Genomic DNA, 127,500 nt, shown 5'->3' with positions numbered 1-127,500 from the left:
GGGAGGATTTGACCGTGCCGATCCTGGATCGCTTGCTTCTGCCCTGTGGAGACGCACAAATAGGTGCTGGCACATGGCAGGAACATGGCAGCTAATTACAGTAAGAGGGAGGGAGCACTTCATGGAGGCCCACGGCCCGTCCCGGCCCCTGCCAGTCGCTCCATCTGTGAATGTTCTATTTCGGCAGGGCCCAGGTGCAAAAGGAGTGAGGTAATGTGGTTATCTAATCTTATAGCGCACTATTGTGTCCACTTCCAACGTGTCTTTTGTTGCACGGCAACAAATATGGACAGTTCCACAAATCTTGCTTGGATCGGTGGAAATAATCATCCCAAATCCTCATGCTACGTAGAGTTCTGAGCTACAGTAGTAAACTATTAACAGGCTTAACTCTTTACATTCCTTTAAAAAAATCCATGAGTTGTTGGTTTTGCCCTTGAACATGGTTGCGGCAGATCCTAATTAGGGATGGTAAAAGATCAACCCTTTGTGGTGTGATGTCTGTACAGTAGAGCCATACAGATTTTTAAAAAATGTGTATTCGCCCTTTTTAATTTTCAGTACTCGGTCCGTACTCACAGGGTTGCTTTTCAGAGAGGAGCTCCTGTAATGAGGGCCAGCACAAACCAACATGAAAGCACACATCACCATCCATGTCAAATGTATTCAATCAAGGCACCTGGGTGGTTCAACAGAGAACTGTTTGCCCTATTGCTGAGAGATTGTGCGTTCGATCCACGATGATGCCACAGCCGTCCATGGTTGGGAGAGAAAAATAGGCTGTGCTCTCGGGGGCGGGGAGGGATATACTATCCCTCCCCAGTCAATTACAGTGCCACTGGCCAATCACAGGTGTCTGTGAGCTCATGCATTAGAAGGGGCGAATAGTGTTATCCTCCAAGTGTGTTATGCCACTCCCAGACGCGGCATGAGCAGCGTTTTGAAAAAATGCAGTGATCAGTTGCATGTGTCTCAGAGGAAGCACATGATAGTTCTTGCCCTCCCTGGTTGGCAGCTGCTTTGTGACAGGGGAGAATTATGAATGATGGGTAGGGAGAAATAGGGAGAAAACTGGGGGAAAATCCCTCCTGCCCCCTAAAAACTGTACATGATCAGTGTGTACTTTCAGTGCAAGACCTGCCATTCCACAGGTCCTCTGTTTCTACCCATCGATCCACTTCTCGGCATGCCTACTTGTCTTCTTTCTTGTGGAATATTGTGTGCTCTGAGTTAAAGCCTTCCCTCCTTCCAGCCCTGATGGAAAGATGAGTTAACTGTGGGAAGATCTATGGTATTTTCCAATAACTCCTTTAAAAAACATACAGCATACTGGGTAGAACATGGAAGTTTGGAGGGCATGGCGTAAACAAACAAAAGAATATTCAAAGTGTTATAGATATTGTCTCTGAAGCCAGGCTTCTCCCAGCTGAGGGAATGTGTGTGTTCAATCAAATGTATTCAATCAAGGCACCTGGGTGGTTCAACAGAGAACTGTTTGCCCTATTGCTGAGAGATTGTGCGTTCGATCCACGATGATGCCACAGCCGTCCATGGTTGGGAGAGAAAAATAGGCTGTGCTCTCGGGGGCGGGGAGGGATATACTATCCCTCCCCAGTCAATTACAGTGCCACTGGCCAATCACAGGTGTCTGTGAGCTCATGCATTAGAAGGGGCGAATAGTGTTATCCTCCAAGTGTGTTATGCCACTCCCAGACGCGGCATGAGCAGCGTTTTGAAAAAATGCAGTGATCAGTTGCATGTGTCTCAGAGGAAGCACATGATAGTTCTTGCCCTCCCTGGTTGGCAGCTGCTTTGTGACAGGGGAGAATTATGAATGATGGGTAGGGAGAAATAGGGAGAAAACTGGGGGAAAATCCCTCCTGCCCCCTAAAAACTGTACATGATCAGTGTGTACTTTCAGTGCAAGACCTGCCATTCCACAGGTCTGCCTGCATGATATCAATGGAGTAATCGATATGTCATTGTGCTTGAGTTCCTGTTTTTAGTTATACAAAGCATTCCTGAACGATTCTTGGTAGTCTTGCCTGTGATGTTTCTGAGCTGTGCAGCAAGAGCAGAATTGTGATGCAGAGACTATATCTAGTGACCGAGAGGTTTGACCTTTTTTTTATCATGTCTCCCCCTCATCTTACAGTCAGTGGTTCATGCCGTTCTGTTAGCCAACCTGCGGAGGGCAGTGTGCATCTGACTAAGTGGCCTGGGATCATCCACAGCTGGACATGAGGGAGGCTGCTCCATCTGCACCCCTCTGGCATCTGCTCTTCCTCAGCATGAGCTGCAGAGAAGATTCCTCTTTTATTGTATTGCTTGCACCGCTGAATAATTGATCGACTTCTGATGGGTACCGCTTTGTGGTGTGTGCAGAGATGCAGAACAGCCACTTTGATTGGGGAGATCCTGTGTAAATGTGTGTGTGTGTGTGTGTGTGTGTGGGGGGGGGGGGTTGTGCAGATGCGCAGATCCTGTTCAATCATACATGTGCTAGTCTCAACAAACACACTCACACAGCAACCTGCCATAGCACAGTTCAAGCCTACTCTTTCAGGTCTGGGCTCCAGTGTCTCTCTAAGCAGTGAATAAATCTACCCAGCCTGCAGAGTACTTTGCCCTGAGCTGTCTTTCTGACTTACAAAGACCAGAGTCCAATTTGAATTAAACTCCGTGGAGAAGCAGAGTCCTGGGGCTAGAGTTTCAACACACAGTGAGACTTTTTCCCTCTGTAATTACACACTGTTACACAAGACATTAAGTGTCTGTTAGCTGTAGTGATGCTTATGTCTTTAAAAAAACAGACAAGCTATCAGCACAGCTGTTAGTGCCTGTGCTCACGTTAATCTGTGTAGTGTAGATCTGTGAAAGACTCAGGCAGTGTTCTGCTCAGGGCCAGCGAGTAGCCTGTAATGAGGTAAGCTTGAACATAGATCTTCAGACAGCATTCAGAAGTTCTGTTAAAAGTTTAGGGTAGTGTCTTTAAAACATAATAATATTGAAATGTTAAAAATGTGATGTATTATCCACATGTTTTAAAAGTAACTTAATATGTAGCATAATTGATTCATCTGACATAAATGAACTCTTAATGGCTCACTTCCTGACCCCAAGTTAAAAAGTTATTTTATTTACTTATTTTAAAAAGATGCTACTTTGTTTTTGCATTTTTACGCCTTAAAACATGGTCATCACAATTCGAGGTTCAGATACAATATTCAAATCAAGTAAAGTCAAACATTTATATAGCATTTTTTCCAGCAGCCATTGTCATAAAGTAGCTTTACACGTCTCAGTCCAAGCCCCCAGTGAGCAAGCCAAGGGCGACAGTGGAAAGGAAAAACTCCCTAGAGCATGAGGAAGAAACCTTGAGAGGAACCAAGACTCAAAGGAGGAGGGGGGGAGGGGCATCCTCTTCTGGTCGACACTGGATACTACAATAACAATAATATAAACAATAAAGAACAAAAATACATAATTAGAACAAGTATGCAATGAAATTCTATTCTGGGTTTCTAGAAGGCCTAGTCTGGGTTCGATGAGTGTAGGTGTGTCTGAAACCCATCTGGCACAAGAACGTCTGCCCAGAGTGACAGAAAAGTGGATTGCTGGGGTGAACTGGGGTGTGTGGGTATTGTACGGTGTGACTCTGGCACAGAATAGGACAACATAATTGGCATGTCACTTTCCTTAAGGATGTTTTCAAATACTCTGAGGCTTTTTGCTGCATGTTATAGAACTTCTTATAAAGTGTTTTTGTCTAGAGGGGTTGGGGTTTTGTGGCTTGCACCTTCAAGCACCTTTAATCAATCAATTATTTTTACATGGGGTCCTTCATCATGCCGTTCTCGGTTTTAATTAACAGCCTCCTAGTAATTACATAATCTGAATGTAATTATGGAGGGCGGATGATAAAAGTTAGGAAGCCTAATGAGGGATTAGTGAAGATGCACTGGAACCACAACCTTCTATGAAACCAAAGCCACTGTTCCACTCTAATTTGCTATTTGACTGAATAATTGACTGACTACCTCATAGACCATTGGAAGAAGAGGAGCACGAAGCCTCAAGCTGTTGCCTAATGTACATCTCTCTCACTCCAGCACTGTGCACTGTATCACTGGATTTTTAGAATATGGCAGCTCAGTTTAATTGCAACCTTCAACTCTGAGAATCGGAGTTCACATGCAGTTCTTAAAAGCAAGCTTGATGCTGCATCCAACTTTTTGCTGCTAAAAGCGACTTCCTGCAGATGTGATCCAGAGATTTCTCAAGCAGTGTGGGGAAACCTCCATGCGTGTTCACTAACAAGCCAGTCTGTGAACTTTTTCTTGTTAGCGGTCGGGGTGGGGGTGTTGGGGGGGTTCCTAACCCAACTGAAATGGAGCCCATTAATCATGTTTCACAATTATGGCAGCGTAACACTTAACTGGAGCTCAAAGGTGCAAAAAATGGGAGTTAGTTTATCGGGAAGAGAGGTTTTACCTGTTAAATATAGCATACAGCGTACCACCATGTTATTCAGGGGAATTACCCAGATGGAGAGTTGTGACTCACTCCAAGCCATCGGACCGCCAACCTGTGCCTCGCCCTGCCTCGTTTCCCATATGCTTGCTGAACTACAGTGCCTCGCAGTCCTCCACCTTTATCCTTTGTTGTAGAGGCGACGGAATGTTATTCCATCTCTCTGTCCCGTCTGCCCAGTCTATTGCTCTTTCCCCTTATGATTTGGCTCCTATAATTTGAACCCGGCGTATCTTGCCAAGATGGTCGCACAGCTCAACTACAGTAGCCCTGCTGGGACATATGTCAAGCTGCACAAGATTAATCGCATTAATCGCAGGTGTTCCATGGCACTCTGGTGCGTGCAATCCCTGCCGCTTCACTTTTTTTCATCCACCTGTTCCTTTGGTTATGTCTCTCTCGTCCTCTGTTTCTACCCATCGATCCACTTCTCGGCATGCCTACTTGTCTTCTTTCTTGTGGAATATTGTGTGCTCTGAGTTAAAGCCTTCCCTCCTTCCAGCCCTGATGGAAAGATGAGTTAACTGTGGGAAGATCTATGGTATTTTCCAATAACTCCTTTAAAAAACATACAGCATACTGGGTAGAACATGGAAGTTTGGAGGGCATGGCGTAAACAAACAAAAGAATATTCAAAGTGTTATAGATATTGTCTCTGAAGCCAGGCTTCTCCCAGCTGAGGGAATGTGTGTGGTATTTTTTGCTCTTTTTTTCTTTAGCTTAGGTCGACATTTCTCTGCGTCCCACTCAGAGGGAATGGATTCGTGTACCACTCAAAGCTGACAGCTGATCATTTATACTAAATCTTAGTTAGATTCTGCAATCTTTCAGATTTAAAGTAGTACAAATAGTAGTACAAATGGCTGTCATGACGCACTGGTTGTTATTGTGATGATTTTTATAAGAATATATAAAAATTGCTGGCATTCCATGACAGCGCAAAAGCTGCCAAAGAGTTACAGATGGCATTTTAACCAATGTCACAAAAAAGAAGAGCTATGGCAGTGTGGAAAAGGGCCAATTTTCTCCAGTCAGATAATCCAATGTAGGCTCATATCTTTCTCTCTCTTTCTCTCTCTCCCTCCCTCTCTCTCGCTCATGCTTTATCGTACCCTCTGTCACTTTTTCTCCCTTCATACCACTCCCACTCCTGTTCGTCATCTCAGCGGTCTCTGTCCTGTGTTCCTCCTGCCTTTCGTTCTCTGTCATGTTCTCCCTTCCCCTTGGTGTCTTATCATCAGCTCTGCAGCTGTCACAACACACTTTCACTCATTACTGACGACAGCATTCAGACATACACAGTGCGCCCCTCTCCCGCTGGGGGTCCACTCCCAGCTCACCCTCTGCCTCGTTTCTTAGCTCTATCCCTTTTTTTCTCTCCTCCACTATCTACTCTTCTTCTGTCCTTCGTCTCTCTATCCCCTCTTTCTGTCTCAGGATCCATGCGGCCTCCTCTCAGTTTTCTCCTTGGCTCTGTGGCTCTGTGTGGATGCGCTGCTGGGGGAGTCTTTCTAGGTGGGAATCACGAGGTGGAGCCTGGGTGTTGGGAACTGCATGATAAATGCTCCACTGCCGAGTCACCTTCAACCTCTCGACATGCACAGTTCCCTCGAGCCCAGTCCAGGCCTTCGTCACTGCTTGTAGAGCCCTATAGATTTTCAGCACACCTGTTGAAATTGGAAGAGCTCCATAGATGACCAATGCATCTATTGAAATTCCTCAGAGTGTTCCAGAAGATTCTGTCAGAATCATTCCACTGTGGCACTACACTGTGACAGTTCACAATTGTCCCAAAAAACCTTAATGACCATCAGCAGACCTGAAAGCCCATTCATTTCCTTCCTGTATGCCTCCATTGGTATGTAGAACAAGTAGGTGGTACCGGAGAGGTCGTTGGTAGTGTGCGACAGCTCCTGATCGCACTCCATGCCCGTGCCGGATTAATATGTAAAGGGCATTTCCCAGTTCGAATGCACATTCACTCAGCAAATCAAAGGGTTTTTCTTCCTTTGGAATGTAAATGCAGGATGTTCTCATGACAGAACAAAGGTGATGGAATTGCAGCTATTGAACTAACCCAGCCTGTGTCAAGTTGACTCCCCCCTACCTTTTTTTAAGAGTAAATGAAAAAGACAATTGTGTTGCAGTTAGAAATTGGAGGGAAAAGGGAGAATGAGTATTACATCCCAAGCGTGACTTGAAGAGTTTGAATACATGCTATTAAATAATCGCCTGAGCTAATTATACTCAGAGACCTGTGCATTGTGGTCTTTTTGAATCCCTGTCACCCCATATTCCAATTACCTTTTGATACTTTAATTAGATAAATCTGCAGTCCATTAAAGTGCACTGAGTAGCTTCAAAGGTTTCCTGTCCAAAATTCATTTGTTCCAAATGTCACAGTGCTTTAAGTGCCTGTGTCCAATATTGCTACCTTTGTGAGTTTAAAAACCAGAATCTGTGGGTTACATTGGGCCTTACAATCTGTGGGCTACATTGGGCTGACACAATCTATGGGTTACACTAGGCTGACAGTCTGTGGGTTACACTGGACTGACAGAGTCTGTGGGTTACACTGGGCTGACAGAGTCTGTGGGTTTCACTGGGCTGATACAGTCTGTGGGTTATATTGGGCTGACACTATCTGTGCTTTACATTGGGTTGACAGTGAACCAATGCATGCATTATTTTCTCTTTCTATAGTTCTAGTTAAGGAATCTGTGGTTCTGAAAAGCCAAACATTTCTCATTCATGTTTGTCATTAATTCAAAGCTCAGCAAGCATTTAGAGAACAAGTGTGGAAGAGGAGAAAGGGCTGGAAATGGCTAATTTAGCAAATCTAGTGGCCTTCAGAGGAGAAATCCTGTTAATGTCATGGGGGAAAAGCCCTGGGTTAGGGCATAATACCCTAAACCCTGCTCATGTGACCGTAACATTCTGAAGTGCTTACTATGACGAGATGACATTGCTTAGTGCACTAGACACTGCTATACTCTCAGATGAAACCTTAGTCTTCTGTTCTACACACTAATATACCTCACTTAGACGTAGTTCTAGCTTAGTGCACAGTATATGCTGTGGTATACTACACACTACTGTATCTCTCTGAAGTGATATGCTAGCCTACTAAACTACACACTACACTGCTCTGAACCCAAATGATATTTGAGAGCACAGGTAGTACCCCAGTAGATTTTTCCTTCCTTACAATCAAACCTTTTAAGGCGTATGTGAAGCAATTTCTGCAAGCACCATTCCAGCCCACTTAAGACAAAGCAGGCAATTCTATAGCCAGCCAGGGCCCTTTCTCTCTCTCCACAGGGAGCTCCAGTCAAGCAGGTGAGGTAGTGAGGGACTGAATTCAATTAAGAGAGGATGGCAGTTAAACTGGCGACAAAGAGTGTGTCCCTCTGCACAGCAGGTGCCCAGACTGCACAGCCCGTTCATAAATACCACACCCGCAAACAGGCCATTAAATTCACACAGACCTGAGGGTTGGACTATTTGAAACCATAGCTCCCAACCTCTGGAACTTTGGGACCATCCAGAGTCATGCTAACACATTTACATTTGCATTTACATTTACAGCATTTAGCAGATGCCCTTATCCAGAGCGACTTACAAAAGTGCTGTGTCATTTCCTCAGAATATTCTAGTACAGTACAGTAGGTTAGAGTCCAACATACCAATGAACTAGAATACTGTAGAATACAGGGATCAATGCTGAGACCTAGAAGTACAAAATACATAAGGTCTATCTTAAACAATAAGTGCAATAAACAATAAGTGCTAGAGTTTGTTAAACAACATAAACAGTACCCTACAATAAGTACTAATTTAGTCAGTCAATATGGGAGCAGGGTCAGTTGTCCTTTAAATTTTCAGCAAATAGATGGGTCTTCAGTCTGCGTTTGAAGACTGCGAGGGATGCTGTCTGGATAGCAAGTGGTAGTTCATTCCACAATCTTGGAACCAGGACAGAAAATAATGTTGTTTATGATACCTGCAAGGTATTTCAAGCCGAGCCGTACTTGAAGATTGAAGTACTCAAGGTACAGACTGGGCTTTCACCATTGACATCGTGTATGAAGGGGCTGGTCCATTTTTGGCTTTGTAGGTAAGCATCAAGGTTTTAAATCTGATGTGTGCAGCTACTGGGAGCCAATGAAGAGAGTGCAGCAGTGGAATAACGTGTGAACTTTGGAAGATTGAAGAATACTGTAGATTGAAGAAGCTGCTTTCTGGACAAGTTGTGGAGGTTTGATGGTTCTTAGAGGAAGACCAGCAAGTAGCGAGTTGTAGTAGTCTAGTTTTGAGATCACAAGAGACTGCACAAGCACCTGGGCAGCTTCCTGCGAAAGAAAGGGCTGAATCCTACATATGTTACAAAGGAGGAATCTGCAAGACCAGGTTAGATTAGAAACATGAGTTGAGAACGACAACTGGTTGTCCAAAGTGATGTCCAGGCTACGGGCAGCTTTGGATAGTGATACCAGGGAACACGTGCCCCTGAATCACTTTCAGGCCTCACAGTAGAGATAAAACTCATACGCAAAGGTTACTTAGAAATCAAGTTGGTTGGGCAATGCCTCCTGTTACAATTGGGCTGTGAATGGCATAGTGGGGCCACAATCCTGATAGCACATGAAGAACGTTAATTCAACATTTGTTTGTGTGCCGAGGAAGAACATTAATCCAACTTCTCTTCATGCCCATGCACTCCAGCCCCCAGTTGTCATGATCGATGGCGTCACGCCTCTCTTCCACGTGTTCAGTGGAGAAAAATGACACTCCACAGTTCCATAAGTTAACCTGTCAGACATCAATTTAGCCCTGAGTTGTTTATGAGCATTTTTCCAGCTAAGGGGCCTGAGTCTGTGAATATGAAACCAGGCTCTTACACCATCCAGAGGCCCTCCTTACACTGGAGGTGAAAAGTGTGTGGGTCTTTTATGAGCTGCCACCAATGATGGATATGTAACCCATCAAACAAGTGCTTCTTTAGCCTGATCATAGTAGTTCAGTTAAACTGGTTCCTCTCACCATGTTAAAGTTGTTCACATTTTCCACTTACTCTAAACCACCTGGGTGACATGATGCACATCAGATCTACTGTACATGTAGGTACTTCTTCAGTATTATATGAGTACATATCGAGACATTATTTTCCCATTCAATTTTAATGCTGTTGTGCAGATCCACATATTGAGAAGTTTTCAGAATATCCTCCTCCATTCATACTAGTTCATTTGATGTGCCAGTTCTTCTTTTTTAAGCAGATTAATTAAATCAAGTTTGTCTAATATGCTGGCTGTGTCTGGTACAGGCAGACAATGTGAAAGGCATTCAGAGTCCACAGGCCATGCGGTGTGTAATGGTGCAATCCTTATTCAAATACTTCCCTTTTGGTGTAAATTCAGTGTGTAAACTTGGTATTCCCATAAAGCACAAACAAGTGAATCTGCGTGTTTGTTATCTTGTTTGTTTTTGAAGGAGCTCAGCTGGACATGACGCACATTCCGCCCAGTTTTATTTACAATTAGTCCACCGTGCATATTCATTACATGCTGATTTGCACATTCATGCATATTTATGCCCTTGCACTCCATTATTTTCACATGAATCCCTCATCTGAAATGTGCTTGCTCAGTGCTTGTGATTGCGCATGAGAAGCATACAGCTCTCCAGGGTTACAGCCATGCATCGATTTTCATAGCGACTTAAATATGTACTGGATCGAAGATGCTTTATATCTAATCAATTGCTCATTTTGAAAAAAAAAATCACCCACCATCTTCCATACAGCTTAGCTTTACTCATTATGCATGAGATGAATAAAAATTCAGAGGCCCATCAGATATGAGGAGATATTGGACGAATCTGTATTTGTCTGATAGCTTGCAGCACAGTATGTGCTCACTTTCGGCCCCTCTGTCTCTTCCTAAAGCCAAACCTCAAACCTTTGTATTTAACACAAGCCAAAGCCAAATTGGATTACAGCATCTGACAGGTTTTCTCCAGAACCCTATTAGCCTGTTTCTATTACACACATTCCAACCACCAGGACAAGATTAACAAGATTAGATTCTGCTGCACGTTTTCTGAGACATTAGCCAAATAGGAAATGTCATGTTAAAAAACCAAACAGCAACAAAAAAACCCAAAACCCCCACAATCCTTTTATTTCACTGACCCGTACTGCTTCTTCATACTTGCCTGAACGCCTGTTTAAGCACCCTATCAAAATTTAATCATGCTGAGTTCAGTGACTGGCCATTTGAGATTCACATTATAGATGGAGTGTTTATCCTTTTATTCAGGAAACAAAGCATCTTGTCTTACTCTGTTTCCATTGCCTGGTTCACATAGAGATGAAACAGACTTTAATTTAGGTGCTTTCTAAATCTTCAATAATTGCTTGCAGTTACCCTAAACCTCTCTCCCGTAAGCTGCCTGGGTCTAAGACCGCTGCTCATTGTTCACGTGTCATGATAATGCGCTTAGGGAGCGAAAGCACACATTTGTGTACGATGCCGTAATAACATTAGAACAACGTAGGGATTGTAGTGGTGGATGGAAGGGCACACCAGCCAAGGGTGTGTCATCAGTCTACTTCTGAGTGTGCCCTGCGAGAACAGGAAGTAGCAGGTGTCCAGAGAAACTGCTGTCGAAGGTCAGTTCACTTTGCCTGCCATGTGCTGTATACCGAGTCCCTGCATCCTACACGCCATAAGGAGATCCCTTTCCTGTCGGCTGATGAAAAGCCTAATCAAAAGATTTGCAGTTTGTAAACAATGCTATTCATCCAGCCACGTTCCTGCTTAACTGTGGCTTTCTCGCCATGGTTCCCTCCTCCATGCATTGTTTTTGATTCTGAGGTTTTGTGTGCAGCCTGAGAAATGCCTTATTAGAGCCACGCCATCCCTCCAGCTGGGGCTGACGTCTTGCCCTGGAGATCGTTTTGCAGCCTCGTTATTCCTCGATATTGCGCTGACATTCATACATTGGTTGATGAATCTTTGAGTCTAATCAGCTCTGGAATGGTGCTCTTGACTAGATGGAGGAAGCATGGGTTAGCGTGGTTGTTAGTGCCACACCTGAAGGGTAGTGTTGGGATGCCAGGAGGTATTCGAGTGGATGTCTCCGCCTCTTTGCTGTCCTTAGGCTGCAATCTGCACTTTGCCCCACAACCCCAAAAATGACAGTGAGCATGAGGGCACCTCTCAGACAGCACCCCCTGCTGGCTGCAGTGGGAGGAGACACCTGATTCAGTGCTATGATTTTTGTGTTGGAAGCATGCACCTGATGTCACACCGTGCTAACCATTATGAGCATACATGGACCATATGCGAATGAGACACATACACACACACACACATACAAAAATACCTACATCAGTGTCTACTGGCTGAAAAGCAATGAAGGGAATTTCCCTTAAATTAAGGGAATAAAAGAATACAAAAATTCATACGAATCAACTAAATGCAATGTAGTCTGTAAGGAGTCAGACAAACAGAGGATGCACTTTCATGTGAACAGCAAGTTTAGCGTACAATAAATCCTATATGTTAACACAGAAGAGCGGTCAGGCAGAGCACGGTAAACTAGGAGCATTCAGAAACAGAGAGGGCAATCCAAACAGAAAAAGTTACCAGGGCAACCAGGAGCAATAAACATAAATTAAAGGCACAGTTCATAAAACAACTGGTGAACAAAACACAATAATCACAAGGTAAGAGAAAATGTCTTTGAATCTAGGTAACAGCATGAGACTTCACAGTGATTAGTGGAAGAGGCTTAAAGGAAAAGCCCACAGGTGTGCAAAGTCAGGGTCGTGGCCAATGGTTAGTATGCTGACAAGACTGAAGGACGGAGTAGGAGAGCATTACAGTCAAGGATCTCTCAGTAACAGCTTTGTTGGAGAGTGCTACTGGAAAAACTGTTTGAGTGTCATATTTATTTGGGTATAACTACCTGGAAGTATATTGCAGTCTTTGAAATAAATGATAACCACGTATGGGAAAGATGTGCAATGCATTATGTTGCTTAAAGCACCTGTTACATATGGTACCGTGATCATCGCTAGCACTCAAACCCTACTCTTTATTTATACTTGTAACTATCTAGCATTTGTATTTGTTAATGGTCTGTTAATGGAAATTGGGACTTACAAGTTGGTGTTCAAGCTAATTCACCAATGGCCAGAAGTGCGTAGAGTAGCCAAAAATTGTACTAAGGTAAAAGTACTGTTACTTAGGTATTACTCAAGTAGAAGTAAAAGTAGTCATTTAAATTATTACTTAAGTAAAAGTAAGAAGTAAGAAAGTATCTGTTAAAAAGACTAAGACTTAAGTAGCAAGTTACTTTACTGGAACTCATTTATGTAACGGTCCGAATGCCACACGGTGCGGAGCAGGATGCACTGACTCCCTCAACTTTGACAGACCTTTATTAATATACAATGCATATGATGATAAACATAAATACACATCTAACTAGCACAAACAATGTAAATATTAACAATGGCAACATAAACAATGACCACAAACTAAAATTCCACAAACTAAGATATGTGGTCCTTATAGCTCTTTTTATGCTGAATTCAAAGATTTTTCTCTCAGACATGTTTTTTTTTTTAAGTGAATTTTACAAATTTACAATTACAAGTAAATATTACTTATTTATAAATAAGGCTTTTAATGAAAAAATATGTAAAATCTTGAACATCCCTCTTCAGTGTCCAGTAATAGTCTACCAACAAAGGGGCTCCAATTTCCTTGATACCGATTTTTCATAGTCTAGTCCTACGATATGCAAGTGTAATCGGTTGTACACCATTTGTCCTTCTGACGTTTGTGGCATGGAGGAAGCGAGAGCCGAGGTTGCAACAAAGTGCTTTTTATTATCCATTGCTCCACAGTGATGGAAGTACCAAACAAACATAAACAGTGGCTCTCAAAAGGTGGTGTGAACGTAGTTCTCAGACGTGGCTGGCATCTTAGGCCCACTAATGTGCAGCCTCGTCTCTTGGTTTCTACAGGTATAAATAGGCAGAGTCTGAGTAATCTGCTAAATCCATACAAATAGATCTAAATATAATGGACCAAATAAAAATAACTAAATAAAAATAACAACTTCGGTTGATAGAGAAATTATGAAAACATATCTGGAGTCAGAGTGCCAAAACAGTTGTTTTTCTTTGTTCTGGGTCTTTGTCCTACTTAGTTCATGTGTTACATGCTACATGAGGTTCTTCATATCAGATAAAAATTGTGCACATATCATAAGTCACAAGAATCACATTGGATTTGGTGACCATGTTGTGATTAGTGCAATTTCAGGAATATTCCGAGCTCTTGCCCAAAGTCACTTACCAGACATTGTACTTTTTATTATATTTATATTGCAATTACGCGACCGTTTAGTCAGACTGGCTGGCTAGCTGGATATCATACATTGTGCCTGAATTTGGTCAGAAGAAATATCAATATATAAAATCAATAACAATCCTTAATTTGTATAATGTTTATAATATTGAAAATATGCCTCAATACATGCATTGCTGCACGCCATGATTTCAGTTCATCATCCCCCCCCACTGCTTGTTATTTATAGCTACGTAGCTAGTTAGCCATTTTTGATATCGGACTACACTTTACTTTCATATTAATGATGCACATGAGGAGACAGTACCGATTTCACACAGATATGTAAGCCTTAAAGAAAAGGATATATTGCAAGCTACTTTTCATAAATGTAATAATTTTGAGTCCCACGCTGGAAAATGTGCCTGTTTGCTGTCAGTCTACTGTCCAGTTGTATAAATTATTGAGTAAAGTGGCGGCACTCAGTGATCATCTTTAGAGATTTTGCCAACCCTCCTACACTTGACAGGGTGTGGTGAAATGTACAAAATCTAAAAAATATCTTAAAATGTAATGGAAGGAATGTTGACGAATATAACGGAGTAAAAGTTCTTTTTTTTATGTTGCAAATGTACTCGAGTGAGAGTATAATGTACCTTCTTAAAAGTACAATATGTTCAAAAACTTGGTTAAGTAAATGTAATGGAGTAAATGTAGTGTGCTACTATCCACCTCTGTTAATGACTATATGTTAGGTTTTGCTGTTTCCCTGAGTGCTATTTCAAACGCTCATACAAGCAAACAGTTAAGTGAATGGGTGATATGGTTTTTCTTCTAAAAAAAGGCACTTGTTTAACAGACAGATGCATAGATACCACACATTTTAGCTGTTTCCATGTGAACAAGTGAGACCTTTCACTTTTTTTAAATATCATGCATCTCTTTCTCAGTAAACACTTCACATACTTCGGGAGTCCAATTTAAACCAGTATACAGTTGCCATAGAAAAATGAGAAATGCCTTTTTATCCTTTTTAATGACAACACATTGAATTGGGAATTTGATTGAGAAAAACGAGCAGTTAGCTAATAAGAATAGAATATGAAACTCTGGAGACAAATGCTTACTTCCCAAAGATAACATTGCTGATCATATTTTCTATCCACAAAACACTTTAATCAGTCCTCTGTCACAGACATAAGTTTCTTGTCAAAAAGTAGAGCAAATAACTTTGGTGAAAGTTATGGAGAAAACAAACTGCCTGCAAGGAAATGTGGACAAGGCTTTAGTTTCTCCTTTGCCATAGATCACATCTAAAAATGCTTAGTCACCGGTCTCCCAAATCACATTTCCATGAATCAAGCGTCTGTGCATCGTTAAAGGAGCTATTTAGCATCATTGCTCGGGGGGCATCATAGTTTATGTGCCATTCTGGCAGTGGAAAGGTGGAAAGGCTGAGAGAAGGAACAAGAAAACCTGTCATTTACAGCCTGTATTACTACCAACACTACCCCCCAATGAGTAGATCATAATCTAAGAACCTACATCTCATACATAAAGAAAATAACCTAAAACACAAAGGTTTGGATTAAATCAATTCTAATGGCTATAACGGAGAGCAGTTTTGAAATGAAACACCAACGGGCTTAAACGTAATTTAACACTACAAGCTCTATTTATTTATTAGTTTGTTTGTTGATTAGGGTTCACTAATCTTGCATCTACAGTCCAGCGGTTTTATAGTTATTATGGTCCAATTTAGAAACTAATTAATCAAATTAACATGAAAATTATTCAAATTATCCATAACAGTGAAATTACAATGCAGAATGCTTTATTCAAAAAAGCAGCACTCTCTTCCCAAGGCAGCTATTGATTAAGATTTATCACAGCAAATCTTTCATGAATGAATGATTTCGACAACAAACAGACTGAGGCCAACCTGCTTGCTGCTCTGGTGTTAGACTTACTAAGAAAAGGCAACCAAAGAATGAATTAGATTTATACACATGTATGGCCATGAGTATAATTAATGCTAATTATCATCTGCTTTTACTGAGGTTAACTTGGACAGATGGCAGCCGTGGTGCATATGGGGGCCTGGGACAGACTGCTCTCCTACATACACAATGTTCCCACTGCCTCAAGAATGCTCACTGCAGGCCAAGTACATTACCACATTTTTCTGATCTTTGCTGTCCACATTGCTTGACTGTGCTTCCCTCCAACCATCAGAATCTAGGGCTGTTTTACAATATGCTGATATTTAACACCGAAATGTCCCTTGTGTTAAAGTTCCATAAATAAACAAAACATGCAGTGCAATGCTGTGTGATCCATGTTAAGGTGGAGAACATTTGTAGTCAGAAAGGTTTATACTATACATATATATATATCACTAGAAATGTAATAATAACACAGATACATTCTTACAGGGATGTGATGGTTGTCTCATTATACCTACAAGCTCTAGGGTCCTCACAGAAAGTGTCACAGTGAAAGAGCTTCAGAGGTTCTAAGATTGCTATCAGGATTTTCATATTTTGTCATACTTTGCTTGCACGTTATCGTGGCTGCTTGTTTCATGCAACAGTCATTTTAGTGTGGTTAATTTAATTACAGTGAAATATCATGTTAAGAACTAGGACTAGCACTGTGGTACTGGCAGCCTCTGGATCTGAGTTTTACCCTCAACATTCTGAAGCATCATTCTCATTTCAACCTTGGTAAACTCGCCAGATACGTAAAGATGAGTTCTGCACATTGCACCTTTGTGATGTTCACACTGATTTCACCAGGACTCAGGACAACGTTGTGGCAGTGCAACTAATAGTCTAGTGTTAAGTCATGAATACCCTCACACATTCTCAAACTAATGTAAACATTTGTAGACACCAAGTGCATATCCGAACATTTCTATTTTATTTACATTGACAACAGAATTAGGCAGTTTATAGCATCGCATGACAGGTCACACAACACAATCAATATGTCGGATGGTAAAAGCGTTCATAACAAGGGGAAGAGTGAGCAAGGTAAACCATGGTGAAGACTCTTTTCCGACTTGAAGCTCACCTAAAGGTCTCTGTTGGAAGTGTGGGAAATGCTGTTCGTAAATCCCACTGTAGTCTCTGTCCAAAGTAATATGCTGGGGTAAGGAAATAAGTATAATCCAACTCCAGGTATGTTTCCACCGAGCAAAGGTTGTGTGATAGAAGATGTGAACTGTTCTAAAGTGAATGTTTATACCAAAATCCCATGACCAGGAGGGCCATAATATGGCTTCAGATCCACCAAATTTACTGTGTCTTCCTTTCCTTCTACATTCCCCCAACATATATGAAATTTCCGATGAAACATTTGTGGATGCCTTAGACAGAGGATGTGACCTAATCTAGACCAAATCTCTGACCTCAAACTGTACACATCTGCATCATTTATTGTATGACCTAGCTTGTCTAGACCTAGCCACTCCCACATTTCTCTCTACCTCCCTGAGTAGTGAGGCAGGTTGTCGTAGTGTGGGGGTGTCATGTGCAAAAGGCGCTCTATGTGGCCCTTGAGGGCGCTACCCAAAGCTAACATGGCAGGCATGATCCCTGTGGTTTCATAAACAGCCATGTTGATGGCTAGGCTAAACTTTGGCAACCATGAATCCCAGTTTTGCGCCACATAGGATGCAATCATAATCTTTAGAGTCCTATTTACCGTCACAGTAAGGTTGGTCTGGGGATGATAGTGTGTGATCATCTTCTGGGTGACCCCCAGGATTTGCATAGCCTGGCCATAAGCTCACTTGTCCATTGAGGCACATGATCCAATACTATGTACTTTGCTACACTGCAGAGAGTAAAGATATAGGTAAGTAGCACAATACACACCCGAGGTGTTTTAACATCTATTACTGGAAACAATTCCACCCATTTAGAGAAGTAGTTCACCACCACCATAAGCACTGTGTTTTTTATTCGACTCCTCAGAAATGTTCCCATGAAGTGAATTCCTAGCATCTCACCCAGTTGTTGGACTTTGGTCTGTTGTATTAACCCAGCAGGTAGGACACTAAGGTTTTTGTGCTGTTGGCAGATTTCATATGCCTTGAACAATGCTCACACATCCTTCTGGATCATAGGACACCAAACCATTGCTAGGATTTCTTATAGTCTTCATGTGGCCTAGATAGCCCCCAAATGGGCTGTTATAGAATTGTTGGACCAGTCTCTTGGGAACCACCAGTTGCTAATTAAAACTATCATATCTAGATAGCACACCTTGGTACAAGATGCCTTGCTGCTCCTGGAAGTGGACCTGACCTGCCTTGTTCAAGAAACTACATCTGGCCAATCTGCTATTAAAACATCAAGAAATGTCATTTTCCAGACCCATCGTACCTTCTTAGGCCATGTTATATCAGGTCGGGGGGTAGAAGTGGACCCGGAAATGGTAAGAGCCATCTGTGAATTCACTGCCGTTAGACCTGAAAAGTCTGCAGAGCTTCTTGGGACTAGTAGGCTGGTACCACAAATCAAATCAAAATGTATATGTATAGTGCTTTTTACAACAGATGTTGTTGCAAAGCAGCTTTACAAATGTCCAAATCCAAGCCCTGAGTGAGGATGTTGTCCTATGTTGGAACTGATTCATTTTACCATTGGATGCTATATACTTGTTGGAGTGTCAGCTTGCTAACCACTAGAAAATCTAATCCCAGCAGAAAAGGCATGTGCACATTATTGTCCATCAGGACATATGTCTCCATCTTGTAAGAGGTGTCGTGAAGACTGAGAATCAATAAAGCTTTCCCGATGGCTCAGCTCTCCTTTCCATTTGCCATCACAAAGGTCTGGTTTTCACAGCATTGGAGTACTTCTTTATCCCTTGCTATATGATTCCACAGGCTCTCTTGTATGAGGGTGTAGGTGCTTCTGGTACCCAGCATGGCATCGCAGTCAATCCCCCTGATTTGTACAGGAACCACAAGAAGAGAGGGAATGGCATGCATGGAAGCTATGCCACCCTCTCTACTGTTCCGCTCCCCACTCTTTTTTGGCAGTTGGTGGCATGGCAGTCACCAATGCTTGCATTCTGGAATCTGGCCCAGTACCCTTTAGAGGAACCCCAGTCTTTTTCTACCATGGAGCCTGTCTCCACCATGGTTACTACTCCCCTCAGACCACTATCAAGATGAGGATTACAGTTGTTTAAAATCCTCCTGACAATCTCAGCCTTCTCAGGTTGCCACTTCAGGCACAAAGCCCTGTAGTCAAACGCAATGTCTTGGAGGCAGAACCTGCACCATCAGGTGGCTGTTCCTTGATCTCAGTGGAATAGTCCACAGGCAGCAAAGCTTCTAAAAACACAGTCTTGAACATAGCCCATTTCTTTATCTTGGCTCTGGATGCTGACCACCAACTCTGAGCAGGTCCAAGGAGTTCAGTGTTCAGTGTGCCAAATAGCTCAGGGTCACTCAGAGGGTGTAGGAATGAAAAAATTCTCACATTTCTTTATAAAATTTGTGACATCGTTGGTACTGGCTGTCTCTCAGAAGGAAATCCATCCAAACAGGAGGGGATGAAGGAGCACTCACAGGGATGAGAGTCACCTCACTATGGAATGGTCTTGCTGTGGGGCTAGATGATGTGGTCGGTTTTCATGTTCGGCAGGTTACTTTGGCAGATGCTCTCTCTCATCTGCCCCTCCCACACACAGTCTCAATGGTGTAGGCAGTCATCGAGCACATGGTCGAAATGATTGAACCTCTCATCTATATAGGTCTTGATATCCTCTGCTAATCTCTCCATGGAAGCCCTCAACCCCTCTTCTCTACTATGGGAAGATTTGACAACATCTTTCAACTGGTCTTCCACAGCATCCATTTTTTCCTTGAGCTTAGTGAGTTGTTCGGCCTTTATGCCTATGTCATCATCATTCTTGCTTTCTTGGTTCTCAGGAGGTTGTGAACCAGATGGCCTTGGTTCATCTATGTGTAGTAAACTGGAGACCTCAAGAGATGTCACTATGGGGTTGCCTGCATGTCACATGCCTAGGGTTCTCACCAAGTTCCTCAGCTGCCTCCATGTCAAAAAGATGCGCAATACTATGTTTATGCAAGAAAGTGAGTGAACAAAGTAGAGGGCCACTATCTTACCTTGGCCTTACAATTATAAAATGGAATGATACGGAGATCTATATATTTTTAAAAATAACTAAGACATGACTAGCTGCAAGGTGCATCACTATCCCAGTATGTGCCCACACTATGTGACGTACACCCTGATTTACCCAGAACTCCTTCACATACGCAAACATTAATGTGGGCCTCAATGGTCTAACACCATTAAGTCATTAATACACTCACATATACTCAAACTAATGTAAGCATTCATGGCATTTATTAAAAACAGACACCAAGTGCATACACAAGCATTTCCTAGAACCAGTGTCATTACATTGACAACAGAATTAGATCACACGACAGGTCACACAACACAATCAATATGTCAGGTGGTAAAAGCATTCATAACCAGAGGAATAGTGAGCAATGTAAAGCAGGTTGCAGACTCAGAGATCTCTTTTCCAGCTTGAGGGTCCCCCTTGGAAGAGTGGGAAATGCTGTTCGTAAATCACAACGTAGTCTCCATCGATACTCAGTAATTTCCTGGGGTAGGGAAAAAAGTATAATCCAACTCCAGGTATGTTTCCTCTGAGTGAAAGTTGTGTGAAAGAAGATGTGAACTGTTCCCAACTGAACGCTTATACCAAATCAGCACGACCTGCTGCCTCAGTGTGTTCTTCCTGGTTCCCTCATTTCTCTATATCACCTTAAGATACTGACTGTTCCCACAAGCATAGCACTCGGTGAATGCATGTGCACCTGTTCTATGCATGCACCTAATATATACTAATGTGGCCAGTGGGTAAAGGAAGTCTAAATTAAATCATCAGAATGGTCTGAATTACAAATTACACTCTGAAATTTTGTGCTGCATTATAGACAATAAAAAAAAATCCCTCAAAATTAAATAATTTAATTCTGTGATAAAACCGCTATCTGAAAATGCTGTGCATAACTATTCAATGCCTGTGCTGTGGAATGTCCAAGTTTACACAGATGAAAGATATTCCCCTAATGAGGACACAGCTGCCTCTACCTGTGACTCTTAAAAATGTCACCTTTTCTATATAAAAGAACCCTGGTATTCAAGTACCATTGATCAGACTGTGAAACTAAAGGAAAGCTGTGATAATAAAGACCAAAGAGGGAAAGTCTTATATGAATAAGATATATAATATCCTAGTGTTTGGATATTCCAGTGATCACTGTGGGAACAACTTTGAGGAAATGGAAGTTACAGCATACTACCCAGGCACTGCCTAGACAAGGTCACCCCTCAAAACTCAGTATTAGAGCAGGAAGGGAACATGTGAGTGTGCCACAGAGAGCCCAGCAATGCCTTTGATACAGAAATACAGAGTTACAGAGCCTAGAGAGAAGGTGCACCAGTCAACTATTTATTTGCATACAATCTTTGCATACAACTAGTCTGCATAGGAAGCCTGGTAGAAAGAAACCATTAGTGAAGAAAAAAAATTCACACCAAAGCATGTCTTTAGTTTGCCAAAGCATCAGAGTGACCCAACTAAAATGTGGAATAAAGTTCTTAGGTCAGATGAGACAAAAATGGAGGCTTTTGGCCAAAATCCAAAGCACTATGTGTGGCACAAACCTAACAATGTCCATTCTTCCACCAACAGCATCCCAGCAGTCAAGTGAGGGGGTGAGAGCATCATGTTGTGGGCATCTTGTTAAAACTGAAGGGTGGACAGATGGTGTAAAATACAAGGCGATACTGCAAGACAACCTGCTTCAGTTTGCTAACAAAACTAAGGGTTGGGAAACCTTTATTTCTCAGCAAGACAATGATACCAAACCCAAGGGCAAAATAACATGAGCGATTGAACAACAAAATGGTGAATGCTCCACAATGGCCAAGACAATGTCCAGATTTCAGTAAAACTGAGACTCTATGGCACTACTTGAAAACTGTGGTCCTCTAAAGTGTAACTCATCTAACCTGAAGAACCAGATTCACATGTTCTAGGAAAAATGGATGAAAATAATTCTCATGTTTGGGGACAAATTGGTAGAAATTTACCTGAACAAACTTAAATATGCCACAAAAGGTGGTTCTAGCAAAGTACTAGTCTGACGGTGTTAAATACTTCTGTTCTGCTGACAACTAATGAATTTAGACTTTGAAAGTTTTCTTTACAAGCATATTAGTTTACAATAAAAATACTGGTGGGAATAATCTATGTAACTGGTCATCTGGACGAATCCAATTAATACTTTTGAAAGGTGTGGTATCGAGTGATGTGTGGAGAGAACTTATTCTGCAGTGTCCTCAACAAGAAAAATGGCTCTGCCAACTGTGTTTATGTAGTTTGGGAAGTATGTAAAACTAACAAATGGTGAAACACCAAACAAGGCAACCTGTCGGTTACAGGCATGCTAAAGTATTTTATTAATCCCCTATGCCCTTTGGTGTGGCATACAAAAATGTTCAATTGCAGTAAAAAGTAACATAATATTGGCAAATTATATTTTCACTGCTTTTAGACTGGGTTTTCTAATAACACTGAGCTTTAGGTACTGTGCAGCTCATTAAGTGTTGTAATAAGAACAGGTGAATATAGAAGAAAGAGGTATAGAGCAGGGTGAAGCCCAGAACTGCAATGTTTAGTGTTTTCTGCTCTAATACACCTGATTCAGTTCAGCAGCTTTATTAGCTGGATCAGGTGCACTATAAAAAAAGTGTCAACTTCAAATCTAGCCTCAATTTATCACTTTGAAAACTTTTAAATGAAGATTAATCACATACAAAACTACCGATTATCTTCCCCGAACTAATTTAAAAGTTTCAGATAATCTTAAATGGAACATATTTTAGTTGATGCTATCTTTTTTCTTTTGGACCTTTTTCATTTCTGTGTCTCAGAGCAGGAGGACACCTAACTTTGCACTTGGAGCTTGGAGAGCGGAGGGAAATGCTGGGAGCAGCAAAAGCTGTTATTACAATCATGGTATGTCTGGTAGGCGTATTTGGCAGCTTTTATATAAATAAAGGAGGCTGTACAGGAATGGAGGAAATGCTTTAGAATCATCAGGAATGTGGTGATAGATGTTAGTAACTTGCCTATAATCCAGAGATCCCAGGGATTTATTATGAGCTCTTAGTGGTTTTTGAACAAAGCTAAATTAGGTTAAGTTTGTTAACTTAGTAAAAACTGAATCTGAATCAGAATCTGAGTGTAGTGTGCTCAGAATAGGAAGAATTTATCAGTGGTAGAGTAACATGTTGATCATATAAATATTCTTTTCTTACCTGCATTTTTAAGTTTGTATTTTTTTGAAGTACATATTAATCTTTCCCTTGGTTTTTCAAAGTTGTGGTTTATAATTCTATAATTCAAAACCCAATATTTTTAAAAATTTAAGGTGAAAAATTTATATTGTATTATAGCAGCAGAGAAAACAAGGCAGTAGATATAACCACGCCTGTGTGTACGGAAGAGGGTCTTTCGTTTCTTACTCTGCCTGAGGTCTTATGTAAGTCATTCACTCAAACTTTTACAGAATTCCTCTCCATTACTGCTCATACAGCCAGCTCTCTCTCTCTCTTTCTCTCTCTCTCTCTCTCTCTCTCTCTCTCTATCTCTCTCTCATACACACACACAAACACACCCACACAAAAAACCCTTTCGTTGAATGTGTGGGTATGTGTGATCTTCTAAAATAAAAATAATCCTTATCGTCAATAGTGGAGTGCATTAGAAAGGGAGGATGATGAAGAAACTCAAGTGAAAAAGAGTGCTGGAGTACTACCACACAAAGCCAGCTACCCCTACCCTTATGGGATCCTAGCAACACAGTGCACAGCCAGCTGCCCCTACCCCTTATGGGATCCTAGCAGCACAGTGCACAGCCAGCTGCACCTACCCCTTATGGGATCCAAGCAGAAAACATGAATTAGGCACTGATTTCCTACATGAGAACAAGCTAGTAAACCACTGTTGCACTTACTTGTCTTTTGCTTGCTCTGCTCTCTGTTTATTCTGAGGGGTGTGTTTTACCAGAAAACAACAGAAACAACAACCACAACAACATTACGACAAAAAGTGCTGGGTTTTCTTTAGAATTTCAACAAAAAGTAATGGAAAGTGTAGAATTAGTAGAAAATATTGGGGTGGTAGGCAGCTCCACCACTGAAGAACTAGAGTCAGGCTTCCCAAGTGGCAGAGAGCTGTCCAGTGTGCTGAAATTATTCAACACCCTGGACAGCAACTAATGATTACTGCACCTGCAGGTGCTCACTTGGCATCACATAGCGGCATAAATAAGTCGCTGGGGTGATAGCTGAGAGAGTCTCCCATCAGCTCCACCGAGGGACTCTTGCTTTGAGCATGTTCAGATCCTCTTCATTGCTTGCCCCACTAGTTTCACTCTCTCTCTTTTGTTTTGCCTAAACCAGATTCCTGAGGCACTGATCACCCAGGCTGGGGCACTGCTTATACAGATACCTAGTCTCCCACTCTTCCTCAAGACCTCCTGCACCTCTCCGTGCCTTCTTCGAATACATGACACTATTCCACATTACCCTAGTACTCATTAATAAACCAACCCAAAACCAGGGTTTTTCACCTGCCTATGGTATTTTGGATTTTTCACCTACCTATTGTGGCTTATGTCATGGGTATGCCATTTTATTATTGGAGCTTACATGTGGACTGCTGCATTATTAGCTGAACTTGTTGAAACTTTATTTGTAAGCTTGCAAGAGGACTGTTGCAGCTCTAGCTGGACCTGTTATTGTTTTGTATATATTAATCAGTGTTGCCTTTCCAGATGGTTCTGCCACTGCTGCTACAATTTAAAGTATATCTGAAAGTGAGTCTGCTATATCGACATCTAAACTAGTTCTTTTTTTTTTCTAGCTATGTAATGCAGCTAGCTAATGTACCAAACTTTTTCCAAGAGAAATGTAACTCAAATCCCAGACAGCTCGGTTGTAAGGGTTGGTGCCAGGCCGAGGCCCCCTCCGGCCACCAGAGGGAGGCCTCGAGTCAGGCACACCACTAATCAGGCTTAACACCAAACAGCTGGGCTAGACCTTATATAAGCCCAGTGACCCAGTCATTCAGTGCTGGGTCTTTGCCAAAGTTCTTAGCCAAGCTACTAGCTACTAGCTGGTAGCTTCAGGTATTGAACTACACCTCACTCCTTGTCTGTGTTTTTAGATGTCCCTTTCCCTCTTGAGTCTGTCTCTCTCCTGAGGCTTCCCTTAGCCATTCCTCCATGTTTTTTGGTTTTAGTTTGGTTTTCCCCAGTGCATCGTGGTTGCCATTTCTTTCTGTGGTGTCCTTTGTTCTCCCTTTTTCCATGCTTGGCATGGTGTCTAGTTCTACCCTTTTGTTTCACCTGATCCAAGATCTAACTGTTCTGCACACGGGCCCACCATTGTTAGAGCATGGTTGCTCACCCAGTAGACTGTTGGTGTCATCACCTAGCTGACCTGGGTTAGAGCACACCGGAGCACACTGGTGGCCTCTATCATCACTGCAGGCAGTGCAACTCCTGTAAAGATGGTAAAACATTTGTGCAGTCTCATGCAAAGGTTCGCATTATCTAGCCTACCTTTTGTAGTTCTTATGTTACTGTTGGCTTACTTTTGTATGACTCAGAGATGTTAGTTGGTACCCACAGCAATGCTAACCACCTTTTACAAGGTGAATGACTGGTTTTAATTTTTTTTTTTTCAAAACTTATTTCAGCATCGCTGCATGGGTTGAGAGAGGGACACCGTCCATTGCTATTCAGTCAACGGCTGAAGAGTCAGAAACTGATCCCTGAAGTATTGGAATATGCCTAAAATAAACTGTGCATTGCAACAGATGAGCTATATTCTCTAACTCTACACCTAAAGGTTGCTTCTGATAAATAAATGTTTATAATGAAGTGGGTGCTAGGCATATATTATTAATGGGTGGTAAGTGAGAGTTAGATATGGCCTATTGATGAGATGGTGGCAAATTGCTTATAATGAAGACCTAATGCAATGGCCTCTAGTCCCAGTCATGTCAGGAGACAAAGAATTTTGTTTTCCATCACACCTCACTTTGCACATGAAGGAAATGATAATTACCCATACACTACTTTAAGCCTGATTAGGGGGAAATTCGATAGTATGAAGTCTGTGGGATCCCTAGCAATCAGTGGCAACCATGTTTTAGATAGATTAAGTAAATATTATTATTGTCCTCTTCATTCGAGCATGTACAGATATTTCTACTTTCTAGCAATGACAAACTACAGTAATAGTTATGAATAGTGTTTTCTGTTTGTTCTACCCTGCTCTGCTTGTACCAGCAACAGAAACAAGGACTGGAGCTTAACAAAATAATCAGGGTCTAAAATCTGAAGTATATTTCAGTCTTGCTAGAGAGGTTATGCTCTCTGATGTGTGCCCAGCATGAGTTAAAAACAGCTTAGAGGCTGCAATTCATCTTGCAGGCCAGAGACCTGCAATCCCAGATCAATTATGCAAAAATCCCCACTACTTGAGCGATCGTGTCAGAGGTTTACCTTCAGTTAAAATTAGCCTCACATTGGTTAATATAAGGTCTTAGGGTTTTAACCTGATAAATGTGCACAGTATAAATGGAAGATTCCTGCAGGGACCTGATACCTGCGATATGTTAAACTTTAGCTGGTGCGTGAACAATAAACCTGGCTTAATGGCAATTATCAAGGCATAGGGCCAGTCAGCACAGAGCCAATCTGTTATTTTGCCAACCAAAAAAACCCCAAAAAACAAACAACAAAAAAGGATCAGTGTGGAATGGTTATGCAGTGAAAAAGAAACAGCAAACCCCCAATATATGAACAGAATGAAAATGCTATGTATATCAGTGCAGAATGTTGCCTGTCAAACAATTAGCAAGCACTTTATATGCAGTGTTTATACTTTTGAACAGTTTGAATCATAACAGCATTCGTGACAGGACATATTAACCAATGTAGGATGAGCTGAGTGAATTTTCCAACAGACCTTACTGAAGAGGAACAATGTTCTGACACAGAAGAAAGCAATAGGCTTGGGGTTGCTAGGTTTCACAGATGATCAAAATTAGTTTAATTCACTGTCAGAACATGTCTTCGGTGCTGCAGAGCATGTAACCTCAGTTATGCAGGACTATGCTATCTCAGAGATAGTTTGTGTCTTTTGGATGACACCCCAATGGTTTTCAGGGCTGTAAACAGCAATAAATACAGTCCATGACAGTTCAAGCCTACTTTTGTGTCAAGTGTCTATGTGTGCGCATATTTATGCAAGTGTGTGTACACAGGCTAAGCAGAGAGTGACTAAGCAGAAGAACACGGAAAAAAGCAGAGATGCCAAGTCTCCACCTTCCTTTTTCCCTGTGTGATCTGGCTGAGCCTGGAATGCCTGCTTGGGTTTACTGGGGTCTGGTCCAGGCCTCCTTCTTCCTGCAGATTAGAAGTGGATTAGCCAGCAGCACTGTGCATGTTGGGTTGGGCTGGGGTGTAATTGCACGGCTGGTGGTGGCCAGGCACCAGACAAATAGTTGTGCTTGTGGAACTGGGCCCCAGCATCCCTGGAGGGTCCAAAGCCTAAGGATCATGCAAATTAATGCTGGCTCCAAAGCCAGACTCCTGCGGCTCGATACTCTGCAGCATAGCTTTAAGATGTTCCTTCGTTTGGGATGGAGGGAAAAGCAATATCACGCCAGCAGGGTGGCACTTCAGTCCCACCATACTCAGTAGTTTCAGGCAGTGGTAGATTGCTGCTTTTTTTGTGTGTGTGAAACCACCAGCGAAACTGAGCATGCGCACATACACGTTTGAATCCTTCAGCCTCCTGACACGAATCAAGTGGAGTGTCTTGCAAATCCACCCATTCAACAAAACAAGCATTTTCATTTGCCACTGGGAAAGGCCTGACTGCTCATTGAGCAACTCAGGAGGTTTATCTCTGCTGATTCTCTGGTTTATAAAAAAAATCCATTGTGCAGCTGTTTATTTAAAATGACATGAAGAGGAGTCTCATTCTAGATGATAATTATCCTTTGAGGCTGAAAGAGAGGATTAGAAAGTGGTGCAGTCTAGGAAAGGCTCCTGCATCTCCTGCTGTTTACCCCCAAACCACTTACAGACAGGCTTAGTGTAGAAATTTGGCAATTTCTGTCTGTAAATGAATTACGTGCTCTACTCATGAAGAAAAAATCAAATTACAAAATATTGGTGAGGCAAAGAATGTTAGTGTATTAAAGTTTTCTAATTGTTCTTTTGTTCCCAGACAAAATATAAGGAAGGAATTAGACAGTAACTCAAATTTTAACTTTATCACTCATACAATATTCTACATAATGATCCTGTTTTACTCACAAAAGATAGCTTAGAACTTGGTGAGAAGTGAGACCAGTCCAAGTTCTTCATCTTGGAAAATGCAACTCTTAATTCAACTTCACTGGTTTTGGAGTAGTACCATAAATTGCCGGACAGGACATTGTTCATTTTAGGTACACTAAGATTAAAGGGTGGTTTGCTTGTGTATAGAGTCTTGATTTGAAGTTCTACCAGGGTAATATCCATATTTGTTAATGAGAAACCAATTGCTTGACTCTGTCTTCCTCTCGTTCATCCAGTCAGCAGGCGCATCGGAGTCACACAATAAAGTACCTTTAACATTAAAGTTGGGGAAGTCAATGTAAGATTCCAAAGATAAAATGGAAATAGAGCACATCTGGGCTTTTCTAACACCTCCACCTTTAATACATTCTCTACCTGACCTTCTTAGCTTCCCTCCTCTATTACGCTATCCATATTTTGGTCTTCCCATCCTTGTTCCACTTCTTCTGTTCAATTTTTTTCTCTTCTCAGCTCTGTCTCTCCCCCAGATGAGGGTTGAAGGACGTTTAACTGCCCGTGTCCAGCAGTATTGAGTGTCACCCCATCACCCCTGTCCCACCCGTCTCCCGTTCCACCAGTCCCCAGGCTGCCAGGCACCTTTTGTCTCTTGGCTGGATGTTACACTTCTGACACTTTCATTAGTGACGCTACCTGTTCTTTCGGCACCTGCTGCAATGTTCTTGTTGGCTGTCTCTTCCTCTTTTCCCCTCATGACGTAAATAGGTTGAACAAAGGTGGTGTGTGAGCTCATCGCAGTGGTAAGTGCAGCCGTGGTGTGTTTCAGGCAGCACGAGTTACTCTGCACATAATGAATAAAATCTCCAGCTGGTGTGTGCCTTAGTACACAACAAGAGAGGCCGAATTTCATTCTTGGACACAAACCCACGCACACAAAGTTGGTTGATAACTTTTATGCCATATGGCAGCTGACCGCACAGCAGCATGCTTTCTGCTCTTTCATATAGACAGGAAGCAATATAAGTGCAGTTACTGGGTACTCATGGCTACCATCCCAATGGATAATCTCAGTAACCACCCTTACAGAAGATGATGATTCCCAAGTGGTCTTTAAACTCTGCTGTTCTCACTCTTCCATGCAGTGCCTCTCAGTATGGCTTGGAGGGTTGTGAAGTGTTTTCTGTGTGCTTAGATTGAATATGATAGTATTCAGTCATTATGTCCTACAGTAGACAGTGAGGGTGGGGTCTCTGTCCTCCCTACGCGTCACATGTCACTCACCACAGAGAATGGTTGGGGGTGGGGAATCTAGGGGAGAGAGAGGAGTTCAGGTGGGCAATGTCACTAGGACCTGACCTGTGTTGGCTGTGAGAGATGGCGATAGTTGGAATTGATCAGAGGTGAAAGACATCACACAGCTGTACTCTTTGCACTGGCGGATAACCCCATTTCTATCACTGCCTCCCCAGGCTGGCTGAAATCAATAATCAATACAACACTCAGATACAGATACAGAGCACAAAGATCAGGAGGAATAAATGGGGAGAGGGATACAGATCAGGAGAGATTGGAAAAAGAATTGGAAGGAGTGCAATGCATTGTGTATTAACTACAGGCAATATGGCACGAACAATGAAATGAGGAAGTGTGGTTGCACAGCACACACATGGTGTGTGTGTGTGTGTGTGTGTGTGTGTGTGTGTGTGTGTGTGTGTGTGTGTGTGTGTGTGTGTGTGTGTGTGTGTGTGTGTGTGTGTGTGTGGTCATTCATGTGTATGATTCAGACTAGCAGATCAAATGTGGTCCTTAACTAAAGCATGTACATCTGTGTTCGTCCGTGAAAGAGAGACAGGCCATGCATGCAGACTCCTGTCCACAGCCACGGGCAATGCACATTGATTCTTTCCACACAAGGGACGTAATGTATCCTCGGTGGGCCGCAACTGGATGGATCGGCGAGCGGCCATGCACCCAGTGCGATACGGAGCACCAGCTTACTGATCTGCATCCGTGCCTTGTCCTCCTGGCACATGCCCACTCACAACCGTGACCAAAAGGATCCACCCAAGCAGACGCTGCCGCTGCTGGTGCCACCTCCGGGGCCCACGTGCCCGCATGCACGGTTGCTAGGAGTGTGGGGTTGCTGGGCGATTATTCTTCCACGCTGCAATTTGAGTGAACATGGGGTAATATGAAAGGCACATTTTTGCTCCACCGTGCAGTTTAGGTGCAGAGCAAGCCACACAGTCAGGGGTAGGTGTCACCTGTGTGCCGTCCATCTGGTTGACCCATCTTAACACTGGACGCCTGGGGGAGTTTGAGTGACAAATCCCAACACCTCCAAAGTCCTGAGTCCTGGCAAGAGAAATAAGGACTTATCGGCAATGACAGGGGTTAGTGGGAGAGCGAAATGGGCCTCTCCCATTGAGCCCACTCTATGTGCTGACAATGCCCTCAACAACTACAAAACACTAAAAGTAGTTGGTTAATGAGATCTATATGTGCTAGGGCCCTGCTGGGCCACTGTGGCCTCACTTCACTGAATACTGCACTACTCATTCACTCTACATTCTTTTTTTCTCTCTCTCTCTCTTTTTCCCTCTCAACTCTTTCTTTCCCCCACCCTCTGAAGGCCCAGCTTAGTAAGATGGATGGTTCCAGTCCCTTTACATTACATCCTTGCCACAGTCCCCCATCTTGATGTTTCCACCTCTCATCTCCCAGGCTACACATATCAGATAGAGAGATGAATAGATGGATGGATGGAAAGATGGATAGATGGAAAGAAGTATTGCATGGGCCATTGTGGTTCAATAACCCGATTATCCTCATTTTTGTCCTAATCAGGGGTTTGCTGCTCCAGTCCTGAGGCTCTACAGCCCTGCATGTCGTTAAGTTTCCCCTGCTATTCCCCTGATCCAGCTCATCAGCTCATTATCAAGCCCTTCATGAGCTGCATCAGGCATTCTGTGCCAGGGAAAACCTGAAGCAATACGTGGAAGTGGGTATTATTTTCAGTGTCCTAATTAACCTGGATGTAATTTTCTTTTTGCTGTAATTCATCTTGTTTATTTTAATATTGTCTTTCTTATAAAAGTGTGCAGTTAAATTGGAATTAAGTGCTTTGATGATGGTTCTGTTGCAAGCACACTATTATTGGTTCCTCCCCCTCCTTAGATACTGTTGTAGATGTAGCTATGTAGTGGACACTGTGCAGAAAATAACGTTTCAAAAGTTATTTTTACCTATAATTTGCAACATGAAAGCTGTCATTTTCAGTAACTGTATACATTTAAACCATAGGAAGGTATTTTAGAACACATTTTAACAACTAAAGTAACCAACCACTTGTATGTGACTTAATGTAAAGAATATACATAAATAGTATTTATAATATGTATTTATGTGATAGAACCAATTTGATTTGATATAAATATCACCTCCTGATAGTTTAAAAATGTATTACATTTGTAATATCAAGAGCCATCAGGAAGTTAGCCAAGAATTTATTTGAACAACAAAACTCCAAAATGGCAGTTTTTATTAGGTTATACCATTCTAGCACACTCTTTTGTCTAGGATCCCTTACACATCTGAAGCCTAAATCTTTTTAGACTGTTAAGTATTATTCACTAAGTATTAAGTACTAAGTATTAAGTACTACAACAGTAAGGGAACTGAAAACGTTCATCCAAAAGCCTGCTGGCACTGAAGTCTAAGTGATGCTATACATAACATTACCTTGATTAATTAGTGTTTGGCCATTTAGCTTTATGTTAAAGCAGTGCTATTTGGGGGGTTGGGGTGGGGAGACAGTAAACCAAGAAACACCTCCTAAAACACCTCCTGATCAGAGTGGTCATATTTTTAGTAAAGAGTATTCTGTCAGCCACAGAAACTCATATCTGGTACAACAGGTTGTTGACATGTAGACACAAATATTTATTTGTGGTGGTAGAGCAGGCTTGCCCAGGGATACGGTGATTTTACAGAGCAAGCAAACCAAAGTCTGGCCTATACCATAGGATATCTTCTCCTATTAACTTTTTTGTATTTATTTTTTATTAGAGGAGTCAGTGACACTGCACTAGAAAGGATACGTTATCAAGAAATCTTTATTTCTGGCAATTGGTGTCCCACAAAGAGATTTAAATTTGTGTCCTTGCAGTGTTAAGGCCAGAGCACACCAACCGGATGAACACAAACAACCAAGAACACACACTAATGTTAATTTTATGTGTGTTTTTCAGGAAATGGTTTGTCCAATTTGACAAGTTCTGTTCATATCTGTCCATGTTTGGTAAAGTTCGAGCAGTTGATCATAACTTCTTCTTCTGTGCACCAGTGTATCCATAGAAACATGGGTCACGCTTGTCTTATTACCATAGTGACCAGTTCACTGAATCAGCTGTTTGACTGTTTTTGCATTGATAATTACATCGTTTTGGACAATAGAAAGAGAGGCCGTTGGCTTTCCTATTCTGTCCAGTTATGTCTGTTCGGTGTGCCATTGGCAGTCGTATTGAAAACAACTGCCAATAATCAACATTAGAATGTCAGTGTTTGTCTTTGAAGGTTTGGTAGGTGTGTTCTGGCCTTTTTGCTGGTGTGTTTCCATCATTGCAGGAGGCAAAAAAATAATTAATTAATGTATTTATTTATTTATTTATTCATAAGTGGCTTATTTAAATTACATTATTTAAATAGTCCTTTTATAGGAGTTCAAGTCCAGTTATGTACAGATATGCATGAAGGGAGAAAAATGAATTGCATTGTTGATATGATGTACAGCACCAAATTGTCAGATATCATGTATACTAAACCATGCATTCAGCACTCATTTGACTGTTTGAGTCTGCATGCTCCTTTACTGATCTTAACTACACTGACTGCAAGGGTTTCTATGATCTATGCATAGAGCACACTTTATCTGCTTTACAGCTGTGATGAAGTGCCCCCGGAGAGAATAAGGCATAGAGGGAGGGAAAGAGGGAGGAAGAGAGAGAGAGAAAGAGAGAGAGGGTGAGGGAGAGAGATGAAAATGGAGGAAAAGATAACCCACCTAATGGGGCTCTAATGGTTTTATAACCCATAAGATAGGCTAAAGCATATAAGGAACATCAGTTCAGGTGCCATCGCTTTATTGAACCTCTGCTCGGTGGTCCATCACTGTGGGATGCTAAAAGCTAATGAATGTGACACTGAGCTGATTATTTTGCCTGGATGAGTACAGTGAGGATTCTGCACTGCATAAACAACTCGATCATGGATAAGGCCCATCAGTCAGAGTGGTAATATTATATGGTAAGCAGCTACATGATGGATGTGGTTAGTTATTCTGAATGGTGCCGGTTTGAAGACGATGTTGGATGAGCACCTGCTCTGCATATGTGAGAGCCATCCGGGAAAAAAAGATAAAAAGGTCAGAGAAAGAGAGAGACAGAGAGACAAAGAGAGAGAAAGAGAAAGAGAGAGAGAGAGAGAGAGAGAAACAGAGACGGATCACTGCATAGGGAAAAACCTTAGAAACCATTCCTACATTGTCTTACAGCTGTACTGTAGGCAACTGAAAGGTGTTGGTGATGAGAAAAACAGTGAGATCAAACCAGGGATGGGGAGGTTGTTTAAAAAGGGTTTGATCCCTTCATCAGTTCTAATGAGTTTTGGGAGGAGACTGTCTATTGAGACAATCAGAGCCCTCAACACTGACTAACAGCTTGGCAAGTAATTGCCATAGACTCCCGCTTTATCCCTTTCTTTCACTTCTCTCTAGCACACTCCTTCTCTGTCTCCTCCACTCTTTTTGCCTTTCTTTGTCCATCCCTCCATATCTCCCTTTTTCTATTCCTCATACATCCAGTCAAACCTGTCACCTTGTGTATATATCGCTCTCCTTCTACAGTTTGTATTGTTTTGCTGTCTTAGAGTATCTATCTGTATTGTCACCAGCAAATGTACTTTTGCATGTACACACTCACACACAAATGCATGCACATGCACTCACACACACACACACACGTGCCTGTCCCATCCGCTCTTCACAAACCAATCAATCGATCAAACACAATCAATGCTTTCTCTGGCTTTTTGGCCTTGCTGCTGCTTCTGCCCCGAGGGCACCCTCAGAAATTAAGAGGTCTAAAACAGTGAATTAGGTGAGCAAAGCCAATTTACAGAGCTCCACCTGGATTTATGGATCCAATTACTACGGAGCTTCACCTCTTTACATTGCTCCCTTACTTTCTATACTGCCCTGAACATCCACATCTTCAGTCAGGCTTGCTTCCCTACCCAGTTTAGCACATGTATACATGTGCCACAGGTCTGCAGTTCATGATAAATGAATAAAAAACAAAATGCTTAGATGCCTCTTAAGGGTAACCATTCAAGAGTTTAGCTTTGCACATGTTCTGTATATCAGCATCAACGTGTGATATGATATCATATGCTTGGTACTTGTAATTGCTTCATAAAAGCAGGCTTCTGGTGAATCCAGAAAAAAGTATATAATTCATGACATAAAACTATGGGATTATGGTTATGTGGAGTGTTTACAAGAGTAGATTTGTCATTGGTCCAACCATGCTAACTGGCCAGTGAATACACTTCATGTAGTTTTAACTATCCTCAGGATGACTTTCAGAAGATATAAACAACAGCAACTGAGCAGTACTGCAACACAGGAATTTGAACAATGTCCAATACTAGTCCTACAACAATATCACATTTAGCTTGTTACCATGGAAATATAATTAACCACAAAAAATGCCAATAAAATGAAACCCAGGAGACACTGCAGGGGGCTTGGCATGCTGGGTACTGGAGTCTTGTTCGTAACTTTATAATGAGAAGGAGGTGAGTGGAGGGAATTTGGGGCCGATATTAGAGGCTGATGTGTTTGTATTTATGTGGTTACCCATGACTTTAATGTCACTTCCAATCACTTCTAATGTCACTTCCAAAGACTTCTAATTACTTTGGTGCTCTGTGTGTGTGTGTGTGTGTGTGTGTGTGTGCGCGCGCAAAAGGGTATGTATTACTGAAGAACTGCCATTAATCTCTATTTTTTGACTTGACATTGCCCAGGAAAAAGGTTTTTAAAGAACTTAGAGAATCACAATTTCCAAGAAAAAACATTAAAATCACAACTTTTGTGCAAATAAATGTAACTACTATATTAGCTGTGTGCCTCACATTTTGAAAAAATGAAATTAACTTGAGCTTAAATTGCCACATGGTGTGTCCAGGCAGCAGAGCTGACATTCTGAAGGGTACCCAGGATCTGGTGCGCTATTCTGCCTGGCAGGGACTGTATGGCCCATCACTCCTAGGAAGGCCTATAGCATCGCTAACAGTCTTTGAGCAGCAGGGTTTCTGAACATAAACTCCAGGACGTAATGTGTAATTAACGATGCCATTTAATTCACATTTATGCATTTTTCATTGCTAATGTTTGGCTTGCTGAAAAAAAAAAATCTCAGAATATAGATATTTTTGTGTATCTTATTGTCTGTGTTCCTTCTCTCTCTTTCTCTTTGTGCGAGCATGCATCTGTGTTTGTGTGTGTGTGTGCGTACGTGTGCATGTGCATGCGTGTGTGTAGACACTCTTCTCTCACAGGCAGTGTTGATTGGATTCTGTCAGCCCAGCCTTGCTGTGCATATTAATTAGGCGGAGAAGCGACCCACTGCGCCCTGGATCACACTGCACACTCGTCCTTCTGAGAAAGAGTGAGAGCAAGAAAGAGATGGGTAGAGAGAGAGAGAGAGAGAGAGAGGGTGGGGGTGAAAAAGAGAAGGAGAGTGGGAGTAAAAGAAAAAGGGAGAAAACAGGAGAGAGAGAGAGAAACGAGAAAGAGACCGAAGGGGGTGAAATACTGAGCTTTCCTTCCTCTCTTCACACCTGCAGGTGTCACTGCTGCACTGTAGGCCATAGAGACTCTGCAGCAGTGCATCATGGGATTCTGACATGATCTCCCCAGGTAAACCCTGCAGAGGAACAAGAGGGGATGGGCTAGAAGGTTAGGGTGAAATCGTTTCCTGAATACACATACTGGCACATGCTATGATCATAACACCCGTGACTCATGTCACTCCGCTTCAAATGCTCACATCAACACTCACCTCACTGCTTCCTTCTAGTTAATTATCAAATGCAACCTTGGCATTTTGACTTGAGAGTTATGTACATACAGAATTAGACAGCAAGAGTATCAGAGATGAGTCATTGGATACATTACACTTGTAACCTTTTGTGAGAGAGAGAGAGAGAGAGAGAGAGAGAGAGGGAATGAAAGACAATGTGGCATAGTGAGACTGAGGTATTTTATTGAAGAAGAAAGCATGTTTGGTAGTTTAGTAGTTTGATAGTTGCTGGTAATGTGTCCCATTTCTATTCCTTTAAACTGAACAGGGAAAGTGTACCTGGAGAAAAGTGGTGTACAGGCCACTCAGCTGTGTTGGCCATGCGCAGCTCTTGTGCAAAATCCTCTTTAAACAGGGCACTTAACAGAAGAGACTGCAGTGAGGAGACAAACGTCCACAAGAGCGTGAAACGCCTTCTCCTGCTCTTAATCTCGGATTAGCTCCTGGTTAAGAGGCAGTAAATTATAACAAATGAGCAAGCAAAAAAGTGAGAGTAGTTGGCATGAAAGCATGTGTGCCTTTTTCAACAGCATTCAAATGAGACTCAGTGATATTGTACTGAAGACTCTGAGAGAAATGCTGAACCATTCATAGGAATCCTGTGACAAGAACAGGGTAGTATGACAACAGATTGATAGACTGCAAATAGTAGTAAACTGTCTGATTTAATTTGAAAAAAGACACCAGAAAGCAGGTTAGACTGTTGATCTGCTATTTTAAATACCTCTAATGAAATATTTCAAAAATGTTTAAACCAAGGTGATAATGAAAGTTTGGGGGGGGGGGGCATAAACCAAAGATTTTTTTATGTCCACCAATAACATGGGTGCCAGTTCCTGACATCACCTATTCTGACAATTTCTCCGACATGTGATCGGAAAGTGCGGTGATGGTAGGTCCAAGCCATGGTACTCACCTACATGCTATACAGGCAATTATAAGAATGTGCTTCTGGTTTGAGAAACTGGAGCAAACTGGCTTTAGGCATCTGTCCACACCCATGCACATGGGTTGGGCTTCATGGATGTTAAGTAAAAATGTGAGCATGTCAGAAAAAAGGGGGTGTGGTTGGGGAAGAAGAAAAAAAATGGAGAACTGCTTCCCATGTGAAGAAAGAGCAGTGGAATGATTAATGAGGCCCCATCAGAGAGGTTCAGGAGGAAAAAACCTGAGACAGAGACAGAGAGAGACAGAGACAGAGACAGAGAGTGACAGAGACAGAGAGTGACAGACAAAGAAGAAAGGCCAAAACAATCTTCAACTTGGAAATGTACTTTAAATCAATTTTCAGAAGAAAGCAATAAGTGAAGAAAACACCAGAGTACAGAAAAATCTCAGAAATAGAAAGTATGTCAGATAGGGAAACTACACTGAGAAGAAACAACAGAGTCCATAAACCTGAGACCAAGGAGAATATGACTGAGAATCTGAACAGCAAAGAAAGGAAAATGGACAGGAGTCCAGAAAAGATCAAACTATGTAGAGATGACCATTAAGTGTGCATGCATGCACACACACAAACACTGGATGGTATTTGTGTTATTTAGTAATCTTTCTCTTCATATTTGCTGACAGCACATCCCTGTGAACTGGGAAGACAGTATCAGGTATATAATGTGGATTTTGCTGCAACTTTCCTTTCTATTAGTGAACCATATAATTTTTTCATAACATAACAGTCACTACTGTGTTTCTCACTGCTTATTGTAAATGGCACCCTGGAGTGATGGAGCATCTAACACACACCAGGTATACATTTTCATGCATGTTCACTGTTCTATTGGGACAGTTTGTATTGTATACAGCAAATGGCCCTTTTATATGTTTACTGGCTCAAAGAATCATCAGAGTAGCTTGATGTATGCTATCTATCACGCACGCGTGCGCACACACATAGATAGAGGAAGGATATTGTATTTGAACATTGACACTAGCCCTCATGCAGTATTTATCCTCATGAAACAACGTACGATACAAATCTCACCAACAATCTGTGAGAAGACGATGGGAGAAGGTAGGAGAATCTTATCTATGTGCATCCATCAAGTTACGCGCAATTGCCTTTGAAAGACCCACCCCTTCCGCTTGTTTACTTTTCGCAACTTCTCTCTCTCTCTATCTCACTCTTTTTATCTCCTGCCATTTTCCTTCTCATCATCTCTCTCTCTTCTCCTTCTTTATTCTCTTTCCTCGACCGCACCCCGCTGCGCACAGTCAGCGCGTAGGGGCGCAGCGTTCAGCGCGATAGCGAGGCAGAGCGTGCTGAAAGTCATTAATCATAGGAAGAGTCGCTTTCCACGCCAATTAACGCCGCTTCGCCAGCAGCCCCTCGGCTTCTCACTTCATGACAAACGGGAAGGTGGGTAGGACGATAGCGCGCACACAGCAGTGAAATGGGGGGTAAGGGTCATGATCCAAACAGGAAGGAAGACATTCTGGTTCATTTTTTAAATCTTCGTCAGACGGGACTTACCTGAAAGATTGTATATAAGTACAGAGCGAATGTCTTTTGCCGAGCCGTTTGCGTGGGAGAGTTGTGAACGAAGCGGTGTCAGACAGAACGCGTCAGTGACACGTGTAGTTTCCCGAAGGAGAAATAAAAAAAAGTAGATAATGCAAACATTAAAGATCACTCCTGCAGATAAGTTTCACTCTGATGCGAATGCCTATAAGAAAGATAAAATAAGATTAAAATAGATATATAGATACGAAAAACAAACTCGAAAGAATAGGGTCTGCTGTTTCACACATATAATCGATGATTCCTCCTGTATCACGTATCTGTCTATTTCTCTTACATAAGTGAGCATAAAGGCACGCGCTGACCTGAGCTGAAGTGACGGGTGCCTCTTCCGCTAGATTAACCAGATGGGAGAGGTGAAAGCAAGCGAAGGGATGATTTGAAACGTTCGTGACGCTATATGTAATCTAGCGCATTCACGGCGTTCCCTGTTTATGCATGACTGTCAGAGCAGGTTTTATGGGCTATACGACATGGGCTGTGGGCTTAAACAATACATGCTTTCCAATAGGCGTCTGCACGTAGCGCGCACACTTTTCGAAAGGACTGCGATTGACAGGTGGCAGTTGTTGATTCACGACATGTTCAACGACTAATTTATTATATCAACCTAATTTAACACAGTGCAGTCCTTGAAAGATCATTTCTATGACGCCCATTTGAAGTTAAACCAAGAGCAGTTTAACCATTTCAGTGTCACTTTATTGGCTATGAAAAAAAACCAACATTTGTTTTGGCAGCTATGGTGCTTACTTTAAAGAACATTTCAGAATACAGAATAACAGAAAAAAAATATGTAAAGCAACAAAACCAAATGCATATAACTATTATGTAGAAATAATGGTGGTCTTGCAGTTTCTTGGCAGAATCAATCAGAGTCACACCTGCTCCGTTAACCATTGCTGAGCTAATGTTAAGTGTGGGGTGCTGTTGAAGCTTTGTTAGGAGCAAACTGATGAGGGTGATCAGAGCTCCCCTACAGCAGCGGGGGAGGATGTAGGTGATAGCGTGGGCCGCGTCCTTCATTAAAGGGCTAAAGTATCCTCTGTGCTTACAGAACATTGGAGAACTAGCTTCTAATGACAGTGGTGATAGCTAGTGTGTGTCTTTGTGTGTGTGGTGGGGTGTGTCCACTATTCTAGTAGTAGTAGAAATATGCATGTGAATATGTGAGTGAATATGTACGTGTTTTGTTCTAATAGCAGTAGACGGTGTGTACAATCATGGCCAAAAGTTGAGACTGACACACACATTTGGTTTCACAAAGTTTACTGCCTCAGTTTTTAGATTCTTTTGTCAGATGTTTATATGGTATAGTGAAATACAATTATAGACATTTCATATGTTTTTTACACATCTAGTTTAAGCAAAGACTTAATATTTACAGTGTTGACCTTTTTTTAAGACTTCTACAATTCACCTTGGCATACTGGATATCAGCTTCTGGGCAAAATCTTGACTGGACTGATGGCAACCCATTCTTGCCTAATCAGAGCTTGAAGTTTCTGTGTTGTTTGTCCACCCTCTTTTTGCGGATTGACCACAGGTTCTCAATGGAATTGAGATCTGGGGAGTTTCCTGACCATGGACCCAAAATTTCAATGTTATGTTCACCAAGCCACTTGGTTATATCTTTTGTCTTGTGGCATGGTGCTCTTTCATACTGGAAGTTGTTCATCACCAAATTGCTCCTGGTTTGTTGGGAGAAGTTGCTCTTGGAGGATGTTTTGATGCAATTCCTTATTCATGGCTGTGTTCTTAGGCAAACTTTTGCGCAAACCCACTCCCTTGGATGAGAAGCACCACACACATGAATGGTCTCAAGATACCTCATTGTTGGCATGACACAGGACTCATGGTAGCGCTCACCTTTTCTTCTCCAGACAGTCATTTGTCCAGATGTCCCAAACAGTCTGAAGGGGGCTTCATCAGAGAAAATAACTTTACCCAAGTCCTCTGCAGTCCAATCCCTATACTTCCTGCAGAATGTCAGTCTGTCCTTGATGTTTTTCTTGGAGAGAAGTGGCTTCTTTGCTGTTCTTCTTGACACCAAGCCATCCTCCAAAAGCCTTCGCCTCACTGTGCATGCAGATGCACTCACAATTGCCTTCTGCCATTCCTGAGCAAGTGCTGCACTGGTGATAACCTGATCCCGTAGCTTCATTCTCTTTAGGAGATGACCCTGATGCTTGCTTGACTTCCTTGGGTGCCCCAAAGCCTTCTTCACTGCAAATGAAAATCTCTCTTTGAAGTTCTTGATGATTCGATAAATGGTTGAAATAAATCAGCTGCCTTGTCCTCGTTAACACTTTCTCCTGAGCTAACGAGAAGATCACTGAACTTGTTAGCAGGCTATTTTGTGGCAGGGCTGAAATGTAGTGGCTGGAATGCAATAATTATTGTTCATTTTCATGGCAAGGAATGACTTTGCAATTAATTGCAATTCATTTGATCACTCTTCACAATCTAGAGTTAATGCAAATTGCCACCATAAAAACTGAAGCAGGAAACTTTGTGAAAACCAAAATTTGTGCTAGTCTCAAAACTTTTGGACATGACTATATATGTGTGTGTGGCAGATAGGATTTTTATTAAAGATTCTTTATTACCCACTTGCTGGGAGGGGGTTAATGTGCCATGAAATCTGAACTTAAATCCAAGCTCTGGGGCCTCCACTAAATGAAGCATATGTCTGTATCTCTGTGCACTATGTGCATGTGAGACAGACTGCGCTAATTGGATTGATCTGCTCTACTGATAAAAGGCTAATGTATGACAGGAAGTGGATTTCTTTTGTGTCTTTCGTTTATGCATGTCCACACACTGGCATAGCTCAAATAACAAAAAACAAAGTGGTCATTTCAGTTCTGGTATGATCCTGTGCGCTGCTTGGCTTCCCTTCTGATCCAGGATGGCTGGCAAAAGGCTAAAGGAATTCAATGCGATCTAAACTCTTGCAACTGTGAGAGTGAGTGAGTCAGCCTTCTCTCCTCTCTGAACCATTCCCGGAATTCAGTCCTCGTTCACACCAGAGAGGAAGTACAAAACACTATTGACTGTGGTCTCATGAAATATGCATCCAGATTATTAGGATTCAGCTTTGCTTTTGACTTCATTCATTCCCTTGCCTAATTCAAATCTCTTCCCAGCAAGTGAAATGTATACTTTCAAAAGTCGTATCTGAACCATTGCATCTGGGTGATCGATTTCTAGCTCCCTCTTGGTCTTAAATGGAGTGTTTATCCTGGGGTTCCTCCCTTCTCCTCTGGCAGTCAGTTCCTACCATGCCTCATCTATATACAGGTGAGTATTAATGTTATCCCAAAAAAGACGCCAGTGAACGCAATAGTAGCTCTGTGGTTCTGCCTGGACAGATCTTTGTGACCTTTTGGAATATATACAGTGAAGTGGACATTTGGCTCCTTTGACTGCCAACAGCACTAAAAAATAATTAAATAATTAAAACAGACAGCTTACACTCTATTTAGTTTCTCCTAGAAAGACTTATTTCAATCCAAAGGTATTTTAACATATTTGCTGCATTTTTGAACAACTGCCAAAATGTCACAGTTATCCTTCTTTCACGCCTGCATGACTAATGCTTACGACATCTCTCAGTGTGCCGGGGCATATACATGGATTATGGTGAAGTTCAGTGGGAGCTTAGGTAATGGGAAAGCTCCACGAGTGTCACTCTAGAAGAGCCGATTGTAGAAGAACAGATTCTAGAATGATGGCATGGTGTGAAAGGTGTTACAGAAATAGAAATAGAGTAAAGGCTGTATAGTGTGAAAAGAGGGGTTTTTCCCAGTGTAATGCTGTCTTGCTCTTCTGTCAGACAGTGCTTCTATCCATATCAAAATAGCACCTTAGTTTTTTCCACTTGCTTTACTTAGGATTTCACTATTCCACCACTGGGAACTATTTCATTTCTTTCCCACAATGCAGTTCTTTGTATCTCTGTGACTTTCAAACTGAGGTCATGGATGCGAGAGATTGTTTTCCCTGTTGAATTAGATTGCTGTGGTCAGATTTGGGAAGTGTGTGCTGGTGTGATTATATTTCTTTAAAGGATGAGAGGTCTCCGTGCTTGTGATGTGTAATATGTTGTCCTGGAGGTGTAGGCAATTAACCTGCTCATGCATGTCTGTTTGCCATAAGAAGTTTCATAAGTTTTGAGTTTCTAAGTTCCAAATTTAATCTTGTAATATTTTGCTATTTTGCTAGAATGGCTAGAACTATTATTTTGAACCTGGCAAGCAGCCTTTTAATTATCATTTTAATTATGTTCTTCTATAATGGCCCTAAAACGCCATCGTAGCAAAGGGAAGGGATCTGGTATAAGAACTCCCCTAGCTAAAAGACTTATCTTAAGAGTCTCACTTTCGTCCATGAAGCCAAGGAGTGTGAGAAAAATAATTTCTCTGTGCATTGGTGTTTGTGGCTGGGTTAATGGTCATTCCTCTGAGGTTCTCCAGCAATTCCAAACTGCATGTCTATGGGAATGTTTAGTTGGTAGCTGGTATGATGTAACATTCTGCTCCTCTGTGTCTGGGATTAGTGGAAAGGACTCTGCCCAATTAAGCAGGCTTCTAGTCCAGTGCCTAAATGTGCATGCTATCAATTCCTTAATCATGTCCGAGCATCCCACATCCCCAGCATATTATACCACCACCACTCTCCCCTCAACTTAGAAGCATTTCTACCCCTTCCTCTCTTTTTCATTTGCTTCTTTCCTGCCTCATCCTCTTGTTTGAATTTTCATCCTCCCCCAGCACTCCCTCCGCCTTTTGTTCTGATTCCGTTTAATCCGCTTTTCCAGTTGGTGTGCCAGTGTTTCCCTGGTTTTCCCCTGTGGAGCGATGCTGGATTAGAACTTGGCAACCCAGGCGCCTGTCGTCCCCATTCCGGAACCCTTGATTGCTCATTGTGCGTTTTGTTCCCTTGTTTGATTATTTGTTTTCCTATTTTATTCCAAAAAAACTCTGATCCTCTCCAACAGCACTGAAACAATCCAGTTATGTGAACCCCAGTGTTGGATCAGTTCAAAGGAGAAACATGGTGCTATGGAGGGGAGCTGAGCTCTGGAAGGGCATCGGGCAGCTCTGGAAGTTCCGCCTAATCGCCTTCCATACCCCTTTCAACCTCCCACCCCTACTCTCCTTTGATGGGTTTTCACTCTCACTTTGTTTCTAATCAGATGTAGCTAAGAACATTCTGATTTAATAAGACCACTGTGATAAATATCTGATTGGTGCTAGCCTTGTGAATACACCTTGGCACTCTGGGAGAGATGCCATCTCTGATTACAATCTACAGGTGCTACGTTTGTCAACCTTGTCACCTGCTGTTGGGTAATGCAATCCCTCTGGCTCCTAATGAGCTGGTTCTCTGTATGTTCCTTCATGGGGGAAAATAAATAAATAAAAAAAAGTAAAAAAGAAAGGCATCCCCGAACTCGGAGATCAATTATCCAGTTATTCAGATATCTGGCAGGAAGTGAAACAAATGAGTTGGCGGAGCCAGTGAGCGGTTAAATGTAGGACTGATGAGCACCGCTTACCACAATTCTGCCCCCTCCTCACGACTTTGACACTCAGTTCCAATCTGCTCTCGTGACCAAATGTGCTGTACTTTGAATATGACCTTTCTGAAGAAGGGTCCTGTTTTTTTTCACATACTGACAGATTGTAAGCTAGTGTATTAGCATGTGCATGATGGCAGACAGATCGAAGCTCTCGGATCTCTGATTGCTTTGGCAGTGAGTGGGGGACTTCAGAAGCTAAAGACATAATGGATGATGCTAATGAGGAGATGATGGCAGCTGAGTGGCAGATCTTCTGAGGAAATGAAAGCGTGTACACACTCCCTTTTAATGCGCCTTAATGCGCCCTTGCTGTTGTTGATAATTGCTGTTAGATTTGTTTGGGATATGGTCTATACATGATATGTGTGAAACTCATAAATGAGGAAATAAGGAAAGGTGCATGAAAGGTTCATGAATAGCTCATTAATACTAAGTAAACACACTTTGCCTTCTTCCTTTCTCTTTCTCTCTCGCCCCACTCCCAAAACAGACATATTGCAGTTTACCTGATGTACAAAGGCATGTCATTTGGGTAATTATTAAAATCGTGTGTGGTGCAGAAGGAACAACTACAATGGCCAGAGCAATGGGTAGTCTGGCCTCTAGTGTTCATGCCTTACACTGTAAGTTCAGTAGTGATCCTTATGTGAGGCTGGCTTTCTCTGTTTCCCCAGTATCTTTTCAAAAGAAATACAGTATGCACGTACTATTACCATATCTGACAATGCATAGAAGAGGCATGTTTGAAAATAAAGCAAAGACAAGACAAAAAAAGGAAAAAAAAAGGAAGGTATTCACAAACCAGTTCTTGAGAACTGTCACATTTTCTTAGTGGAAGCATCAAAGACCTATTTGGTGTTATTACAATAAGTATACCAGCTTACAGGTTACTATTATATAAATATACCATTGAGGTGATGTACTATTGAGATCTGTGCTGCAGTTGCTGCCAATTTCTCTTGTTGCTTTATGGGTTTTTTTTGCACTTCTCAAACCATCGGTCTGAAGAGAATAAGAAAGATGGAGAGAGAGAGAGAAGGACAGAGAAAGAGAGAATGTTATCCTTCAAATTCCAATCTCTGCACCTTCGTGCCTTTAGGTTACAGCAGAGCGGGTACATGTTCAGCTGTGTGCAGACGGGCCTGCATCTACTTTTCTTGAGTATTCCCTTGCGCAGTTCTCACAGACCCACTCACAAGTTGTGGCAGAGCTGTTACAGAACTCCTTTTCTCCGAATGCATCAGACTCTCAGAGGAGGTATGAAGACTCAGATGACCACCTCCTTCTAGAACAAGCCAGCTCTGAAACGTAATCAAAAAAACATAACGGTGCTCCAGGAGAATCCATCTCTTACAACAAGAGGATTAGCCCCACGATTCAATGCAGCTGCACATGCTTATGTATGTCGTAAATATGCCATGCACCACACTGCATCGCCATCCGACCTATGAGTGTGAGCTTGCTGTTTGTGGTAAGGGTCTTTGCTGTTGGTTCATTAAACTCACCTGAAGTGACCTCAGCTGCATGCAAATTGCCTGATAAAAATGCAACAGAGCATGCTAGCAGCACTAAAGGAAATGTGGTTTACCTGGATTTGAAGTCTATGGGCCTTCGATATAAAAATAATGCTGTTTCTACTAGCAAAACCTAAATTAATGCAGTCATTTGAATGAATGAGAAACATTTTCAGAACTAGTCTTGGTTTTAATTAGAGTTCCAGAGTTTTGGTACTTCCTGTAACTCCACTTGAGCTACATTAACCTGCTCAGAGCTCCCCACAGCCTACGATGGGTGAATGCATAAGTGCATGGATGGATAAATGGATGGGAGAGGCATGTATAAGGGGGCTGCATGTCAAGATATAGTTATTCAGAAAGTAACAGATAAAAATATTTATTCCAGCCAGTCCTGCAGACAGAAGAACAGAAGAAACATAGAAAAAAAGGAAACACAAACTCACTCAGCAAAAAAGATAAACTCCGACTAGTACAAAGGAAACTGTACTGAGTATGTAGAGTTAAATGCAGCACTAATGAAGGCAAAACAAAAGTCTAATTTACTGCGTGATCTGTCTGATGCTGGTGGGGGTCACCGCTCTCATTAGATTCGCATCCCACTGTTTACTGACTCCTTTTTGTTCTTCTCTACACTTGTGTACTGATGAATGACAATAAAGAATCTTGAATCTTCAGAAGTAGCTCTTCCAAGTCTTCCATGCTGAAAGCCAGCACTGTTGAAAAGGCTATCCTCTAAAATCTTTATTCAGAAATGTCTTGGTTATATCATCCCACATCCTCCTCTGTATAACTCCATTCAAACTGCCCTTCTAGAAGCAGTTTGTCATAATACTTTTCAATATATGCATGTACCGATTTTCAATCTAATGTGTTTTATTGTTGTCTCACCATCCCTGATTGGCTGTAATGGGCCAGGCTGTCATTCTACCCCCGCCACTGAAACATCATTGGTTCCCTTCAGGCCCAGGTCAGGCATTGTTGAAGCAATGACTTGTGTTTTTTTTTTTTTTTTTTCCTTTTAATAAGCTCCCTCTTTATTATCTGATATAATCCCATTCAGACATGGCCAGTGTGGAAAATAGGCAAAATATTGTATTGCCCCCTTCAACGCTCTTTCATGAAATTTCAAAAGAGAGATTTAACTGTTCCATGAAGGGAGGGGAACAGACGCGCAAGGATGCATTGTGAGGTTCTGTTTCTCCCAATTTTATGGCAAAATAACTCTCTTTACCAGGATCCTCCATGCTGATAGTGGCAAACTTCCCTACAAATGATTACTGTGGCTCTTACTGCTATTTTAAACACCACTGGGTACTACTACGTGCCCACAACAGAGAATTTGGAAGGTGTGCCGTTACCAGGTGGTGCTGGCCACTTGTTCTGTTGGTTGGGGTCAGTAACGCCATGCCTCTCACTCAAGCTGAGCTCTGAAGTGGAGGGACCAAAGCAGTCAGAGCAGGTGATCAGATTTCATGGCATGGAGCACTTACAAGCTGGAGCTGAGCGAGGCATGATCGTACTGCTCCCCACTGCGTGTGCTCGTCAATAATTCACATGACTCTTTCAGTATCAGGGAAGCAATTTGACCAGCTTGTAATGCCAGTGCAACAAAGTCTCTCTCTCTCTCTCTCTCTCTGTGTGTGTGTAAAATTTTACAATTAAGGATTTTGCCTGGAAACTGGTAATCCCAAAATACTAATTCTTTCATGATCTGATTTTGGTTTCAGAATGTTTTCTACGGCAAACACACTCACACTGAAGACATGTACATTTGCTGCGTGCATAGATGCACATACAAAACAGCAAGCCATTTTTTTGGTATTACTCTGGATGTTTGTGGATATTCACCTTCTCTACATTCTGCTGGATCATAAACAGTAGCTCTCCCTGGCTGGAGTACTAGCCCACTCCTGCGTAAACAACCATAACATGAGTCCGAAAATCAAACCCGAAACTAAAGCACAATTGGGAGTAAAACAGCAGTCTGTTCTCCAGGAAGCTACTGCTGAGTGTAGAGAGGTTCTCTGCAGCTGTGTCTATAGTGCAGCAGTACAGCTGAAATTGCTCCTGTGCAGAGGTCACTGTGGCGAGGATACCCGAGGTGCTGGACCCAAATCGCTGGCCCACAGCTACCTCGAGCACTCCACGAGGACACGAACCACTAAGCATGACCGAAGAAGTGTTGAGAGAAAGGCAAGTTGTCTCCATCTTTAAAGACCAAGGGGCACAGAAAGATTTCAGAGCTGAAAATTAGGTAGACTGCCACTGACCTGTACATAAGCATATATGGTCTGTTGCTCTACATTCTAAAGCTTGTGGAGATGGTAAGTGAAATAATACATGTAAAGAAATCTATAAGCAGCATAGTATATGAAAGAAAGAGAAAGAATGAGGGAGAGAAAGAGAAGGTGGAGGGGGGGGGGGGGGTGAAGAGAAGGGACCAGCCGCACAGAGGAGAGAGAAGCGTGATCTCAAGCAACAGAAACTTTGTTGGAGGAAATGTGAAGTCTACAAAGGGAAGGTCCCTCCCCTACTCTGCTTCCGCTTTGCCAAAGAAGTTGATGTAGGTGGTTAAATTCTGGCCTACGTGAGCCTCTTTGATGGCTAGCTACCTGCCCTCTGCTCAGCAGGTAAAATCCACAGGAGCTTTAAAGGGTTAGCTAATACAGAGAGACAGTAGTACCCTCCTGTCTGTCTCTCACGAAAATATATATATTCTCCACCACTCTGTCTTTCTCTCGTTTTTCCCTTCACCCCCCTCTCTTTGAATCAAAGGAAGAGCTGTGTCTTGTGTGCCAGCAGCTGTCAGTTCCTTGCATTTCTCCTCTCTCTCTTTCAGTTATCCATGCCAAAAGATTTGACATTTTTTGTTCTACATGGTTTCTATGGATTTGGCTCCCTCTCTTTGCAGTGGCAGCGCTGTCCTGTAAGCACTGAGTAAGAAGACCATTCACATTAGGCATCTGCCTGCAGATCTAATGACAGGGCCAAGTTTATTTCAAGTCTTGAAAGCACGGTTAGATTATGTGATAATAATCGGCTCCACATTGTACATAAACTCACTTGTTATTTACATTCATTAGTACTATTGTCATTTTTTGAATATGTAAAGGCTTCCAATGTGCACTGGCTGGTAACTGGGCTCACTTCCATTTTGCTCTGTCACCCACCACTCTGTCCTCTCTCTCTCTTTTTCTCTCCCCATCTTCCATCCTCTACACAGACCACTCTCATTGTCTTATTGTCTGTCTCTCTCTCTCTCTCTCGCGCGCGCGCACACACACACACACCCTTTCTTCTCAGAGGATGAGTTAAGCAAAAAAAAAAAAAAAAAAAAAGAATTATTTTTGGACATGCTCTCACGCACACCACCACGACTCAATCTGTTCGTCATGCTGGGGTAATGAACAAATCAACGCACCCCACATCGGCTTTGTGGGCCGGCCAGCCGACCCCAGCCCTCGTACGGCTGCGAAGGCGGAGCGCAGAGGATCAGCACCATCTGTTCTCCTGTCGGCAGGAACTGCCCTGTCCATGCTTTCAGCCAACCGGCACTTTCCACCCAGCTCCCAGTCTCGTCTTTAGCCTTGGTTCAGGCCAAATCGTCAACTTTTCGGCTACGTCTGATTCATTTCTTGTGGCGGTGAACATCTGGGTAATACATTTACAGGACAGAAATGCCTCGTTAACAAGCTTGTGCGTTGTGGTAAGATATGTTATCTAATTCCCAAATGCCATGGATACCTGAGTGCTCCCAGACAGCAAAGACATTAGGCCCCATTCAGGGCCTGAACAGTGCTAAGGGTGCCAAATAAAGTTAAAAGCTTGTGTGGGACATCCGTTGCATAATGCATGACATATCAAATCTGCCATGCTATCTCACACTTCAAGTCTTGGAGAGTTTTGAAATTAGATCTGACATTTCAAATCTGCTGACTTGAGATGTTTGGTAATTCAACAAGAAGAAGGGAAAAAAAACTTGAAAGTGTGTCTCCTAACATTTAGTATTAAGATAGTTAGTAATATGTTTCATTACTTATCCAATTACATGTGTAAGTGAAACTAATCTGAGACTCCATTAAAACAAGAGACCTGGCAGCATAAGGTTAAACAATGGCAAATTACATTAGCCCCCACGGCCTGCTTCTTTGTCTGGGCTATGACAAACCTGCTGCTGGCCCTTCACTCCTTTCACTTCAATGGCTCATGGCTAGACTCTACACTTGCTCACTGTCGTCTTCAGTGTTTTTTTGCTTTTTGTTTTTGGTCTTATTCATTAATGTTAATGTGGAAATTGCAGAGACTGGTGTTTGGAAACTTGTCATTGATGCAATTTGTAAAGTAAATGCTTTGTTCATTTGTCCAGGGGTAAGCCTTGGGTGGCATGGATGACCAATTATAATGGTAGATGTGGAGTTGCATTTGAGGTGTGGTCATTTTTGGCAGTGTTAGTATTGTAAGCATGTTTAGAAGAAGGTAAATGAGATGGAAGCTAGTGGTTTGAACTGGCTGAGAATGTCTTCTTGTAAGCGGATGTTTCCATGTTCTCTGCATGTCTGTAGATTTCCTCCAGAGTCTCTGGTTTCCTCCCACAGTCCAAAACATGGAGATGAGATAAAAATTGCCTACCATAAAAAAATGTCCTGGTGTGTGTGCAAGTGTGAATGACTATATGCCTGCATGGCGAGTGATCGGTGGTCCTCTGTCCTGGGTGTTTTCCTCTCTCCCATTCCTGTGCCTGATGGGAGGACCAGGGAAGTAAACTGTGTCAAAATGGCTGACACTTCTTACCGGTATATTGACTGGATGTAAAAGCATTGTGTGTTACGTTGATTGTATATCATCCTTAGGTATTGAGAAACACTAGAGCCTAACTTCATATCATACAACTATCTGATAGCAGTGAGCTCCATGAATGGCCTTGTTTTCCTACAGGTCTTCTTGTTGGTGTTCCTAGTTAAACTTACTCCCTTGTTTTACTTTCTCTCGCTCTCCCCAAACTTTGATCCCTGGTTAAGAGCCTTAGCTCTTTGCACACCCTTTTCCTTTAATTTCCCTTGAATGTAATTTCCTCTAATCTTTTCATCCCCCTGTCTCTGAATAAAACCCCACATCTTACCTGAGGATGAAAGTGACAGGGACTAGGCCTAAACCTTCTCTTCCGTCCTTATTTTCTCTCTCTCTCTCTCTCTCTCTCTCTCTCTCTCTCTCTCTCTCTCTTGTTCTCTCTCTTTTTCCTTCCCTTCCTCTGTATACCTCTCACCCACTCACACTTTAACTTCTCATAGACTTCTTTACTTTCAGGTAACTCAACAAGAGTTGAGTTACGCTACTTACTCACTATTGGTCATAATAAAAAAACTTCAAATCTTTCTTCTTGTATGTTGCTAAGTGCTCTTTGACAAAGCTATGTGCTTTGTACCATCATCTTTAAAAAATCCTTGCTATTGATTTAAAGTTGCATCTTATACAAATAAGAATAAACTAGTAATTGGTTTTCAACTGCTTAATATAAGAAGCTATGCTTGTGTGTGAGAGAGAGAGAGAGAGAGAGAGAGAGAGAGAGAGAGAGAGAGAGAGAGAGAGAGAGAGAGAGAGAGAGAGAGAGAGAGAGAGAGAGAGAGAGAGAGAGAGAGAGAGAGAGAGAGAGAGAGAGAGAGAGAGATGAAGCTGGCCTGTGTATACACATACATTACCATCCTGTCAATATACAGAAACACAGTCATATGTTTGAGAGAAAGCACTGATTAAGTGCAATGCTGGCTGGACTGATTTAGAAATAATATTAGAAAACAGTTTCATTTTGTGAATGGGACATTCAAAGACAGACAGACACACACACACACACACACACACACACAATGGGTAAGAGCAGAGACTGCTTGAGCATGTGCCATTTAACATTTGTAAGCACTTCTGAACATTTGGCATCAACACTGGACCTTTTTACATGTTCTTCACTTCTATGTATTTGTAGGAACAGTACAACATAAAAGCCAACACAAAAGAAAACCAGCAGTGATTCAAAATGTCTTCTTTTGGCACAAAAGCTTAAGAAAAACTTTAAACCTTCTGTATTTTTCTGTAAGCTAAAATAGATTTTTTGTTTTCCAAAAATAAACAGCTTCTGCTTTATTGGGTTTGCCCTGTGATGGACTGTGCCTTCTGATGGACTGTGCCTTCTGATGGACTGTGCCTTCTGATGGACTGGCACCCTGTCCAGATCTGGATCCTGCCTTGCGCCCTGTGCTGCCGAGAGAGGCTCAGGCCACCCGCGACCCTGAACTGAATTAATTGGTTTAGAAAATGAATAATGAATGGTTCATTGGCTCATAGTCCACCCAGTATGAAACGTTTGGATGATCTACAACAGGGATGCCTGACTATGGTCTTGGAGATCTACCACCCTGTAAGGTTTAGTTCCAGCCCTGATGTAACACACCTGGTCATGTTTATTGAGGCCTTCAGTAGCAGTCTCTGAGGATTAGTGGCAAGCATACTGAAACTAAACTATGCAATTCCTGAGATGTAGCAGGTGAAGCCCTGGAGCAGTGTAGGAGCATTTATGAAGGCCAGTGAAGGACTTTTGGCCATGAGGGTGTTTGGGCTTGTTCTTTAGGAGAAATAATCAGAATTAGGGATAACAGAGGACCCAGCCTACAGCAGTGATGGTGTTGTTCTGCCATCTAGGCCACTTTACATGGTCAAAGATATAGACTCAAAAACAGCATGATGCGCATAGTTTCAGTGCACACAGGGCTCATTCCTGGTTATTGTTGTTTTGTTTTTTTTATGTTAAGTAGAACGTCTTCCCAGAAAATGTGAAGTATTCTAGGCTTATTTGTGTGTGTCAGAGCTCTGGCATGGTGGTTTTGTGCTGCATCTCACCTACAGATCATCAATAACATTTAGTGGAAATTGTCCATGTAATTTTAATGGCCAGCCACTGTTTCTGGACCAGCCCCTTTTGGTAAAGCCCAATGCATCTTCCATTTGGTTGCTACTGGAAACCATGTCCAGATGATCGCCAGTGCCACAGGAACCCTATGGCCTAGCCCAACTAGCCCAGTATTATTTCCCTGCACTGATGCACAGAACTAACTAGTACCTCATGATATTGATGTATCAACTCGCTAATGGTGCATGCTCTTATTCAGTGCACAAAACTGGAGTCACTTTATTAGCAGAACGACAGCCATGCTGTCTGCATTGTGATGAAGGTTGGTTAGACAAAGGGATTTGATTCAGGCCAGAAAGTGTGGCTGTGATTACTATGAAGAGGTAGGCAGGACTTGCATTGTTTAGTCTGTTCATGATCAGCTGGGTATCTTTCCTCTGGTACCTGACAGACTGCCAAACTGAAATATCAGGTAATGTCAAACTCGCTTGCAATTAATAAATGCTGGTAGACACCCACACACCCACACACACACCCACATTATATATATATATATATATATATATATATATATATATATATATATATATATATATATATATGTGTGTGGGTGTGTGTGTGTGTGTGCATGTGAGAGAGAGAGAGAGAGAGAGAGAGAGAGAGAGAGAGAGAGAGAGAGAGAGAGAGAGAGAGAGAGAGAGAGCGAGCGAGCAGTGATGTGGCTACCAACAAAGCAGACTAGCATCAGTTGCAATGGGTAATTCTATGTACCTAGGTCTAATAGCCCACTTGATTTCTGTGGCAATTGTAGGTTTGCTGACAGTCATCTGATTGTGTCATGTAGGCTACTACAGTGGTGCTACGTAGAATTAGCTAAAATTTGTCCAAGAGAGGGAGTAAGAGAAACCTTTGGGTAACTCTGATTAGCTTTAAACTGTGGATTTTCTTCTGAACTCTATACTTTGACACCCAATAATCACCATTGTTATTAGGCTATTCTTTTGTGCCTTTTTTTGCATTATGTGCACTAAGGATATCATTCATGCTGAAAGGTATACTGTGAGTGTGAGAGAGAGAGAGAGAGAGAGCTTTGATTGGCATTTGGGAGGGGAGTGCTGGTAGAGTGAGTTAATAATGTTGAGGTCGAGGTCTCACACTCCAGCCCAGTCAGACGAGTCACTGCAATTTAACCAGCCTGATCATATCAATTTAATACAGGGATTATGATGAACACTCAGCTTTAGAAAAGGCATCTATCCCTATTAATTTAAACAGGCATAAAATAACTATATAACACTCTGATAAATGTTCATATCCATGGTAGGACTTTTTCCACAAGTAATTACAATGAAATAATTGCCAAAAGAAACACAGGCTGAAACTGCAAGATAAGCGGGGAGTTTCTCTTGTCCAATTTTCTTTGTTTTGTTCATTTATGAGGCATGAAGTCATGGCAGTTGGGGCCACCAAAACCAAGGACATTCACACTTTCCTGCAAGAACCCAGAGTATGATGTTGTGTTAAAGACTGTTGATCACCTCCATAAATGACCAATGAGACTATTATAGAAAGGTCAGTCTAAAAGGCTAAAGGAATACATGTTGAAAGAGATCATTGATGATGCAGGAAGAGAGAAAGAGTAGGTGGGGGTAAAGGTTAGTAGGAGAGATTAAAGAACATCATAACTGACCTCACTGTTGCAGGACAATACCTATATTGTGGAATATTATGAGGAGCACCAGCAGAAACTTATTAACCAGATCCTACTAACTGAACTCAGTGTAGCAGCCTATGCCATGTGCAGCACTCCTCCTAATGTGGCCTTTTCCACAGAGATGTTAACCACACCACCTGTGAGTTCTAATAGGAGCCTTTGGCTTGAGTCTGTAAATGAAGCTTCTGGAAGAGCATCTCCCAAGGCAACAGGTTCCTTATCGGCATTAGCCACCTGACTGCTGCTGACTGTAGAGTGGTTTCGGAGTGGCTCATTGTTGTCAACTCGTTTGTCTTCGTCCCAGACAGGCAGAGGGCTCCGGTGATGAAGCAGGCATTAGTATCTCATTACTGTCAACATACACATTGTATTAGATGCATGCACAGACACGCACACACACACATCCACACCCACGCGCACACACACACACACACACACACACACACACACGCTCACTTTGCAAATGACTTCATTGACACCTTACAGCCACAGAAAACCACACACCAGGAACAACTGATTATGACATACCTTCATATTACAACAGCTCACAGATGTAGAATCATAGGTTTTAAATGGCATGATCATGTTCTGGGATCAAATCCCACTTCGGCATGTAATTACAATAGTAGGCACAAATAAGACTCCAATAACAAGACCTGTTTTGATTTCATTCTTTGTTTTAAGTATTTTCCTTATTTTTAGGTTATATTTCATACAAAACAAGGAAACACTATATTACATTGCCAATGTTACCATAAAACTGTACTATTAATTATGAGGTTTATATTGAGAAATAATGCATAATAACACACTGACATTTTACATAATTTAAAACTCTGTCCTTACCTAAGAGTATTGGTGCACATAGAAGAAGTACAGAGTGAATCCAGGGCAGTAGGCAGTTGTTACACATTATTTCTTAATATATTATCCCTTAATGGTATAATTACACTCTAATGGCATAGTTACACTCTAACAGTGGCTATAAAATGTAAAGTGATGCACGAAGTAATAAGCAATTCCAACTAAGACATTTTACTCAGGTGATGCCTATTCAGTTACGTTATTTAAAATGGAGCCAATTCTTTTTGTAGCTGTTTGAGATTTTTTTTTTTTTCTGTGGAGTATCTTTATGGAGCAGTTTGAATTGTTCTCCTGACTGCCTGAAAATGGTCCCAGTGCTGTTTCTTTAGCTTTGGGTGAGTACAAGGCCAAATGAGGTCCAGAGGAACACTGCTGAGGCTGCTGTCTGTTCAGCTCACAGCGCTCTGAGTACTGGGCTCTTGTCCCCTTGTAGGTGACACAGCACACATAACCTGAAAATAACCCCACACTGCCAGTAAAGGTGCTGGCCCAACACCAGCAATGGAAGAGTTTCACACCCTCAAATGGTGGAAAATGGCTGCCATTTCCAGTGTGTGTGTGTGTGTGTGTGTGTGTGTGTGTGTGTGTGTGTGTGTGTGTGTGTGTGTGTGTGTGTGTGTATGTATGTGTGTGTGTGTGTGTGTGTGTGTGTGTGTGCTGGTGGTGGTAGGAAGGGTACACAAAAGATTTTTTTTTTTGATATACGTTCCATAAAGGGCATGAATGTGCGTGCCTGAGACACTGTAGTGCAGGAAGGAGAGGTAAGCTTTCATGTGTGTCACTTTAATGTTGTGCCACATTATTGTTAAATTAAACACAGATCTGTGTCTACAATGGCCTTAATAAATGTTATCAACAAGCCACCTATTTGGACATCATGAGAAATATTATGTGTATAATGGTATTTTAGTAATAATTTATTTTATTGGTTATATTATAAAAAATCATAGCTGTTGTAGAGATAAAGGGCATCCAATTTACCACTTAATTAAATCAAAAGATGAATGAAAACCATGGATATATCATTGTAATGTATTCATATATATGAAATGTTCTTTTCTAACACGGTCTTTAATTTTATTATTACATTCAAGATGGTAATAGGATATCTTTACCCAATATATGTAAAAAAAATAAAACAATCTGTCAGAGAAAATAAGTTACAGTCATTAGTCACACTAATTAACTTGTACAAACCTGTTAAATTTGTACATGAAAAGAAAGAAAATATGAAAATCCAATTATGTCCCAAGGCACATGACCCTCTAACATAGTCTCTCTAGGCCTCTCGCTCAACATTTGCACACGTGCACACACACACACACACACACACACACACACACACTCACTCACTCACTCACTCACTCACTCACTCACTTTCTCTCTCTCTCTCTCTCTCTCTCTCTCTCACTTATTTCAAATGATGGCAATTTGATCATAATATCATACAACTTTGAACTTCTAAATTGCTCTTGTTTAATTTTAAAATTAATTATCAGCGATTCCACACTGCTGCAATTAGCACTCATTAGGCTAAATTACATGTGCATTTAAATGATGAGGTAAAAGCTGTAGCCTGGAGGAAAGAATCATGAAGGTTTTCAGTCATCCTGGGCACTTCACTTGCGAAACAGACATTCTGAGTACGAAAAGCGTTTTCTTAGTGCGTGTCAGTTTGAGGCTTGAACTCTGGATGACTGTTGTCTCTTCCCAAGTCCTCAGCCACATCACCCAGTGCATTTTGAGCTCATCCCAGAAGACTGAGAGGACATAGGCAAAGATATGCAGGAAAGATCAAATGACAGACACACCAATCCCCATAATGTTTTGCTGTCACGCCCGCAGACCGGAGCGTCCCCCGTTTCCCTGGCAACCTAATCACTTCCTTGTTTTCCCACTTTCCTCTGTTTCTATGGTTTCCTGTCCCCTCCCCTCCCCTTTAGCTCCAGCTGATACTCGTTGATCCTTCGTTAGAGTGCCTATTTAAACCCTGTTTCTTCGTCTTGTGTTTGCTGGTCAGTATTTTTATTTTATTTATTTTTTTTGCTAGATTCTGCTTGTTTCCATGTATTGTCGCCCCGCGTTCCATGTCCAGTTACCCTCTCTGACTTTGTTACTTTCTCTGTTCGTGTTCGCTAGTTTTCTTCTGTTCGCTAGTCTGTTGCACTGTCTTTGTGTTTTTGTTTACGCTGCTTTCCCCGTTAGCATTCGCTTGTCTGATTCTGCTCTTTCCTCTTCCGGTGTTCTCCCGTCGCTTCGCTTCTGTTTGTTTTTCTCTTCCGCTTTTTATATGCGCAAGTGTTGTCTGGTTTTATTTTGAGTTATAATTACTTGTTTTCTGTCTTGGTTATTGTTTCTTACGTAGTCCGGTTCAATGTATTCCCTGCTTGTCCTAGTATTAAACCTCTTGGCTGTTCTCCTATTAGTCTTTTCTTAGCGTTCATTTCCTTTGTTACCTGGTTCTCGCCCTCATCCTGTTAGCCTGTTAATATTATGTTAGCCTGTTTGTTCTTTCTTCTATTCTGTATTGTTAGTCTGTGTCTGTTATTAAACTTATTTATTTGTTCTATTCCATCCGTCCCTTCCATTATGGCTTCCATATTTAGTTTAGTTTCGTCTCATGTCCAAGGTGCTGGCACTTCACAAGTGTGTTTGCTTTACAGCTCTCCAACGTTACATTTGCAGAAATGCCTTGCAGTCAGTTTAGATACATATTTCTATTCTCAGGAACAAAATGCACCTTTTTTTTATTTTTAAAAAAGACTTCTTTAGAGACTATAAGCTGAACAGTGATTTATCACCTATTAATATTATTTCATTTAAAAATGGGATGGTAGGTGTGTTATAGGAAAGCAATGTAAGAAAACAATATGTGCTCCAGGTACTCTTTAAATTCCAAAAATACATGCCATTTATAGCTGCCTTACAAAAGATATTTCTAAATAGAAATTTCTGCAACACTTCCAGAATTGTTTTATGATATGATGAAATCATATCATAAAACAATTCTGGAAATGTTGCAGAAATCAAGTACAGATATATAATCAACATAAACAGGATAAAGGTCTTTCACAAAGCTCATCAAAAACTAGAAGTGGTACAAAAATCTATAGTATATCATCATGTAGTAGTGCATCATGATAATTGTTTCATCACTTGGTTTCAAATTCTGATGATACTATTAAAGCTTCAAGGCAGGGTAGAAAGTTATTGAATAAGCTGAGGCTTACCTACTTAGACCACATTATTCTTAATATTTCCACTTCCTCACAAATGACATCTCATTGTAAACAACAGCTCCCAATGCCACAGGTCATTTCTCATTTGTGTTCATGGAAACACTGTAATGACAGGAGTTACCCTGGCAGTATAGGCTACTTTGTGCTCAGCTCTGGCCAGTGTTAGTGACAGAGTCTGTGCAGCAACATTTTTTTATGCCTGGTGCATTTGCCAGTGCTGATCTGTTGGGGGCAGATTGCACTTCTGTCAACAGTGCAGTAGGAAGCTGCCATCATAGGAGCAGGAGGCTGGCGGCGAGTCCCAATAAAACATAAGAATGTGCTGGCCACCTTGGCCGGCATGCGGTAAGGTAGATATGTGGAAATGAATGCAGCTGGAAACTATCAGTCTTCCAACAGCATGATGCATGTTCCTCACCTGCTGATGTTATTTACGTCCACCTGGAATTTTTGTTTTATTGTTTGTTTTTCTACATTCTCTGAATTTCTGTTTTTGTTTACTGGGACAAATGGGCTCCAGCATGACCAGGTGCTCCACAGTTTGAGTAGTTGGGCTCAAAGCCTGTGAGACTCTGCTCACCTCTGACAGGTGCTGATGAAAACTTCAGGACTATATTATTATTCAGCAAGGTCCTCATTGCTGAATGAACAGCAAAAGGGTTCATTTTAGTTCAGCTGGACACAAATAACTGTACAACTTATTTCAACACTATGGATATTGCTGTTTATATACTTTTTATATGAGTCCAATTTTAAGACCGTACTGGGAAATCTGGAAGTCCACACATACTTTGCTTTACTGTTAGTTGAGAAATTAATTCATACTTTGCCATTATGCACTCACTATTTCCCCAGTGGCTACACCCACCCATTCAGCATCACTGTCTTACTAATCACCACACCCCCTCACCTGTCAGTTATTGTCACTAGTTGCAAAGTCTCTTGTGTTTTGCTTCAAATATTAAGCTTTATTCTGCCAAGTTCTTGTTTATCTTCTTTTTGCTTTTGACCTCTTTTTCTATACTTGCCTTTGGTTTTGCCTACCTGACCCTATATCTTTTTTTGACATCAAGATTGCCTGTCTCCCCAATAAAGACTTCCTATTGAAATTGTATCATGTTCATTACAGAAGACTTTGCCAAACCATGATTATAGTCAGTATTCATGTCATGGATGGTAACCCTGCTTCAGAAGCTTCCTACACAGTTTCCGCCCTCACCTGTGTCGCCTTCCTCGGAGACTTCTAAACCCAAGCCTATTCCTTTTGAACCAAAGTTTGCATCTTCAGTCTTTGAACTCAATTGGTTTCCCTTCAAACCAATTGAAATAAAGGTTACATTTTCTGATAAGCTTGGTTAACCTGCTTATCTACATCCATAGACAGTCCCACCACTATTGTACAAACCCTGCTTCCTCCTGAATACCTAGATTTTGGTGATGCTTTCACTCTGACCAAAGCCTCCTAAATACCCCCACATTGCTCTGAGAACACCAATATCAAGATGAAAGCATGTACTCTATCTACTTGTGCCAAGATCTATATCTTATCAGAACACAAATGTAAAGCTATGGAGGAGTATATAGATGAGGCAGTCGAGTAGGGGTTTATTTGCCCTTCCACCTCCCCTCTGTTCCTTGCCGCTGTCACCCTTGGCTTGCTCGCTGGGGGCTTGGACTCAGACATTTGTAAAGCTGCTTTGGGACAACATCTGTTGTATAAAGCACTATATAAATCAATTTGACTTGACTTGACTTGATATTTAGTGACCCCAGGTGAATCTGTGAACATTGATATCCTATAGTGGTGTGCTGGTCTATTTCCCATCTTTGAAATACAATTTCAACACCTAGTTGATCCTTCAGCGCTTACGTGAATACTTTCTTTTCACCTAGGTAATAAAAGTACCTATTTCGCCAAACCTCAATCCTCTTTCTGAGTTAACATTCGAGATGTGAGCGGTGGTATCTCAGTGGTTAAGGTATTTGACTTGTAATCAGAAGGTTGCTGGTTCAAGCCCCACCACTGCCAAGTTGCCACTGTTAGGCTCCTGAGCAAGGCCCTTAACCCTCAATTGCTCAAGTTGTACTCAGTCATAGTTGTAAGTTGCTTTGGATAATAGTGTCAGCTAAATGCCATCAATGTAAATAAACGTGAGCTCTTGGTCCACTCTTAAGTCAATCAAGGAACTTCAACACTTCTTAGGATTTACCAGTTTCTTTCATAAGTATATTAGAAATTTGAACTACACCACTCACCTCCTTATTAAAGTAGAATCCCCACAAATTACAGTGGAACCAGGCTGCTGAGAAGGCCTACTCTGCTCTCAAGGATAACTTCACCTCGGCCCCTCTTACCAAGCTGTCAGATCCTACCAAGCAATTTGTTGTGGATATAGATGTGTCAAAAGTGGGCATGGTGGAGTTCACTCTCAGAGAGAAGGTGATATTCCTAAGTTGTTTCCATGTGAATAGTGAATACTTCTCCCAGAAAACTTTATAAACAGAGAGGAATTGTGACACTGGAAATTGACAACTGTTGGCAATCAAACTGGCATTGAAAAAACATTGCATCAATTTCTTGTATTGACTGATCATAAAAACAGGGAGTATATCAAAACTGCCAAGAGACTGAACTTCTGCCAAGTTCTTGGCAGACACCTCCTTGGGCTCTGGCCACTCAGGCATTGATAGAACACTCAGATTAATCTCAGACATGTATTGGTGGCCTGACATGTGGAGAAAAACCCAGGAGTTGGTATGTTCCTGAAAAATGTGTGACATATCAAAGACTCCACATTAAACTCCTCCAGGTAAGCTTGTTCTTCTGCCCAGTCCCTCCAGAATCTGGTCACTATAGACTTCCTAACTGATCTCATTGACCAATGCAGTTTTACCATATTGTTGTTGGTACACCGATTCTCAAAGGGATAATATCTAATACCTCTTCTCAATCTGCCCAGTGCTTTCCAGGTGTGGAAGATGATAAGGAATTCCTGGGATGTGGCCCACAATTTACTTGGAGGGTCTGAAGGGCGAACTGCCTGTGTGTGATGGTAAACCAGTGCCAGGCAAATAAGTAGACATAGATCACCCAGGTCTTGGGTTGATTCTTAAGAAGATATTGAATGGATCACCAAATGCATTAGGTTAAATTTATTCCATGGGTGTAGTATGCACAAAACTACTTGTACCACTCTTACACAGGTTTCACTCCCTTACACATCACATTAGGTTACCAGCCACCTCTCTACTCCTGGCACCTGGTGAGTGAAGATTGTCTGGCTGTGGTTGACTGGTTCCAGTGACCTGATGATATCTAGGGTCAATCAGTTCCAGAAGTGGCATGAAGAATAAGATGACTGACATCATAGCGACACCCTAGCTTTTAGACCTGGTGATTGAGTTTGTCTTTCGATGTGCAAGCTGTACTTTCAACTTCTATGCCATAAACTTAAACCCCATTGACTCTCATGACTTTTAAGTTACAGTTTACTTCTCCCTCCTGTCATGTTTCCTTTGTAAGGCTTGGGTTTCATGGTCCGCTAGCTCAGATGATGGCCCCAGAATGTCCTGCAACCCATCATGATTCTGGAGGTGCTCCTGCCTATATGGTCCACTCCATCACTTTCTTGGAACTCACTCAAGAATCATGGAACCATTACAATGGCCATTTGTCCTGAACTAACTCTCACCATTGGGGGGCTGGTTCACCTTCAGTATATGGTGAACTGGGAGGGGTGTGATGCTGAGGAGAGATGCTGTGTCCTGATTTTGGACCCTGGCCTCATTACAGAGTTCCATGAATGCAGCTTTGAAGGCTTGCCTCTCTGGCAAGATAGCGTAGAGCAACTGGAACTGCTGTTGCAACCCAGGAGTGCAACCCATACTGTCACTCTCCCTCCCACAACTCCACCCATCCTCCAGTGTTCGGCCTCAATTTTAGTCTTACTAATGACCAGCTATACTCCCTCACCTGTGCCTTATTGTCTTCCATTTTTTAAACTCCTCTTCGGTGTTACTACACTGCTCAAAAAATTAAAGGAACACTTAATCATCACAATATAGCACCAAGTTAATTAAACTTCAAGCATATCAGTCTGTCCAGTTAGGAAGCATAAGCAATTGTGAATTAATTTCACTTGCATTGGTGCAAATGAAAGTGACAGCAGGTGCACTGGAGAGGCAACAGCAAGACAACCCCCCAAAAGGGAATAGTTTTGCAGGTGGTGGCCAATTACTCTCTCCTTATCCGTCATGAGTGTTGCTTCTCTACAGTCATTCAGCATTTTCCAATACTAGTATCATGAGGAGGTACCTGAAGGTTGCTCAAGTATTCCAGCTCCTCCACATCCATATGTGCCATCGCAAGAAGGTTTGATGTGACTCCCAGCATAATCATAGGAGCATGGAAGAGATATCAGGGCACAGGCCGTTACATGGGGAGAGCTGGACAGGGCCATAGAAGGGCATCAACCTGGTATCTGCTCCTTTGTGTGAAGAGGAACATGAGGAGCATTGCCAGAGCCCTACAAAATGGCATCCTGAAGGCTACTGGTGTGCATGTGTCTGACCAAATGATCAGAAACACACTCCATGAGGGAGGAATGAGGGCCCGACATCCTATAGTGGGATCTGTCCTCACAGCCCAGCACTGTGCAGCTTGATTGGCATTTGCCATAGAACACCAGAATTGACAGGTCCAACATTGGCACCCGGTTCTCTTCACAGATGAGAGCAGGTTCACACTGAACACGTGACGGACAAGAAAGTGTCTGGATACACCATGGGGAACATTATACTGCCTGCAAATTAATTCAGCATGACTGGTTTGGCAGTGGGTCAGAGATGGTCTGTGGAGACATATCCTTGGAGTGTTGCACAAACCTCAACTTGATGGTAAATATTACCCAGAGTACTGTTAGGTATCGAGATGAAATCCTCAGAACCATTGTCAGAACTTACACTGATCCAGTGGGCCCTGGGTGCCTCCTGGTGCGGGATGATGCTTGCCGTCTTGTGGCTAGTGTGTAGGCAGTACTTGGATGATGAAGGCATTGACTGGCTCTTAAGTTTCCCTGACCTGAATCCAACTGAGAACCCCTGAGACATTATGTATTAGTGCATCCAACACTGCCAAGTAGCACCAAAGACTGTGCAGAAGCTCACTGATGCTCTGATCCAGGTCTGGGAGGAGATCCCCCAGGACACCATTCGTCATCTAATTAGGAGCATACCCAGACGTTGTTCGCAGTCCATACAGATACACAGGGGCCAAATACTCTACTGAGTCACATTATGAGCTGCTATTATGAAAATTAGATTAAATTAGATTAAAATTTTTTACTTTGATTTTCGGCGTGACTTTGAGTCCAGCCTTCAATTGGTTGATGATATTGGTTTCCACCGACTGCTGTTATATTACTTTGTTCTTAACCAAGTGCTCAATTGCTGCTTATTGCCATTGCGTCTTATCTTGTTCAATTCATGATATTTGCATATCTAAATTCATTTTTGTGCCACTATAAGCAGCTGTATTTGCACTCATGATCTGAAATGGATGCATCCTGCTTCCCAAGCACCAATACCTGTAATTCAAGACTCACATTTATATAGGCTATTCTGTTTCAGATTGTCTTTGTTCCCTCTACTACACTTAGCTGGATAATAGTCCTCTATTCCTCAACACAATTCTGTTGTTCCTGCTGTGCAATGATGAAGTATTTCCTCACATGTTATTTGCCAGGGTGAGAATGCTGGTATAAGCAGATGTATGTCTCAGATGTGTCTTGACAGTGTCTTTTAGAACAAAACACTGATATAAGATTAAGGATTGATGTGGGCTTGGCTAACTAAATCTTGAAAGCTCTACTTTCAAGTAAGTATAACTGAAAGAGAAGTATTATATTAATGTCAATGGGTTTGAAGACCTCTTATAACTATTTTATATATTTTAGATACTGAAGCGGAAATACATTCCAGACCCTAGGTAAGTATGGGGCTTTTATTATCTAAACACAGTGCCTGGCTTAGCACCCCTAGACCTATAATGGAGTCACTCAGGCACTTGAACTGAGAATATTTTTAATTTTTGTTCCAGGATTGTGAGTAGTATTTTGTTTGTTTTTGACTATTGGTCACACCAATAAAAGAGCAGCTGAAGAACTTGTACAGTCAATCAAATAGTGACTCAAACATCATGGAACCATTACAATGGCCACTTATTCCCTTATGTAGACTACCCTAATGTTGTACTACTCTGTCAATATGCACTGGAGGTCCAGGTGGTCTCAGTGGTGTCAGAAACCATCACCCTCACCTCCTCCCCCACCGGAAGAAGAGTAGAGGACAGAGGGAGAAGGTGGAGGTGGTGTTACAGCCCTATTGCAGACATCTCTCAGGTACTTGCTAGTCTAGAACTAGAAATGGTGCAACATGAAACAAAAATCACAGAGATGCACACTCCTCTGGAATTGCAACCATTTAATTTCATGTCTCATATCCTTCAATCATTTAGTTTTCGGAATGTACAAAAATAATAAGTCTCAATATAAACCAAACCCAAACAGGAGTATTACATCAGAGTGGGCTTATATATAACAATATAACAAACAAAACTTAACTAAAGCCAACTGTCCCCTAAAAAAAGGAAAAGAAAATACATCCCTTCTACCCAACTCCCAGATACCACAAAAACAGTATGGAAAAAGTAAAATAATCACATCACCCACCCCTACAACTCCAAAGAAAGGGAGAAAAAAAATATTTACATTACACAAGACTGTCGTAAGTAGAACCTCTAAATCTAATTACTCTCATTGCAGAGTCTTAGCATCTATAATTACTCAGAGCGCTGGTATAAGAACCTTTAAATATGACATCTTGAGGCCCCATACAAGAAAACTTCCAAATAGCCCAGTAAACACTCATAAGGCCATATCTAAAGAACATATGTAACATTACGTTAAGCACAAACTCAGAAGTTCATGTTCAGAAGGCCCTAACTAATGAACTTACATGGACAAAGAAGTAAGAACTCATAAGGCCATACTTAAAGTATCCATTAAAGAGGGTACAGATTTCAAACACAAAACCCTACAGTGCAGCATCTACCATAAGTGCATGGTGACTGCTACTCAAGACACCACGGGGCACCATCACATGTGCAATGTAGGTATGAATGTTTGTTATGGAGGAAAGGCGAGAGTTTCCCTATAAATAGGGAGGAGAGAGGTGGGAGGTTCAGATGTTATCCTTCTTCCAAGCCTCACTTATTTCCTAACTCCATTTATTTTTCAGAGTTGTTCTTGTGTTTGTCTGTAGTGCCTCATGACCCTCGTGTCCGAAACTTGCTGAAGGTGCTATTTATAACATGCCGTGCACTTGACGTTGTCATCATGTCAAAGCCACAATCTCCATGCTGTTTTCCTGTCACATGGGTGATTTAAACATGTGACGCCCCATTGCTCAAATGGAATCTGACAGCAATGACAATGCTCCATGATTCATCGTCCTCTCTGCAGGTCAAACAAACACTCTGTGTATATCCATTACAGGCAAGGGTACAACCAGGATTCATGCAGCTTCTAGTGTCAAGACATTCCCCAGGGGCATGTTCTGTGAACAGATTATTTCTGCATATTTCATTGTAATATCAACTGTGTTGGTAAGCACAAATAAATGTTAACTGTTAGTATAAATAACTAAATAAATACACGAGAAAATGAATAAATAAATAAATACTTAATTTGTGTTTACCATGGGCAAATACTAGGTGACCTTAAGTTCAGGTAAAGCAGTTTTATGTTAAAATATTGTTGCTGTGTAAAAGGAAATACTTAATATCAGTGCTATTATACTCCATACTAACACCCCATGGACCTTGAAAGTAATTAGCTTGTACTCTTATATTGTGAGCACTCAACTGCCACGAGACGCTCTATGAAAAACTGACCTCACCCAAGGCTGTGAAAATAGCAATAAACCAAGACCATTTGCAGTATTGTTTAAGTACTTTGAAAACAACTTAAAAATAATAGTTTCATTATCGTGGTACACTGTTGATCTCAAGTATCACCATAGCTTCATATGTCAAATATCCATATCATCTTAAATCTAGGGCAGTCTGTACAAACAAAACTTGGTCATTCCACAATGATATGTGCATATAAAGTAATTACATTTTGAAATTGAATTCATTCATGTTTTCAGTAGTAGTCTAAATAAAAAAATATATTTATACATAAAAATCTGACTTCGTGCAGTTGGGAGTGTTCTGATTCACTGCATATTGGAGAGGAGGTTTTTTTATTTGACGCATATGACATGCAACCAGTCACTTTAATAAAAGTGAGTTAACTTGTGTGTGGAATAAACTTGCCCCATACCTCACGTGACAAGCTGATCTCCATTGCCTCATGTCTCATCTTGCTGAACTCTCCATGGTAACTCATGTCATGTTGTAATATTTAAGCTCTTAACCTCACATTTGGGTAAATGGCAAAGAAAAACTTCCATCACAGATATTTTCCCCAACCTGGCTCTGAGAGACTGTTGTACCATATCAGACTTTGGATGATAGAATCCGTAAGATTTCCATACGTAAATTTTAAGCTCATAAAGATTGCCAGTGAGGCTTAAATTTTGATTTAGCCTGCAATAGGAATCAATAAAACAGCTTTAAGAAAGCATTTACAAGGCCATCTTCCAAAAATGAAATATGAGATGTTATTACAAATATGATATGAAATATAAATGACACCCTGTTTCCTGTTTTTAGAAAGATTATCAAGGTTTTTAAAGGCCTAAGATGTTGTGCCTTTGGAATCCATTAAGTCCATTGTAGACTAAAGTTAAAAGTTTTTCAGTGCTAAACTTAGCAAGACTTTAGTGAACTTTAAATAAAAACATATCCTGACTTTATTATTCTTTTAAGCAAGTTTAGGACTGAAACATCAAAACATGCAAAACATCAAAAGTCCCTGTAGCCTTTGAGAACCCTGGAACCTATTAGAGTGACTTATAGAAGCCCGCATAAACCCCAGGATGCCCGTTGTCATATAAATTTCAGACCAGTCAGATATCCAGAAGAAGGACTTATTTATCATTCCATTTCATTTCCCCACACCTTGAGAGAGGTCAAACAATCAAATTCTTGATTTGGGCTTAGCTGGTAGATTTAATCCCCAGAATCCTTAAAAGGTTTTCACCAAGTTGCGTTTATGCAATTTTGCCTGCAGCTACAATTCTATGGGAATGTATCCCCCCATCCCAGCACCATGGATTAGTTTACAAGGGTGTGAAAGAAATGACTTATACCTCAAAGCAAAAGCCACCCCTGACTATGGAAGGTTACATTTGAAATGCTGAGGGGGAAAATGACCTGCAGTTTTCTTTCTTCCTTCCTGAAACCTTGGCCCTGATGCTCTGTCCGCCATTCTTATCTCTCTGAACTCTTTTATTCTGATGCAACTTTAATATGCTTCTCCTCAACAGTGTAGGTATCAAAACATTTTGGTTATCCATGAAATTCTCAAATTATTAATTCATTAATGAGAAACGCATTAACTGAAAACACACTCCAGTGAAGTGAATGAGAATTACACTGAAACACGGGGGGGGGGGGGGGGGGGCAGATAAAGAGCTTGTTGTTACTTGTTGTTAAAATCCAGCACTTCATGAGGATGGACAGTGCTTCTTTTACTCAGTTTAATTGCAACATGATCATTTTTGCTTGTAGGTCTCACTGGTTACCGTATTGGTGTAATGATGAGACATATTAAGAAGAAGTATTGACAAGAAGGTGTATTGACTTGGACTTCTCAAATCGAGTCATATCTTTTAAATTTTCTTCTTTGGGCTTTTTGATCTCGTTGAAAATGCCTCACACACTATTTCTCTTCATTACTGTTGGCCAGGGGCATTCTATACTGTGACTGCATATAGGCATTAGAAAGAAATAGAGAAAGAGAGAGCAAGATTACAGGTGGCCTAACTTGTTTGCTTCCTTCCCTCACAACTTGTCACAAATAAGATTCCTGCATCGATATTATGACCACCAGCTCAAATTTGTTAGTGATTGGAACCTCTTTTAAAGTTCTGTACATATCTTCTCTGGATTCCTGGAAGAGGAAAAGATAATGTTTTACAGGAAGCTTTAAATCTATTGTTAACCTTAGAGAGCTTTGATATTTCAAACCAGTTTTCCACGTTTATTATGAAAGTGTGTGCATGGTGTGTGTGTGTGTGTGTGTGTGTGTGTGTGTGTGTGTGTGTGTGTGTGTGTGTGTGTGTGTGTGTGTGTGTGTGTGTGTGTGTGTGTGTGTGTGTGTGTGTGTGTGTGTTTTCACACCTGCATGACTACAAAGATATGATCATGAGTAATGACTTAATAATATTATGGTACACAGTTGTAGCTCACACCGAGACTGCCTTAAGGATGAAAACCTTAGCGATTATGTGGTCTCTGTGATGCCCAGGGTACATCCTGGTCTCTTGGTCTGACTTAAGATGTTTTTTAATAACAAAAGATAACAGCATCTGAGCAAAAAACAAACAACCAAACAAACAAAAACAGCTCTAGTAATATAATAGAAAAGTACAAAAGAAGCAGGTTTTTAACCTATTTTAATGCTCTGTCTCCTCATAACCTGGTCTCTTTCTCCCTGTTGTGTTAAACTAAATCTCTGCATGTGTTAGCATAAGAGTATTGGGCCTCTTCCTGGCCTAGTAATTAGATGAGATAAGTACTTATGGATCAACATCATGTTTAACAAACTTGGAGATTAATTTTCGTATGCATGCTTCTAAAAACCTCCTGTTAACCGATCACTCTAGCATAATAGTGTTTCAATTTTAAAACACTATTGAACACTATTAAAAAACCTTTACTTGGCTTTATATATATATATATATATATATATATATATATATATATATATATATATATATATATATATATATATATATATATAATTTTTTAAAATTTATTTATTTATTTTTTCTGACATACTAAAGGCTATTTCTTCTTTTGTTGTGTTGTAATTCCTAGCTGGCCAGGAACATGCAGAACCTACCAATCTGTCAGTGAAATGCAAAAGTTCCATTTTAAACATTTATACTGTAACATCAGTGATTAAATACCTGTGCCCTTCCAGGCTCCACAATGCAGAAGTGAACAGAAACAAACCCGCACCCGTGATACAGTCTGAGATGTGATGAAACTCCTCTTCATGCAGTGTGTTAATCATTCATGGGCTGCTGGTACATGAGTCATGTATTATTGAGACTGATTATATGCACACGGTCCCGCAGGAGGAAAGGGGGCGAAGACTGTGCATGTTGATCAAAGCTCTGTGAGATGATGGACTCTCAGGCCTGTTACTCCGTGAAGCATAGAGGTGGGAAATGTCCATGCTTCTACCCGCTTGACCATTGTCGATGCAGCGCAGGAGACCACAGAGACAGGCATCCCCTTGCAAAAATAGTACTACAGCAGCTCATGAGGGACATTTAAAAAATAAATATTTAAAAGAAAAAGACTTATTAGTGTGTGCACTTGCACGTCTCCTGGGATACGGTAATTGCAGCGAAAGTGACAATTGGGCGACGTTATATTGTGTGAGGACATGTATTTAACCAATCCGATTGAATGGGAGAATTAAAGACCAGCTTAGAAGCAATGCTTAGGACTCGAAGTGATCCTGGCAGGCAGCCGAGTACAGTCATCCTCGGAGAGCGCTTCTGTGGCTTTAATTGTGTTTCTTTATCTTACCCTGCCACAGTCAATTAATCTTAGAGTGTGGACAAGCAGTCATTACACACTTAACCCGGATCGCTTCCTGTTTGAGGCTGATAGGACATATCTGGAGGGGGCGTCGGTGGCGGTGACATCGGGGACCACTCATGTCCGCCCGCCCGCTGCGGATGCTGCTTTCCCGGCCTGAGAAAGAGGGAGTGGCGGGAATGCAAAATCTGACCTTTCGAAAGCGAATCCCGGGGCTCAAAGGCACACCTAATATTATTAGCCTCTGAGTTGTCATTAGATAAATTCCAGCTTTTAAAAGAGATGTCATGGGGAGGGGACTGTGGGAGAAAAAACCAGGCCCATCCACAACAGGGCAGGAGACAGTAGACCTGTGGGGGAGTGCAGAATATCAGGCCATTCTTTCATACTTGACTCTCCAAAAGCTGTGGTGGAGCCTGAAGTCACATAAAGAGCACCTTCACTTTCTGACTACAATTTTTGGCATTTTTCTTAGTGAGGCAGACCCAAGGAAGGAAAAAGGTGGAATGGGTTTGTTTTCTCTTGTCAAATACACTACTCATACCCTTCATTAGGAACGCTTATCACTAAATGGATGTGTATGCACTTAAAGAGCCTGTCTGTGGTCATGCAAAATTTGCTAGCCATCCTCTAGTCCTTCCCCAGCAGTCATTTTCTGACAGCAGCTATATGAACCAATCTCTGTCCAAGAAGTAAAGCTGTCCAATCACTGATTGATCTGAAAATCATTTTTCTTGTTGGGTCTGGTTTTCCTCCTGATGATCAACACAGTATTATATCAACTGAAGTAGATCATTATTGTCATCACAGCCATATACAATGTGCAGTACTCAGTTAGATGAATTATCCCAAAATGCAAGATACATGCACACATGCACGACACACACACAGTGCTGACAATGCATAAAGAGTGTAAAGAGAGTAATGTCTAATAAGTAGCAGGATTATCATAAGTTGTAATTGTTAACCTTGTACCAGTACAGGACACACTACCATGCCAAACAAAAAATTATTGCTGTGTTTAAAATGTTCAACCAGCCAAATAATATACAGTCAACAGTGCTCAGTTGACCATACAAATGACCATACAAGAATTGCATCCAGGGTGGCTGACAGATTGTGTATGGCTTTAACAGCCTGTAACTGTCTACCTATAACGTGAACCTTTAAGAAAGGTGGACCTAATAAAATGACAAGTGAGTATAGCAAAAATGTAGGCCTTTCTATTAAAGTGGTTGTTAGGTGAATAAAATGGGTTTAAATGAAAATGCATCATATCTTACAATGTATATCATCAGAAATAATACTCTAGCCTTGCAGACATCACAAACAGGTAGGTAGATCTCCCTGTGCTGGGCAGATATGACGGCATATGGAAGGCTCCCTTTTCTATTTCCCCAGAGTCATACTGGGTTCTACCACTTTTGGTCTCAGATGACAAGGTGCATTTATTTGTTGATAAATCGCTGGCTCCTGCTCAGCGGATGGATATTCCTGTTTTCAATGCTCAATTCACATATTTGCACAAATCATTTAGCTGAAGTTCCAGGTGACCTTTGAGATATGCTTTTTTTCTGCTGTGTTTGTTCCATTACCTTTTAAAGACCTTTAGTAATGCCACACAGCTGTCCTGGCTCACCCTCCACCAGGTAAATTGTGACGGGAGAGATGTTTTTAGTGTGCCAGGAAGTCAGCTCAGCTCAAGGTAATGTGGAAGCAGTTTAAATTCGGCTGCATTTCCCACCTTTTTCTGTAGTGCTTGTGTCAACACTTTTGCCCATTGAATGTCCCTTAGATAACAATGCATGACATTTTGTTCATTATACCAGTGTTTACTGCATGTAGCCAGGAGAGGACCGTTGAGTCTTCAGGAAGCTGTTGGACCTTGAGATGATTTGTGTGACCTCTTAGAGATGGTGAGATGGAGGAAGTGAAGCAATTCGCAGACATATGGCTGCCTATCAATAAAGTTCTCTATCCTCTGCCTTACCTCCCTGGGGAGATTAAATGCTATGTCAGTTTCTCTCTATTTCCAATGCATTTTTAACTCTCTCTCTCTCTCCCTCTCTCTGTCTCTGTCTCTATTTCTCTCACTCCTCCAGTAGATAAAATGTGGTGATGGCTAACAGATAGCTCTCCCTGTGAAACCAGTCAGAAATCTCCTTTTGCATTTACATAACGAGGAAATGGAAAAATAACACACACATGCACGCAGGCACGCACCCTGCAGAGCTTCGTCAGGATGTTCGTTCTTTCCAATTAAAGAAACCCAAGCTTGAGAAGTTCTACTTTTATTTTTAGCTGACTGGTGTAAATGTAAAATGACAGATGCAGGACTGATGAAGTTTGGGCACAACAAGAAGTGAATAGAGCAATTACTGGCACCATGAGAATCAAGAAAAAACGAAGTACACTGTACATGCTCTTTGATGCTAGCTACACATACAGGAACACAACCCCAAGATTTTCTCCAAATTACATTCAAGGAAGAGCAATTAAGGATTAAGGCTTGCTTTGATATGTTTCCTCCAAACAGACCTGATAGACATATAACGACCCGAACCTGACAGTTAGCCTGCCTTGGGAAACATTTTTGTGTTAAATAGCAAAATCAAAAACATGATATTTATAGTAAGTTTCATATTTGGTTGCATACTTGGTCATTTCAGGCACTAAAAAGCATGTGTAGGAAAAAAAAAAAAAAAAGTTAAATATGTAACAGCCAAATCATTATGTAAAAGAGCATTGACAGAGAAAATAAAGGAGAAAAGAATGTACTCAGTAGATTTAAAGATTTCCATTGGCAGGTATCCTAATGATCTCATTTAAAGCATTCAGAGCAGAAAATTAATCTATTCTCATTAAATCCAATAAAGGTTAACAAAAGAAATACTTAGCAAGTACGATCATGCCATTAATTGTAACAAAGTGGTCCAGTATGGGGAAAAAACTAAATGTTATTGCAACACTATCTATTTTAGCTCACTTCAGCATAACATGAAGAGATGGGAATGTACTGGTGAGAATGCAACCCTCAGTGTGCCAATAAATTAAATGCCAAGGAAGCCTTCAAAGCTATGCCTGCTAACAGAAGCACAGATGTGTTATGAACGCAAATGACTGTAGTGGATATCCTTCAGAATAAACAACTCCAAACAGTTGAAAAAAGGCAATGCTGCAAACACTTTACCTTAGTAGTTGGGTTTCTTAAGGTCCCTCAAACTTTTGCTGGGTATTTTCCAAAGTGCTAGCATCACATTAGATATGCCCCATGAAGTTTGCAACAGCACACAAACTTCTACCCCTCCCCTTCAGAGGTGGGTTGTAACTAGTTACATTTACTTACTTACTAAACTTACATTTAGTTACTCAATTACTTCTACCTAGGTAAAGGTTTGATGGATTTGTATGTTTCTGTATATCTTCAGATCACAACACTTTTACCTGTACTCAAGTATATTTGTGTTGACACAAATGCACTTTTTAATCATAATTTTATTCATGTTAGTCAAGGTTGTGTTCTTCAAAACATTTTGTCATTCTAACTAAGTCATTGTTTCCACAGCAATACGCTTACTTGAATATAGTTTTAGGGTACTCTTTTTTATAGCTACAGATAAAAAGCCACAGATGGAGAAAGGGATATATGTATTGTATAAATGGTAAATTAAGTGATTTTGTGATATATGTTAGGTCTGCCCTATTCTTGAGCTAAAGTGTTTTGCCGTTTTTTTTTTTTTTGTTTGTTTTTTTTTGGGGGGGGGGGGGGGGTCAGAGTGGTCAGGCATTACCTTGAGCTGCCACCACATGGCTTAAACCACAATTTAAGCAGTGAATGAGATTAATGTTTAAAAGTTGGGATAAAAGAGCAAGTTTTCTCAGTGTCCGTCAGATGAATGCAGAGGCAGTCAGATGAATGCTTTCAGGTCTGAAGCCTTCGTTTTGTCATCTAAAATTCTTTCTCCTGTTGTCACTGATCTTCTTCCTAATGATCACACATATCATGAGTAATGATTAAATCTATAGTGGGAGGGAAATATGGCCCCCTTTTCAGGTGGAGCTGGTCTGATCTGAGGGGTCAGCTTTTGGCCATAAGGATTTATGTGCTGCATTTGTTTGGCAGTGCTGATCTCTGAGAAGAACTCAGACTCTCCCTGTCCCCCTCATCTATCAGTCCTGCATTCAGTTCTACCACAGATGGATCACTCACAGGTGACAAAGAGCAATGATCAGATCTTAGGCATGCATTACTCAAATGTACGTGTGTGTGATTGCTCTCTATGAATGTACATGGAGAAGTTTAAACAGAGGTGTTCTACCATACTAATATTTATAATAATAATAATAATAATAATAATAATATATATATATATATATATATATATATATATATATATATATATATATATATATATATATATATATATATATATATAGGGCTTTCCCCTTTAGAACATGTTTATATATTACCCTTTTCTTCATTCAGGTTTAAACTGGGATTTATTTTCAAAGAAGATTTGAAAAAGAAAAGAACTAACAGTAAATTCAGGTCTTTGCTGAGTGTCGGCCCTTCCTTTGGAGAGAGATCAGAGATAAGCAGAAAGACTTGGCTCTGTGCTGCTCTGTGACAGGAGGCCCCTGAGGTCCCCCCCCCCAGCCCCAGTGCACAGCCAGCTGGGTGTAAACACCCGCACTCACTTTGAAGATGCTGTTTGCAAGGGATGACAATGTAACGCTGAGGGACACCTTAAAACATATTCTTCTTTTGTGCAGAGTGAATAGTTGCGTTCTTCAACACATCTTAGGCATTCTCCCTAAAAGGAATATAACTGTGGTTGTTTTTTCTGCTTTGATCATCGAGGAGTGAGATTGTTAGAAAGGGTAAAATGATATTGGTCCAAATTGCTCAAACTGTGCATTTCCTGAACCGTGTAATGATGCTGATCATAACCTATGTCTGTAAAGAGTAAAATGTGTGTGTGTGTGTGTTTGTGTGTGTGTTTCTGTGATCATTCACATTCAGACAGAGTTTTTCATGCTTTCTTAATCTATTTACATACCAAAGGTTATATGGCATACCACAATTTGCAACTTGATGATGTACTTTTGCTCCTGGGTAAAACTGGAGCACATGTTGAGGGTAATCCTTTCCAGCCTCTCCTTCACCCCCACGCTCTCCTCAGTGGGACAGCCTCTGCACGGACGCAGTGGCATGCTCTCGTGCCGGTGTTTGGACCGCTTGAGCAGGGGGAGCTCCCACTTCTGTGCTGTGTAGTGTGGAGTAGTGCTGAGCCGGTGGAGACAGAAAAGTCTGACTGACACAATGAAGACCGCTCCTCTACCACTCTGCTCACCTAACGCCCAGCCGAGTGTGCCTGATTGATTTCCTTCTTAATCAGACTGGGCAAACAAGTGCTCCGATGCTGTGCCAAAGCCAAGGTATAGGAGAGGAAAAGGAGGATGGAATTTGAATAGAAGTAAATGAGACGAAGCACAGAGTGATGTATGGGAGTTGGTGATGTAATTCAATCTAACCTGTCACTCACCTTATAAAGATGATTATCTCCTGAAAATAAATAAGTAAATAAATAAATAGATAAGGGAAATGCAGAGTGTGTGCCAGGGTTCCCACATGCATGAATTGATTACTACTGTCAGAGCGAGAAGATAGCAGACGTTTGGAGAGAGCTTATACCACACCTTTCCAATATCGAATGTAATTTGAGGCTTATGTAGGCATGAAGAGTAATTCATGAGGGGACAAGAAACAATTCCAATATCAGCACAGACAGCATCATTAATACTCTTTGACACAGTGAATAATGATTTCTGTGCTTTTCCCCTGAATTATTCTGGAGCTTATTGCAGTTTGCTGCAGGTCCTTGAAGGGACATTAAGACTATATGAACTTATATACTGACAACAGATCACAAAGAACTAAACTAAAAATATGATATATTTGTTTCCTTGTCAAAGAACTTCACTATGGAGTTGAACTCCCTTTGTTGCCTCGCCTCACTGCCTTCCTTGACTCAACTGGTCCTCCAGGTGCTTCCTGGCAATGGGAATAAAATAAAAGCGACCACAATATGAATATAACATGGTAGGTATACAGGTTTGGGTGTTAATAAAGCACAATAGTGTGATGATATTAATCAGAGCCACAGCGTCTGATGCCTCGTGGGATCCCTCCCCCAACCCCCACCCCAGCTTTGTGGCATCGTCGTGACAACAGCTGTTGCATCCAAAAGAATTGTAATTACCAGTAAGTGCTTTCAGCCTTTCATCAATAGCAGTAATTAGAGTGGCATGGAAATTGCCGTTTGAGCAGGCTCCTTTTGTGCGCCTCCACACTGCCTCTCATGGTGTTTGATGAAACACCGAAATGAATTGGCGGCGAATTAAGTTAAAATTACAGCGACTCACTGTTTGCAGAAGCCCGTCCCTTCTGAGGCCCCGTGTGTAATGCATGGCTCGGACTGAATGTGCGAGAGGAATTTACTTCGATGTGTAGAGTTATGAATGCTGCGTCTCAGGTGCGCTTTAATATACATGAACACCTGCGGAGGCACCAGCTGGGTAGAATGTTTTCTGCAAGTTTCCGATCTCCCATGTGCCCTCCTTCATGACTGGGCTGTGCTGTTTATGTTGCCTTGACATGTTTGAGTCTCAATCCAATGGGATCTCATGACTGCAGCTGTGCAAGAATTCACCAGCGCTGATCAGTTAACAAAGTTCTGAACAATTAAAGTTTGGGACCAGAGCTAGGTGTGACTTTTCTTTTGAAACTATTAACAGTAATTTCAGTCATATTTCCCCTTTGTACTATTCCTGGAGTGGTTTACTGATGTCCTACCCTTTTCCAGTATGTAACTTCGTTGACGAAATTATGATATTTATCATGGTTTTGACAGACCTGTAATTTTTACTGAATTGAGGGACCTGTGAATGTTTTTGAACCGAGTATTCTTCCCTCCACTGGATGATGTCAAAGCGATGGAGGCCATTAGGAAACCAATGCTCTTGAAGGGTAGGGAAAGAGGTGATTGCACCTTCAGGAGGACCATGGGAGCAGGTGTCTGGAGAGCAATGGGCACTTGTGTCTCCATTGCTTGCAGTGGGTCACACACACTGCATCATCTGTACCTTTTTTGAGGGTAGTGTAATATCGTGGTGAGTGGCGAAGGATGCTGCTCTATGGTGCTCAGCTAGGTTAAGATGGCTCAGTGTAGATGATGTATTGGAGTGTTCATGTCTGCAGGGGCTCATACCATGTACTGTGTCATTTCTGGATTCATTGTGGACATGTCTGAACAGATAGCAGCACAGTGCAGGTCTGATCTTTGGTTATGATCTCTTACCAACCTATGAAAATATCATTTTAAGTACAATATTTTAAAGAGACTGAAAACTATTCATTCTGAACAGCCATCGGCCATTACACTTAAATCTAAGTGATTAGTGTATAGCCAGGTAGATTTGCTATTCAGCACCATTAAGACAGCATGGCTTCAAGGCATTAATTTAATGCAGCATAGATGGGTGTGTTTAAGAGTATGCAAGCAAGTTACTTACAAAGTGCAGTTTTGTGGCTGTTATAAATAATAGTTCATGTAGTTCAGTGGCCCCAGAAGTGAACCTGGCTCTGGTGTGTTGTTGTGTATTATTTGCAATCATTACAGCAAGCCCCGAATACCACTGACCAATGAAAAGTAACCGCTGTTCACCCTTTTCTACAATAAAGTGCTCTTTACGACCAATAACCTGTAAAACGCAATGATCAGCAGCACATAGAGCAGTGCATGGTTTCTTTCCAGGCTTTGAGGGCAAAGCAGTGCACATAACAGCTTGTGAAGTGACCCTTACACCTCAGCCGGCGTAAGCCTGATCTGCAGTCTGGAGAGAGGGTGAAGAGAACAAAAAAAAGCATGCTGTTATAGCTCTGGATCTTCAGGTAAAGACCATTTCAGTTCATTTACACTGCTGTCTGTTTGGAGTGGTGAGAGCTAGTTGGACTGGAGAACTGGTAGAAGGAAGTATCTGTCTGCACTGGAGAGGACAGGTGTGACCGTGCTCCTGTAGGGAGAGCACACCATTCACACTTATGATATACTGGGTCTGATTGTAGGAGCTGTATTTAAATGGTGTACATTCACAAAACTCTCTGTCAAGGTACATGTCCCCTGATAGTTTAGACCACTGTTGACCCATGGAAAGTGCCAGTGGTAAGGAACAAGAGAAGCACACAAGAATCAGTGGAGTTTGGGCATCCACATGGCATCATGAATGGGGGCAATGGTTAAGGTACTTGCCTTTTAATTGGAAGGTTGCTGGTTCAAGCCCCACCACTGCCAAGTTGAGCCCCTGAGCAAGGCCCTTAACCCTCAAGTTGTACTCATAATTTTAAGTTGCTTTGAATAAAAGTGTAAGATTTATAGATGCCTAAAATATATAAAATGCGTCAAAATAATGCATAAACAGCTATGTAAACAATTACATGGGAATGGTGCTGGGGTGACTTTTGTTGGTCCATTAGAGGGAGAGAGAGGTGACTGGGCTTATTGTTTTGACTGAACAGAAGGTTAGTAAAGAGGACACTACACTGCTTTTTATTCCAGAAGACTCCATTATTCAGGATAACCTGAGAATATGAACAAAAGTGTGCCACTTGAGCTGTCCGGATCACTCACAGTCACAGTCTGCCCTCGAAGGATTGTGTGCGTGTGTGTGTATGAGAGATCTGCTGGGCAGGGGAATGTCAGAGGCCTGCACTGGAATGCCAAGGGCCAGTGAAGGGTAAGGTACATGCAGAGGATGCCACAGAATGCATCGGCATAGCAACAGGAGGCTGAATCAATGCACAGCAGGGATGGGCAGTGCAAGGAACAGGTACAGTGTTCATACTGGTAACTTGGAACAGTCTATTTGCTGCTAATCTGTGATAGCATGTCATACTAGCATTATTAGCATGTATTATAACTCTCTGGGGTCATGTTGACTGTAGTTGATTTTTTTCAGTTTGTAGTGTGCATTTTGTCTTATGAATATGTTGTAAAACTTTGCTAAGCGCTATTAATAAGGAGTCATCCCCACTATAGCCAAAAGGCCAGAGGCAATATGAAAAGAAATTTATAAAGTGTACCGAAAAAGAAAAAATCATTAACAACAAAGTGTTTATACAAAGTTTATCCCAAAATCAGACCCCATGATATTCTTTATGTTCCCTCAGCATAGCAGGCTGACACATGCATCAGCACTGACATGGTTTTCCTTATCTCCTCTAGCACTATAACACACTGCTGGCAAAGAGAACAGAAACTTGTCAGACTCTGTATCGACCACGCATGAAATGACACTGATCACTATGGCATGCTACAAGCAAAAGAAATTTGAATTTTCACGATGCTCTCTGTACTGAGGACACAATCACGCACTGCATGTGCCAAACGCCTCTAATTTGCATGCAAGCAAGATCAATTTGCATGCCCAATGCCATCTACATCTTAATCCCTCTTTGTGATTGGTGACTGATTTTAAGGTGGCCCTTCATTCCAGCCCAGTGCATTGCATGAACAGCACTCAAACTAAGTCAAGGAAGTTAATTTCCCTTCGATGATGCAAGCGGGGGGTAAATGCAGAGGCGGAGCAGGGGCAGGTTGATCCACTCCCTGGATGGATTGGTTCCTTTGGTACTTAAATCTTGTCATCTGTGCCGATCCTCCAACCCCCCTTCCTCTATATGCGGGGTGTGGGGCGTTCTAATAGCCTGTCAACACATATCTTGTGCTCATTGAAGGATGAGCAGGGAATGGACAGCCACAAAGCCACCTTGAAGGCATTCCATTAGTGACTGTTGCTCCCACCTGCTGCCGGATCCTAAGAGGCATGTTGATGCTAATGCTGTCATCTCTGCCTGACAGGCTGCTCCAATCTCTCCTTTTTGCCCCTTTCCACTCCAGACTGATTGCCCACCCTCACCGACTCCCAAGTAACGTCTGGCCAGATGAAAATGCTGGCAATTTCCCGCCTGGCTGTGGCAATCCCTGGTTTCGATTGGACCAATGTGACTTCGTTGTCGTCATCATTATCTGTCCATGTCGCCAATGCAACTGTTTAAGAACAGAGGAATGATGAAGAGAAGCGGAGGAATGATGCTGACCAGCCTCAGCTAACACCCTAGGCTGTTCACTGGACATATCCCAAACATATAATAACATCTAAAAACCCATTAAGACGTATGTATAACATCCATCAGTGTTGATAACATGGATTTTTAAAATATATTTGGAACATATATTTAAGAACATATTTATATTTAAAGGACAGGAATAACATGGAAACAGTATCTTCCTGATATTTCTAGGTTTCTCAGCAACAAAACAGTGTATCTGTGAGCAAGTGCAATCCCAGTGGAGTAATTGATTTTGGAGCATTTTGATAGCATCTGTTTATTCCATGCATTTAAAGCCAGCTGACAGTTTGCCCAGAGACAGGAAAGACATGTGAGTCTTCTTAAATTGCATCATGTGGCTATGAGACACCTCTCCTCTCATCTTCTCTCCTCAGAGACATTCTGTCTGTCTGTCTGTCTGTCTTTTCTTTCAGAATCTGTCTCTGTGTCTTTATATATATCTTTCTGTTTTTAATGATCTTTTTACAAGCTCTTTCCTTCTTTTTTTTCTTCTCAATGAGCTAACTTTCTTCCTCTCTCTCTCTCTCTCTCTCTCTCTCTCTCTCTCTCTCTCTCTCTCTCTCTACCCCTCCCCTCCACCTTTTTTGACTCTCATGCATATTATATCTCTGTGTCTGTCTTGGGGTTAGCTTGACAAACAGCATTTCCAACTACCCTACCTCCCTCACCCACACACATACACACATGCACATGCTCTTCTCTCTTTGCACAATAGTAACATTTCTATCATAGCATCTTCCACCTAGATACATGTACACACACATATAAACACACACACAAACACACACACACACACACACACACACACACACACACACACACACACACACACACACACAAGTCACACAAAGAAAGCTACAGAAGGAAGTTGACAATTAGATGCATGATGGGGTCATGAAAAAAACAATGGCATGACTCAGGCTGTTGATCTGATCTAAGTGCAGGATTTTATGTCAGCCCCCGCCTTCTGTCTCCCTACTGTCTTCAGTGACTTTTAAGGGCAAGTGAGAAAAAAACTGAAGTGGTACACTTGAGATTCAAAGGACAGGATGTATGTTTTGTATGCTGCTATAGGAGATACTGAAACTCGGGGCCCCCACGAATCATGCTGGGGCCTTTGAAGCCAGACGCGCTCACAGCACATTGCCCAGAGACAGCCCAGTCAAGAGGGGGCATCCCTTTCATTCTTTACTCTATCATCCTTCAGACTGCACCGATTACCATAAGTGCAGCAGTAACCCTGTCGCTTGTTAAAGAGTCTATGTTAGATCAAGCTGGGACACTTGACCGTAGGGCCAAAGAGCATCTCAGGTGATCAGCACACAGACAGCAAAGGTGGTGCAGTGACTATGGAACAGGTGCACAAATGAGGAAGAGAAAGAGGAGTTTCACACATCTGGGGAGCAGGGTGGGATAATCTGCTGCAGAGAAGCTTCAGCAGAGCATGACAAGTCATGAGTGGCAGTGGCACATAGAAGTTGAGACTTTTCCCCCCCAATGAATAAAGGGGCGGAAGCTTGTTTCCAATTTGCCAGACAAGTGCAAGTCCACGGCTGGAGCTCTGAGTAGGTTTGGCATGCCGGGGTTGTCAAAATAAGCTCCATTTCATCAAACAAACATTTTGTGAGGCAGATTAAATAGGTTTATGGAGAGTGTTTTGTCTTGGATAGGACCATTGAAAGGTCACATGACATGGTACGGGTGTTAGGGAAAAACCTGTAGCACATGAAAGATTGTAGATAAAATTAAGCACTGGGGCATAACAGTAGCAGATAATATATGAGTTAGACTCCTTCTACTTAGACTCCTGCTACTTCTAATGACTTGATTTAGTAAATTCTTCTATTTGAGAATTTGGACTGCTATATAATTTTCTCTGCATTGTGCATTCTATATCTAAATGGATTGATTTGCTGATGTAGATACCGTTGTGTAAAACAACAAGCAAGCAAGCAAACAAAAAACCAACAGGCCAAAAAATATATAAAATATAATGCTTTATATAAGATATACATTTGTTTGTATTTCTGGAGGATGAAAGATGTAGTTACTTTACCTCATCTAACAAAACAGCACCTGTTTAAAGCCAGATTCACTTACATTCTAACTGGTACCAGACGTTTCTGTGAGATGCTGTTTTGTTGCATGCAGGGATTGGAAACTGTTAATGTTTTTCTTGTGATCAACCCAGCCATGGTTATAAAATGGACTATATGTCCCAAAGAGCACATTCTACTTTAGACAAGAAGAGGCACGCCTGCAAAAATCGGTACCTGTAAATTGGACCCAAAGGTTTGTGCCACTTCTGGAACTATATAGTAATGTATCTCAATCAATAAAGGGAAGTAAAAACAACAGGCCTATCAGTTTGGTTCAGCTGCGTGATGATATGGTTGTTTAGAAGAGATGATGTAACATAATTCAGTATATTTGTGAGCAGCACCACCCATATACAGTGTACATTTTACAAGATGCTGTAAGGAATGTGTGGAAGCCTTAAAGCAGCAGTAGATAACCCATATAAAAATAACCTTTGTCATATTTGCTGAAACTGTCACTATATCCTGACAGTACTGTATGAGACTATAGTAGTACATGTGACAGATCTGTGGGAAAATCAGGCTCTTCTGGCTCCTTCTAGTCCTCCTGATTCCATATACAACAATCCACCATGCAGAGCCAGGAGGAGTGCAACAGCAATGATGGATTATCAACCACCATCAGTGGAAAAAACTGGCCAACCCTCCTTTGCTTACACTCCAAAGGCAAGTACACAGAAGATGAGAAACGAAGAAAGCAATCTAAAAAAAAAGAATCAAACCAAATTTGGGATAAACCAAGAATAAACTTGGAGGATTCTAAAGATTCAAAACTGATGCAAAGTTAGTCACATATCTATTTGACTAGCTAATTATACCTGCTTTTATACCTGCTTTTGCCAGCAAGGTATGATGTTACACTCTGTAGTGCATTACTCATTTTACTGTGATGTTGCAGTCAGACTAACATTAGCTTGTTTAGGGAGACGGGGATGGAGCTCAGCAGAGAGGGAGGAGCCTGGGAGTTGTTCAAATTTTCAAGATAAATCCACTCTCTTCTCAATTTTACTGACTGCAGGGGATCCTGCACACATTTAAGTTAAGCATGCTTAATTGATTTAATTAGCATTCATTATGTAATTGGATGATTTTGAATGGAATCACTGAAATGTGAATAACAAAATGTCTAAAAAATAACAAAATATGTCTGTCTGTTTTCTATTATATTATTATTTGCCTGTGCACTAGCTTTTCATTTGTGAGGATGCATGTGAAAAGAAAATTCTATAGCCAGATCAAATGGAGAAATCTAATAATAAAATGGAGATAATCAAAATAAGATAAAACACAATGTTTATTTAAAAAACAAAACTAACAAAACAAAACAATCAAATGGACTTAAGTATAGTCTTGCTGTGCCTTTTCTTTTGAACCTATCTCATCTTTCTCCTAAAGCATAACTCATGATTGCATCTTTTTCCCACTCCACTCAGAGGTAGAAAAGACCAACTTCAAAGAGAACCAGACATCTATATATCTAGATCTCCACTGGACTCTCTTAGGCTATAGAGTGTGCATAATCATAGTAAATGTTTTGTAGTTTTTGTAATTGTTTCAGAGTACTGTTATGTCAGGCTCAAACACTTTTATAAACTATTCTCTCTATCCCTGTGTCTCCACTAGCCCCACCCCTTTTGTTTGGTTCTGCCTTCTAAGCAGCACTCCAGCTGGGTGGCAGCTTAACAGCGCATGGAGGAGTGAAGTGTGAAACGGGGTGCCTCAACACATTTGATGTACAGACAACTGATTCCCACAATTCTGTGTGGCCGACTGAGGTATCTGTGGTAAGCTGGATGAAGCCTGGGCTTTTCCTTACTGATGTGGTTATTTCTTTCACAGAGGGGAAAGCTCTTTGAGGAGGGCATAAGCCTACAGCAATGTTGCCCTGAGTTTCAGCTTCCCCACAGAAACAGAGCCTTTCCAAACCACCAGCCGGCCAGAGTGGATTATTCACAAAATGAAATGCAGAAAGTGATATTCCCGTTCCTGCTGAAGTGTTTTCGTTGTTTATTCAAGTGCCTTCCGACTCCGAGAGGGAACGGAAAAATACATATGCACGCGCACCCTCACGGCAGCTGCTTGTGTTGGGGCCTCTGAAATGCTCAATGAGCTCATTACTCCACAGGGCTTCAGAGGAGTGCCTGGAGCAGTGGAAATGATGCAGGGAGAGAGAGAGAGAGAGAGAGAGAGAGAGAGAGAGAGAGAGAGACTGACCCACAGATCAGTACACTGTAAACACTGCAGACACAGCTGACTCCAGAAAGAAGGAAGAGGCTGGGAGGAGGTCCTTGCCCTATGGGGGTGTGGAAGTGGGAGTCGGAAGGAGTACTCAGGCTCACACATGGAGAGCGTGCCACCACCCAGCAGGAGAGGAGCAGGGTGTGTAAGGGTCAGACGGGTATTGGTGGGCTGGTAAGGTGAGTACTCTTTGTGTGTGTGTGTGTGTGTGTGTGTGTGTGTGTGTGCGTGTGCACATGTGGATGTATTTGTATAGATGGGAGTGTATATTTTCCTTCTTTCACTTTTTTTCCATGGGGTCCATGTATCCCTACATTGATAGGAATGTTGGTGTATATGTAAAGGGGTGTTTAGCTCTCCACAATGGACATTGTCTTCCCAAATATCTCTAGATATTCCCAAGATAATAGAAAAATATAGAAATATGAAAAAAATGTGCTGTTATTGTATATAATGGCCATAGCACATTCTTGGTGACACCTTTAATAACGAGAAACAGTTCCTCAGTAGTTTCTTAGTGGAGATACACACAGTTCAATGAAGCCTTCATAATATACTGTAAAATCTTTTTTTTTTTTTTTATAAAAGGAATCACAACATATTCTTGTCTAAATGTTCTACTAGTCATGCAGAGAAAACCTGCTATTAGGTTTTTGACCTTGTGTATAAATGCTTGCGAATACACTGTGGAGTGTACTGTGATATAAGGCAAGTAAAGCATCTTTAAATACAATAAGACATGCGTAGCCATGCTGCAAGTTTCACATTTTTAAAGAAGAGGTTTATCAGGTTTTCTGAAAGCTTAAATGTTTGCCCCACAGGAATCAAATCCAGCCCAGTGAGAAGCTAGATTTAGCAGTACTAAAGATATCAGCAAAGTTGTCCTATGCGCTAATGTAAAATATAGGAAACAAGAGTTTTCATAAGGCATGTCCTGAATAAAAATTAACCCCTATATATTTAAGGTTAGGGTTATGTTTTGGTGTAAGCACTACATTTTAGCTGCAGTAATGCACATTTAGATGGAAACACCCCACAAAGCCTAATACAAGATTTTTTAAAATTGCTTCAGCCCTGTTTTAATAAATGTGTGTTTGTTTGTATTTACATGCTTTGTATGTACATGCATGAGTAGGTATGAGTACATACACATAGGTATGTATGTTACTGTTTGAAGGAGCTGATTTGAACCTCCTTGCTCTATGTTGATGTCTGATACTTCCACAGTAGGTGTTGAGATCACACAGCTCATGGGAAATAAGATATTGACGGTTTATTTAACTCAAGGAACCTGCCATCAAGCTGCCAACTGACAGTTCAGGCCTTCTAAGAGGACCCAATGATCAGCGGACTTCAAATGCAGCCTTTATATGCTTGGTTGTGTGTGCGTGCGTGCGTGTGTGTGCGTGTGTGTGTGTGCGTGCGCGCGTGTGTGTGTGTGTGTGTGTATGCATGTGTGTGACACGTGAGACTTACATGTGAAAACCACTTGACGCTTGACTTAATCCGATTATTTTCAGATCATGATCTAGAGATAAGTTGAAAGGCCCTGACACAGAATGGCCCTGAAATGCACCAAACAGCTGCTAGCACAGCGCACTCTTCCTGTCGGCCTCAACCTTCATAACTTCTCTTCATGTTCTCTGCGGACACGGATTCCTCTACTTCTGACATGTGGGAGGTAGGTCTGTTGGCAGCAACTGATGTTGTCCTAAACGTGACTAAACTGACATCTGCATTCTTCATACCCCAGAGCCCGTCCTACAGATGCAAATACATTCATAACAATCAGAATCCAATGAGTTGTGAATGGAAATCTTCAAATCTCCATATATCAATGAGCATAGAAGTCTTCAAATCTCCATATTCCGATGAGTTATGTATGGAAATCTGAGTTTACAATTGAGTTCATGTACAGAACTTTAAATCTCAGAATACTACTGAGTTGATATACAGAAATCTTCAAATCTCAGTATTCTGATTATTTCATGTATGCAAATCTTTCAATCTCAGTATGCCAGTAGGTGATGCCCTCTGCTTTTCCTGCTTTTACTATCAATTTCATACCCACTGTAAAAAGCACTACACAATGCCCATATGATTTAATCTTTCTCAGCTCCCAGTACTTTGGAAGGGTGAAGACTATGCAAGCTGACCAACTCCACAGCTTTTTCATGCACCTCAAAATGCTCAGTGGAGATGTCTAAAGATGTAGTAACTGCAGTTCTAGCTTTTGCATGGCTTAGCAACTGGGGAGAAAATGTTTGGCTATGGATTATATTCTAAAGGATCCCTGCCAACTAGGATTTGAACACCATCTGAATAATCTCTGCAATGTTGTGAAGTAGTTCTCTTACTTAATGAAAAGAACATTCCAGATCTGTTTTACAACTTTGCTTTGATGTAATTAACATTTGTCACCATAGATCACTACTTTTCATGGAGGCTTTTCTTACATATCATTAAAATCCAGCAAATGTTTTTGATCTTTCTGTTTTCTGGGGAAAAAGTGGCCTAGGAGAATTCTGACAAAATAAGGAAGGTTTAGCCATTCAACTTGTTTAACTATGCCTACTGGTAGTATCAGACATGGGGAAATCCTTCTGTACCTGTCTGACTTTTAAAAAGACACAAAATTACAAAACATCTTTGACATTTAAGCCCATTTTCTCATGAACAGATTCAGCCTAATCTTTGAAATAAATTACAGTACAGATTCAATCAGTCTCATCTGTGGCCCTGAATACTCTGTTCTCTGGCTGTTATATGCGTAGATGAACTACGTATAGCCTTTGCATGTGGAAGCTTTTGGTCATTGTACTGTCTTTTAAATAAGGCCAATAGCTGAGCTAAAGTATGCAATTACTGCCAGATTATTTCACAATATAATAGCACGCTTAGTAATTACACCAATGCTCCATCGAAACTCATCTGCCACTGACGACAATTCAAACTATAACTCAGAAAGGCCGCACAGCACATGCAGATGCTACTTGTTTTGAAGTGTCAGGCGTAAATCAGTTGCCCACCAGAGTGTGAGTGGGGTACAGTGGAGTCGTGGTGGTGGTTCTGAGCGCATGACAGATGCGCGCGCTCTCCGTGTAGGAGGCAGCGCAGTGACACGAACACAATGGGAAGATGGCTCAGGACCCACGGCGCCTGACAGACTGTCAAAGCGACGGCTTCATCTGGGCTCGCTCGCAGCTGCTCATAGAGGGCGGGACAGGCCCGCCGGCACTCCCCGGTCACAGGAAGCACTGGAAACCGCTTGGGACAGCGTAAGTCAATAGGCATGTAAATTATAGACTGCGTAATTGTCTGACCTGGTACCTGGTGCAAGTCAAGATGTCAAAGCCTGCGTTCCAGTGAATACAGCTATTTGGCTTCGGCGCTGTCAAGTGCTTTGTGTTGATGAAATTTATGCAGGCAGAGGAGTTCTTGAAAGGAGGCATCGCCTACTCTTAGAGCTGAACCCACTTTTATCACGTCTCTCTAGAGCTCTTTGTACACAGAACCTTATTCATGAGGAAGAACAGCAAGTTACCCAATTACATAATAATTTCAATGTGCACACTTACTCCATCTGGCCACTTTTACATTAGTGGCCCAATTCTTATATTTAAAGGGAATCTCTGAGGAAAGGCCCTGTTTATAACTGGGAAGTGGCCACTTCAAACTTATGCTCCTTTGTGTGTGTGTGTGTGTGTGTGTGTGTGTGTGTGTGTGTGTGTGTGTCTCGTTGAAGATGCATGCATGCTTTCTATTTGCTCGCATATGTTTGAGAAGACCCAGGTGGCAAAATATTCATCCAAAGGATGCCTCTCCAGTGCTCCTCCATTTGGGGTGGAGGTAAGTAACAGAAAGGAGTGCTCTTTTTATCTGCTGTTGCTACTCAATTTGTCTTGAGGAAATGTTTCACATCCTCTTCTGAAAAACATTAGTGCTCTCATCACATACTTGTGTCAGAGACTGTGGACTTGAATATTATTTTAGTTTAGTTGGATCAGACATGCCCCTTCTTCAGAGAAAAGAGTTTTGTAAATGGCCTTGCTAGTAGCTTCAGATTCACTCTTCATGATTGATGGTGGTGGTGGTGATGGTGGTGGTATTGTTGGGGGTTGGAGCATTAGGGGTTTTGAATTTATGTTCATGTTGCTTCATGTTGTAATTTAATGGGAGATTTAGCCAAACAAATGGCATTTTAATCTCAGTAGGCATGCGGGTACCAAACCGTGCACCGTAGGTGGAAATTTCCCATCTGCAGGAGTGACATCTTACCAAGAGTCGAACAACAGGAACATTTCTCAGTGAGAAATAGCTGAGAAGCAGTGTCTATAATGTAGGGTAAGCAAATTGATTCAGTCTTGTCTCCTCGGTTCTATAATCTGAGCAGGTACTGCTTGCTATCACCGGGGTACTGTGGGATAACTAGGCCCGCGTTTGAACATGGGACCAAGAAAAGCAGCAACCAATGTAGATGATGTAGACTTAGTACCAGTGTCTTAGTACCAGTGTCTTTACTAAATGAACAACAAAGGATGTTCTACAGGGAATATCTTGATCAGAAAGAGAAGTCATACAAGTTATTCTTCCAAATGATAATCCTCAGACATCCTCAGAACTGATACCCTCTGTAAGGGTGTTCAAAATACAAAAAGCAGCCTCATCTTCCCTCAATCAGAAACTGAAGACACAAAATCTGGATCTGCATCTGCTTTAAAAACATTAAAAACAAGTTACTTAGATCTCAACAAATAAAAAAAAAAAAACCACGCATTTGGATCTCAACAAATAAACTAGCAGCAAAACCAGAATACTTAGAAAGTCAGTCACATAGAAATAAAATCATAATAGACATAATAATAATATTAATAATAATATATTGAATTGGAGACTTGGCAAGAATTGGCAACCAAAGGAAAAAAAATGTAATCGATCACCTCAAAATGGACTCACAGCTAGTGGAGTTTGAAAGAGCACCATACTACAACATCAAGAGCAATCGTCATTAAGCTTTTCTGGCACATAAACAAAGAGGAAATATGAAAATGATTCAAAGGCACAAAAACTGATTTCAGTGAAGATTTCTCAGAAGCTGTGCACTAGAAAAGAAAAAGAAAATCTATTACTCTAGCTCCAAGCACATCATACAGGGTATACTACATATCTCAAATATGATAATCTGGTTGTTCACCAAGCCAAACAAAAGGATCATCCCCAGTTTCATTGAGCGTTATGCATATAACTGCTTAAAATGATTTATCCTTAAATTTATTTATCAAAGCATTATGATTCTTTCCTGCATCACATGGCTTTAGTTTATATACAGTGTACACATATGAGTGTTTCTGAAACCTGCTTGAATAATCATAAAGAATGATGATTTAATTTATCTAGACATATTTAGACATATAGATATATTAGACATATAGACATACTATATTTCAGCCTACAGAAGTGACAGACCTGGTGGTGGAGTCTCTATATTTGATGTAATACTTAGCCTACTCTCTCTGTCTGTGTCTGTACTAACTTGGTTTTAATATATGTTAATGATTTATACTTGGCAACAAAGAAGGCCTTTTTTATTTTGTTTGCTGATGATACCTGTGACATTTTGCACAAAGGTGTGAGGCAGAAGTGACATTAAAAACAAAATGAGTTTTAATGAAAACAGCAGCAGGGATAATCACATGTGCAAACTGGGGACAAAATTGTAACCGAAAGAAGTAACTTAATAAAAAAGGTGAATAAAGGCAAATGACTGTAAATAGTTGGAGTTTGTTGGCTTGCGAGACATAATCTTATACTTGAGAAGGACAGTGAAAGGCACTGACCAGATCGTCCTGTGGGCTTAAATAAAGAGAGATGAAATAATGTGCTGGTGTGCATGATGATTAACAAATAGGTGATTGTGAATTTGGAAGTGGTTATGTGTCATGATTGGTAAAGGAACTGGAGATTGTTGGGTTGGAGGAGGGTGAATGGGTCTATGTGGATAATAGGGTGTGTGTGTGTGTGTGTGTGTGTCAACAATGCCAACATGTTTCTATCTGATAAAGATTGCAATACATTAATCTTAATCTTGTGGTCATAATAATGGTCCAGGGTCACAGAGCCAACACAAATAGATCCAGGGTACATAATATACAAAGAAAAAAAAAAACAGGTAACACTTTATTTTGATTGGTCTATTGTAAACAATAAATAAACTCTCAACAAACTTTCAGTAATATATCAACAACTTGTCAGTGAAGTGTCAGTAGTGAATCATCCAAAACATTCAGGTTAATATCTTTTTACAGTCTATACAGTCTATGCCAGAAATCTCACATTGTGTGTGTGTGTGTGTGAAATCTCCACAACAATCGTGCCTGTCCTTTTAAATGGCCTTTTAAAACATGCTTCCAGTATAAGATAACTTCAGATTTTGTCATAGAAAATTCAATTACCATCAAAGCAACTGCGTGACATGTTTAAAAAGTATACAGAATGCTAGTAAAGCTCTTTATTTGCTTGCTCATGTCTTTGCACAAAAACACATGTTCCTTTCCTTTGTAACCTAATACAAAACATGCAAGCCTTGTTACCACAAAATTGATGTTACTCATGTAGCAGTGTTCCTGAATACGGCGTAAAAGCCTCCTTTCTTAGATTTTGTGCTTTCTGTGTGAAGAGCTATTGTCTTTGGGTGACAGCACTTCACACCAAGGTGTGAAGTGGAAGGGCAGAGGGAGCCATCACTTCACATGTGTTTTTCATGCATGAGCAGCATGATTGGCAGCTGTGTCAACAAATAGAGGATGCTTAGACGAAAACAGATGCCTCATTTGCCTTATTTGTCTCATTTGACTTATTGTAGCTGAAGTTTATGTGGAGTTGTTTGGGTGCAGTTATGAACTGGAAGCTGAGAGACCATTCAGTGGCTTCTAGCATGGACTAGCTTCCATGTTTGCTTTGCAAATCACTGGATGTTTCCATTCCACTGCTGGAAATATTTGTAATCCTGCTACAAAATGTAGTATAAATGAGAAAGCATACTATTTCTTTATAGTATTACATTAGTTAGAGTATTGCACTATTTTGCCTAGCATAACTCTTTAGCCTAATAACAATGAAGTTATGAAACTAATAAGTAAGTTTAGTAAGTTTTTCCACATTGTGATGTTTTAGCAAAAATAATGATGTATAGTGACTGATGATTTCGTGTGTATTTGGAGAGGTTTTTGAACATTGTGGAGATGTCTAGTACACCTAATGGAAAAATACTGTGTAGCTACTTAATAATTTCATGTATATGTGCAAAAGTGTTCAATTTATTAGACAAGACCCTGGTGAATCAGGAAATGTAAAGCATGACTGAAAATGAATCTCTCGCATCAAAATACACATTATAAACCCCCAAAATAAAAGGATTTTTAAAAAATTAATACATTTTCTTCTGCATTAGATGAGCTCAAATGGAGCCTAAATGATGGAGAAATAAGCCTGCGTGTGAATGGATTTCTTGTCCCAAGTGTCTACTTCAATTTGAATCCTGAATGATCCTTGTGCTATGTGTACAATTTCAGATAACTAGTGTTAAAGCGAACAAGTACAAATCATTCAAAAATGAGTTTAAAACTGGAGGTGCATGTAGAGTCATGTGCCAGACTTTAAATCTGTAAACCTATCAAAACCTCCAGTTAAAAGATACAAAACATAAAATGAGTTTGAAAGTTCTCCGGCTAGTCTGCTAGTAATAAATATTCCTCTCTGAAAACACCACAATGAACTTTATAAAGTGACACACTTCTATCATGATCAGATTTTAGGTCCAGATCTATCTTTATCTCTTTTTTACATTTACAGCCAGCTGCTTCACCAGTGCTCAGTGATATAACAATCCAGCTGGAATCTAGATGTGTGACATCTGTTCTGCAGTGACACCCATGCTGACATCACAATTCCAGAGAATCCTTAAGATTCAAGTTCTGCAAACTTTAATACATTTGACATTTCTTGGTCTGTGATATTGGATTTACTTTATAAAGAATGATTATATTCACACAGACCTTATTTGACTGTTGCTGGCTATGGGGCAAAAACATAGCGGTACGTAAATGACACCTCTGCCAACTGAAAAGAAACTCTTTTTGCCAGCCGGCTACTTCAAGATGACTGCCCTGCTGTGCAGTATTCAGGGAAGCATCTGCAATGCAGAGGATGACCGCTTAGGCAGCCACAGCATGCAGTCTTCTCACAGGAGAACCTTGAGACCTGGATCAGCTACTTTGAAAGTGACTTCCCAAACCATGTGAATATGCTTATTGATTTCAGCAAGAGTGCTGAACACGTGGAGACTCACTCAACCAGCCAAAAAAAGCACAATGGACAAACTAAAAAAGTGCAGAATTTGGATACTGAGAATGAGAATGATGATACCTGGATAGCTAGTTCCCAAACCCAGAGAGTACCAACATGGTGATCAGGCAATTCAGGAATTTATGAGCTGGACGACACCCTGACTGTCTGGGGCAAAGAACGAAAATAAAGTTGCTCCGCAGATTTTAAAATAGACACCACTCCACAATGACACGAGAGTGTGTCCGCACCTTCAGCTGGAATATGATTGAGCGTGTAACAGGTATAATACATCATCTGAAGATAATCAACATGTTATATGCAAGCTCTTGCCTTTGTTAATAATGGTTTTATGTATTCACTGCCATTATAAGCAACATTCAATATATGTTTAGCTACAAAGCCGCTGTGTATAAAAAACAAAACAAAACAAAATTGTAACACCTGCCACAAGAGCACGGTCTACCAAGGAGTACATTACCCATAATCCCCCTGTTCATTCCCAGTCACCAGGTTTAGTCTCATGTGTCTCATTATCCTTATATGTCTCATATATATATATATATATATATATATATATATATATATATATATATATACCTCTGTTTTCATTCAGTCTTTGCAAAGTCTCATTTTCATGTCTTATGTTTCTGAGTATTTGGATATTGTTATATGTTTTCTCTGGTTATTCTGATCTCTGCCTGTATTTTTGGATTACCCTTTTTTGCCTGTTCCCCATTGGAGTTGTTTGCCTGGTTGGATTGTTTTTGGTTATTTACTCTCTGTGTTTTTTGACAATGACTTGGATTGCCCCTACCAGATACAACTACTCTGTTTTCCTGCATTCGACTCTGTCTCTGTTCACCAAATGTTACAGAAAGAGACATTTAGCTACAGGACGGCGACATATCATTAACTTTATCTACTTTTTATCTTCTTAATGTTAGTAAGACAAACAAAAAATGTATTGTTGATGATAGTACCAAGTTAATAATTTGTCTAGTTGACGTAAGTAATCAGCAATATATAAACTTAATGTTAGTGACCCATTAACAATATATCTACTTAATGCAAATAAAGTATCAATATATATTTAAGTAATATATCAACAATATGCCAATATCTACTTAAGAAATTAGACTTTTCACAACACATCAGCAATATATCAATTTGATGGCTACTTACCTGGCCAACTACAGGCATTAAATACATGTGCTAATGAGAACTAAAGAAGACACAGGTGATATTGATGAGGGTAAGAGAAAATTAAACTAAGAATGGAACCAAAAACAAAAAAGGACATGGAAAAGAAACCAGGAAGTAAACAGACAAAAGATAAGGTTGCCAGGGTGACAGACTCTAGGGAGGGGCCATCGGTGACACTAACAGATTATCATTCAACATTACAAAGAGTTCATATATGCTTTTTCACAAGTCCACTATACTAAAATTTGTACTATAATAATTAATAAAAACTATGTTGTAAAGAGGACATTAACTTATTAAAATAACAAAACTTATTGGTGTTATCAGAAGAGTAAAATTCAACCTATCGAAAAGAATGTTACTTAATCTGTATTATTCACTGATATATCCATAACTCTATTATTGTAATATTATAGTAAGATTGATAAGTACTGCACCTGCAGTTTTAAGATCATTTTTGAATGATTTGTACTTTAACACTAGGTATCTGAAATTGTACACATAGCACAATGATCATTCAGGATTCAAACTGAAGTAGACACTTGGGACAAGACATCCATTCACATCCAGACTTATTTATCCATCATTTAGGTTCCATTTGAGCTCATCTAATACAGAAGGAAATGTAAAAAAACACACAAAACGCCTTTGATTTTTTAGGTGTATAATGTGTCTATTGATGCTGGAGATTCAGTTTCACTCATGCTCTACATTTCCTGATTCACCAGGGTCTTGTGTAATAAATTGAACAGTTTTGAGCATATACATGAAATGACTAGGTAGCTACACAATGTTTTCCACTAGGTGTCCTAGACTTCTCCAAAGTGTCCAAAGACCTCTTCTAATGCACACAAAGTCATTAATCACTATACATCAAGTTTGCATGGTTCTTTTTGCTAAAGCGTCACAGTAAGTTACTTTAGTAAGTTCCACAACAATATTGGCTTCATAGTATCATTGTTAGCATCATTAGGGGAAAATACTGTAGCTAATACTGTAAATGCTGGGGAAAATACTGTAAATGCTGTAATACTGTAAAGAAATAGTATACTTTCTCATTTATACTTACATTTTGTAGCAGGATTGCGATTTTTTCCAGCAGTAAATGGAAACATTGAAGCTAGTCTATGCTAGCAGCCAAGCTAGTCCATGCTAGCAGCACCCAAACAACTTTACATAAACTTCAGCTAAAAGTTTGAAAAAAGTCTAAACTCTGTGCAAGAGTTAGCAAGGAACACACTTCTTATGCTTTGCCCACTAGTTTGCAATGTAGCATTAACGACCATAGGTCCTTAGGCCATCTCAGAGACATCGCAATGTGGTCAAACATCAGAAAATAGGTGTTCACCTCATTTTCCATGAAAACAGGCACAAGTCCAATTTGACGACTGGCATCAAAATCGTCAGCAGCAGGAGCAGAGTTGGTTGGGACCAAGGCCATTTGAGGAGAGCGTGGTTTAGGGACCGGAAAGAATTCCTGTCACGGGCTGGCTGGCATATGTGAGGCAAGCTTCTGAGGAAGAGGCACTGGCCTCTCGGGACCCATACTCATCCTCATCAGTGTTACCTCCTTGTCCAACTCAATCTGTACAGCCATAACACGCAATAGCTCTGTCTCATTCTCCTGTTTTTTAACTCCAACTCCAACTCCTTCAACTTCACCATTAGCATAGGATCTACCCCAGGGAACAGAGACATACTGGGATCTATACGTAGACCAGCCTCAGAGTCTTTGCCTGCCTCTGCCACCAGCGAACACTGAGCTGAGCCCATCGCAACACCCATCGGGCTGCCCCACTCAAGCAAAATCCCATCACGAACAAGACACGACTCCAACACTAACTTAATGTCCCTCTTAGGCGCAGTACAAGGAACTTCTACAGCAAAGAAATCAGCTGTAAACAGGTCAGCCTTGCAGCACTTATCAAACTGTTCAAGCGATGGATAGATCGCAAACTCCGTCAACTCAAAACTTGCCATTATGTCAAACTCAAATGCAGCAATTCCAACAACAAAATAGCACAAACACAACCACCCCACCCACAAGAAAAAACACCAACCAGACAAGCAATAACAAAGCAACACACCGAACAACAGAACAGGCACAGGCCAGAAAAACAGCGGACATACAACAAACTTTCCTAACACCCTGATACATAAACAGAGAAAAAATCCACACCCAACAAAAATGGTAGTCACTCCCTACCACCAGTGTCCAACACCAAAGTACCAAACAAACAATATTTACACTTTTTACACAATCTCTATATATGTATATATACACAGCTACCGAAGCAGGAGGGACGAAGCCAAAGACGGAGTCCCAAAATGGGGAAAAACAAATTCATACACAAAACAGCATACAAATTTTCAATCACAGCCAAACAAACTCCAAACTCCAAACTCCAAACTCCAAACTCCAAACTCCAAACTCCAAACTCCAAACTCCAAACTCCAAACTCCAAACTCCAAACTCCAAACTCCAAACTCCAAACTCCAAACTCCAAACTCCAAACTCCAAACTAACACACAGTCTCCTTTCTCTCTCTCTTCCTCCTTCTCTCTTGTAGGAGGGGCTTTTAAATAGCTGACACAGTTGGCTGGAAAACCGGCAAGGAATGTGGCGGAGTCTCAAACAGGGTGGAAATCCTGGCAGTGGACCTGGAACACATACACACACACACACATGCACACACACACACATATCATCCATCTTTCTGTAACATAAGCCTCTTCCTTTCCATGATGTCCAAAAGTATTGGCAAAATCATTCAAATCATTCTTATGGCTGTACGGGTTTCGCACAAGAAAGTGTTTTTTCAGACTGATAAAACATATTTATTTCACTAAACAACAGAGATAATTTAACTTTGAGTAAAATGGAACAGTCTGGCATGAGAAATGCAGTTATTGAAAGGTAAATACAGGTCTGTCTGTGAGAGATAGCTATCATAAAATATATTACTATACTAATCAGATTGCTCTGGAAACAACAAACAGAAAAAGTACTTATGTGTTCATGACCAAAAATGAATACAAATGAATACAAGAGTTAAGATTTAGATGATGTAAATGACTAAAATGGGGTAAATGCACAATACACTTTAAATATATATATATATATATATATATATAAAATATGCTTTTCCTCAAAAATGGATTTAGCAATGGATATTGAGATACAAAAATTCTTCCTTTTGCTTGTGTGTTTATGGGTTTTTTATGTTGTCCATGACTACTGTGTCTTTCAAACTAATTTACATGTAATTGATAAAAATAAACTATTCTGTTTTGTTCCTCTTATCTATAAAGTGGAAGCAAGTTTGGCCTTCAGGTGGCTGGATGACAATGACCAGCCTGTAGCTCAACCATCAAACTTCCATGAAAAAAAAAGGATTAAGAAGATAGCATCCAAAAGAAAGACTGATTGTTTCCTGTTTATCTGATAATACAGGAAATGGATTATTGTGATGCTTCAGTGAATGTCTCTGGAAACCTAGAAAGAAATCTTGTTGGGTTGATGCAGAAAGATGCCACATTGAGCAGACAGTCCATTTTGAAACTGGACAGGAATGTTAAGAGGTAATTTCAGCCTCTGAAAAGAAATAGCTATTGCAGCTGATGTTATGCTGCATATTGATGTCACTGCTGGTTACGAAAGCGCACGATATTGTCAGATATTCCACTCATTATCCATTCTACTCATTATCCGTTTCCACATCAGTGCCGTGAGGTTTGCGTTTTCCTTCTTTTTCTTTGTCATCCTCTACTCAACAAGTGACCTAACAAGGTCAAGACACTCTGGCAATAAGAAGGCCAATAAACACAATAATTGCTGCAATAACATGAGATTTAAACCTGACCTCAGAATGACTCCATTTTAGGTGCTGTATTCCTTTAATGTGTTTTTAGCAGCTGAAGTGGCCTTTCTCTAATATAGCAACAGCCTTCTGTCTAAGCTTGTGAATGCTTTGTTGAAACCTGAGTAGGCACTGAATATCACTGAATTCCAAAGAACAAAATTGACACAAAATGCAACTACAAGGATACTAAGACATTCCTTAACAAAGTATGTATATTTTTATTAACAATGAATGATAATGTACTTCATATTTTCCAATTTGCAACATGAAAGAATGAATTGATTTCTAACTGCTTGCATTAAGAACGTGTATCGGTTTCATGGAAATGGAAAACCAGTGACAGTGATATATGAGATCTTAGAGAATCTCTGTTTATATCAGACCTCTAAATCATTTTGAGTCACTTACGTAAACCATTTCATCCAATTAAATAAACCAATTACCATGTTCTGGCCTCTAACTTGTTTCATTCTTGCTTTAGAGAGCTGTATGACATCCGTCTCTTCTCCAATGATCCGTGAATGACAGAAAATGAGTGAATTTATTGCTGTTAATGAAATTGCTCCATCTGAATTTTACAGGCGGCAATGAAACCCGGGCTACAGGATGGTGTGGCTCCGGAAGCCTTGCGTGTGGGAATTTGGAGGTGTTTATGGCAGCAGAGGCAAGAAGGGAAGTAGGAGTGAAGGCACAGCCACAGTTCACTTTAATTAATAAGTGCATATCTCTGGAAGGCAGCCCGGACCCCATAGCCAGTGCTGGCTCCCCCCGGCCCGCCTGGGGGTCAGCTACCCTGCTGCAAGGTGAACAGAGGACAAGGCAGAGCTCTGGGCTCTGACATGACTTGCATGGAATGGAACACATGGTATATTCAGTCAGATCACTTCTGAATACATCCAAATACAATTATAAATATGTATATTTGCATAATTTCTTTCTTTCTAACAATATATAAACCAGCTTTTGTTTTATTTTCCTCTAAATTTGTAAATTTGTGGCTCATACAAGATTCTGGTCAAGTGCAGAGCCAGCTACATGAATAACAATAGAAGAGATCACAGTGGCAGATTCTGCATTTACCTGTTGGCATGTGACAGTTTGATCCTCCCAATCCCCCTCCCCCTCCCCCCCAAAAAAACAACAAAAAAAAACATATCCATGTGTTGATATTCCCCTTAGTTTCACAAGGAAGTAGACAAATGAATCACACTGTTTACTGATTTCATGGTGGTGGGGGCATTAATTTCATTACCTGGCTTTAACTGGGGGATGAATTGCGGTGAGGCATTCAAGATTTCATCAGACAGACTGAAGGGGAGTCTGTGACTGGGAGAGAACAGGAGGCCCAGAAGGGCAGAGGGAACAGAGTAATGCATTAAAGTGCTTTATGATGTTAAATGGAGCTATGGTGAATGTCACTCAACTCGTGAAACACCTTGATGGACCTGCCACGTTTTCGCTGAGAAACGGCTTTATTGAGCCATTAAGAATCAAGTTAAGACTCGTAAATCATTTATGTCAGAACTTTTAAAAACTTTCTTTTTCAAAACCCCAATTACTCAGATTTATTTCTTTCCTGTTAGCCTCAGGTCAGGCCTCTCAGAATTCACTACCACGTGTGCTCTGCTTGGGCTTGGATTTCATCCTCATGGTCTTCATGCCTTGAAAAACATTTTATAGAGAGAAACAAACAAATCAAATCATTGACTGTTCAAAACTTTAGAAATGTTTTATTCAGACCCACCCATGCTTGTGCCTCTTTTGTGTAGTACATTGACCTGTTTGCAGCTGTTTCTGTTTGTGCTCCAGAGACTGTGCTATTGGAGGGTGTTTTTGGCCCCGTACACCTGTTTCTGAGTGATCTTAGTGACCAGGTCTTTTAGAGCCCAGTGTCTTTCTGCAGAGCACAGGTTCTGGCTGATTAAACATTCATTACAGTCCCATTGCCTCTACCTGATAGGCCTCGCTGTTGCATCTTGTGCTCCAGTGAAAGTATGTGTGTCTGCATGTTTGTGTGTATGTGTGATTGTTAAAGAGAAAGAGAATTAAAGAGGTTTAAATACATTGTACAACAAATAAAACAGCAGGAGAGAGAGAGAGCATGAAAAACAATATGCTGTTTTAAGAAACTGCTGTTAAAAACAGTGGACAGTGTTATGGACAGCTTGTGTCATACTGCTGTGCGCTGAGCTAACCCATTCCACTCACGTCATCAACAACTATTTCTGTAAATTAAAGTAATTTTACTGCTCTCTCTCTCTCACCAATATTCCTGCTATTTTCTCTAGGGTAATAGGACAGCTCACACTCACATATTTGTACATAGAATATATATATAAGAATATATATATATATATATATATATATATATATATATATATATATATATATATATATATATATATTTTTTTTTTTTTTTTTTTTCCCATGTATGTCTGTTTATGTTTGCGCATGTTGTGTGTGTGTGTGTGTGTGTGTGTGTGTGTGTGTGTGTGTGTGAGAGAGAGAGAGAGAGAGAGAGAGAGAGAGAGAGAGAGAGAGAAATAAGAAAAAATAAATAAAAAAGGCTTTCATAGAAAGAGGACATTTTGGATCTTTCATCCACATATTTAATGGATAGTGCCAGTTACTGCTCTCAAAAACTACAAAAAAACAATATAATAATAATAATAATAATAATAATAATAATAATAATAATAATAATAATAATAATAGTCTTATTATTGTTGTTTTTAAACTTTACAATTTTTGCCTATTAAGCACAATCTTCCTATATTTAAAAAAATATAAATAGAATATATAATTAGAATTGCTACATGACTTTCTGGAGACCAATCTTTCCCAGCCTTGATTTCAGTTAAAACATTACGAAAACCGAGAGACAAATAAGGCTAATTTCAAAATACTAGTCTACATTTCCTTAAAAAGGTTGTGTCATACCAATTGCTGCCTGGAGATGGACTTTACCAGGTATCCTGCAAGAGAACTACAGTACAGTACACACATAAACACAGTGTCTGCACAACATCTACCAAATGAGGCTTTAGTATATCAATTATCTGTTTTGCAAGTATAGAGTAAATGGTGAATATGTAACAGATGTTATCAAAGGGTGAAGGAGTTGGTAGAAAATTAAAGATTAAATACTACCTGCTATCGTGTATTTTTTGTGTATAAAAAATCACAGAAAATCATTCAGTAGAGAACTGCTCTTTCTTTCTATTTATGTGCCACAGTTACCAGTGCCAAATGAAAAGTCAGTTATGGCCCCATATTGGTTTCCCCACGCATCACCTGTTAAAATGTCAATGTGCCAATGGCAGGAGGAACAAACACAGACAACTTGTGGAGAAAGAATTATGAATGGTGTCAAAGTACTTACCAAACTACAATCTATCCCACATTGTCTTGTGACTCCGAGAAAACATGCTTAATTGCACTGAGAATATATGAACATTTCTTGCTTAAGTGCAACATTGCATTACATTAATTTCAAGAGCTCCTACAGCTCCCACAATCAGTTTTATTCCATTTTCTCATTTTGCAATGCCTTGCTCCCATTTTCAAATATGTTTCAAAGCAGTGTTGTCCATTTTCATTAACTGGTTTATAAGCTGCTGTATTGGTCTAAACAATGTGGAAACTCATCTGTGTGATCTGGTAAGATCCTCCTACAATCCCCACACATATCTTACAAAGCAGTACTGTCTATTTCCATGCATTGTTTTATAAGCTACTGTATTGGTCCAAACAATATGGAAACTTATCTGTGTGGTCTGCAAAGCCCATCCCACAATCCCCACAAATATGTTACAAAGCAGTACTGTCCATTTAGATGAACTGGTTTATAAGCTACTGTATTGGTCCAAACAATATGGAAACTCATCTGTGTGGTCTGATAAGCCCCTCTGCCTCCATCTGTGTCATCTGCTAAGACCCTCCCTTAAACCCACCTCCCCATCTTTGTGGTCTGCTAAGCTCCTCCCTCCATCTGTGTGGTCTGGAAAGTCCCTTCCCAACTGCCACCTCCTCCATCTGTGTGTTCTGGTAAGCCCCCCTGGACATGAGAGCTCCTCCTGGGCAGTCGGCTTACAACTCATCAGCAAAAAGTCAGAGAGGAAAATAAAACATTCATACACATGTCCATCCAAGTGGGAAACCGAGTTTATTTGTTTCTGTTGACAAGCGACTTGGACGAACACCAGGCCTGCAGTAGGATTACTGGTTGGGATTTTAGTGCTGGCCAGAGAAAAGAAAGGATGGTCAGCATGTTACCTCAAACAAGTGCCAGCCACTGGCATAAACAGAGTTCTGCCTGACAGAGAGACACACTTAACTCCAGGCTACAAGAGACTCATTGCTTATCACCAAGCTTGTCACACAGGTGCCTTGAACATGACCCTGTGTTCACTTTTGAATGCAAGTTATGTTGGGTTAAATATGGCATGTGTCTGGTAGGAAAACCAAATGTTTGCAGGTTTGCTCCCAGATAAATAGCATAGAAGAGAGGAGAGAAAGAAAGGCCCTTGGCCTTCTTCGCATTGCAATTTTGGGATATCATACAGCAAGCTATCTGTGGCTGCTTATTTTGCCAGCATGGTCACCGAAATGAAAATCGAGTTGTCGTCTCATTTAAAATCGTCCCCAACTTGGGCCTGCTATTATTTCACCTGCTGCCTCTCAGAGACAAAACGGGCCTAAAAAAAAAGAAGCCTGAACTCAACGGAATTGAGTTCCGCTGGGGTGAGCAGAGAAGAGGAAAGAGAGGGTAAGATCTCCACATGCCTCTGAAATGCACTTCATTTTTTCACTCTGTTCTCACAGACCACATGCTAAACATAATAAGGCAATTGACAGCTTGACGTGAGCACTGTTTGCAGGTTGTCATACCACTCATGTCACCGAACTAATCAGCTTCCCTCATTGACGCTTTCTGTTTCTTCAGCGTCATCTCACCATACACATCTACAGTGTGCAGGGTGTCCCTTCTGTAAACTCTGTTTGAAGAATGGCTGCATGTGTGTGGAGAGCATGTGTGAGATCTTCAGTACTGCCATTTTTGGTAAAATACACAGTAAAGGAATAAACCTACAGTAGGCAGGAACTACATTTGCAGTCAAGAGCATGCATAAATTCCAGCATCATTATTGTGTTTTATTACTTCAGCATCTCCCTGAATATGACTTTGTAGAGCAAGGGTGACAGGAAAAGAAAGAGGAAAAATAGAAGGAAAGAGAGAAATGGAGAGAAAAAAACAGGCCAAGAGAAAAGTGTCAGATATTAGATATTAAAAAATGCACAAAGGACATGGACATGGAGAGGAAATCTAAGACTGAGTTGAAAAAAATACAGCTTTTTGGGGGGCATATGTATGTGTCTGTGCATTTGACAAGTGGGCTACTGGAACAAACCATAAATGTACAAGGTTGGATAACATGAAGCTAATGAAATGTTACTATAAAAGGAAGCACAACAAAAAAGTATGAAGTGCATTAGAGAACTATGGATGAGGAGAAGGCCTTCATCCACAGTCACATACAAGCAACTAGTTACCCAGCACTCACTGTGAAAGGATACCTCCAATCACATCGTTAAATGCACAAAATTAAGGGGAATTTCCACTGCCCAAATACAACACCTAAGGCATCTGAGACAGAATGGTCAGAAATCCATGAACACAGAAGTGCATATGTTGTGCTGCCCAGCTTCAGACATGCAGAAAATGATCATTACTAAGCAAACTATCAGCCACTCCCTCAACATAGGAGCAAGCTACCAGCAGGCAGTATGCTAGGAGATAAGAATGCAGCAATAAGCACAATACCAATAAACTGCATAACTGAAACCAACAAGTTGGTATTGCAGCAGTCACGTTTCAGGCCCTAGGTTACAATATATAAGCCACCTTCAGTGTACCCCTTGGAAATATAGGCTGGAAACCAAGATAAAGACAAATCAGATGGAAAAATAAAATACCTCTTGAAGGGTGTAAAGATCAAAGATGGTGGCCTATAACCGAAGCCCTGGAATCTAAACAAAGGTTACCATAGAAAAAGAGTAAATGGTCTCTTCACCAGAGAACCATCCAAAGTATACTGTCAGTTATGATACAACCCTGACTGTTGATCCACCCAGAGCTGAAATAGGACAGTACTAGAAGAGCATATGGGAGAATGATTCATCAAATAACACCAGTGCTCAGAGGTTAAGAGATCTCAAAGCAGAACCAAACAATTTCCCAGAGCAGGAACACCATTACAATAGCAGAAGTACAAGAGGGGGTCACAAACATGAGGAACCGGGCAGCACCTGGAGCTGCTATGATCTATGCCTACTGGGTAAAGAAACTAACTGCTTCTTTGTCTGACTGATCCATCCTACTTGATGGTAATGGTCAAAACCCAATCTGTACCCCAAGTTCTTTGTGCTTCAAGTACATCCTGGCTTGACCCTCCAATCCTTCAAGTTTCATGGAAGACAAGCACCAAGACTCAGTTGGTGTAATATAACTGGAGTAAAATGCTAGAAGCTAATGTAAAGACATTTACCCAGATGATAAAGTGTGGTATATACCAAGGAGAAATGCTGTCCCTGCTGGTGTTCTGAATAGACCTGAATCTTTTCAGCTAGACCATTAATAAAAGTGGGTATAGGTATAGATTCAGGAGTAGATCTACCATCAGCCACCCCCTGTACATGGATGGCATCAAGCTCTTTGTCAAGAGGGAAAGAGACATTGACTTACCTAGAGGTCCACAAAGTATATAATTCACTATTCAGGGTGAGACATGAAACATCCATGAATACTACCAAGCAATGGCCCCCAAGAATAAGCTGATGAAGGGGTACCTCAGACAGTTGCGGTTGCCAAGGATAAGGCCTCCAAGGAATGTACCATTCGACAGATAGCAGAGGTAGCTGACATAAGACTATCCACAAATAGCTGGAAATGTCAGAACTGAAGGACAGCAAAGAGGCACAAATCATAGCAGCACAAAATCAAGCACTAGGTACTAGGTTAATCAAAGAAGGGGTGTATCACACCAGCTAAGACCCAAGATGCAGACTAGGTAAAAGTGCCTCAGAGACAATCCAGAGCCTAGTAGCAGGATGCAGTACACAACCAATTGGCAGGGATCATATATAGGAACATGTACAAAGTATGAGTTCAACACCCCAAGTCCAAATGTGAAGAGAACAACAAGGCTAAGAACCAACCAGTCATTTTAATAGTAGATATAGATATTGAAATGTTAATAGATATGGCAGACCCAAGTTGTGACAATATGCAAATTAAGGAATATGAGACGTTGGAAGATTATCAGGAACTGAAAGAAGAAATAGAGAGAATAGGTTAACATCAATATTGTGCTAGTAGTGAAAGGGGCACTTGGGGCTATGACCCCTAAGTTGGAAGAATGGCTTTAAAAGATCCCAGGAATAACACCAATCTCAGTCCAGAAGAGTGCAATCCAAGAAACAGAGAAAACACCAACACTGTTACACTGTTAAACTCCCAGGCCTCTGGTATAAGGCCAAGTGTGGGGAGGAAAAAAAAAATCTCTCTCTCTCTCTCTCTCTCTCTCTCTCTCTCTCTCTCTCTCTCTATATATATATATATATATATATATATATATATATATATATATATATATATATATATTCCTGTTATATATTGCAATGGTCATTTTAACACATAAAACAAATCGATATATAAATATATTTTGGTTTTATTATACAAATGTGTCAACAAAATCTGTCTTTTGACAAATTATTTTCCAAAAATCTAGATTCTGAACAGAAAGAGATTTAGCATCATTTAGCATAATATGGCCATAACACCTATGAGACTGTTTGACATCCCATTCCAAAACCATGGACATTATTATGAAGTTGTCCACCTCTTTTCAAACCTTTACATGGTCTATTGCTTCACGGTTCATCTGTTGTTGTTCCTAGATCTCACAATCTGACTTGTGTCAAAATGACATTAAAATATGACCCATGCTACTGCTAATATCTGTACATGGAGATTTCATGACCATGTGCTTGATTGTATACACATGTTAACAATGGGTGTGTCTGGAACACCTGAACTCAAAAATTAAGTGGGATGTCCGCATAAATGTGGCCATGTAGTGATGACATAACGAGCAGAGAATAGCCAGTGGAACTGTGATTACTCAAACATCCAAGTGAACTATATCCCCTTCATAAGTAGTGACAGGAGGAGCAGACTCCTAATGAAGAAATTACATGCTGAGGATTAAAAAGTTTAAAACTCATTTCGTCCACCCAGACATCACATCCTTCTTTAATTTATTCACATATTTCTCATCACCTCCAACCCTCATTCTTTCCCATGTCTCCATTTATGGATCCTTCTGTGCCATCCTTCTGTGCCATCAGTCAAAATGGCCCACCAGCAGGGGAGGGCACAAGTAGACCAGGGCTATTTGTTGCAGTTCAATTCAGAGTGATAATAACAAACGTTGATTGCCATCCTGAGGAACCCCAGCTAATGCTAACTACAAGGAATTCCCACATTCAAGATTTCAGAGTAACAGTACAAACCAAAAAAGTGTTTGGACAAGTTAATTACTTCCAAATGTGAAATTGGTCAAAGTCAGTTCAATAAGAGAGGGAGGAAGTGTAGGTAAGGGGCTGTAAATCTATAGGCATTTGTTTTTACAGGCACACAAAGATGAGAATTCCCTTGAACAAATTGCATAAGAGGGAGAAAGCGAGAGATTTCAAGAAAGAATCAAAGCAGAATGGATGAATTCTCTCAGTTGTAACTGAGGCAGTGTGAGTGCTTACTCTGTGTTTTTGCTAATTGGAGAGCCGTGGCCTGCAGTTAGGAGGTAGGCTGTGAAAAGGCTCAGATGAAGGGATTAACTGTGGGATTACAGTTACAGTAGGGCTAATGCAAGGTTTAAGTGACTTGAACCATGAATATATTCGCACACTTGAGTTACAGTAATTCCCCGTTTTTCCTTTATTGTAATTTTTGTTGCACCCTTTAAAATATTTTCTCCATGACAGTGCCTGGAGGTTGTTTTTATTCATTAATTCATTCATTTGTTCATTCCTTTATCAGTTTATTTATTGGTGGCTAAATAGACAATTGTGAATGTGTTTTCCTAAATAATATATATTTTGATTAATTATGCTTGGTGCTAATAACAAAAGTACAGTTAATAAGTGCATTTGCTTATCTGGTAAACCACTCATTAAGAGGGAGAAACAGTCCGATGAAAGCTGTAACTCTTTTTCAATGCTCAGCTATAAATATTAGAAGTATGGTCAGTAATATAGTCAGTAATACAAGAATTTCATCACTGCTGTAAGATGAATCATTCTTATCACTGTGTTCTTCTCTGTTCAGTTGTTTATGAATAGTGGCTTTGGGGAGCGTACCACAGTGGTTTTCAGCTGAAGCTGTACCTGTTCCCTGCCCAAGTCTGTGACTGAGACAGCTATATACAGGAACAGCCCGGGTTGGTTGCCGGCCCTGCCCGCATTCCTAGGCCCTTGGTTAGAACGTTAGTCAGGCTCAGTTTGCGTGCACGTGCTTGGCAGCATGTTGGAGATGACATGCAGGTTTCCCAGGGGGCTTTCTTCCTGGGACGCGTGGGAAGGTGCTGATCAGTTCCACCACACCACTACCCACGGCCGCTGACGTGGCTGGCTCCCTCGCTGCACCTCCCGTGCCAAACAGATGGAGACCATGCAGCAGCAGGCAGAAGCAGAGCTTTCCCATAATGCCAGGAGGGACAACGGGGCTTCTAAAATGATCTCACCAAACAACATTCACATCACACTAGGAATAATTACACTAGGTCCCAACTGCAGTCATAAAAAAAGAGTAAGGCTTCTAAATGTATCAGACCTTTTCAAACCTGAATAAGAGGTAGAAAATATCATTTTTCTATATTCCATTTTAAGGAACTTATCAAATCCACTCAATTTTACTCCTGCATAGCATCATATCCAGACATTGGAACATCTGCAGTACACTTGACTGGAATCAAGAGCACATAATTAGTAGCCTAATTTCCATTTTCAAAGGAAGTGATGTCACCAGAGCATCATTGCCTATATATGCTTACACCACTCCTGAAAACCTCTGTATTCATTTACAAAAAGAATGACTCAAGGTCAGAGTTTATTAATTTGACAATAAAAATACTCTAATCTATGTCATTGGGCATCAATAGAGATAGAAATGTGGACTGTTTCTCTATGGCAACATTATTCAACATTCATTTAGCTCACTCTTGTGCATTGACAAAAAAAAAAAAGTTAAATCAAGGTGGTCAGACAGTGGAGGTTGTCTGTTTGTCTTAAATCTGAACTGTAAATTATTATTTTTTTTAATACAATAAAGATCCACTGCGCTGTGAGCTTTAATATTATTTTGTGGGGAGAGAGAGGCTTATGAGATGCAAATTAATTCAAATACCAGCACAGAAGAAGAGACAAGGAGTAATAAAATTATAGTCAGTAATAATCAATGGAGACCCTGATGACTGAGTCAACATTGATTTTAGGTCCATATTTTTTCATTTCTCTTCATCTCAAGCAAACACTCATGGCACACATGGCTGGACTCTCACACGATTAGTAGACAATTTCTGTTTTCCTGCATCCTCCATTTAAACATCCCTTTTTGCCATGCAACACAGAAAACATTTTATTTTATTTTATTTGCTCAGGGGCAGAGATAGATAGCTTGTATTCATAAAGTGAAAGTGAAAATCCTCAGGATTTTGTTCTGATCAAACCAGATTTGCTAAGTAGCTCAAGCCAGTGGATAGAATTACTTAGTAAAAACCAACAGGATGATGCCAATCATGACCTTTCTGTTGCGAACCTGATCTTGTCCACCTCTGCTTATGAACAGGGACTAAACTGAAACACATGATATTATAATTTTGAATTTAATTATGAGTTATTGCTTTGAGTTAGATCCTAAAAGAAGGTGTTTCACTGGCTTTTAAATCACACCAAAGAAGAATGGTCTATCTGCAGACTATAGCAGGGGTGGGAGTGTCTTTGAGTGTAACTGACGGGTGTGAATTCCAAATATGGACTAACCCTTAGCCAACCCTAACCCTAACCCTGACTGCCTGTATATAAGACAATCTTATGTCCATTTGTCAACTCAAACACATGCCCGTATATTCCATGAAGTACACCACTATTACCATGTCATGGTGCACCAAGTATCACCAGCTGGAGAGACGTGCCCACAGACCCATTTCCAATCACCTGAGTACTAATCATGAGCACCGGTGTCTTGTTTCTTGCACAGGTACTCTCCTCTAGTGCATTGCTTTCCTGCTACAGTGCCACAGACAATGCTGAGCTTCGAGTCTTTACTGCCAACATGTTTGCTTCCTTTTTCATTTTCTAGTTTGGCCACCTCACCCCTGTGCTTGTTTGTATTCCCTCCCTGCCAATGCTCCCTCCCTGCCAACGTCACACATGGCTGCAAAGACACATGCACTTATATTCTAAATATGGACTCACAGACACACCCACTGGTCTGCAGCCTGCAGACGAACGTTATTGCACCAGGCTGCTCAAAACAGACTGAACATATGAAAATTCTCACCCCATGACCCAAGTAGTAACAAATAAAAGAGATGTGAAGTTACTTTGGTTTGTTTGTTCTGTTTTAAGATGACAACACAGACTGTGAGGGAGAGACAGTTAGAAAGTTAGCAGCAGCCTGTTCTGTATCTAGCATGTGAACCGCTCTGTCAGTTAGATGTCAGTATCCAGATATTCATCTCCCTTTGTGAAATTTGATTGATATCTCCCTATCACCTACTACAGTGCATTTCCCAGCCTACTCTAAGCATACCACTGCTGTCAACTCCGCTACTGTTTATCAGCCAACAGCTCTTTTCACAGATGACGGCTTTTTGCGGGTGCTTTATTTATTGCAAACACTTGTGGTTGGGCCCTGTGGTGGTGCAGTGGTGGATGATGACTTTCTCCTCCCAGTACGTCATCTGTGGCTGTGCAATAACACGCTCTCACCAAATGGTCAAAGTACCCTCTTAATTTGCCCAGGAGGTGCAGGCATGCACACACCATGTTGGTGTCCTTCCGATCTCAGTTTACATCCTGCGTCCCACACTATGTTAACAAATGGCTCTAAAGCTTTTGTGGGAAACACGGTCACTTTAAAAGCCTGTGGAGACTGAATAGATGGATGTGCAGGAGATAAGATAGATAGATAGATAGATAGATAGATAGATAGATAGATAGATAGATAGATAGATAGATAGATAGATAGATAGATAGATAGATAGATAGATAGAGAGAGAGCAAGAGAGAGAGAGAGAGAGAGAGAGAGAGAGAGCCTGGACGTGATTCTCCAGGGGCTCCATCAGAGGCAGGAGCAGGGAGTGGGGCTGTGGTCCAATGTGGGAAGAGAGCTTGGCGACCTGTCACCGACTCTAATACCTGTCCACAGTCAGCGCAGTCGTACCACCACATTCTCTGCAGGAGAGGGGTGGGGTGGGTGGGGGGCAGACTGATCAGGGTCTCCACACTGAGCGCAAGTTGGTTTATCCAGACAGGAGGGGAGAGGAAGAGGGAGAAGGATAGAGGGGCTCCCAGGCAAAGGTAACAGAGAACAGACTGAGGTTGCTCTACAGCCTTAAGCCTGGAATTCTTTCAACACATAAACGAGGACAGAGAAATGAGAGTGAAATCTATGTTGGTGTTCAATATCTTCAGTTCCCCCAAGGTGGTGCTGTACCATTAACAATCTGATTCCTCTTGGGTGCATGAGGTGCATGTGTGTGTGTGCATGCAAGCATATGTGTGTGAGAAATCATTCATTCACACACACTCACAGATGAATGAATGTCACATTGAAATGATACATGTTTATGAGAGTTTCATTTGCTGAATGAATAATGGCCCACATGTTACATGCGACTTGTAGAGTTCAAACAGGGGTCTTCTCCTTTCTCTACAGCTAATTCCATCACTTCTCAGTGAAACTCTATTCATTTGATTCTAAATGTATTGCTCATTAGTTACAAAGATTTTTGAATTTCAGGATGGTTTATTGTTTGATTGAAACATGTAATTAAATAACTTTTGGGCTAAATAGGGTTAAGAGAGCTTCTCTTAGGTAGAGTATCACACATCTATCAGTCTCTCCATAAAGATGTCAACATGTGACATTTATAAATGCCATAAAAAAATGTAATCATGTTCAAATTAGAATGATTGCTGTGCATGCACTCTCTTTTTATGGAAAAATTTCCCTAGTCACCCCAATCAATTATAGGAAAACATCTGAATCTTGATGCTGAAGGGACATTCTCTTGGTTGCAATGAAGAAATATAAAGAAGCCAAGGAAGATTGTATTTATATCTACACCTAGCAGTATTTAACTTTAGTAATACAGAGATTTATGGAAACTCCATAAACATAGTACATAGTAGGCTGTGTGTGTGTGTGTGTGTGTGTGTGTGTGTGTATGTGTGTGTGTGTGTGTGTGTGTGTGTGTGTGTGTGTGTGTGTGATAGAAAGAAATAAAGAGAGAGAGAGAGAAAGAGAAAGAGAAAGAGAGAGAGAGAGAGAGAGAGAGAGAGAGAGACCGAGACCGAGACCAGACTACCAGTACAGAGATTCTGGGCTCTGAAAATGTCACAGAGATTTGATGACAGCTGTGTTTGGGGAGCTTAAGCAATGATGCATAAAGACACATTACTTTGACAATTGAGGATCCAACTACAGTTCCAAGAATAAATCTGTGAACCCTGTGGAATTTTCTACATTATAATGGCACTTAAAATGTAATCTAATGAGGTAATTATATGTCAAAATAAATAAATAAATAAATAAAGACAGTATTATTTTACAAACAACACACATGACCTTTTACACCGCTACATCTTTATTTAACAAATGCTAAAACCGATCAAGGTCACAGATGAAAAGAGTGTTACTTTTGTTACTCTGTGTATTGTCAAAAAGGAATGATTTTGGTAGGTGTGTAGTGGTTAGAGGATAATTTTGGAATGTCTTGTAGAATTTCAGTGGGATTATGTTCAGGACTCTAACTAGCCATTCGAAAATGATGAATTTCTGTTTGAGTGACATTTTTGTTGATTGTTTTGGATTATTGTCATGCTGCATGACCACTGATCTATAAAATATAGAATGGGACTACTAATGACGTAATAACCCTGAAGCCATCGTGCTGCCATGTTGGTGTTCACAATAATTAATAAATGAAAGTGGTAATTACCATGTTAAATATCTAATTGCTATCCAATCTCATCCAAACTTCCCATTTTAAAAACTGAAATGTCCATCTAACAAACTACAATGTCATGTAATTAGTTTAGCAGTAGGATTTGGCAGTTATCCCAGATGATAGCTAGCTTACTATTCTCGTGGAAAAGTTGTCCGAATGACTCCAATGGAAACACCCACTAAGTCTGGCTTCTTTAACTACCTAAAAGGGGGAAGTGTTAAAATGTATTCAAATTCACTAACACATGAGATAACTTTTAGTTTATTTTAAATAATTTTTCTTTTCTTTTTTTTTTTACAACAATGTCTAATAATGTATTATTATGACAAAGATAAGCCATCCATAAAGTTCAACCATAACCATACTCATTTAAACAGAAATCTCTGCATTGTTATATGAAAACAAATACACATACTGTGACCAAGGTTTGCAAAACCTTGTTTTCATTCACATCACTGTTGGTACTTGTTGGTACAAATACAACTGGTTGAGGAGCAAGGACATCTGCTCTTCTCTGCTCTCTTCTCATTTTCTCCTCTCAACCTGTCTTCTACTCTCCAGCCATCTCTCCTCCTCTCCTCTGGTCCTATATTCTATCTCCTTTCCGGTTATCTTTTATCCCATCCCCTCAGGTCATCTCCTCTCTTTATTTCTACTGTCTTCTCATCTCATTCCCAGGTCTCTCCTCCTGGTCTCCAGTCATTTCCTCTCCTGTCCTCTTCTCCCCTGCCCTTCAGTCGTCTCGTCATTTCCTTGGCTCTCCTCTTTAGCTTGCTCCTCTCTCATGCTTTCTAGTCATCTTTTCTCTCTGTTCCTTGGCTTTTATCTCCTCTGCTCTCCATGTCTTTCTTCCTCTCCTCTGGTCCTATCATCTCCTCTTCTCTCCAATCATCTATTCTCCTTTCCTCTTTTTCCCATTTCACCTTAAATGAAAGCTACTACAGTCTACATTATACATGCATCACTACATTGATTGACACTATACTGAGACTTCACATGGATTTCTAACAAGTATAACATAAACACATCAATGTTTGCAATATGTCTGTGATGGTTATTGTTTGCTGTGTGAATTTGTGGTTAATTACCTTTTCAGGTAACTTAGCTAGCTATCACAGCTAATATCAGTGATGGTTGATTGATTTAGCACTGGCAAATTGGCCCATTCAACCAAAAATGTTGGTTTCCATATCATACAATATGCTTTTTAGCAAAATATTATTTAAATTATTATTTATTTATAATGACGTAATGATGTTAACGTTATTATTCCATGCAAGTCTGAGATGTTAAAGTTGCCACTTAACAGAAAACTGTACTGCTCAAAAAAATTAAGGGGACACTTATATCACACATCAGACCTTAATGAAAGAAAGACTCAAGTTGAAAAGTCTTTACTAATATAAATTGTGTACTTTATTGAGAAAAAAATAACAATGGTCAATGCAAACCAAAATCATCAGCCCATTGAGAGCTGGATTCAAAATCACACCAAAAATCAAAAGTAAAAAATTGAAATCACAAGCTCATTCAATTTGCATGAATTTCATCACTGGAATTCATAATGTGACTTAGTATTGTGTATGCCATGTCAGGTCCTCAGACTCCAGCATACCAGTCTGAACCTCTACCAGGGTTACGTTGATCCTTAGTGGTGTGTATTGAGTACTCAGATTCTTCCTCCAGAAGTCCACAATCTCCCTTGTCTTGGAGACATTCAGGACCAAGTTGTTGAGTCACACCATGATGACAGCAAATCCATCTCATCCAAGTAGGCCATGTCATCATTGTTTGTGATCAGGTACACTACGACTATGTGATTGGTGAATTTCACAATGGTGTTAGAGCTATGAGTGACTGCAGTCATACGTGTATAGCATTGGATATAGGACACAGCCCTAGGGGTGCCAGTGTTGAGGGTTAAAGGACTGGACGTGAAGTTTCCCATCTTCACCACATGAGGTGTATCAGGTACGAAGCTCTGGACCCAGGAACATGATGCTTGGATTAGTTCCAGGTCCCTGGGAACTGAACTGTAGTCATTGAACAGCAGGCATACATAATTCCCCTTTCCGATGTCCAGGTGGTAGAGGATGGTATGGAGGATGTAAGAAATGGTGTCATCATTACTCCTATTACTGCACTATGCAAACTGAAAAGGGTTTAATGAGCTGGACAGACATGAACAAATGAAGTCCCTGATGAGTTCTCAAAGCACTTCATCACCACAGACATCAGCGCTACAGGGCGATAGTCATTTAAGCAGGCTCTGTTGGTTTTCTTGGAAATGGGGATGATGATGGGCATCTTAAGGCATCTACAGATGACAGAATGGGTGAGGGATAGGTTGAAAATGGAGGTAAATGCCAGGGTTAGCTGGTCTGAGATGGAAAGTGGGTAGTCCTCAATAGTCAGGTCACATGCTACACTAGCACTAATCATGATACAAGCAATGGTATCAGTGCAAGCACCCACATTACTGACCTTGAAGTGTGCATAAATGGTGTTCTTTAACCAATGAGGGATCCATATCAGTTGAGGTGTGTGTTTGTTTGTAATAACCAGTAACTGTCCAGAGACCGTGTCACGTGCATCTGCTATCACGATCACACACGATTGAGCCTCTACTTCGCCCCTGTACTGCCTCTTAACTGCATTCACTGCTTTTCTTACCTTATATGATTGTGCTTTGTACAGTGCCCTATCCTCAGAGCTTAGTCCTTCTTTGTATGCGGCTATATGTGATTTAATAGCGCATTGTTTCTGATTGGGAAAAACCTTAACGGTTACCATGGGAATGATATCAGTCAGTTAGGATATGATGCTCGTAGCCATTTCTGTGAACTTATCGATGTCATCAGAGCTCATCTAGAACATATCTCAGTCCACATCGCTCAAGTTGTCCTGTAATGTGGCCTCTGATTGGGTGGACCAATGTCTGACCTCTTTTGTTCTCAGAGCTTCCTGTTTTAGCCATTGTTTATGCTCATGATCATTTGTACATTGTCCAAATGTACATTTACATTTTCATTTACGGCATTTAACAGATGATCTTATCCAAAGTGACCTACAAAAGTGCTTTGTCATTTACTCATAGGATATATGCTAGTACAGTACAGTAGGTTAGAGTCCAACATACCAATGAACTAGAATACTGTAGTATGCAGGGATCAATGCTGAGACCTAGAAGTACAAAATACATAAGGTCTATCTTAAATAATGATAAGTGCAATAAACAATAAGTGCTAGAGTTTGTTAAACAACGTAATAATAAACAATACCCTACAATAAGTATTAGTTTAGTCAGTCAATATGGGAGCTGGGTCAGGTGTCCTTTAAATATTCTGCAAATAGATGGGTCTTCAGTCCCATCTTCAGTCCCCTTACCAAAAGCCAGGAGAGAGATGCCTTTGTAAGAGTTCTTGAACGGGGCGTAACAGTGGTCCCGTGTATCACCACCCCTTGTTGGACAAGTTATATGCTGGTATTAATTAGGCATAACTCATTTGAGGTTTGCCTTGTTAAAGTCCTAAGCCATGACGAGGGCTGTATCTAGGTGTTTGATGTAATATTTGCTGATGGTATCATGTAGGGCAGCTGGAACAGTGTGTGTGGAGGCAAAAGAACATAAAAAGATACAAATAACTAACAGAAAGCACAGTCTAAGCAGAGCCTTCACGACAGCATCCAGTCATACCCATGCCATCTTGGACACTACCCATGCCAGAATGCATAAAATATAGTACATTTATGCTCTGATGTTCAAGCTTAACTTTTGACTTTGGGAAGAATGAACCGAGCTATATGCTCCTTCCTGAATCCAAGGAAATGGTATGTAGAAGAAGGAATTATTTTTCTATTATATAGTATGGAGCAAATTTAATTAACAAAAATAGCCCACTACTTCTGATGAAGTGTACAAAGGGTGGATGCATGGAGTAGGAAATCGTGCGTGTGTGTGTGTGTGTGTGTGTGTGTGTGTGTGTGTGTGTGTGTGTGTGTGTGAGAGAGAGAGAGAGAGAGAGAGAGAGAGAGAGAGAGAGAGAGAGAGAGAGAGAGAAATATGAATTTTCAGAGGAAAAACAGAATATATCTGTTGCGACACACAGCACAGTATTACACTGCATTCCCTCACCTTAGGGGATGTTTGTATGAAATCTGATATTGCAGAAAGACATTAGCACAATGTAAAGCACAGGAAAGGCCCAGTGCAAATTGTTTCTGTGGGAATTAGCTGAGGTGATAAAGGAATATACAGGCCATACCTCTGCATGGGGAAACTCCCAAGATGGAGGGGAGAGGAGGTTACATGGAGAACCTAGAAGCAGCAAAAAAGGGTTTTCAAATTTTCAAAGGGTTACCCACAAAATCAGCATAGTTTAATAACTTTGCTCCACACTGGAACAGTTGGGTATTTCATAAGATTACACTAGTGGTGTGTCATAATATATTTGCTATCACATTCCCTTCTGGAAGCTATATTACTTCAAATCAGCATTTATAACACCCACATGAAGCAGTCAGTCTCTATTCTCAATGAACAATATAAAATGTTTACCTGGCAACAGACCATACAATCAATAGCTCATTAATGTAATTTAAACAGACAATGTAGAGGCGGGGTAAACACAGGAGTCGGAGTTGACTTGTGGAACAGTGATATTTTTAGAGGGCCCCTCAGAGTGAAATTCCAATCATGCTTCGTGAAGACACTGCTGTCTGCAGGCCTTCAGGCCAAGGGGAACATGGGCAATTATGCACTCATGCACACAAACCACACACACACACACTCATACTTGAATGCCTGCACACTGCCATCACTGTGAATGGTGAATAAGATTAGGATGCCCGTGGTACAAATAAAACAACCTCATAATAAACATGGCATTCTCAATAATAGATCCATGATCCCTGTCTTTACTGCTGGAGCCAACTATGGCACACACATGCAGAGATGTGGATTAAAAACAAACAAACAAACAAACAGCCGTGCAGCATTCGGCTCCTGACCATCAGTGTACACTTCTACACTACGGATCCTTGTTCACACAACCCCAAACCCCTAAAAAAGCAAAAAAAAGGGTAATTACAGAAAATCTTTAATGTACTGCAAAAACTGCATGTAAGCTGATGTATAATTTTTAGTTTATACAGAGGACAAATAGTGCTAATGACAAAGAAAAACACTGATGAAGAATCATGTATGCAGTGTAATAGAATGTAATTCCTTTCTGTGAGCTTCTCTATTGCATCTTATTGCAGGCACAAATCAGCACTGTCAAAGGCTCAGTGTGCCACCACTTTGAAATAGTTCTCTAAGTATTTGGCTCAGTTCTGTGCAAATTTTATCAATGCTGTACACACGCACACTTGCTGTATCTCAAAAAAGCAAGTGTAAATGTAAGGAGTATTAACCTTATGAGTGGTTTTAGTGTTACAGATTACATACAGTGCATCCAGAAAGTATTCACAGTGCTTCACTTTTTCTACATTTTGTTATGTTACAGCCTTATTCCAAAATGGATTAAATTCATTTTTTCCCTCAAAATTCTACACACAATACCCCATAATGACAAAGTGAAAAAAGTTTGTTTGGAATTTTTGCAAATTTATTAAAAATAAAAAATCCAAAAAATCACATGTACATAAGTATTCACAGGCTTTGCCATGACACTCAAAATTGAGCTCAGGTGCATCCTGTTTCCACTGATGATCCTTCAGTTGTTTTGACAACTTGATTGGAGTCCACCTGTGGTAAATCCAGTTGATTGGACATGATTTGGAAACGCACACACCTGTCTATATAAGGTCCCATAGTTGACAGTACATGTCAGAGCACAAACAAAGCCATGAAGTCCAAGGAATTGTCTGTAGACCTCCGAGACAGGATTGTATCGAAGCACAGATCGGGGGAAGGGTACAGAAAAATCTCTGAAGCACTGAAGGTCCCAATGAGTACAGTGGTCTCCATCATACATAAATATAAGAAGTCTGAAAGCCACTCCTCAGTAAAAGGCACAAGACAGCCAATACCATCCCTACAGTGAAACATGGTGGTGGCAGCATCATGCCGTGGGGTTGTTTTTCGGCAGCAGGAACTGGGAGACTAGTCAGGGTTGAGGGACAGATGAATGCAGCAATGTACAGAGACATCCTTGAAGAAAACCTGCTCCAGAGCGCTCTGGATCTCAGACTGGAGTGAAGGTTCATCTTCCAACAGGACAACGACCCTAAGCACAAAGGAATGGCTTCGGGACAACTCTGTGAATGTTCTTGAGTGGTCCAGCCAGAGCCCAGACTTGAACCCGATTGAACATCTCTGGAGAGATCTGAAAATGGCTGTGCCCCAATGCTCCCCATCCAACCTGATTGAGCTTGAGAGGTTCTGCAAAGAAGAATGGGAGAAACTGCCCAAAAATAGGTGTGCCAAGCTCATAGCATCATACTCAAAAAGACATAAAAAAAGAGGCTGTAATTGTTGCCAAAGGTGCTTCAACAAAGTATTGAGCAAAGGCTGTGAATACTTATGTACATGTGATTTTTTTTTGGTGTTTTTAATTTTTAATAAATTTGCAAAAATTCCAAACAAACTTTTTTAACTTTGTCATTATGGGGTATTGTGTGTGAAATTTTGAGGGAAAAAATGAATTTAATCCATTTTGGAATAAGGCTGTAATATAACAAAATGTGGTAAAAGTGAAGCGGTGTGAATACTTTCTGGATGCACTGTATTAACTTCAGTTATGGAGGGTCGAAGATCCCCTTCATATGTAATGGCCCGAGATCAATTATTAAGGCCTGGAATCTTCCCCAGTCTCAGGTTTGAAAAGTCTAGCAGACGGAGCATGTGTATCTCCCAATGGCTCTTCCTTATACTTTCCTTTATTGTCCGCTCATTTCTGCCAGTTCTGGTGTTCAGTCTTAAGCGAAGGCCCTGGGGCTCATGGGAGAGGTCAAAGTTGGGGTGCCAAATGATGCCATTCACCCTGGCTGATTGAGTGGCTGTAGGGAGCTGCTGGTCCAGCACCAGAGGGACACAATGGCTGAGGGAGAGGAGGGGCAGAGAAGATACCACCACCTGACATCAGGATGGAAGAAGAGAGGCTTAAATGAATTAGGTAGAGGGGTCATCCTCATGAGCTTGTGCAGTGGATGAGCCAAAGGTGATAAAAAAGCACTCAAAACCACCCTGGGCTGAATCATCGCCTTAACTACGCTGGATGTAATTTGAAAAGGGATTTTTTTTCTTATTTTTAACACCCCCAATCCAGCATCCTTTCTTTTCATCCTGTCAGTGCCTGGCTCTTTTTTAATGTATCTCCCCCTGGGCTAGAGATGTTTTATGATGGCGTGAGAGGTGAATGAAAAAGACATTCAGGTCCACCAGTGACCTGATAGAATGTACTGACCTCTCATCTCCTCTTCCTCTTCCTCCCCTTTTCTTGTCCTCTCAGAACAACTTATTTCATTAATCATTGCCAAACTGGACACCTGGACCTGTCTCTGCCTCTCCCAGCCTAGGTCTCTCTGTGTGTGTGTGTGTGTGTGTGTGTGTGTGTGTGTGTGTGTGTGTGTGTGTGTGTGTGCATTCATGTGTGTGTATGTTACACTTTTAGCACCACTTGTTACTGTCATTTTGCAAAAGGCTATTATAAAACTGTTGATAGCAAGCATTCATATCCAAAGAATTTAAAAGGAGTAACCATAAAGGGGGTTTATCTTTACCAACCATAGTGATATACTTTATTGCCATCACCAAAAGTGCCAGGTTACCTGCAAACCCATTTGTGGGCTGTTAATTGGATGCTTTGTCTGCAGTGTTGAAGAAATCGCAGTGATGCAAATTTAGGAGTGTTGTTGCCTGTGCAGACTGCTGGCATCTCTCCTGACAGAGTGGCTCTGCGTTCTGTACACAACCTTCTGATGCTGTCTTCACTAGTGGACATGAAGCAATGTAGTTAAAGGAGTATAAGCCAAAGCTCTTTAAAAAAAAAAAAAAAAAGCACCTTGCAGAATAATGTTTCCTACTTGAATGTCAACTTTTATCAAGATACTTTATTCCTTAGCTGAATCATATTTGCTTCTTTCCTTCTTAGGCTCTGTCTCTATGAGAAACAATGCTCATTATTAGAACAGAATGACAATGTCTGTTGTGTGGCTTATGCATACAGGGTGACAGGATGCAGAGCTTGCCTACAGAACCTACTATACACACACCTACATACATATGCAGACTGAAGCATTGCACTGGAAAGTGAGACACATCGAAATACTACCACTTGTTGTCTTCCACAGTAGAATGGATGTGTTTTTGCCAGCTTTGTACTTCAGGAGACAGCTTGATGTTGCCAAGCAACAATTTCTTTTCTTCTTTAATAAGAGAGAGAGAGAGAGAGAGAGAGAGAGAGAGAGAGAGAGAGAGAGAGAGAGAGAGAGGGGTCAAAGAAGAAGAAGAAGAATTTGAAAAGTAATCCCAATTCCTCTTGCCACAGTTCCTTTATGCAAGCCTAATGGAGAAAGAGCTGTAGCTATGAGACGCTGATATGCTATTAAATGGCAGTATGTAAATTTATTTGTGTTTAAATGTATAAATGCCAGAGTGAATTAGAAAGAACTAAGAGTGAACAAATGGTAGTATTGCTAACACAAATTAAAACATAATTTATAACTAAAGGAATCATTAACTCAAATTAAACTTCTTTATTGCACAACAAAATATTATCTTAAGGAGGTAGCACATTGCCACTAGGAATCTAGATGGTTCTATACTGTGGGTTCATTTGACCGAAACTTATGGAAACATCCCTGGAGAAGGACCAACTATACATAGCTCATAATCAAACCACTGCCTTCTACATACCACAAAATATAGTAATGTCAGAATTTACTGTAAATGTTGTGTTTTAATAGTGAAAACAATGACTGCTGATTTACACATGAAAACCGCATTGGAAATTCCATTTCTGAATACACCAATGTGATATCAAACATCCAGATTCACAGATTTTTTAAAAATGTAATCACAATGGTTAAAAACCTTAGCTGAGAAGGCAAGGCTACAAAAAAAAAAGACTGAGCAGACATTGTACGCTCAGTGAAGAAAAAAGTGCACTCTGCAAGTGCCTCTAAATAATTTATGTAGGAATCTTCAAAAGTTACTTTAGCCAAGAGATACAAGAGGTAGAGGAGTGTTTCCCAAATCCCGAAAAAGCCCAATACTGTATGATGTACCATACAAGACAATTCATTTTTTGAATGAATTTCCCATAGGCCCCACCTTCTCACATTAGCAACACATTGCGCCAAGGGCTCATACAGCAAAAGATAGGGCTCTGTGTGTGTGTGTGTTGGAGGTGGATAGGGGTTTTTGTCATAGTCACAATGATAAGAGGAAAAAAGTAGATGCTTTTTGCATGCTCTTTTGGTCCACACAAATAAACTACTAAAGTATTTTTTATAAATAAACTAAATACCAAAGCCAAAGGAATTCCATTGATTTCCTTTTCCAGTCATGCTGGATTTATTTGGCTACTGTAATACACAATGTAATGGACATATCACACAGAGATAGAAATATAAGACATTTTACTGTCTTAGTTACTGAAGTGCTAAAGAGAAATAAATGAAAATATCAAAATAGATCCACAATAGTTTGTCTTCTTGGAGATTATGATTATGGCAATACTTGGATCTGAGAGTGTGTCGGTACTGAACCATGGAGTCTGAGTTAGGAAGAAAAAATCACAAAGACATTAAAACCCTGTAATCACACTCTTATTCACACTCCAGTTTAGCTAAAATGCAGACTTCTGCCAATACTGCAAGCAGAATATTTCTGTTCACCAACATGACTAGTCCTCAGACAAGTGTACTTGCTCAAAATTCACTCTCTGTGAGTTGTGCCGGCAGGTTCACTCACACGAACAGCAGAACCACACATATACTCACAAACAACAACAACAACAGTCACTCTGGGAATACGTTCTCCATTCCAGTGAGTCATGGTCACGCAAACAAGTTCCACTTCTCACCCAGGTTCAGCTCCAGCCAAACCCTGCCTCTTAATCCCTCTTTATTGGTGCTCCATTCTAAGAAGGCTCGATTTTGATGCTTTAAATAGTAAATTAACCACTTACTCGTAGCATGGAATCCGAACACAGGCTCAGGCAGTGGGTGGCCAAGGTGTTAAAGTGATTCAGTTTTGGAATAAATATGCTTTCTCTCTCTGTCTCTCATTCTGTATATCCCCCAATCCCCCTCTCTCTTTCTCCCCCTCTCTCACATTTCCTTCTCTGTAGTTCTCTCTCTCACTCCTATGTTTCTGCGCCACACAAACTGTACCAAACTCTCGGTGATTTAGCTCTTCTGCCCCCTCTGCTCTCTCTCTCCTTCTGTCAACACTGCTGTAGTTCATTTTCAGCTCAGAGCCTCTCCCACACCTTTGTTTGAATTCTAGGTTCAATTGTGTGTGTGTGCTGCATCATGCTTGCATAGTTCCACACTTCTATTTCACGTGTAAGCAGTCATATTGCTTAAAGCTCCTAACCCAGTTAATTTAGCGAAGGAGATTTGAGTGTTGAATTCTCTGTGGTAAGTGTAAGGGTTAACTATAAGAAGTGGCTTCTAACTGATATTACATGGGTTACATGAATGTTGTTGTTTAGTAAATGTAAATTATACATCTGTGTACTTTATTTTAATCATAGAGTGCTGAAGGAGTATGCTTTTGAAAAATATAGCCGATATGTACACAAGAGAGTCATGACAGTATTCTCAAGGCAATTTTGTGAGCATTTTTCCTCACCTTCTTACTACCATATCACATTGTTGTTTTCAGTATGCCCCTCTAAAATATGTATATGCAGCTCACTTCATGATAACCTGCTCTCTGAAATGCCCTCGGCATCCAAAATAAATCCCATTCCCTAGGTCTTATACTTTTATGTTCACTTGCTATGTCTTTCAGAAAAAAAAAAAATTGGAGGGAAGATCTTTACACCCGAAGCCACAGAGGTGCGTTATTACCACAGCTGCTGGTAGCCGTTCCCCCTTCGTAGAGGAGATAAGAGGAGAACAGTCTCGCTCACGCAACTTATCGGCTAAGAGCTTTGAGGAATTCCAAATCTGGGTTAGAGCATAGAATTAAGCAGATAAGAAGCTCTTGCTTTGAGCATCAAACCTTAACCTATGCAGATACACTTGGAATCCTAACAGCTATGAGAAAGTCTTTGGAATTATCTGGAATTGTCATCACAACTGGCTCCTAAATTGTGATCTGACCTTAATCCTTATCTCAGTCATAATAATTGATGTAGACATAACAAATAAAATCTTGATGGAAATAGTATATGAATCCTCAAATTTAGTATCTAGTAGAATCTCCTTTATTAAACTTAATCAAATACTTTCTGTAGCAGCAGATTAGTTTAACACTGCAATTTGGTGGTATTGAAGCCCATTTCTTTACACAAAACAACTTAAATTAATGTATATTTGTAGAATGTGTTGCTTGTTTGACATGGTTATTTGAACTTTAAGTGAAAAGATCCTTTTTTGGTCCATGTATCAGTAGTCAAAAATGTTGATGGAAAAAAAAAAAACATTTGTTGGTTTGTTTGTTTATTTGTCTAGCTTTTTGTTTGTTGCGGTAACTACCCATTAACAAATCTGTCACTGTTGAAGATCCTTGTAATGAATGGAGAGTAAAGGTAAGATGCAAGCCCAATTGTGAGCAATGCTTACTGAGGGCAATTCTATAAATTCATTATTATAACGGTCCAGCAATGAAAAGCCAGAAGACAGGAAACTTGAAAACATCATCCCCAAGCATCTTGTGTCTTGTCGCCCTGGGCGACGTACGAGCCGGTATGACTCTCTTGTGTTGAACTCTCACTGTTAGTGAGGTAGGCAAGTAGTTAAAGACCTTGCCTAAGGGACCTCACTGTAGCCACCCAGGAACAAATACAAGACACTCATGGACAAGAGTGGAAAATAGAGGACTGCTGGTATGCTACTGCACATACCACCACAGTGCGAGAGGGTATTTGCAGAGAATGTGGGAACTATGAATGCTTCAAAACCCAACATCTAGACTAACAGCAAATCACCAAAAATTGTAGCTAAGTGTCCAACATCTGCAAGTGGGAACTGCTGTCACAACTAGAGATTGTCACGATTAGTCCCTCCTAGCTACCATATTCGATGTTTTCCCTGTCTTGTTCCCTGTGTATTTTAGTTCCATACCACAGTTTTATTTTCTCCACCCCTGGTTTGATTTTCTACACCTTGTCCCAACATCAAAGCTGCTGAGCTTAGATTGATGATCATGGCTAAGATGGACAGAGTACCAAGTTGTAGCAAACTACCAAGTGCAGTAAAAATGCTGTTAGAAGATGCGAATAAAGCACTACATATGATCACTAATATAACCATCATTGAGACCAATTAGCTGATATATGCCACAGCAACAGTGATACTGGAGATCTTGGAGGATCATCAAGGAGCAGTGTCCTCCACAGAAAAGGAGGTTCAGGCCAAGTAAGGAAAACACAGACAGAAGTTAGCCAACTATCAGAAATCCAGAAAGGTGTGATAAAGGCACCTGAGAAGTACAATAAGCTATGCATACCTGTGGCCTTGGAGACTACCAAGCAAAAGTTAACATCTCTGGCTGCCCACCTGAAGAGGTACGCAAGAGAAGTAGAATTCAGGAGAATAAACAGGATGCTCTCCTATTAGCCATCCGAAGTACTCTCAGTGTCAGGGTAATAGCATAAGAGCAGACCCACCAAAGCTGGAAACTGAATAATACTGCAAAGGCATATGGGAGAAGGAGACATCGCACAACAACAATGCCCAGTGATTAGTGAACCTGAGAGCTGACCACATCAATCTCTCTGAACAGGAACCAGTAACCATCACACTACCAGATGTCCTAGAAAGGGTCTCAAGTATGAAGAGCTGGGCAGCTCCAGGCCATGACATGGTCCATGCCTACTGGCTGAAGAAGCTACCTGCATTTCATGACCATGTGGTAGCGCAATTTAACCAGGTGCTAATGAATGGAACCTACCCTGAATGGATAAGTGAAGGCCAAACAGTCCTAACCTTAAAGACCCCCCAGAAAGGGACAATTCCATCCAACTACCGGCTGATAACTGGCCTCTGCACCACATGGAAGCTCGTGTCAGGCATAACTGTAGCTAAGATAAGTAGGCATGTGGCTCAATATATGAGCAGTCCCATTAAGACATTGGAAAAACACCAGAAGAGCCAAGCACAAACTATTAATGGATAAAACTGTCACTCAAAACTGTAAGACCAGACAGATTAACCTTGGTACTGCCTGGATTGACTAGAAGAAAGCCTATAATTCAATGCTCCACACATGGATCTTGGAATGTCTAAGGCTATATAACATCAACAGGACTCTAAGAACCTTCATCGAGACCTCAATGAGGTCTGTGGGGCTGTGGAAGACAACCCTGGAGGCCACCTTCAGACAAATAGCATCATAGTCACCAACAGAGTCACCATTAAGTGCAATTTTACCAAGGAAATGCCCTGTCCCAGCTTTTGTTCTGCATAGGTGTGAACCCCCTCAGTGAAATCATCTGTAAGAGTGGATATGGATACCGGCTACAAAATGGCGCATCAATTAGCCACCTCCTCTACATGGATGACATCAGTTAACCATCATGGGAGGATACACCCTTGCACGGTATGCACCACCAGCAAATAATGGAAGTGGCTAATATAGAGATATCCTTCCAATGGTTTGAAAAGGCTGGACTGAAAGACAGCATAGAGGCATTAATCAATCCAGCACAGGAACAAGCTCTGAAGATCAAGAGAGGCTGGGATCCTTACACCCGGAAGACCCCAGATACAGGCTGTGCATAGATGCTCCTGAGACAATCCAGCACATAACAGTAAGATGCAAGATACTAGCAGACAGAGCATGCATGGAATGGCATAACCAAGTGGCTGGCATAGTACACCAAAACAGTGGTCTGGCAGATCCAAGGTCAAAGTGGGATTTTCCTCCAAAGGTGGTGAATGACCATGCTAAGATCCTGTGGGACTTTCAGATACAGACAGTCAAAAGGGTAATGGCTAACCAACCAGACACAGTAGTGGTAGTAGTGGCCATAGTAATAATAGATATAACAATCCCAAGTGATAGCAAAATCAACAAGGAACATGAAAACCTGATAAATACCAAGGGCTGGGAAAAGAAAAGAGCTGGAGAAAATGTGGAAGGTGAAGGCATCAGTGGTTCAAATAGTAATCAAAGCACTAGGGGCTGTGACCCAGCTGATCCCAGGAGCAACATCTGAGATCTCCATCCAGAAGAGTGAAGTCCTGAGAACAGCTAAGATAATATGCAGGACCCTCAAGCTCCTAGGCCTCTGGTAGAGGACCCAACCTTGAATAAAAAGACTACCTGGAAGAGTGCAAATGGGGGATTTATATATATAGACAGAACCCCCTCCCAAGGGGCGCAGCTCCTGACTTGGACTTGTCTGTCCAATAAACGCGAACCTCCGGGCACCGTATACACGTACACAAAAACACAGCATGGCAATGCCCGGTGCCCACCCAATCCCAGGCGGGGCAGTTGCTGCCAGCAAGGGAGACCTCACGGTGAGA

The 127,500-nt window shown here is 40.9% G+C and overlaps 2 long non-coding RNA genes across 3 annotated transcripts; one reads left to right on the top strand and one right to left on the bottom strand.

The window, feature by feature from the left end:
* Positions 1 to 28,218: 28,218 nt before the first annotated feature.
* On the bottom strand, positions 28,219 to 39,423 carry LOC118241133 (uncharacterized). 2 transcript variants are annotated; one of them, XR_004775858.2, is made up of 7 exons: positions 39,318 to 39,423; positions 38,965 to 39,157; positions 37,408 to 37,659; positions 36,771 to 36,934; positions 35,966 to 36,335; positions 30,612 to 30,702; positions 28,219 to 30,511 (listed from the first exon to the last, which is right to left on the bottom strand). It is a non-coding gene; the product is annotated as an uncharacterized LOC118241133 (long non-coding RNA). The 2 variants fall into 2 exon arrangements; XR_014124206.1 differs by having other exon boundaries at positions 36,771 to 36,864.
* LOC118241254 (uncharacterized) lies at positions 38,669 to 98,980 on the top strand. The gene is made up of 7 exons (XR_014124208.1): positions 38,669 to 38,850; positions 83,447 to 84,688; positions 85,030 to 85,321; positions 86,663 to 86,823; positions 88,248 to 88,420; positions 88,888 to 88,991; positions 97,262 to 98,980. It is a non-coding gene; the product is annotated as an uncharacterized LOC118241254 (long non-coding RNA).
* The last annotated feature ends 28,520 nt before the right edge of the window (positions 98,981 to 127,500 follow it).

The sequence above is a fragment of the Electrophorus electricus genome, chromosome 6 (genome assembly GCF_041902795.1).
Source record: "Electrophorus electricus isolate QZ-2024a chromosome 6, ASM4190279v1, whole genome shotgun sequence".
NCBI lineage: Eukaryota > Metazoa > Chordata > Actinopteri > Gymnotiformes > Gymnotidae > Electrophorus > Electrophorus electricus.
The sequence above is the reverse complement of the archived record's forward strand: the minus strand, read 5'-3'. Positions and strand labels throughout refer to the sequence as shown.